Genomic DNA, 144179 nt, shown 5'->3' on the forward strand with positions numbered 1-144179 from the left:
TGCCATCAAGCGGTATCTCTGGTCGTAATCAGTCCTTCACTTACCAATCAGCGTTCATTAGCAGAATGCTAGCGCGTTATGGGCAACAACAACTCAACCTGTAAGAAATCGAAAGGACATAAGTACTCGTTCATTCAACTTTCGACCTATAACCCATGTTGAACTTGCAAAACCTACTATCGAATCTGAGATTTCTCAACGGCAATCGGGTGAAAGAGACAAATTTAGCCGTCTAGCCCCATAGACTCCCATTCATTCTGCACTCATGGTTGATCGCCCCCAGTGGAACTCTGGTGGAACTACAACCAAAATTCGGTACAATAGGACTTAATAGGGAGTGGGCAGGCTCTCCGTAGACGGGCTCTGACAGGACACATGCTCCGAAGATAGTGAGTATAGTGGTACTAGTCCAGGTACACAGAGCGACAGAGAGAGACGGATTTAAATGCTAATGTTAAGACTTTTGCCTTTATTTATTTGCTGTGGTTCTGCGTTCAATTGTTCAATTAAAGTTTTATTAAAATGTTAAATAGTAGGCTAACTGTTTTGTGTTGTGTTTTTTTGTAACTAAAAAATGCATTTAAAAAAGGCTTTTATGAAAACACTGAATAAAATATTGCTTACCAACGCACAAATCATTCACAATTGCTAAAGTGGACTAAAATAGAAGGCTCCGAGTGATACTAAATGAAGAGATTTGGGAGTCGTAAGAGCAGGTAGTGATGTTACATTTGACACTGAAGCTTAAAAGTGCGTATCGAGTAGCCTATGCAGCGCAATTTCTCTTGAAGCTCGGTGTCGGAGCGCGTATTGTTTTCAGAGAAACACGTGATCAACGAAAAACGAAGCCTCACTTTCTTTCCAGTCACTTGAATGCTTCATTTTGCGAGTCAGAATGTTTGAACCCAGACCACTACTCTACAGGTTTTTGGAAGTTTAAGTCCATTTACTAACATTCTTTTTATATATATAAATAAGCCTATAACCTATGTTACATGATCATGTATTATTCCTCCTTATTCTGACACATAAACAGCATAGAAACCATAAAATAATTAGACCAACATTTACTTGCATCAAGCAACTCTGTTGGTATTTTATAATTAGTATTAATATAATTGTTGCATTTAATTTATTGCCACACTTTAATATGTGAATTATATTATCAGAAAACTGAATATTTAGCGTTGTCAGGCTTTTATTTGTGCTTATTGGATAAAACAACGGCGCTGCGCACTCAGCTGCTCATAAACATGCCTGCTATAAATTTGACCTGCCACAAGATGCCGCTGTTTTCGACTCTGATGCTTCGAATCTTTTCCTGGAACAATCAGGGGAAAGCCTCAGTGCTTCATGAGGCTTCATTTGCCCATCCCTAAGAGCCGGCTCTTCTAATGCTGGGTACACACCAAAATATTTTTTACATCTTATAAGATTTTCAAAATGTGATAGACCACAAACATGAGGACAAAAAATCCTAGATTTAACCGTTTTGCTCCTATAGTGTGTGGTCTGCCATGATGTGACAAAGACAGCACACCACACACAAACCGATTTTCAACCAGCGTCTCGACTGTGAACACAGGAAATCTCGCGAGACCTCAGAATAAGCATGGCGGACGATATGCAGGAAGAAATTGCGATGATAGTGTTTGGAAAGGTTTTACACAACACCTTTGTATAAACATTTGTGCTGTTGCCACAAGTCAACAAGCTGAGCCTCCATCTCTGCTGTGCTGTCCACATCAATTTCACTTTGTGCTGCGCCATGACTGCGTTTGTTATGCTTCCGTCTTCCATAATATCGCTTTCTGATTGGATATTGTTTCGTTTCATGTGATAATATCCAGAGCGTGCACGCGTTTGTCCTCAGGGTTCCCCCCACACATCAGGATTTCTGATCGTAAATATTAAACATGTTGAATATTTACGATTCGCGATCGGGGCGGCTCCGACGTTCTTCCGATCAGGTTCGGACACTCTTAACACACCTCACACCAAGGGAAAATCTGATAAGATAATCTGTAGAACCATCAAGATAATCGGGACATAGCTAGGATTGTCGGAAGTGGGGAAATCGGCCCAAAATCAGCCCGATTATCTTTTGGTGTGAACCCAGCATAAGGGAGCCGAGCCAAAAGAGACACATTTTTTGAAAAGAGCCGGACTTCCCATCACTAGAATTTAACAAAAAGGAAATAATCAAACAAGGAAAACTAAATCTAGAACAATATTTGTGAGAACCGCATACACACAATGAACACACACACCAAACCAGCAAAGACATGAGGGAAAGAGGCACAATATAACGGGAACAGATGAAACCAATCAAGCAAACAAGGACTAGACAAGGACTAAACAAGGAGGCGGAACAAGAGCAGCACATGGCAAACACAAACAAAAAGACAAAGCCATGTGCTGACACACAACACAAACACAGAGATGAAACAGATAACACAGACAAGGCTGCCAGGGCAGAACCCTGAAAGGAATGGGGGGAAAACGTAAGGTCTCATTAAAATGGCCCCCACAGTCACCAGATCTCAACCCAATAGAGCATCTTTGGGATGTGGTGGAACGGGAGCTTTGTGCCCTGGATGTGCATCCCACAAATCTCCATCAACTGCAAGATGCTATCCTATCAATATGGGCCAACATTTCTAAAGAATGCTTTCAGCACCTTGTTGAATCAATGCCACGTAGAATTAAGGCAGTTCTGAAGGCGAAAGAGGGTCAAACACAGTATTAGTATGGTGTTCCTAATAATCCTTTAGGTGAGTGTATTAAAGAAGATGAGCACAAAGCAGCACTTTTTGCCGACAACATATTGGTGTATTTAAAGGATCCAACTGAGTTGTTGGTTGAGCTAATGGCAACATTAATCATTAAAGTATTGACTTTTAAATACAATCCACCGAAATAAAATAAAAAAGACTATTGCTTAAAATGGGATCTTAAATGTATTAAATATTTTGGAATACATATCTCCAAAGATATAAAGGACTTACTAGAAATTAGAAATACTTAATTATTTAATTCATTAATTAATTAATAATAATAATAATAAAGACATTGCAAGATGGAATTTATTACCTTTTTTTTTTTTTAAATATGAGATCTAGAATTGACTCACTCAAGCAAAACATACTTCCAAGTTACTATCTATTTCAGTCTTTACCTATTGCCTTGCCCAAAAAAACTATTTACAGAACGGGACAAATTGATTTCCAGATTCATATGGCAGGGTAAGAGACCAAGAGTGACATTTAAAACCCTGCACTTGAGTAAAGATAAGGGAGGGTCTAGATAAGGGAAAGATAACCTTCGTTGTCTACAAAAATATTTCCGTGCTGCACAATTGAGACCAATTATCTGTTGGTGCAACCCAGTATACCAAGCAAGATGGAAAGATATTGATATTCGTTGGTTTGGGGAGATCCTATATAATCGACAATTGCAGATCTAAAAAAAATCTAATAAAAAATAAAACCAATGTAACTCAAAAAATTTGGTATGAGGTTATTAATAAGGAGTATAAAATAAAAGAGTTTGAGAAAATACTGAAATGGAGTACATTTGACTTTAAACCAAATAAGTTAGATATGCGTTTCAAAATATGGTATAGGAAAGGAATTACTGCCTATTGTTCAATAATGGATAAAAAACAATTATTAGATGTTCGTTCTTTGAAAGAAAGATTCATTGTAGAATAAGGACTTCTTCAGATATCTACAATTGCGACAACATTTCTATCAGAAAATTAAAAAAATGTCTGATGAAGATCCAAACAAGATTGCTTTAGTTAAAATAATCACCTCAGCGTGTAATGCTCAACCAGTGGAGAAGACTATTAATAAATTATATAAAGCATTGACAGATTTTCAAGGAGATTCTTCTCTATATATTAAGGAGAGGTCGAAGAAGGAAAGCAGTTTGGTAATAACAACTGAGGATTGGGAAAAAATATGCAAACTACAATGGGCAACTTCCCGCTCCTTATACTGGAAAGAATTTTGCTGGATATATATTATTCGTTTTTGAATTACTCCTAAACAGAAAACAATATAGCAGAAATTTTTGGAGACAGTGTGGCTCTCAGGATGTCAACCACTTTCACATATTTTGGGAATACCCTAAGATGCTTTTGGAAAGATATACACAAGATTCTAGGCACTTCAATTGTTTGCAGTTTTGAGGGACTTTATTATGCCGTTGGTTTCCTGGGAAAGGAGGGACAAATATACATATAGAATAATTCTTGCTTCTAGCAAAAAAGCCATAATTAGATGCTGGTATAAACCTAATCCTCCACAAATAAAGGATCAGATTGATGCCTTAAAAAGTATTTTCAACATGGAGAAAATTCCATTTTATGTGAATTTTCAGAAGGATTTGTTTGTTGATTTCTGGTCCACATGGATTGAGTATATAACTCCTATTGAACCAAATACCTTTTTGATAGATTGAATGTTTTTTTTTTTTTTTTTTTGTCTTTTTTAATTATGAGTGACAAGACTACCTCCTCCTTCTTTTGTAAATAGTTTCTGTGTTTGAAACTGAGAATAACTTAAAGAGATGCATTGAGGTGTTTTGTATTATGAAGAACTTGTCACTGGAGAGTTTTGCTATTCCTGATTAAGGAATACTTTTTGTAAACTGGTAAAGCTGTAAAAGTGACAAATGTGAACAGATTTGAATTGTATCCCTTAGCAATAAAAAAAAGAAAAAGAAAAAAAAGGAAACCACACACTCTCCAACATGAAAATGTGTTTTTGTCACATTCACCGTCTGTCATCGTCCTGTCTACACTACACTTCCCAGAGTCCTCAGTCATCATCACCTGCACCTGGTCCTCATCATCATCATCATCATCATCATCATCATCATCATCATCATCATCATCATCATCATCACTGTCACCTATTGTTTCTGTCATTTCCCTGTGTATTTAAGTTCCTCTGTTTCAATCTTCAGTGTCGGTCAATGTTTGTGTTGTTAGCACTCTGTCTGTGCACGCACACTGTTTCGAATATTCTTCAGTTTAAATAAATATATTGAGTATTTTGAATCTTTGCCTGGAACTTCAACCTTGAGACGTTACAGTTTTAGACCTGCATAATAGTGCAATTTGTATAAATGTGATCCATAGTTGAACAAACAACACTGTAAAAAATGTCTAACCCTCCCAAATCAAAAATTTCAAGTGACCGATAACATCTAAATTTTTCAATTGGCCCAAGTGAAATTCTGTACATTCTAAAATTAAATTGACAGATTTTCACTTGGGCCAATTGAAAAATTTAGATGTTATCGGTCACTTGAAATTTTTGATTTGGGAGGGTTAGAAATTTTTAACAGTGAAGTGAAATCCATTGATAATATTGATTTATTGTAATTAATGAATTTATTTAAACTGATTATTGTGAATATAGTGTATAACATCATAAGTTGGGTTAATCGCGGGGTGACAACAAATTATTAATAAAATCTAAATGTAAACAAAATTTAAAAATCAATGATGAAGATAATCAACAATGAATTTCATTCATATTACTTGGATATGTGCTTCTGCACAGATAACTTTTCAGTAAAGTCACTTTACAGTAGTCAAGTATGACTATACAGAATGTACATATGAATATGCATTGTTATCGCTGAATAAACCCGGCAGGGTGATCAGGAGCGAACGTTGTAACAGTGAAAGAAGCTGGAAGTTTAGTCTCATGATGAGCAGTCAGTTATTGGAGCATTGCTACGACAGTCATTATCAGGCAACAGCAGATTCAAGCATTTGAGAGAGCCGTGTAATAAAGTTCTTTAAATAAATGCATTTAAAATATTATAGAGAGAAGCATCTGCACAGAGCTTGGCCAAGTACTTTGTATAAAACACTTGATATACATTCATAGTTTCATGTGTAGTGCTTTGAGAGATTACTTTAATGTGCCGAAGAGATATTTAACCAATCTTTTATTTAGTATATGCTTGTCTGTAAATTAAAAAAATGTAGTCATGTGAGTTGCCATTTTAATTTAGCAAAAAAAGAACAACAAAAACAACTTTTATAGCAAGTTCTGAGTGCTTAGAATAATTCTACAAATTATAATTATAATTATGTTGCTTGTAATAGGTCTGTTTTAGGCAGAGTATTCACATGTATGTTATTTTATTTTGATAAAGTGAACTGAAAATGCATTATATGTTGCACATTTTTTGCACATGATGCATAGAATACAGTCAAATAATTATTCAACATTAATGTAACCTGTTAATAAAATACCACTTTATGTGTTGTAATAAATCATGAACAAATGAATGGTGAATATGATGCTATTACGTCATTCCCTTGCAGACTCACGATTGGCTGATTCAGTGGTTAAGGGCGGCCCTTTTGTCTACATCACAGTAGTTCTTATTCCACAACAGTTAGTCAGCACTTAAGAATCTGCCTTTGACTTTGCTGAAACTTGCTTTTAGTTTCTTTATAAAAATCTTCTACTCTTAGAAAAGTCCTACTTTTTACTATGAATTTCCTGCTGTGGTTGTTTTAATTCACATCCTTTCTAAAAATATGAGTTTTGGGTTTAATATATTATTAAGACTGTCAATGATCTAATTTCATGTTGTTTTATATTTTATTTGTTCATTGTTGATTTTGTTGGATTTTAGTTGGACTTGGTCCGAACTGTTTCAAAAATAGTTATCTGCATGATGCCTGCTGCCTTTGGGCTCAGTGATGTTGAATTTAAATGTAAAATAAAGACGTTATGTTACATTGTGATGCAATGGTGTTTTCTGGAAGGGACTAAAGATTAAAGTATTTTTATAAGCTGAAAGGCAGAATACAAATGTCTTTATTAAGTTAGATAGACATTATATAACAGTTTCAGGTTATGTTTTAGTGCTGGTAACATGTCCTACATTGTTCCACACAAACTTATAATCAATCAGCCCACATTTGGCTTGTTTGATGGTGGTAACCCTAACTGAAATATCTTAAAATATATCAGTGCCATTGTTTTGTCTCAAGATGCACACCAGTAATGCACGTTTATAAAAGCTACTTAAATGTCCTAATTAAACTAAGGCCTAATCTTGGCTTAATCTAAGCCCTGTCTGTGAAACCAGGCCATATTGTACCAAAATGTCCATAAAATCAAAAATGAAGCCTACTAAACATAATTAATCACAGAAACAGCTTAAATGAGCCAAAAATTTAGACCCAATAAGCCGCTGGTTGTCCCCATCCTGATGACATTTCATTTTATTTCTGATAATCTATTTTACTGTAAACTTATTATCGGGGCAAAAACCTGTTTTTACTTAATACATGCTAAATGTAGAGCTCTTGAACCGTTCATACATCAATTTCTTAGTCACACTGTTATATTAATGGAAAATGTAGTTTACATTGAGTTACATATAAAACAATAAAAAGATTTCATTGCACAATTACTATTAGTAGAGTCCTGCTGATCATGTGACACGCTTGCTAAAGACAGGAAAGGAAAGTGTCCACATTCCTCTTTTACTCCTTTCAGTTCCCATTTTGAATGAGTTGATTCATATTCAAATGAGGTGCCCTATCAAAGAATGCAAAGAATTCACTAGAACAGTGATAAAAGACTCCTCAAAGTCTCCATTCACAAGGTTTTGTGGGCTTTTATGTCCAAATTATAATTTTATTTGTTATTTAAAGAGAAACTTGTCCATGCTGAAAAGCCATTCACATAAGCTTCTGAAACTACTGAAATCCATGTCGCAAATGTTTAAAAGTTTAATTAAATTTGATCCTATCAAAGTTCTCTCATCAGATTCTAATCTAAATCAAAACAAAAATGAATAGAGATTAAAATTACAATATTAATCTGAATCCTTGGTAAATAAACAACGCATGCTATAACAAATGCAAAAAAATAGATTAATATCATGATGTCACACTTCAATCTGATTTCCAGTTCATGCACATTCAAGTAAAAGCTTTAATTTCCAGTTATATCAACAATGCACATTATTGCAGGAAATGGCATCAGTAAATAACAAGCTCATTTTCACAAGCTGATCTAAACTATGATTAGTAAAAGCATTGCTGCAGTGAACACTTAAAGTTCTTCTATTTCATCACTGAGTCTGACAACCTTATGAAGAAGTGTTGTGCAACAGACATGAGACATTCTGTTTCACAAGAATGTCTCTTTGTCTAAGTCCGCGTGTGTCTGCCCAGTAGTAACACCTACAAGGTATTTAGCAGATGCCATTAATCTAGAGATCTTTGCAGTAGTGTGAGTGATAGCATAGATAGTCCATCTTGAGTAACCGTTGCTAAAGTGCCTGATTGACCTCATAATCTTCAGTCGAGCCCTGCACCCCAGGTAATCTCACTGATCCTTATCAGGTCTTATTCATTTGATCTCATAGGCAGATGGAATGAAAGCAGCATGCTGGATTTGTCTAGACAGGTTCAGCAACACACATCCGACTATACAGAAAACCGGCCTCGGGTGGGATTGAGCTAAAACACTGAGTTCTCGAAAAGAGGAATGTTTCAAATACAAGCACACTGGTTTTCTGTCATGTGTTTTTAGGCAACACATTTTTAGTTTAAGTTTTCTCATATTTATGTGATATATTAATATTGTATAAGTTTTGTATCTCTTTGTTGTTTATTTTACCCATGAACACTCAAAAAAACTCTGCAGTTATACTAAATACTGCAGTTTCTTCAACAATGATTCCAATAATAATCAGATCTCCTTATTAGGAAAATGTGGATTGGTTGTGGATCGTTTCCATGGTGTTGCTTTGCGGTTGCTGATATGCACTAGGTGGTTGCTAGGCTGTTGCTATGCGGTTGGTAGGATGTTGTGAGTGATTGCCAGGACACCACTATGCGGCTGATATAGTGTTCTAGGTGGTTGCTTGGGTGTCTTTATGCAGTTGCCAGGGTGTTGCCATAGTGTGGCTATGCAATTGCTAGGGTGTTGTGGGTGGTTGCCAGGGCATTGCTATGCTGCTCTCAGAGTATTCTAGGTGGTTGATAGGGTGTTGCTATATAGTTGCCACAGTGGTGAGGGTGTTGCCAGAGTGTTGCTATTCAGTTTCTGGAGTAGTTTGGGTAGTTGCCAGGGTGTTGCTATGCAGTTTCCAGAGTGTTCTAAATAGTTGCTAGGGTGTTGTTATGTGATATCCGGAGGTGTTGTGGGTTATTGCAGGGCACTGTCACAATGTTCTATGTGGTTTCCAGGGTGTTGTCAGGTTGTTTCTTACTGAGCTAAAGCTGGGGACACACTTAACAACTAGCTGAAACGTTCTAAGACTTAGGACTTAAAGGTTCTGTTGGACACCTGGGAAAATGCTAACTTTAGCCTGATAGCAGTAAAAGCGTATGTCCCACCCTCCCTGCAAATCACATGAATGCGCACAGCCAATAACACCGGACACAACGTTACTGCAATACATCATGTGTCATTCACCGGTGAGAAAACTTTATAGTACAGTGAGTAACACAACAATACCAAACATAAACAAATTCTTAAAAACAGAAGTTTTCGGTTTGTTTAGCAAGCAAAACTTGTCAGTGTGTAATAATATTTCTTGCATGATAGGGTTTCCACAATCAGAGTCTGCTTTGGCTCTGATGAAGATATAGATCGTAGATCCTTTGCCAGTGCCAGTCTTGTTGTCGGTTCAGAAGGAAAGTGAGGTTGTTGCTGCTTGCCTGCCATTCTTGCTCTGTCTGCACAGCTTACGTGAACGCACTGATGACTTTCAACCAGCATTACAAAAAAAACAATTCTGCAGAGAATCACCTCCTTTAAGACTTAACACACATAAAGATTGTTTCCATCAACTGGAGAGCAGATTCTAGTCTTTGACAGTCAGAGAGGAGCACAAACCTATAACGACTGAGTCAGTCCACTACACAACACACGTAACGACTGATAAGTCACGACGGGACATAAGTTTAAAAGCACCGATACCAAGTCTGAATGACTTCTTTTGTCTGCCAGGCAAAAATTGTAGATTAAAAGATCATAATTTAGCAAATCTCTACCCCAAAGATAATGTGGTTGCATTTTCATTAGCAAAAAAAAGAAGAAGAAGGTGTATATAAAACGTGTCCCAGGGTCATTTGAGTCCTTGCATGAAGCCTTCATGGTCAAAAATAGACAGCAACTCCAAGAACGCAGCTGGAGTTTGTCATAATTATGGTAGATTATGACATGAATCTAAACTGCATTAACGTAACAATGTTGACTGAGACGGTACAGATTCAAGGCGCAGAACGGAGAGGGAGTGGTAGTTATGGCTGTTGATTTTGGCAAACACAGTAAGCTGACAGCTGTCTGGTGGCTAGATCCATGTACTCTCTGTGAGAGACCCCAATCAGGACTCATTTGTGTTAAGAGCGCTGTATATGAGGTTCTGTTTAACTGTGAGTACATGTATTCTTGTGACACTTGTGCAAATATCTCCACGGGTGGTAACAGAACGTTTGAGAACCAGAGAGTAGCAAGCAACCTGAGACAACAAGTCTCAATTTAGCTGCTACTTCATATCACAAGCACATTTCAGACAGATTTCTGACTTATAGTATTAAAGAAAGAGCAGTGTGGTTTCATTTTCATGTTCAAGGCATTTATTATTTTCCGAACACCCTCGTCCACACCTTTTTTTTCTGTGAACCTTGTCACAAAGCTTTTGTTCCAAGTAGACTTGCTAAACAAACAAAACAACCGTTGCAATGAAAAATGGAAAAATATCCTGTCAAGTCTTGAAAATGTATTTAACCCATTAATTTTGCAATTCCATGCAGTGACTACAAATCATCTCAAACACTGTGATCCCTGGTTATACAACATAAAGAAGTGACATAGTGTCCATGTGTGGCCATTAAAATAGAAGCAGATATAGCCAACTGGTAAGAGGGTTGTTCACCTTGCAAGCATTTATCATACTCAGTCAGGTGCAAAAATAGCACACTAAAGCATGGGTTTGCTTGCAAGCAACATTAAGTGGTGACATTTCCCCACAGCAAAACTGCAACAAACAAATATCCGTGGAACACTTTTGACAAGGAAAGTCATGTTTCTGAGTGGGACATGGTTCTCTTTTATCTTTCCTAGATATTGGCTTGTATTTTCTCTCTGTTGAGGATACAAACTGCCCTTGGCACCACTGGCTGTTGTTGCTATGAATTTAATAAGGTCAAAGTATAGGCTATATAAAAATGAGGCTATTGAAGATTCTGATCTTGATCAACAATCTCTTGCGATGTTTTCTTTTCTAAACACACACACACACACACACACACACACACACACAATTCTACCCACACCATGATGTTATGTCCCCTAATGAGACATCAGTGTCTGTCCATGTGCATAAAAGAAACACAGAATCCATTCACTGAAGCATCACTAATCTACTGGAATCCACACTGCAAACAATGGCTTTCAGTGGAATCCTGCATCATACTTCCACAGAGCTATATACAGATGTTAATATTTATCAGAATGATAATTTTTACAAATAGTGATATGACACTGCATTACTGTACTAACTGGACAAAATAAATAAATGTGACAGATGGTGTGAAGCTGAAACTGTAAACCAATCAATAAATTATTTACTAAATCAATCGATCAATAAATGGATTTCACAGCCAATAGTTAAAATTTGAATATAAAAGGATTTAACCTAAAATCTTTGACAAAAAAAAAGCTAAACATTTTTTATCAAGAACATTTTTTACATGGAATTAGTTTTTCATTTTAACATTATATAAAATCTATGAATGTAAAATCTGAATAGGTAACAGGCGCTGGTAATTATAACTAGTTATGGGTAGACTTATTGTAATTGTTTGTTATAGTAATTAAAAGTTTCTTTTATGCGCAACTGTTTTATACTTATTTGTGTCCATAGGGCATTTCTATGTTAATTTTGTAACACTAAGACAGACACATGTTTTTCTAGCCTATAATAAAACCTGGATTAGGAACTAACATTAATTAGTATCTGCATGCATAAATAGCTAAAATATCACCATGCATGCCCAGAATAAGAAGCTGATGTATGTAAATAAAATGCTCATTTCATGCCAATGGATTACAAATATCGTTAAAAACAAAGTGTAAACGAATTTTAATTGCTTCCTAAACTTACCTTTGCATCCACTCTTTAGTTATTTCCGTCTTGATCATCGGTAAATAAAAACTCTGTATGCGAAGCAAAAGTGAATCTCCTCAGAGTTAGACAGACGAAGAAAAGTGAAAAGCTAAAAATTCTGCACTGCACTCTTCTGCTTTTTGGACTTGCGCGTCATCGTTAACGCCCCCGTCTTAATTAATATTAAGCACGTAACGTTACGTCCAGCCCATTTGGCTTATCTGATTGGCTGAAAGACGTTGAGCGCTACAGAATTCATTCATTCATTCATTCATTCATTCATGATAATGGACGTCACAAATGCTGTCTATATAGCTTAACTTTTTTATGTAATTGTGTGTAAAACACCAAATAAAATGTTTTGGAAACTGCAAACAGAATTTGAAAGAATTTCTGAAAATGTTTGTAGCTAAATGTGTGTGTGTGTGTGTGTGTGTGTATGTGTGTGTGTGTGTGTGTGTGTGTGTGTGTGTGTGTGTGTGTGTGTGTGTGGACATAATCAACCATTGATATCAACAAAAAAACTATCAGTCAACAAATTATTCTTTTGTAGCTACATGATTTGGCCCTTCAGGCAGGTGGCACACACACACACACACACACACACACATTAAATATTTATTTAAGTCCACTTAAAAGACATGATTTACAGGGACATAAATACTATAGATGCAGTCAGATGCATGCACATAATCATGGACCAGTGGCATACAGCAGATCTTCACAATATTAAGCATATCACTCAGTTGTTATGGATACAAGTAACACCGTCTCCGCCAGATATGACGGCTACCTATAATAGCAGACAGGGCACAATACTTTGCTAGCCGTTTAGCCCTCTTTTTGGGCATCCCTAATTGTTGAAGCCCTCTTACAACCAGCCTGTGTGTGTGTCCTAAGCTGCCAAATATGAACACAAGTAGTCGGCTCTGATAACCTAACTCTGAAATTATGTTTAGGAGTGGTTGATATTTAATAATCTTAGTCATAAATGCTTCTTCCATACTATAGTCAAAGGTACATGCAACCTCCACAATGAACACCTCGCTGATCTCCTCATTAACCACAACCACATCTGGTGTATTAGCAGACACATGAGAAAAGGTTTCAGAGCTATTACAATTCTGAAACATAGATGGTTTTACACAAGAATGTTTATACATTTTTACAGAAGATGAGACATTACTTGATATGTCTTTCACTATAAGATCCACTATTCTGTCATGACGTGCAATGTACATTCCTTTATAGGCATAGCAGCCATTCAAGATATGTGGCAGTGTCTCAGTGATCTGTTCTGTAGTGTGATGCAAACAATGAGGTACCTGAGCTGTTGGAAACCAGATAGAAAGGTTGAGTCTAGTTGGAAGAACTTGTAGTCTGGCTTTTACTGTAAAAATAACAATGTCCTCACTGAGTGCAGTATTCTTAAGAAATGAGTGAGAAACAGAGTGATCAGCAGAGGAGAGACACGCAAGCTTCCCCTGAAGTTTCAGTCCAGTCCAGTGTTGTTTCTCTTGATACTGGTGTAGGTCCAGGAGAGTTGTCCGGGCACCTGTAGATGTTAACGTGTGGGTGTGACCCCCGTATGTGGCTGTTGCCCTGACAGAGGTCAGGGGGTCAGTAATGATGTCCTCAGAGACCCTCACAGTCCCAGAGTCAGACCGCACCCACTCCAGTGATACTCCAGTTCGGACGCAAAGGTCGTTCAGGTCCGGCCAATCTGACCAGACACCAAAGCCGGCAGAATGGGTGTCAAGTTTCCGCTGCTGCTGACTAATATTAGACGGCATTGCAGGTTTACTGATTTTATGTGATCCATGCAAACTCGCTCAAGTTTGCTCATTTGTAAAGGCGAAGAACAAGTGAACAAGTTAAGGCATAACCACAGGCATGACAATTACTTGGGTAAAATCTAATACAATTACTCAGAGATGTCCTTAAATCAACACTAGAGTCACTAAATGCCATCAATTACACTGTATTTCTTACTGCATAAGTGTATAGGATAAATATACTCCTCTTACCACCTCTATATTTTATACTTCATTTTTGAATCAAAACAAACTGATAATTTCTTTTCACACAAATTATGTTGCTCCGAAAGTATGAAAAAAATTAAAATAATTTTGGCAAGTGTAGACAAAACTTGGCAAAAGAAGACTGCAAGAGTCTCTAGTGTTTATGAAAATGTCCTTATATAATTTCCAGTGAACTGGAGTAATGAAGCAGAAGCTGGGTCATAGTGTCACATTTGTTTTAAGGAAATGGATCCAGTAATGCTCGGTTTAGCTGGAAGAGGTTTTGGATACGTGCAGATTCGAATGAACCTATTAAACAAAATGTTTCATTAGGAATGATATTGTTTATTGATAATGTGTATTGTTTTATAAAACTATATGGTAAAAAAGATGTCTTAAAAATACATTTTAAAGTAAAAGAAAAATGGTGTGCTTGTATTTCTTTTATTTTTAGTATCAGACATGACATTCCAGAGAAACACTTTCCTGGTGGCACTTCAAAGTTAATAATGAATCAAAATCAAAATTGAAATGGTTTAATAACAGTATTTGGTTACACTTGAAATAGTTACAAAATGTATGAGTTGATAAAACATACATTTAATTGTACCCAAATTGCTACCCGAGAGATAGTTAAATGGATAAAGTAAGCAGAGAGAAAGAGAGATGGAAGGGAGAGCTCAGTTAGAGAGGAAGAACAAAGTCCCCAATAAGAAGAAAAAAAGACATGAGTAGGTAAGGAAGGGACCCAGAGGAAAATAAGAGTCAAAGAAAAGAGTGCCCAAGAAAAAGAGACCAGAGCAACAGTTAAAATATTCTTTTATTCCTTCCTTGACCATACCCAGTGGAAAAAAAATGAAATCTCTTTAACATCTCAAATGTTTCTCCTAGACAGAAATGAGGTTACTTTAACATTAAATATAAACGTTTGCTTCAGTCTCCTGCTTCTCACACTTGTCTCCTTAGACAAAACTCTAAAACTCTCACAGTGGTCTCCTTTAAAGTTTCATCACACACTGTGCTGAAATTGTTCTCTTACACTAAAGACTCTGGTGGTCTCACATTTGTCTCCTCTAAAGTTTCAGAAGAGACCTCAACAACATCACACACTGTGCTCATATTTGTCTCCTAAACTAAAGGGTTGAGTCATAAGGCATTCAACGTGTCTTTCAACAAGGAATGCCCCAGGGTTACAGTTCCTGTAGTAAGACTTCTGTAAGTCAGTTTTGTATATATTGTATATATGTATTTAATATAGTTTTTTTTTTTTTTTACTTCATTTAGTGCCTGTCAAGCACTTGACTTCATGCACATTTTGGAAAGTTGTTGAGATCTCTCTAAACTTTAGAGGAGACTAAAATATGAGAGCTCCAGAGTACCTAGCTAAGGAGAAAAATCTGAGCACAGTGTGTGATGTTGTTGAAGTCTCTTCTGAAACTTTAAAGGAGACCACTGTGAGACCGGAACAGTGAGAGCCGATGCATGAGTGTAAGCTTAGGTGAGAGTAGACACCTCTTGCGTCTATTCGGGATGATGGACTGGGCAACAAACTCAAGCTCCTTTTCTCTTATATCGACATCCTCTGAGATTTCTCTTTAAAAATTCTCGTTTCAGACTTCTAATTCACAACCGGTGTTTTGTTTTGCTCCATCCTCTGTGGTTTCAATACGCCATACATTCACGATAATTGGTAGTCTTCTTTTTAAAATGTGGCTCCAGTGTCGCTAGCAAATCGTCAAACTGTTCCACTGACATTCTGAAGTAAATTTTAAATCGCTCGGGATAATTTCGTAACTCCTTAATTAGGAGGTGAAACTCTCCTTCCTCTCGTCGCAAAGTCAGAATTGGATGGACTAATATTTCCTCTTTCTTTTCTTTTTAAGAAGAGACAGGGCAACAAAATCATCCTCACTGCTTGACGAATCCATTTTGTATTGTTTGCGTTTTTTCCGCAAATGTGTAAAAAATACGCATCGGACTCAGTGTGCAAGGTTTCTGTGCGTGACGAATTTTTAGGCTGACGAACACGAAAAAACGCATACGAAAAATTCGGACTCAGTGTGCAATGGCCTTTAGACTAAAATGCATGTTTGAGTTGTTTAAACTGAAATCAACTTGCACTGACACATCCTAAAATATGCCAGTGCCACTGTTTTGTCTCAAAATGCACACCAGTAATGTTTTTATTTAAATTTTTTATCTAAGGCCTAATCCAGGCTTAATCTAAGCCCTGTCTGTGAAACCGGGCCATGGACTATTGTGCATTTAGCTTAAGCTAGGTTCACACATACTCCATTTACATATGCGGTGTGTGTTGCAGTAGCCTACATATGCGATGCAGGAGCAGTTTATTGTGCTTTCACATATGCCGCACACTTCTGGGCAACTGAACCGTAGCTGTAGGCTAGGCTATAGCCTACCACAAACACAACATTTATTCTTTCTTTTTTTTTTTCAAATCCAAAAGTTGTTACTGGAAATTGTTGTAAAACCGGATTAAAATGGTTCAAACACCTGAGTCGAATTTAAACAAGGAAGTGACAGTGCCAGAGACTAAGCAGGAATTTATTAATACTTGAATGCTAAAACCAATTGTATCAAAATAACGTTTAATGATGTCAGCAGACATGTACTTTTCTTATGTTCACAAACATTTCAAATTAAAACTAACAATTGACAAAAACAACTGACTCTCATGCCTTTTCTTTTGCATTTGAATCTTTATAAAAGAAATCCTGCGGGTCATAAATAACTTGTTTTTCCACCTCCACCATGAAGAGATGAGTGCCATCCATTATGTTGCCTTGTTGAGGTAAGGTGTTGTTTTCTTTTCTTTACCCTGGGCAAAAAGCCATGTGTTGAGTGTGAAACACAGAAGAGTTTAATTATATGCATTTAATTAATCTTAGTCCTTCATGTTCTCAGATAGAAGCCCTTTCTGGGCCCAGACAGCTTGGCTCCAGCCTTACAAGTACAACATCAGTCTGCTGGTCTTCAGTGAGAGGCGTTGACTGACTATTTGATGCAAGCTGCAGATCTGTGCTAGCATTTGATATGCATAAAATATTAGTAGAACTGATATTAGTAATAGACTGATCTGCCTACATTACACTTAAAAGAAAAGGTTCTATATAGAGGGTTCTGCCAGGCGCTTCATTTAAGCTTTTAGGGGTTCCCATCATTTTATGGGTTTAGTTTTAATGAATTAATTAAATAAAAAAATATATTTCTTCTTATATATCGTAGAATCTTTTTGGCACTCTTAAACGTTCTTTAAAAACGAGTTAAGAACCCTAGGGTTCTACATAGAACCCCACTGAATCTTTTTGTTCTGTTTAGTAGACATTCATTTCCTTTATTTTGTATAGCTGAATCCACACCTGGGCTCATTTTCTTTTCTTTTTGCCACTTTTGTCATAGTAGCGAGAAAAGACAAGAAATGAATGGGAATGGAAACTAGGGAATGCATCATATGCTCACCATGGAACTTGTTGGAGCATGTGCAGTAACGGCTCATGTTGAGTGGGATGCAGAAGTTCAGGTTCTTCATGGCATCAGACCTAATTGAGATTCAGTTACAATCTAACAGACATTTCCATCCACAGAAGGGCTGGATTACAGACCAGGCCAGTGCCTCGGGGTCTTGAATTGCCAGGAGACTCTGAAACCTCAAGCTGTACGGCCCGAGACTCAATGGAAGATGGCACATAATTATGAAATAGGTTGAAACCATCCTCGTCCATCTCCCCATCATCTCTATCTAATATCCGGTGTCAGGTTTGACTTTGTAAACCCCCGCTGATGACAGAGACCCCAGCAGAACGCCTGTTCAATTCTGCACACATGTACTAATACTAATTAATGTAGTAAATTGGATTGTGGGGAACATGCAGCTGGCAACACTGGGGAAATTAGGGGAGGAAATGGACACACACAACACAAATGAACATTACCTCCTTTCTAAATGTAATGACCTCTAATGGTGTGTTTGGGACAGATTTAATAGTACCCAATACACCTTTCCAGGAAAAGAAATACAGATGAAAAGAAACAGATTAATTTTTTTAAAGAACTCACACTTCTCTCTGTGATTCTTCTCTCTTGATTTAGACGAGAGGTCAACTATACAGGGCAATTATAATCCACTACATTTGTTCAAACACAAACAAGTTATAGTGACGATTCAGTATACTTAATAAAGTTATCTTTCTGCTGGTGTGAAACTTCCTCACTCAAAATTTTCAAGGAAATCGTATTTTCCTTATGCTGTCTTTAAACTTATACATCTCATTTAATCTCTAGTTACAAGTTAACAAGAATGACAGATGTTAAGCCCATCGCTGGTAGCTAAACAAAACACTATATTATTTCATCATGGCTGTAAAGTCGAGATCAACTGTGACACTTGTTACATCAAAATGTGACTTTTGAGTCCTTAAATTATTACATTAAACTGTTAAAGTCAGTATCCATTCCTGACAGATACAAAAAATATTCTATTTGAAAATTATTTATAAAGGTGAAAAAAAGCTATGTTATTACTTTGAGGTGTGACCGTATTAGTTGGAATCAGTTGTTCCCAACCACCATTACATATTTTAGTAGTCTGTGAGCACGCCGCAGCTATTTTACCCTGTAGCCCAAGACTGGTTGCCCACTGAAGCTAAAGCAGGGTTGAGTCTGGTCAGTACCTGGATGGGAGACTCCTGGAAAAACTAGGAAGAAGTGTTAGTTAGGCCAGAAGGGAGTGCTCACTCTGTGGTCTGTGTGAGTCCTAATGTCCTAGTATAGTAATGTGGACACTATACTTTAACAAGCACCGTCCTTCGGATGAGAAGTTAAACCGAGGTCCTGACTCCATGGCATTTCTTATACCCCTTTTCCACCAAGGCAGAGCTGGTGCTGGTTTGGAGCCAGAGCCTAGTTTCAAATCGGTTCTTTGTTTTTCCACCACCAAAGCACCAGCTCCGAACCAGTAAAACTGGTTCTTAAGTAGCACCAAATCATTGCAGGGTCTAGAACGGAGCCAAGAAAGAACCGCTTGCGTCAGGGGCTGGGGGCGGGGTTACCGTGACCAACAAGACGAATAGAAACTTGTGACCGCCATTTTTAAATAGCAGCTAGTCGAGCTAATAGCAGCTCGATTATAATATCCGTCTATGTAAGTTACGGCGAGCTGCACGAACGCGTTGGATTCCGATGTATTTTTTGCAAACCCATGAGCATCCATAGTATTGCAACGTCCGTTATTGTTGATGGCTTGTTCGAGATGCATCGGAGCGTCGAGGACCGATCGGAGCTGCGGGAGTGTTTGGAGAGCATACGACTCCTTGTGCTTTTAGATCGCTATCGCAGTGCTTTGATGTCATGCGGCGATCGATCTGCGAGAAGCCGATGCATCTCGAACAAGCCTGGCGTGTTTGTGTTTGGCGCTACCGCACTAGCGGTTGCTGGGCAACATGAGACGTATACACTGACGTAAGATCTGGCTCTGTTGTGGCTCTCTAGCCAGTGGAAAGGCAAACCGGTTCTTAGTAAGCTCGTCAGTCGAACCAACTCTGAACCAGCTTTGGCTCTGGCTCTGAACCAGCACCCGGTTCTTGTTGGTGGAAAAGGGGTATTATAAAGAGTAGGGGTATAACCCTGGTGTCCTGGGCAAATTCCCTCTATTGGCCCTTATCAATCATGGCCTCCTAATAATCCCTCTCTGTTTAACTGGCTTTATAATTCTCTCTCTCTTCATGTCTGGTGTGTGGTGAGTTCATTGTGGCTGCTGTTGAATCATCCAGGTAGATGCCAAGTTTATCTATCCATCTCTCTATCCGTAACAGTGGACAAAGGTTTGCTACATTTTGATTGGATCTTGCTGGACTAACACAAACAACCTGTCCAACACCATCAGATAAAGATGGTAGGAAAACAGCCAGAAACCTCTTAAGAGGACAAGAAGACCACCTCTGGGACCAATCCCAGGAAGGACAGGACTTCTCATTGGTCCACATGCAGTTTCAACCCGTCTAGAGACTAATTCCTAAGGTTTTGGCCTGTGACCGCCATAAAAATTCCTCAGGACCTCCGGATGTAGCAGCAGTGGCCACTATGATCCATGTTTGGAAACCGAGGAATAAGTATTCTCTGTAACAACAACTTTGTTGTGCAACATCTTGAGCAAATTAAGCTGTTAATGTACAAATGAACGAATGCATGATAGTTCAATATTTTTCCATCTTGTGTGGACTTGTCTTGTTTGTTTAGAATATTGCCAAATATATTCTGGTGGTAGGTTGGAAAGTGAGAAATGCATTGGTAAAACTTTGAAGACACTTTAAAGACTTCTAACTATTTGCTAAATGCAAATAAGTTCCACAGGGGAAAGAAGGGAGGGCCACACTGTGTGTGTGTGTGTGTGAGTGTGTGTGTGGGTGTGTGTGTGTGTGTGTGTCCTCTGATGCCAGCAGGCACTGGAATGGAGAAGCGGCAAATTGCAATCTCCTCCTCATCGGAAAGGGATAAAAGTACACTTTCAACAGACACTCCTTGTTCATCCAGAGAGACATTAACATGTATCCTGTAAGGGAGAGATATACACAGATCAACAAAGTTCTGAGTCACCAGTGTTTGAAGGAAGAGACTGTAGTCAATAGCTCGTGAGTCAGCACCAGATACGACCACGTTCTGAGCCTCCAGTCTGTGAGGAAACAACTACAGCATGTCCCGAGTCTCATGCCAGAGAGACAAAAGCGGATTAACCAAGTTCTGAATGTCTGGCCCAGAAAGGCATAAGATATACAGAGACATTTGCAACATGGTTAAGCTCAGGAGAGCGAACCGTCACTCAAGGGTACCTTTGTATGTGTGTTCCAGATCCAGACTGTTAGGACCTTCTGCACCTACTTCAGGGCCTCATCTGCGTATTCCAGATTTTAGGACCCTTTTGGTGCACCAGGAGATCGACGACCCACGGAGCTTCATGTCAAGCCTGTTGATACAGATTCCAGCTCCTTTCCCCACTGTATTGTCACCCAGCACAACCAGTGGAAGACGTCACCACCATCGTACTGCTCACTCGACGACGTGGAACATAAATATCACTTAACCAAACCTCTTTCCAGAGACCTTGGCATGGTTATGCTTTTCTAATTCACTTTAGATGTAATATAACTGATCCTATTTAATAACAAATAATCTTTTGTTTGTTTGATGCATAAGGTTCTTTACTTTATTTGTTTCAGAGAAACAACAGTTTATCTTTCCATAAGATAACGTAACTCTTCCATAGCCACACTCAACTTAATCACTTGTATTTTATGCGTCTTATGCACTTTATTACTTTATCATTCATGGCATTCATTTAGTAGTTGTATTTAATAAATTCCTTGTGCTGATAATACAGAAGAGGCTCTACAAGTTAACGATATCAATCACCAATCTTAAAAAGATTGACCACCTTTAAATGACGTGTGATCCAAAAATCACAACGTCAGCGGTGACGCAAGTACACTGCACACTGGTCATGAGTGAGACGAGCCCCCTGATATGATTGTAAAGTGCTTTGGGTGTACAATAGTACATAATAAAGCACCACATAAACACTTCCTAAAAAAAGCTACATCTGCTCATGTTCTCTACTGCCACTGAAAGTCCTTGGGAATGTAGGAAACACAGATCCATACATGCTGCAACGCGTGCATCCTCTCTCTCCAAATGCAGAAGAAGAAAAAACAGCCTGTTGACACAAACAGTTTTAACAGATCCATCCACATTTCGTAAGAGGGTTCATTACAAAAGACACATTCTTGGTTTTAAGAATGATTAACATTATTTTGTTGGCAGCAGCGGTTTAGAGAAATGATTTCATGGAATTACGTAACCAGGTTAGTTCAGCCGACAAAAACTTGCAAAACGTTTTTTAAAACGGAAACGGTGGTGCGTTGAACAAGCTGCTCTGATGACGCAAGAGTTGCAACTATGGCAGCTGAGAAGGCCATTCTTTGTGTTCTTTTTGAGGGATTTTCAGAGCCTGATGAAATCGGTATAAATACGTGTTTAATACTGCAAAATACGTTAGATGTTACATATCGATGTTTGATATGCTATATTTTTACTATAAAACTCTTACGACAAATGTCTTCTAATATCTTTAATTGTTGCGTAAACCGAGCTGCAGTGGACACATTTGTAAACCACTTTACTTGGACCCATTGAGCGTGTGCTCAATACAAAAAAGCGTGTGGTCTTTTTAATACCGCGTGATTTATTTAGCCTACATGTTGCTGCTGATTGGGCTGACGATTTTGACATACCCACCAAACAAGTACCCTGGAAATCCAGATTTCTCGCGAGAGCACAAGTTGAATTTGCTCAGCGAGTTTACTCTGGCGTCGAGTAATGATGCTCATTAAATATGCCCTTGTATCCGAGCTGCACCAATCACATCGGGTTATCTGAATTAGGCGGATCTAAACAGATGACGACAGCGCTGTGACATTAGTCACAAGTCATTAGTAAACATTGCAAGATGGCTATGGATGAACACCAGTTGTTTGAAACGGCTTTGGCCGCTACAATGAACGAGTTAGTCTTGGCTTTTTATCTAAAAGAGGAACAGAAGATGGCGCTCAAATCGTTCCTTTGCAAGAAGGGCGTTTTTGCTGTTTCGCCGACCGGATACGGCAAGAGTCTAATCTATCAGTTAGCTCCGCTGGTAGCTAAGCGTATGGGGCTTGTTGTGATTGGTCATAGTGTTATCCAATTGCGTGCAGTGAGATTTTCAAATGCATGCTTGGTGCCGCCCCTCGAGCTGGACGATTTTCATTAGTCAATGCCAGACCATTCATCTTTTAGATTTAGGTCTGGATTTCCAGGCTACCAAACAAGAGAAAACGTATCTCAAACCCCGTTGAACACCGTTTTCAGGAAACATGTCGCTCAACCTGGAAACCGTAGCAAAATGTTGCGCTGGTTTGAGCTTGAATGTGAACGTGTCTCCACCTGACCAGCTGGAAAACCTCCTCTAAAAATCAGCCTACTGATCATCATATCAGACTGGTTTTGCCTGTGCAGTGATAAAATGTTAAGTTTTAGAAGAAAAGGTTCTATATAGAATCTTAAAGGGTTCTGTCAGATACAACCTTTTAAGGGTTCCCAGGCATTCTTTGACCCTAATAGTTCGTCCAAAAATTAAAATTCTGTTATTTACTCAACCTCAACGGGTTTGGAACAAAGTGAGGGTGAGTAAATGATGACAGATTTTTCATTTTTGGGTGAACTATCCCTTTAACTCAGTTTTAAAGAATCCTTTATGCAAAAATCCTTTAGGCTAACAATTACAGAAGAATAAAATAAGGCATATTTTGTTACCTTTTGGAGCTTGGAAGGGTTCAGTTTGAGCAGACGTTTTGTACCATCATCACTGTTCTCATCAGAGCTCATATCTCAGTACATTCAGCATGTACTGTCTGGCTCATCTGATGTATGTACAGATGTACATCTGGCTCATATTCGCGATCTCAAACATATTCTCAAAACTACCGTTTTCAACATCTTCAAAATCAGTATTTTGATCGCTGACAGCTTCTTCACCAGATCCACCATCAAGTGACAGTGACACAAATATTTGATAGCGTTCAGTACTTGCTCTGCAGTAAATCGCTGAGCTATTTCAAGTTTTGCAGATGATACTTCCTATTCTTTTGTTTCCTGCATGCGGTAATTATGAGTGAAATTTCACTTCATCATTGTGTAACAGACATTGCCACCTTGTGGAATAAACGTGAATTACACTTATTCAGTCATCAACCATTCAATTATTGTTGTGCCGAAAAAAAAAAATACTTACACTGTTACACACCTCGGGTCGTTAACGACCATATACAATTTTTTTTTTTAAATGAATGGGAAAACAGGCATTCTTTTATAATTTTTTTTTTTTTGGTATATTGTTTATAATGAATTGATTGAGGAATAATAGGTTGATGTCCAACTTTAAAAACTGAATGAGGAGGACGGTAGTGAATGACATCCCGGGTCACTAAAGACCCAGGTTATGCGTTTAATGTATTGTCCATGTATTGACTGGACCAAAAAAGAACCTATCAACCCATTATCATGATATTATGTGTAAATGTGTGTTGAAAAAACAATGGAAAGATTTTTGGAAAGATTTTAATAGTTATTGAATGTTCTACATCTTACAGTAAATATTATACAATTACAAACTTGGCTTAATTATGTCACAGAGATCACTAACTGATCTTCAAAAACAAAAACAAAACAATAAAAAAACCCCCAAAATAATAAAAACAGTTTTACACTTCATTTCACAAGCCTGATGCGGGTCTCCTTGCTCAAACGGTATACAGCACGGCCTGGACGGCACTGGCGAAAACGCGCTCGGACCTGCCAGAACCTCGATGGTGCCAGAACCGTGCTGTCATGCGTAATGCATACTATGGGGGCAAGGACTCTTTAACACTCACTGAAGGGAGATCAATTCTGGAAGACTTTCCCCTTTTTGCTTTACATTTAGAATGCAAACAACAAAGTCTTATTCTCCATATGGGTCAAACATTAATAGCCAATTTCCTAAACAGTAGCGTGAAATAGCAACCTCTTGTATGTTTGCGTCAAAGCCTATGGTACATATCACAGGTTTTCAGCAAGAGTGTGAAACCAGTGCCACAATTACTTTAGAAATACCTTTACATACTGGTGACGTGACACTGACTTCACTAGAGCTAATAACCCGTTGCATGCATCACGGGCGCTAGTTAACAATCCTTTGATCGATGCCCTGAAACCAAAGAACAGAAGAGTGCATGGGTTTGCAATATCGACATCACATGTTCTCAATACGCTCGAAACATGAAAAGAAAAAAAGAAAAAAAGAAAGAAAATCGAAGCCTAGTCCACATCACGCCGAGTGAAAATGACTCCATTTACAACTGATTCAGAAAAAAAAAAAAACCTGATTTCACACAGAAAACGGATTTTAAAATGGGAGAAATACATCAAAATGTATAATGTGTGGTGAGTTGGAAAATATCGGAGTACTGATATTGAAAAAAAAGAAAAAAAAAAACCTTTCTGTTCAGGATTAAAGGAATAAATCACCCAAAAATAAAAGTTCTGTTATTATTTGTTTGCAGAATGTTCACACTGCTTTCCTTTTTGGATGATCTAGCCCTTTAAATTCACCATGACCCAGTGTTCAAATGTTGTACATCCCAGTAACTAAGACAGCTTTGCTCTTATCCAATTTTCACAAATAGTTCAGTAAGAATTTGCCACCATTTTAATCATACACTCTCAAAAATAAAGGTGCCAAAATGAGGTTTGAATAATCTTTTCTTTCCACTGTAAAGAACCTTTTGTACAATGGAAAGGCTCCATGGATGTTAAAGGTTCTTCATGAAACTATATGCCAATAAAGAACCTTGATTTTTAAGAGTGTAGCAGCAGATTGCTGAACTCTGTCCCTCCCGTCATTACAAGAAGAAGAAGAAGAAGAAGAGAAAGATTAGGGAAAGGCATGTAGACGAAGAGGAAACCCTTTAAAGACTTGTGCTCTGAAATGCCTCTCAACCACATGGACTGCATCACTCCACTCCAGATCAACTATAAAGATCTTCTATTTAAGAAAAATGAACATCAATCATTAATTAAAACTTTAAATAACACTTACGTAAAAAGCGCCTAAATTACATGTCAGAGTGGATGGTAACGTCCTCTCATTCTGAATCGACCCTTTATTCATTTGCAGTGTAAAAGGTCACTCTAGTCCTAGAGTTCAGAGGTCTGACGGATCAGTCAATGTTTAATATGTCGACTACAGCGTTAGTTGCATCGATCAAGTCTTGTGATGCAAACTTATGAAAAGACAAAGGAAATATAGTTCACTGCTTGATATAATACTGTATAAGAAAAAAAGGAAAGAGTTGGGCAGAGAGGGCATGAAAATGACATCATATGTCATCAAAACAGCTACAGAGAAACACAGTATGTGAATGTGCTGTGAATTCATCCAATAATCAACCAATGAGCCTGGTTTGAATAATTTGCATTACTTATTGATGACATCATGCCAAAAAAAAAAGCATCATTACACAAATATTACATATACCAAAGGCCTCTTGACTTTAGCCAAATAAGATTTGCTCTCATTAAAGGCAAATGATTATACTGTAGTATATAATGCAATGAAGTTACAGTAATTTTCAGATGAATCTCACATAATTCGAAAAGAACTTATCTAGGTATTTTGCGTTAAGAAATATGAAGCCTATTTTTATTATTATTTTCATTACAATTTCCTCTTGAAATTCTGATATATTATTTATGAATCATGATAATATTTATTTAGCCGTCTTATTTGATTTAAAATTTTCATGAAGTAAAATGACAATATTGCAGAGATTCTAATGAGAATCACTATTGAGAATTAAACAATAATAATAAAAGTACAGGATAATTGTTTTGAAAATAAAGCAAAAAAAAAAAAAAAATTGGCTTCATTTTTATTTATGTGAAATATTTTTTCCCTGTCTTCAATGGGATTCAGACACTCTGCGCCCTCACTCTCTCCCTTTACTTAAAACACCGAAGGGAATGTGCTGTAAAGTAAATGTATTATTAAAAGCAATCCATAAGCTGTGATTCAACATGATGCAACCATGCTTTGCAAAGGCATAGTTTCCATCTGATTACACTATACTGCATTCACCCGCATGACACATGCATTACTAGACGTTATTACTTTCACATAAGATCAGAGAATCGGTTCTTCCCACTTTGAGTGTACTATATATCGAAATAGTGGTTGATCAGCCAAAACAAATAACAAAAAAAGAGAGTGATACTGTTCTGTACTGACAATAATATCACTTCCAGAGACATTACCAAGACTAACGATTTGCAGAGTAAATGCTTGATTTCCTTAACTACATCATTAAATATGAGAGTGTACCGTATAATTGGTTATTACGTTATGTCTATTTGTCAATGTGCAATGCTTCAGTATGATAACATTTCATAGAATACTTGATATGTCACTTCTGAGTACACTATTCATGGATACAGACGAGGCCTTGGGATAGGAAATCAAAATTCTCTCTCTCTGTCTAAAAATGCTGTAAATTACAATTAAAAGCCATTCAAGCAGGCCGTTCTTATTATTGCATTGAACAACTCCGTTTCTATGCCTAAAATCTGTGCAACTATAGGCCTAAAGGCCCAAGAATTCACAGAGGACCAGGGGTTAGACCCACTCTTAACCCGGAGCTGATTGGAGATTAATGCCGGAACGCCTTCCCTTCCTTTTTTCCTTTTTTTTTTTTTTGATTTCAGTGCTATTTTCGATGTGATAAAGTCCCTTTGAATCCTGGATGCGGTTCTAATTGTTCTGTCAGAGTAGAGTCCGTCCTGTCTGGCCTCAAAGTTGGCACACGCTTTGATCAAGTACAATGCCACCGGGATGACATCGCACCCAGAGGCTCCAGCTAAGTGCCACTGATAGTTTTTTTTCCCCTCAATATTCTCTGCGAATGGGTTCGCACGTGAGCGCATGCTCGCGTGCCGCTGCATTCCCTGCGAGAGCACCCATGCGCGCACGTTTATATAAATCGAATATACACGTTATAGTTTAGAAGCTTACGCTATCCTGACACATAAGCTAATAAAGTAACCAGCTCACTCAAACGTTCTCTATTTAGTGAATAACTAAGATTACTGTATGTACTCATTATCCTAATGAAGGTTAAACCACGTTTGCACTGCCCTACTAATGATATATTCCTTACAAATCTACATGAACGGCTACAAGCTGGAAGACACCCTTGTTATCGATGATAGAATGAAATGAGGGAGAATTGAATCAGATGAAATTAAATTTCCTTAAAAAAAAAAAAAAAAGAAAGATTCCAGAGCGTTCTGTGAGAGAACGGAGAAAGCTGAAATGAAACACCGCTGTGAATAAATAATAATAAAAAAAACAAAACAAAAAAAAAAAGAACCCTGTGCTAATATCTAAAGGTTATAAAATTTGGCAGCATAATTGAATGATTATGATCCGAAGAGTTGCTGATATTGCGTCGGTACATTCCTACACACCAGCGTTTATACTGAACACAAAGACAAATCGTTTGAAGAGGCGTGATTGGTCGAAATCATTCTGGAGTTCTGACAGAAGTAACTATGGAACAATGAAGAATTAAAATAACCTAATGCAAGAACGTCATCCCAAAAAATGAGAAGAAAGAAAAAAAAATTAAAATTAAATAAAAAAGATAAAAAAGCAGCTTTTACAAAAACACGTAAGAATGCATAAAGTGACCCTTGCACTTTTTTCTCTTTTGTTCTTGCAAACAGACGTGGCACCTCCTTGTTGAGCACAGAGTGCCGATGTAAGACTTGAGTAGTTGCATACAATGTTTGACTCCAGATCTGCAATGAAGAGAGAGAGAGAGAGAAAACGAGAAGTCGTCAGCGATTGCATTTCACTGGTTGGGTGGAGCCACGCTGAATGTGTTGTGTGGGCGGGAACTCACATGATTGGCAGGTGGGCTCTACCAGTGAGGTGGCACATAGCTGTACCCAGGAGTTCCTTGGGGTCGGTACGTTGGCACGGTGACGGGGTGTCCTCCGATCTGAGTGTGCTGAGGGGTGGTCAGCAAGGTTCCTGTAAAATAACAGCTATTATGTATACTGTGGAAAAGTTTTAGGCATGTTAGTGTTTTCACCCCCTAAAAATGGTTTTAAGCCAGTTATTTATATCTTTTCCCATAGTATGTCAGTAGGAAATATCAGTTAACATTTCCAAAAATTCCTTTCGTCATTAATTGTAATAATCCAGTGAGATTTTTGTCAACAGCCGGTGCTCCACACGGATATCTGATCTCACCATCATCGAGTCCGTCTGTGATTACATGAAGAAACAGAAAAAAACTGAGACAGACTAAATCCAAAAGAACTGCGGCAATGTCTCCAACGCTTGAAGAAATCTTTCTGCAAAGCTACAGTACTACGAAAAGTTTTAGGCACATTTTATTTATCAATTAACTCCTATTTACTAAATCAAATAAATATTTGGTTGCGCACCCTTGTGTTTAAAACAGCTTTTGTCATAGGTACACTTGCACACAGTTTTTCAGCTAGCTTTGCAGGAAGGTTTCTTCAAGGATCTTAGAGATCTTGCCGCAGTTCTTCTGGATTTAGTCGGTCTCAGTTTTTCTGTTTCTTCATGTAATCCTAGAAGGACTCGATGATGGTGAGATCAGATCTCTGTGTGGGGCATACTGGCTGTTGTAAAAGGGGACTGCATATATTGTATCTGTAATTAATAAATGACTTAAGTCCCCCTGTGGTGAAAATCAAGCTTTTAATGTTGTTTATATGTCTATGTGGTGTTTTTAATATGATTTAAGACAAACCATGTACAAATGCATAAGTCAACACCATTGTTGAGTATTTTCTCCTTAAAACTGCAGTGAACTGAAGATGGTCAACTGAAATCGCTGGTGTTTCTGACGTCACAAACTAACCAATCACGTCAATGTGTGAATGTCAATGAGTGGATCTCTGAGCTGGTGCGAGTGAGTGGAGGCGGGGCTAATTTGCATTTTCATAGAACCGCATTCTCTCGCTCTCTCTCTCTCATATACTGTATATATATTGATTTAACGCGTTTATTTAAATAATTTGTTATGGAAAAATAATGTGAATAAAATGATTTAACACACTCGCCCCAGACCTAGGTAGGTCATCTTCTTACATTTCATACAGTTGATTGGAGCATACAGAATAATTTCTTAGCATCAACAATATTATCAATTTTGAGCTTTTTACCGGCAGACATGGCCATCGTTGTTCCGGCCACCATGCCCATGGCCACACCGTTGGAGCGGGGCGCAGGTACAGGAGCGGGGTAGATGGCGGAGGGGATGCTGTTGGGCTGGACCACGGTGGTGTGGTGAATTACATGAGGCTGGGCGGCGTACACTGGCTGCGTGTAATAAGCACCCTGAGAAGATGATTATAATGCATTAGTTACAAGTAGCTAAAAGGTTGTATGTTCAAAACGAGTAAGGGGTGATCCATTGTATTGCATAGTGGGTGTTACGGGATCAAATTCTAATACTGTGGTGGTGCAGTGGTATAGTGATGGTATCATATCCTAATACCACGTTACTTTATTATAGGGATGCACCAATACCACTTTTTTCAGAACGAGTCTGATACCTACATTTTTGGTACTTGCCAAGACCGTGTACTGATACCTGTATATTCATTTCATTGGTAATTTTTAAAACTATTAGGTAGAGAAACCAAAATAATATGAATCATTTTAGTTGGCTTAATTCTTTTAGCCAATAGATATTCCTACAGGGCAGTATTTCACCTGAGGTGTGCATTATTTTTCCACTTCGCGTCGTGGCTGCATTACCTGCATCGGGTGTGTATTTTTCTATTAATTCAAAGGCCCGTCGTCAATTATTCCTTACTAGGGCTGGCAAACATGAAATTGTGCTTAAACCGATTTGGTTTATTGTGATTATGAAATCGCAAAGGCTGCGATTATTTTTTATGCGCAGCTTGTCAGTGACGGACGGCAGTAGTAAATGCAGCTCCATCCGAAAGCACTGCGAGTTTGAGTCGCTTATAACGTGAATTAGAAAAAGCAACACACGCCAAACATCTTTCCAAACATGAGAAGCATTTATGAACCTCTTGTCCAACAGAAAACAACATTTAAAAAAAATCCATCAAAGCGTTTTAATCTTCTATTTATTCAGATACAGTGATAGTATGATGCCCATAGGGATTTCCTGGAATGACGTGTGTTGTCTACTTCTGTGGAGAGGCATATTTGGAGTGTCTGCATGAGAGCGCCCTCTGGCTTTCTGGCATTTTCTACTGATCTCAGAGCCATGCTGCACTGACAAGCTGCGCATAAAATAATCGCAGCCTTTGCCAAATCAATTGCGGTTTCATTTTGATTTATCGTGCACCCCTAATTTAAATTCAAGACCTTTGTGATGTTGATTGTTGATGCTTTCATTTACTCCTTAACTTTCATTTGATAGCAAAGTGAATATTTACCAGTGAAACATCACAATTTTCAGGTACAGAAATCGAACGAACTAATGAAATAACACTGCATAGTCTTCACTAGGGATGCACCGATACTTTGCACACATGATTTGAATTAAAACTTAATCGTATGTGCACGTAAAAACATGAACAGTAAAGTGATGTGTGTATGCGAGTGGTACAGTAAATCACAGGACTTTTCAAAAGGTTTTCTGAGCGCAAACATCCAAAGCTCACGGCCAGAATGTTGCCTCTCAGACAGCGTAGGAATAGTCTATTAAATCGAGTTCTCTTTCATGTCTTCTTGTGCTTTAATGGAGAAATTCACACAAAATTATGTCAAAATGCCTGTATAGTCAAGTATCCTTGTGAAACATAGTCGGTTATGTCTTAAGTGAACGTAAACAGTTGAAAAGAAAACAGTATGTTGGATAAATTACGCTCTTAAAGTGACAGCAGCCTAAAAAACCTTCTGCTGTCTTTGTCCTTAATGTTAATCTAACAACAAAAGACAGAGAAAACCACTCACTGCTCTGACTGGTTGAGCTCTGCTGGAGCAGCTTTAAATATTCAGTGTGCTATTAAATTAAAGATAAAATAAGATAGCAATAGTGAAAGTAACAGTAGCTCCTACGATACATTTTAACAGGCATAATTAGGCATGAAAATAACTGAAGGAAATATCTATTGGCTAAGCCAAATCATTCGATTCATATTCTTTTGTTTTCTCTGCCCAATAATATAACATAAATTCAAAAACTTTGTAACTTGGTATCGGTACTCGGTATCGGCAAGTACTAAAAATAAAAAGTATCGTATCAGACTCGTTATGGAAAAAGTGGTATAGGTGCATCCCTAGTTTTCATTGTATAATTTAAATATAGAACAATCCTTATCAAAGTTACAAAAGTTATTCAGTCAAGAGCAGTGAGTGGTTTTCTCTTTGTCTTTTGGTGTTAGATGAACAAAGACAGCAGTATGTTTATTAGGCTGCTGTCACTTTAAGAGCTGCACTTATCCAACATTCTGTTACACACGCAAAACGCTATTTAGCTTTCTCAAATGAATTATACATTTAGCCTACTTTATAGACATCCTTCTCTGATATCTCCATTCTGCTCTGTTTGCTCTTAGTCTTGACACAAACACTGTACACTGTGTGTTATCGGTTTATGGTATCTGAGGATTTTAATGAGTACGAGCATCTTGAATACATGAGAGCGGTATCAGTGCATCCCTAATTTACTACAATACTGAATCCGTGTTATTATTGTTATCTACATAAAAATGATTAAAAACCTTTTCGTTAATTGAAATAAAGCTGAAATAAAATAAAATATAAATATTACAGAGAAAAGTTACCTTGGCAACTAACTGAAATAGATAACTTCAGTTCAAGTAATAAAATGACTAAAACTAAAACAAAAATAAATTTAAGCTAAATAGAAATATTAAAAAACAAGAACTACGACAGAAATATTCAAAATTACAAAAGCACTACTGACAGCATTACTGACAAAATTAACCTTTAACAATACTTGAAAAGCTATGGGCTAACATAGGTGATGTCACCTAAAAATTCATTTCAAGGTCAAGCAAGTTATTATATTAAATTAAAAAACCTTTTTTTTTTCCTGATAAACAATGCAGAATAAGATAAGAAGGGCCAAGTTTGATTTCTCTCTAGACAACTAATTATTCAAAACACCACAAAACATCATACTTATCATGGATTATGGTGTTATTCCAGCTTGGTTAGTCATCATCTTTATTTTTTTAGTGCTTTACTCAATTGTTTCAAAGCAGCTTCACAATATTCACAGTATAGAATAAGGTCTTACCTGAGCATAGAGGTTCTGCTGGGGATAGGCACTTCTAATAGGGTACATGGCCGTCTGGTAGGGGTTAGGGGACGGGGAATAGGGAGGAGGGGCTCCATTGGTCTGATTAGGGGGGACCTTGTAAGGCGTTCCTGCAGTGTATCCTGAAACAGAGACGGAAAGAGATTGTTAGGTCCAGTAGGCATTTGGCACACAACAATCGAATATAATAAAAAATATTCCTTCACACACGTCCATGTGCTCTGGTTGGATTTCCAAAATCTCGTGCGCCAAACTAAACTAAAGCACATATGAAGTGCAAACACTCACACACCCTTTTCAAATCAGAGATATCACACATTAAACAACCAAGCACACACACCGACACTTTCTCTTTTTCCCCACACACACACACACACCATCTGTTAGGCTTTTCAATTGCTAGCGATTTATTGGAGGATTGTAGACAACAAAGTAGTAACAAAAAGCACAAGAATGTGAATTCAGCTGCCCAAACGGAAGTCTTTTAAAGAAAGAATACATTGCTTTAGGCGTTATTAGTTGCACAACACACCAAAAGATTCCCTACATACCAAAGACATGCTATCAGTCATTACTTCACATCTGAAGTACACACATTGATGCAACACACCAGATTCAACGGTCTTTAGTCTAGCTTAGCCAATCCTGTCTAATTCAATCCCACAACACAATTTTATGCAATCTCAACTCCAAAAAGCTCAGCTGTCTACGGTGAGAATGAAACCTTAGATCTCAGACAGTGTGTCTCCAGTATGCAATGCGAGATTTCACCAAGACAGCATTTTAAGAAATCATAGGCACATTCTGACACAAAGGCTTAAACAAAGAAAAGATGTTGCATTTCAGGGTTATTACAGTTAACTAAAACTATAAACTTTAATTGACTTTATATACACACACATACATAAAATATATAGACAGTTTTTATATTTATAGAAACCATATAGACAAAAAACAAAACTAATACAAATGATAAAAAACAATATAACAAACTTTAAAATTATCAAAATATTCATAAAAACTATAATAGTATCACAACAACACTAAAAGAACACATTTTTGACCAAATTAATATATCCTCTGCATTGAGGACAATTCCAGAATGCATTGTGAAAAATAATCCAAGCGAAAAAATAAATTTTATATGCTACTGTCAAATTTGACTGAAATCGAGTCTCCAGAGTCCAGAGCACTTTATGTCAGTTGCTGCCTATGTAGAGCGTTATAAATCCAAATCCAAATAGATATAAAATTGCCATGTGATCAACAAAGGACAAAAAGGAAAACCTTGGAATATTTCATTATTTAAATTATAACAATTAATTCAGTCAATACAGAAGTATATTACTAGTACAATAATTCTATTGTACTGTAAAGTTGAATAAATAAAGAATTACAATAATTATTTTGAATAATAATAATCAAAATAATCAAAATACTGGATTTATGGAATTCATGTGGATCAGAAAACAAAATGTGGAAGAAATAAATGTCCTGATCAAATTTATTTTTTATTTTTATATATATATATATATATATATATATATATATATATATATATATATATATATATATATATATATATATATATATATATAAAAAAGTGATAAAAAAAAGGTTCCATTTCACTTAGGATGCTGCCTTAAGCCGGAGACACACTTAACGAGCTGAAACATTTCTAAGACTGAACTGAACACACTTATAGACTGTTTCCAACGACTGCAGCAGATTTTAAACACCAACTGTGAACACCGACTGAACGCAACTGTCTCTGACTGCGTTTGGGCATGATCAGTCGTGACTCGTAAGTATCAAATTACATTCATAATCGGCCTTACTTATAGTCGTTAAGTGTGTCCCCGGCTTTAGTAGGTAGTTGCCTATGTAGGCAGTATGCAGCAGTGCAGCTCACTAGGTTTTAGAACCGAGCTCATCGTAAAGTTTGTTTACGCATCATGCGATCAATATATGTGTGTGCTCTGGGGAAACAGAACAATGAGAGCAAGTGTTCTTTATAGGCAGTATGGGACTCTATAGCTATGTTCACACTGTCAGTCCAAATCCGATTATTTGTGAATCTGATTGGAATCTGATCTAAATTATTGACTGTCTACACTGTACTGTTCAGATCCAATTTGTGTGTCCAGTGGCACTCTTATGTTTTCCGGAATATCTGCATTGGTTTCTTTGGCAATGACGTTGCATTGGTGAGCGAGCGCCAGAAACAACAACAACAACAGCAGCAACAACATGTCTTATTTATATGAAACTGACAATGTGTCCAGTACGGCAGAGCCAGAAAAGTAGGAGGCTGGTATGAGCGGCTTCATTCCGTGCTGTCGTCTCCACCGATCTCAAAACATGTCACCATTGTATTGTAATTTTCTGCTTGACCGACACTTTGCAACAACACAACCTTGTTTCAGCAGCAACTTTCAGCATGTTTCCTATAACAAAGTTGTTTCTGTTTTCCGTGGCGTGATAAAGTGACAAACCACGCAAAATCCGATTAGGGTGGTCAGACTTAAGCCGATTTTCCAGAAATTTCAAACCACGTATGAATGTAGCTCAAAACGGATTTGTAAAAAAGCATTAATGTGATTTTTTTTGTTTTTTTTTGTTGTTCGCACTTGCTAAATATCAGATTCCAATCGGATGTGCACAAAAATCAGATTTAGACTGACTGTCTGAACGAGGCTTATGTGAAAGGGTGCGTGTTTGTGTGTTATAGAGTAACAGGGGAACACACAGCAGTTACAGTAGAGTATAGTAATCATATTTACTGAATGCTGTAGATGAGGCCTGGTACTGCCTGCTCTCTGAGCCAGCGTCCACGGCCAGGTCATAGGAGCCTTCTCCGGGCCCCGGAGCAGATGCCGTCTGGGGCCAGGCCTGCTTCACCAGCAGCACTGTCCCAAACAAACACAATACAAGAAGGGTTACACATGCGTCACGACTGTCGCCACATCGGTACCCTGACTGGCCTCTCCTCCTCTCACTGTCCCTATGGATCCTTGTGTTAACAGACCGCAAAGGTAGGCTTCCAGAAATAAAAAATAAAAAAAAATAAAAAAAGATATACAGATCTACCATAGAAACCATTGATTTCAAAATTATTTAATTGCTTTCACTGTCCAAAATTCTGAAGCAAGAAGATGCTGAATTTATCATGGAAATCTTTACAGTGGAAAGTTTTCAGGTTAGTGAAGCTAACATTACCAACCTAGGTATCTAGTTACCAAATAAGGGATATGGCGTTGAATAAAAGACATTAAAGCGCTCTATTAGGGATTTAAATGCTTCTCTAACAGCAATAAAGAAAGTTCAAGCAGTAACACATGCACGTCTAAGTAGAATTAAAAAAAGTCAAAATTCGAGCAAAAATTGGTTAAAAAAGATTTTCTATTCAAGAATGAAACTACAAAATTGAAAACCATTAACTACTAAAAATGTCTTTACACAGCCAGTTGCCTGTGAAATTGCTAGCACAGTTCCTAATTTGTGAGTCATTTAGGATAAAAGCGTTTGCTAAAATAAATGAAAAATGCAAATGTATTGTAAATAAACACAAATAAAATCAAAATCAAAATTAAAATACTAGGTTACTGCTTATAGAATAATATGGAGTATGTATATATACTGCCTAATATTTGTAAAAAAAATAAATAGTAGGCCTATATAAAACAATAGGCATTATTCAATGATAAATGTGTTGTTACACGTGAGTGGTATCATATTTTCAGCTTAGATATTAATTATTTTCCATAATTACTTCCATTTTATGTATTTGGCAGTAAAATCTTAAAGGAATAGTTCACTTTAAAAATTTAAAATCTGTCATCATTTACTCACCCTCAAGTTATTTCAAACCTGAATGAATTTCTTTCTTCTGCTGAACACAAAAGAAGATATTTTGAAGAATGTCGGTAACCAAGTTGATGGACTTCATTGACTTTCATAGTATTTGTTTGTCCTTCTATGGAAGTCAATGGGATCCACCAACTGTCTGATTCATATAGGTTCATACTGTGAAATTCATATAGGTTTGAAACAACTAAACGATGACAGAATTTTCATTGTTAAGTTAACTATTCCTTTAAGTGACAAATCGCATAATAGAAGAGATTGGAAAACTCACATACAGTGCAGATGTGTCAGAACGGTTATTTTGCACTTTTTGTGTAAAAAAAGTGCAATCCAGTTGTGTGCAAAATGTCTATTCAAAAAATGTTATCTAGAGGGACACATTAAAATAAAACTTAACTTTAATTAACGGTAACTTTCATTCATTACGCTAGAAATGGAAGATTAAGCGCATTGCATTGTCAGATATTCAATGCAGTGTGCTACAAATGTACTGTATGCTGTACATTTTGACAAATGTAGTAGGTCAAGTGTGGATTCTGTACATACAAAAAACTGCATACCGTTCATGCTATTTATAAAGCATTAGTAATATAGCAGGATGCTAATCCATAATGACTGTATGTGTTGGCATAGGGGTTAAATATCTAAGCATGTCTGATCTATTGCCTTTAAGAAAGCCACAAATTCCTGGATTACTCCAGAAGGATTGTCCCTGTAATAATATTACTGCAAGTTACGTCAGATAAACGCATCAACAAAATGATTAAAAAGTATTTAATTGCATGTCTTCCTTCCAAATGGAGCAATCCTTTCAAAGCCACAAGGGGGCAATGGTGCAAAGCCATGAAATGTTACTAAACACGAGAGCACAGAGGGACAAAGAGAAAGAGAGACTGCTGGAATCACACAATGGCATCAGTGCCGCATAGACGCCTCACACATGACATCACTGCAGCGGTTCAGTGCTGCGTTTTATGCATGCATGAGGGCTTTATGTGATTCAGATCATTCTCATGATAACTATGATACTTATGATAATGATGAAAGTATGATACTGTAGGAAGAATAGTGTGAAATATCCACACATTTTATATAAATGTAGAAGTTTACAAATAGTGAATTAGGGCGATATCGATTGGAAAATAATGGCTGAAAACGGATTAATCGCAGATAATCGCAATAATTTGAACGAAAACATTCCACTTAAATGTAAAATCGTTTTAAACCTTATTAGAAAATTAAGAATGACTTAACTATGAGAATATTTTACAACTATTAAAATACAAGCTTTATCACTACTGAGACTTTTCTTATTTTTTATTTTATTGTCATGTGAAATATATAAATGATGTACAGGAAATGGAGAAAGAAAAAACTTTCAAATGGCATTGTTAATAGGTTGACCGATTTTGTCGATACTATAAAAATACTAAACTGTCGATACTACTAAAATTGGAAAATATGGCCAGTAACTGATTAATCGATGATAGTTAAAATCAATAATATAAATGAATAATAAGAAAAAGCTAAAATCAATAATATGAACTTTCCAATCAATGTAAAATAGTGCTAACCTTTATTAGAAATTGAACGACTTGAAAAACAACTTGAAAATGAGAATATTTTGTAATTATCAGAATAAATTAAAATACATAAAATATTGCTAAGCTAGTCTTGACTACTGAAACACTGACACTTTTATTATTTTTACTTTTATGTCATATGAAATATATAAAAATAAAGTTCAAGAGAAAAATTGCATTGTATTGTAAAGTATAAGATATGAACTAAAGGTAAAGTACCACAGCCAACATTTATTCAATCAAGAGGTATTTTTTTCACTGTTTGGTGCATTTTGAACTGAAAGACATCAGCTGTAGTTGTTTAAATCAGTGGTTCTGAACTGGTTTTGCTTCAGGTCCCAGATTTTACATTAGACATCAAGGTGGCAATCTTAAAAAAAATTTGATGCCAAGTATTCATTGCATAAAATACTAGCATGATTGTTTTTTTGTTGTTGTTTCATATAGAAACGACAATTCTCCCTGATTCTGAACAGACAAGAGACATCTAAACAAAATAACATGTAGTCTTACAAGAGGTTCTGATGAAATGTTAATTGCTGCAGTCAATTAACTTGAATGAATCAGCGTTTTTGAACTTATCTCTTGAGTGAATGATTTACATTATTTACAATGACATACATTTATAAGCAGACTTGGGAGGGTTACTTTAAAAATGTATTCCGTTACAGTTACAAATTACTTCATAAAAAAAAGTATTCAGCAACGTAATCCAAGTACTATAATATAATGTAACTGATTACTTTTGGATTACTTCAAGGTCACGTATATAAATACTAAGCCACTATTTATTTAGTTTTAAATGAAACCATTGTAATCCTGAAAGTATATCCCCCTTTTTTCAAAATGTAACTATAATCTGATTACTACGTTTTTTGACGTAACTGTAACGGATTACAGGTACTGGATTTTTGTATCCTGATTACATAACGCCGTTACATGTATTCCGTTACTCCCCAACCCAGTCACTTGTCGCCACCTACTGGTGTAATGATTTTTGAATGATATTTGAAGGTACAAGTTGCTTTCAAAAGGATTTGCTCTATTTTGATCGCTTCCGTAGACATCAGTGTTTATATACGAACTATAAACTTTTATCCCAGAACTTCTGAATATTTGTAACAGAAATGAAAAACAGAAGCTGTTTATACCTATAGGCCTACATGACAACTGCTCTCTCTGGCTCAGCGGCAGTCGGCACAAACCATGTCCTCATTTTTGATCTGTCCATTTAGCATCTGTCTAATTTAAAGACAACAAGACATTATAGTATTTTATTGGAGATTTTACACTATTTGACAGTGTCCTTGTTACACGTTACATGTAGTTACTGTAGTAATAACTGTAAATTATGCATAATTACATACAACTAACCCCTATTCCTAACCCTAACCCTGTAGTAAGAACAGGTAGTTAATTATTATTACTCGATACTTAAAATGTATAATTACACTAACACGAACACCTTAAAATAAAGTGTAACCCAAAATTTACAGGAATTTTAAAAGCAGATAATTTTCTATCCCAACTTGCTCAGACACCATTTAGTTATATTTTTATTCTTTGCATTTAGCATTTGATAACCACTGGTCTAAATGCACGTCTTACCACACAGACTATTTTTGTAGCATATATTTTTAAAGACAAAAGGATATTGCAGAAATCTTTGAGGTCCACATGCTTTTCATGAAGATATTGGGTGAAAACCACAGAAACTAGTGTGACACATTGTGTGAAAGTAGTGCTGGTCAACCAAAACTACCATTTTCTGATATCATATACAAGCAAGCCAGTAAATAGATCAAACCTAAAAATATGAATATATAACAGCAAAATGTCAAGAAACAGCCTGTTTAAACATGTAAGAATGTATAAGAGTGGCAGGTGGCATGCCATATCCTGACATTACCGAGGAAATCTTACAAAAATGATATCAGTTCAGGGCGGCACTGATCATATTGATCCTATCACAGACCTCCCAAACCAACTCCACTAGTGCACCATTTACATCCTGATCTAAAATGTGATCCAAAAATGTCTGCTTACAGCACCATTTTTTTTTTACAAAAACATCATGCTACAAGTTGAGTCACACACAGCTGCCTCAAACAAGCCTGTTAACAAAAGACTAGTGGGAAATTATCTGCACTAAGCCAACCTTCTTCACATGACTCATCCTCACTGCGTCTGGTTTCTCTCGAGACTGAATTTCACACTCAAATCTAAACTCAAATGTACAACTAAAAACAGTTTCAGAATGTTTTCTAAATATCATTATTCGTAAACAACTTGCCAGATCAAGACGGAAACAGATTTATTGACCAAAATCATTTCAGGGAACAGCTCATTACTGAACAAAACACAATTAGTGACCTCATACATCAGAAGCTTTCGAGGTGCACTGGTATATTAACACAAATAAAGCCACTTTTCTAATCATGATGAAGATTTATTGTACAGTATATATTGAGTCAGAGCATTATGTCACTAGTTGGAACCAGCACTATATAACAGTAATATGTTGTTTAATTGTTAAGTTAAAGGCCAGCATCATCAAAATGAGGCTAGACAGTATTAGGCATCAGTATGTGTTTGTGAATACTGCATGTGTTTCATTGGTGTTAATGGATCACTAACGTCTCATGTATTTTGCTCATGTAAGTGTGTATTATGTCATATTCACTGGAAAGTTTGGAGAGTGTACATACCTGGTGGGTATCCTGGGCTACCTGTCTGATAAAGGTTGGCTGTGTAGGTCGGGGCAGTCGTAGGATAACCTCCGGGATAGCCTGTACACATGCAGAGAAACAACAGTTTAGAAATGACACTAAAACATAAAATCAACATTAGCAATTAATTGAATTGATCTGCACTGGTCAATTACACGCATTACAGAGCCGATGTGTCAGACTTGCCAACATATAAACAATTTCTAATAAACAAGATAAAAAAAATGTATTATTAAATTATATTTTGTAAACAAAGTATGGAGTCTGAAAAAAAAAAAAAAAAAAAAAAAAAAAAAAGTCTAGTGCAGACAAAAGCTGCATTTATTTGATCAAATAATACAGTAAAAAACAGTAATATTGTGGAATATTACTACAATTTAAAATAGCCGTTTTCAATTTGAATATATTTTAAAATGTAATTTATATCAAAGCTGAATTTTCAGCATCATAACTCCAGTCCAGTGTCACATGATCCTTTAGAAAGCATTCTAATATGATGATTTGATGCTCAAGGAACATTTCTTATTATTAATGTTAAAAGAAAGTTCTGCTGGTTAATATTTCTGTGGTAACTGTGATTTCTTTTTCAGGATTCTTTGCATTTATTTCAAATCTTAGCATTGATTCAACACTGATGATGTGAATTTGAAAAAAACATAATCTGGCAATATTCTCACATTGAATGGCCACTTTTTTTTTTTTTTTACATATCAATCCATTTCCAATTGGATAAAATCAAGTCCTGTGACAACCTTTTCAAGTTGAATATCCTGTTTCACTCAGCAATACAATAGATTAGAAAAGTAACATGTTTTCTTTTTTTTTTCTTTTTTTTTTGAGAGAGAATCACCAGAACATAAATGAACGAAAGCAAGTGCAGATCCAAAAGGCTGTTACTATTTCCAGATATACTGATCCAAATCAAATCTCTGTAACCTGTGCTATCATAGGAAAGGACAAAGAGAGGGAGAGAGAGCGAGGTGAGCTCTTTATTGAACAGGATGAGCACAGATGGCATCCATTACGACATGTCTGTCTCAATAAGACACAGTCGGATGAGTGCGAAACCCAGTGCATCGCTCCATACTGAACAGCACGAGCTGTCAGACGTACAGGGCATCATGGGAAGGGAGTATCCAGGTCTGGACAGCTCACTGCAAGGGATGGATTATATCAACACTGGAGGATGCAGGAGAAATACTGCCGAAAGAGCGAGCATGTGAGGACCTGCCTGATCATGTGTTTGGTAAAGGAACCGTTCACCCATAGATGATGACAGAATTGTCATCATCTACTCACACACATACAGTATGTCTATTTGTACATAAAAGGAGATATTTAGAAGAATGCTCAGGCTATATTTTTCTAAAGTTCTAATTGACTTGCCAAAGTATTTCTATCCCAATAATAAAAAGCAAAAAAAGAGACTGTTTGGATTTATATAAAATGGTAACACTTTACAATAAGAGTCCATCTGTAACATTAACTAAGGTTAATAAATGTCATAGTAGTATTGATCCTTAAAATGTACTAAAACATTTTAAAGTTCTATCTTTACTAACATGAATGATCAAGTTATAATTAATGTATTAATATTTATTTCATTAAATATGCACAGTACATTTTGTAAACTTAATCGGTTAATCAGTTATCGGCCAGCGTGGTCCAACCTAGTTATTATCTGTAAAATCCACTATCGGTCGACCTCTAATTTCGGCATCACTTGCAGCAGGAAAACGAAAAAAAAATAATAATAATTGTTTCCCAAACAATATTTTGAAAGCACCACACTTTTCAGGGAAACCAACTTAGAAAATGGCTTAAATATAGTGCTATCATTCAGCTAGCTGAAAGTCAAAGTATTTTAAATGACACAATTCACTTTTTAAAGCCTTCCAAGCTACAGTATCTTAAGATATGGTGATATTTGTCTGAAGACACCAGAAGTTTAACTCTTTATCTGCAAGTACAGAGCGTCCTATACATTTTCTCCCTCCATCTCTCCACTGAAATGACCTGAAAAGTCATCCATCCGTTAAGCAGTGCTCACAAAGACACAATCTGATTACAAGTGTTGCAGCCTCTGATACAAACAACGCTCTCTCCACTTACATCTGCACTGACAACTCTCTTTAAAATGGGACTTTAACATTTCATTTAATCTTTCAGTCACTTCAGTTCATTCCTGCATTTACAAGATACATGCAGAATCGCTTGTACTATAATAATGTCACAATCATGAGTCCAATGAACTGTGTGATGTGTGTCTTGTCTTATATGGAGAATCTCTCTCACTGGAAGTCACTTTATTTTATATATCAAGTAAATATAAGGTCTGTGAACTATGCTCATTCCCAGTGATCACAAATGAGACCTCTTTAATATATCGATGATTTCTCCTAGACAACGAGATACTACAACAACTATTTCTACTAATAATAAATATTCATTTATAAATGTAATATAAATGAAAATAATAATAATAACAACTTATTAAGAAATTAGATGTATGCAAATATAAAGATAACTGCAAAGATATACAATTAAAAAAAAATATTATATTAATTTATGCATTTTTTATAAAATGCAATATAACCAATAATCTGGATTATAATATTAATATTCAAAAGATAAATAAACCTGATATACAACTTATAAATTGAATCTATCCCATATATTAAGAGATTACAGGTTTAGTTATAGTAAGAAATTACATGTTTTGTAGTAAAAACTACTCTTACAGCAGTTATTTAAATTGTACTGAATTTCATTATATTTTGATTCTACTTCATTATTATAAAATTATACAACTGGTTTGATTCAAATTAAGAAATTCAATCCTGGATGGAAGACTACCCTGGCCAGCTACTGACCAGCTCAGACCAGGCTGCTACCATGATCCAAAATAAAACTACCAGCTTAAAGGGATAGTTCACCCAAAAATGAAAATTCTGTCAGTAATTACTCACCCTCATGTTGTTCCAACCCCGTAAGACCTTCGTTCATCTTCGGAACACAAATTAAGATATTTTTGATGAAATCTGAGAGCTGTCTCACTCCTCCATAGGCTGCTAGGTGGCCCAAACTTGCTGGCCCAGAAAAGTTATTAAAGAGATCGTTAATATAGTCCAAGTGGCTACAGTGGCTCAATCTTAAGTATATCAAGCGACGAGAATACTTTTTGTGCGCAAAAACAAACAAAAATAACGACTTTATTCTACTATTCATTTCCTTCTCTCTCGACCTCTAGTTGGTTCGCGTTGTGTTTTTGCGCAGCGCGTCTGTGTTGCACGTCACCACGTAGGCTCACTATTGGCCGACGCTGGTCATGTGTGTGATGCGTGATGACGTGCAACACAGACGCGCAGCGCAAAAACACTACGAGGCCCAGAGAGAAGTTAATGAATAGTAGAATAAAGTCGTTATTTTTGTTTGTTTTTGCGCACAAAAAGTATTCTCGTCGCTTGATATACTTAAGATTGAGCCACTGTAGCCACTTGGACTATATTAACGATCTCTTTAATAACTTTTCTGGGCCAGCAAGTTTGGGCCACCTAGCAGCCTATGGAGGAGTGAGACAAGGCTCAGATTTCATCAAAAATATCTTAATTTGTGTTCCGAAGATGAACGAAGGTCTTACGCGGTTGGAACAACATGAGGGTGAGTAATTACTGACAGAATTTTCATTTTTGGGTGAACTATCCCTTTAAGATGGATTTTCCAACAGTGAAAATTCTCCCCGCTAATCTCATATGCTATATCTCATATTTTTTTGTTGAGTTTTTGAACAATGTCTCAGACTGTGCTCAAATTTGCCTAGATACCAAAGTCAGACATCTCAATATGAACAAATTTCTCATCAAATTATATGCTATTAGTTGCTTTTCACATTCATATTACAGCTCAATACTCTTACTGTCCGTGAACAACTGTCTCTTTTAAATTTCTCCAAAGGAATGTTCTAAAATAAAATTGACACTTGAATCGTAAGTGAGAAAACCCTGTAAGTGAGGGGGGAGGGGTGGGGGGAGTAGATGTTGGTGTGTAAACAGTCTCTATTGACCCAGAGAATCCCTTCAATAAGAGCACATCAAATATGAGCCTACGGTTGCCATGGCAGCAGACAAACACCTGCCATGAGTGACACAGCGCTCATGGCTCTACATGCATAAACACACGCCAACACGGAACAGAAGTGAGAGGTGAAGTATGCATTAATGCACACCCATTCCTGCACATCACAGACAGACGCTGAAGTCAGGTCTGCAGCTTAACGATGACAACATTTTTATTTTTGGGTGATCAATCCCTCTACAGACAACAAGAAACAGAATTTGCACCTTAAAGGTGCAGTAAGGGATTTTCAAGAAACGCTGTTTATAATTGAAATTGCTCCACCTCCAAAATGCATGAACATGCAATAAAAGAGTGGATATCTCTTTATCATAGCTGAAGTGAAGCACACCAGCTCCAGACAAACAATGACACTCAAAACTGCCCTGTAACTACAGCTAATCTTACAACCATAGCATAATCTTGGTTCTGTGAAACATAGCAAAGCCAATGTATGGAGCAGAAAACAAGGCAACCTTGTCATTTTCAGACCTTCCCGCTTAGGCCTCGCCAGCGCTAGAAAGCTAGAGGTCCTAAAGTCCTTGGCTGATCATAACCCTTCTTTTTCCAGTGAAATTCTTCTAACCTCTTCTCTTTTGTAATGTCTCTCAGCCACTTCTCTTTCTACAGTCTTTCTTTAAATCTCCCACTTGCTCACTCTCTCTCCTCCCCCATCATGAGTGGACACGTCCCCTGCTGCTGATTTGCTACAAGCGTTTCATTGTGCTCTGTCCGATCCACTTTCAACAGCATTCACTTCCAGAAATCACTTACTGCACCTTTAACTATTGATATATTTTTTGAGTTGTATAGAGTAAGATCACAGACATTTATTAATAAAGCATGTGGTAATTTTAAATACGTGTGATTGTCTCATTACATACCTGTGTATGCCATATTCTTCGGGTTTCCGTACGGGGTTCCCGGTTGCACTGGGCTGTACACCGGGTTCATGGTGGAAGACAGCCTGTTCTTACTGAAAAACAGATAGACAGAGACAGCATATGAGTTACGCCAGTGTTGTTTTGACGGGTATGAACTTCTGCAACACTATTATCTGCCTAAACAAACCAAAATGATGATATAACATACACACACACACACACACACACACACACACAAGTCTCAGATTCTCTAGGCTCTACAGTCTCACCATACATAATTTTTCAGTGGTCTTTTTTACCTTTTTTTGAAGAATTACATAAAAGGGCTTTTCACACTTGAAATAGTTAACCCTGGGTCATTCTAAACCCCAGGTAAATGGAATCCTGGGTTATCTTGCGTCACGTTTCACACTGTTAATAATATACCCGAAGTTGACAATTAATCGTGGGTATTCATAAGATGAAGCTTCACACTTTACATTCCTAAACCTAAGGTTTACATACCTATTTGCATATTTGCTTTGCCAGTCTCACTGACTGGATGAACACAGCATGTGACCTGTTTACATAAAGGCTATAGCATTGCCGACTGTAAGAATGAAATGGTCTCTTCTTCACACCAATTTCCGTGTGTTCTATCGTCATTTGACATTTTTCATATTCAAACCAGCAGCCATATCACCCTGTAGCCCAAGACTGGTTACCCACTGAAGCTAAGCAGGGTTGAGCCTGGTTAGTACCTAGATGGGAGACTCCTGGAAAAACTAGGCTGCTGCTTGAAGAGGTGTTAGTGAGGCCAGAAGGGAGTGCTCACCCTGTGGTCTGTGTGGGTCCTAATGCCCCAGTAAAGTGATGGGGACACTATACTGTCAAAGAGCCCAATTCGTCGGATGACACGTTAAACCGAGGTCCTAACTCTCTGTGGTCCCATGGCACTTCTCGTAAAGAGTAGGGGTGTAACCCCGGTGTCCTGGCCATATTCCATCTAATGGCCCTTGCCAATCCCCATCCATTGAATTGGCTCTATTACTCTCTCTCCTCTCCACCTATAGCTGGTGTGTGGTGAGCGCACTGGCGCCAATGTACTGTGGCTGCCGTCACATCTTCCAAGTGGATGCTGCACACTGGTGGTGGTTGAGGAAACCCCAACATGATTGTAAAGTGCTTTGGGTGTACAGTAGTACATATGAAAGCACGTGGATATAAGGAGGAGGGTTTCTTAACCCTGGGTAAAAAGCGGTGCTAACCCTGCTTCTAAATTACAAGTGTGAAACGTTCCTTTACCTTCCTTTAAAAGTGGGATTAAGAATGACCGGGGGTAAGCGCAGTGTGAAAAGACTTGGCTATTTTAAGACCACGTTTCAGGAGATGCTGTAAAGTAAATCTTCACATATGTTTTGCTGTGGCTTTTTACATGTTTCGGTTACTTTTGTAATGGTATTAGAGTTAATAGATAATTCTTTATATTTGAATGCCAATAAACAATATATTGGCCAATAAATCTAAATTTGTTTAAAATTTTTGAGAGCCTGAAAAAAAAAGTCTTACCATTAAATGCCATGTCCCAAGCACTAATCAAAACTATACAGTATATAATTTGAACCAGTGTAATTTTTAAAATGAATTTTACACTCCTACGGCCAACTTTCTTTATTAAAGTTTTTTAATTTATTGTCTTACAAATAAATAAAAGAATGTCTAAATAATGCAAACAATTCATTGGACAACATTACTTGCGTATAAAGAATCAAAATGCATGGGCCATGGATAAATAAAATTAAATGGCCTCTGCACGGACAATAATGAAATTATTTTAATTAAACCATATCGTTGATGAAAATAATACGAAAATAAAAATTAATAATGGATCAATGTTTTTGAAAAAGAAACATCTTAAATTAATATCACTTTTTTTTATTTTTATAACAGCATTTCTTTTTGAGTTGCGTGTGCTGAAGATGAAGAGCTGAATGAACAATGGAAAAATGAATCGTTTTGTTAGCGGGTTAACAACCAAACGCATCCTATATGAGATTAATCAGATATTTATACAACAGAATCATATTTCAATTTATATCTGCATAAAATGATGGAAATACACAAATTAACTTGAACTAAGTTACGTGCTAGTCAGAATGTGTCACTCTTGTTGTGGATGCACATGCGCTCTTCCCGTAACAACGCTCTGAAACATGGCAACTAAACCCAAAGTATTCACAATGATTTATTACAATAGTGTTCTCTTTATGTTATGTATATGACAGTCCCAATTGTAGTTATTAATGTTGTGCATTACTGTTTGAGCTATGTGCACTGAATGATCATTGGTAAACTGAATCTCTTTACTACCGTGTTAACTTAAAGGTCCCATAGCATGGATTATTTTATTATTTTATAATGTTTCCTGGGGTGCCCTTATAATGTTAGTATGTTTTTTAGATACATTTTTTTCATAATTTAGAAATAAAAGGCATTTTTCCTAGCCTGATTTTAGCCTCTGATTTGAACGCTCTGTTTGAAGGTGCGTGTCTGCTGTGAGACTTCAGTGTAAACACTCACTGCTGAGATTGGCCGACATGCTTGCATATGAAATAACTAGCATTACATGTGGAACTCTCTCGAAAACTTTTATTATTACAGCTATTATACATTTTTACTATTACAGCTATCGAGATAAACAAATCGTGAGAAGTTTTTTAAGTATTTAGATCTATTCCCATCACATAAAAGGTTGCAGTGATGAGCATTGAGCAGATGACAGTCTGTTGATGGCGTGAATAAAGATCTTATCATTGCAACGCAGTTTCTGCTCTCTCACTAATGCTTTCACCAATGCAAACATGATGTAAATACAGTAAGAGCTTCGTTGTGCAGTGTAGCAGCGTCATTGATTTCATAACGAGTTTTGGCAAGTGTCCAGACAAACTGGACGCTGTGCGCTGTGTGATTGACAGCTTGGGCAATTGGAAAGGGATTGTTCTTTGATCTCTTTCTGTATATATTTTAATCACAGTTTAAATAAGATTATTTTCATCCTACTAAGAGAAACGATGTGAAGTTGATATTTTAGTCACTGGCTTGATTTACTGATGCATAAACAGTATTGAACGATTTTGAGAGAAAGATTATCTGTCTGAACTTCACAGAAATTCACATAACCCACTGGTTTTTCAGAGGCTCGGATGAAGGAACTAATAAAGTGAAATTTTCATGCCATGGGACCTTTAACCAAACACATCCTATATGAGATCTGATATATTGAGATATATATATATATATACACAGTGAGGAAAATAAGTATTTGAACACCCTGCTATTTTGCAAGTTCTCCCACTTAGAAATCATGGAGGGGTCTGAAATTGTCATCGTAGGTGCATGTCCACTGTGAGAGACATAATCTAAAAAAAAAAAATCCAGAAATCACAATGTATGATTTTTTAACTATTTATTTGTATGATACAGCTGCAAATAAGTATTTGAACACCTGAGAAAATCAATGTTAATATTTGGTACAGTAGCCTTTGTTTGCAATTACAGAGGTCAAACGTTTCCTGTAGTTTTTCACCAGGTTTGCACACACTGCAGGAGGGATTTTGGCCCACTCCTCCACACAGATCTTCTCTAGATCAGTCAGGTTTCTGGGCTGTCGCTGAGAAACACGTAGTTTGAGCTCCCTCCAAAGATTCTCTATTGGGTTTAGGTCTGGAGACTGGCTAGGCCACGCCAGAACCTTGATATGCTTCTTACAGAGCCACTCCTTGGTTATCCTGGCTGTGTGCTTCGGGTCATTGTCATGTTGGAAGACCCAGCCTCGACCCATCTTCAATGCTCTAACTGAGGGAAGGAGGTTGTTCCCCAAAATCTTGCAATACATGGCCCCGGTCATCCTCTCCTAAATACAGTGCAGTCGCCCTGTCCCATGTGCAGAAAAACACCCCCAAAGCATGATGCTACCACCCCCATGCTTCACAGTAGGGATGGTGTTCTTGGGATGGTACTCATCATTCTTCTTCCTCCAAACACGTTTAGTGGAATTATGACCAAAAAGTTCTATTTTGGTCTCATCTGACCACATGACTTTCTCCCATGACTCCTCTGGATCATCCAAATGGTCATTGGCAAACTTAAGACGGGCCTTGACATGTGCTGGTTTAAGCAGGGGAACCTTCCGTGCCATGCATGATTTCAAACCATGACGTCTTAGTGTATTACCAACAGTAACTTTGGAAACGGTGGTCCCAGCTCTTTTCAGGTCATTGACCAGCTCCTCCCGTGTAGTTCTGGGCTGATTTCTCACCTTTCTTAGGATCATTGAGACCCCACGAGGTGAGATCTTGCATGGAGCCCCAGTCCGAGGGAGATTGACAGTCATGTTTAGCTTCTTCCATTTTCTAATGATTGCTCCAACAGTGGACCTTTTTTCACCAAGCTGCTTGGCAATTTCCCCGTAGCCCTTTCCAGCCTTGTGGAGGTGTACAATTTTGTCTCTAGTGTCTTTGGACAGCTCTTTGGTCTTGGCCATGTTAGTAGTTGGATTCTTACTGATTGTATGGGGTGGACAGGTGTCTTTATGCAGCTAACGACCTCAAACAGGTGCATCTAATTTAGGATAATTAATGGAGTGGAGGTGGACATTTTAAAGGCAGACTAACAGGTCTTTGAGGGTCAGAATTCTAGCTGATAGACAGGTGTTCAAATACTTATTTGCAGCTGTATCATACAAATAAATAGTTAAAAAATCATATATTGTGATTTCTGGATTTATTTTTTTTAGATTATGTCTCTCACAGTGGACATGCACCTACGATGACAATTTCAGACCCCTCCATGATTTCCAAGTGGGAGAACTTGCAAAATAGCAGGGTGTTCAAATACTTATTTTCCTCACTGTATATATATATATATATATATATAAAGTGGAGAAATAATTATTTGATCCCCTGCTGATTTTGTAAGTTCACCCACTGACAAAGAAATGAAGGGTCTATCATTTTTATGGTAGGTTTATTTTAACGGATAGAGACAATATAAACCCAAAAATCCAGAAAAACATATTATACAAAGGTTGTAAATTGATTAGCATTTGAGTGAGTTAAATAAGTATTTGATCCCCTACCAACCAGCAAGAATTCTGCCTCCCACAGATTGGCTATGTGCCCATGTGGAACACAGATTAGTCCTGCCACTTTAAGAAAGAACTCCTAATGTCAGCTCATGTGTATAAAAGAAACCTGTCCACAGAATCTGTATCTTCCATTCCATCCTCTCCACCACTATGGGCAAGACCAAAGAGCTGTCAAACGTCAGGGACCAGATTGTAGACCTGCACAAGGCTGGAATGGGCTACAAGACCATCAGCAAGAAGCTTGGTGAGAAGGAAACAACTGTTCGTGCCATTATTCGGAAATGGAAGATATACAAAATAACCATTAAATTGCCCTTGACCAGGAGCTCCATGCAAGATCTCGCCTCATGGGGTACGGATGATCATGAGAAAGGTGAAGGATCAGCCCAGAACTACACGGGAGGAGCTTGTTGGGCAGTTGGGACCACAGTCACCAAGCAAACAATTGGTAACACATTATACCGCAATGGACTGAAATCATGCAGCACCCGCAAGGTCCCCCTGCTCAAGAAGGCTCATGTACAGGCCCGTCTGAAGTTTGCCAATGAACATGTAATGATTTAGAGAAGGCTTGGGAGGAAGTGCTGTGGTCAGATGAGACCCAAATTGAGTTCTTTGGTATCAACTCAACTCGTCGTGTTTGGAGGAAGAGAAATGCTGACTATGACCCCAAGAACACCATCCCTACAGTCAAGCACGGAGGTGGAAACATTATGCTCTGGGGCTGTTACTCTTCTAAGGGTACAGGACGACTTCACCGTATTGAGGGGCTGATGGACGGGCCATCTATTGTAAAATCTTAAACGAGAACCTCCTTCCTTCAGCCAGAACACTGAAGATGGGTCGTGGATGGGACTTCCAGCATGACAATGACCCAAAACATACCGCCTAGGCAACAAAGGAGTGGCTCAAGAAACATATTAAGGTTTTGGAGTGGCCTAGCCAGTCTCCAGACCTTAATCCTATAGAAAATCTGTGGAGGGAGCTGAAACTTAGAGTTGCAAAGGATTTAGAGAGGATCTGTAAAGAGGAATGGACCAAAATCCCTCCTGAGATGTGTGCAACAGAGAACCACTTTTCTAGGCGTGGTATGGGATTCGATCACTATGCAAGCACGTTTCTCTCCAGCACGCATCGCTCCCAGGGATTCAGGGACAAGATTCGTATCACCTTGATCGCCCTGCGGTGGCCGGGCAGAGTGTGGTTGTCGGATCTAGTGTCTCTCCTCGATGGATCTCCTTGGGAGATTCCGGTCAGGAGGGACCTTCTGTCCCAAGCAGGGGGCTCAATACTTCACCCCCGCCTAGAACGCCTCTGAGGGGGCCCAGCTTATAGATGCTGGTCTCTCAACTGAGGTTGTTGAGACCATTCTTCACTCCAGAGCTCTCTCCACAAGGAAACTGTATGCCCTGAAGTGGAGAGTGTTCACTTCTTGGTACAGTGGTCATCAGCTGGACCCAGTTAACTGCCCTGTTGATACAGTGCTGGAGTTCCAGATCTATTGTCCTGCAGGCCTTCTGTCCTGCTCCATTCCAAGATTCCGACCAGAAAAGAAATAATCTGCTTTGTCCAGTTAGGGCATTGGATGCCTATGTCCACAGAGCTGCCCTGTGGCGTAGATCAGAACAACTGTTTGTGTGTTTTGGACCTCCCAATAAAGGGTCCCCAGAGAAAGAGCAGAGAATGAGCAAATGGATAGTCGGGGCTATCTCTCGTGCTTATGAATTGGCCGGACTGCCTACCCCTTTGGCAGTGCGGGCCCGTTCAGCTAAGAGTATGGCTGCCTCTAAAGCTCTAGTGTCAGGAATTTCACTTCAAGATGTTTGTGATGCGACAGGCTGGTCCTCACCACACACATTCATGAGGTTTTACGTCCTAGACTTGGGCTCCACACCTGGGGCTCAGGTGCTCTCGTCTTAGTGCTTTCTTGATTCACACTAGAAAGACACTGGTCATTGTGGCGGCGTGGGTATAGACGTTCCCACAGCGTCAATCGACGCAGCGCGAGTTCCCTTGAAATGGAACGCCTCTGTTCCGACTGCAACCTCAGTTCCCTTAAGAGGGAACGAGACGCTGCGTTGCCCTGCCATACTTACTGAATGCCTGTTAGCGACTTGCTTCATCCTATTAGAAGCTAGCGTTACACAGTATGGGCAGGGTTTATAGTTTCCTGGTTGATGACGTCACCCACCTCTGACGTCTTGTCACCATTGGACTGATTTCACTCATGCTTCATGACGCAATCACACAGAGTGTTCCCACAGCGTCAATTGATGCAGCGTCTCGTTCCCTCTTCAGGGAACCGAGGCGATTTGCTGCTCAAGAAACATTTCTTATCATCAATGTTGAAATATTGTGCTGCTAAATATTTTTGTGGAAAAAGTTTTGAACAGTAGCGTGATTGATATAATTTTATCAATAATTAAATATGAATATTTTCTTGTTCAAGCTATTTCCATATTCTACGTCTTTTAAATATCTAACAACATTCAAAGATAAAGTGGTGGTCATACCACACTTTGTGTTGCGTTTACTTGTAGCCATCCAAATACAGCAGACAGTATTTTACAAAAGTGTATGTGAAAACCTTTGTCTTTCATTGTGCACTAAAGTTCACATTTGGTGAAACCATTAGTGCCACCAAATGTGCTACCATTAGCCCTCATTTTGCATCAAAACACGTTTAAAAGAAAACAAACTTTAAGAAGTGAAGCAGGATAGTAGATGGTAAATAAGAACATTTACATTTGTTATTTATTATGTATCATGCAATTTATTATACAGCGGGGGAAATAAGTATTGAACACGTCATCATTTTTCTCAGTAAATATATTTCCAAGGGTGCTATTGACATGAAATGTTCACCAGATGTTGGTAACAACCCAAGTAAGCCATACATACAAAGAAACAAACAAAAATAAGTTCAGAAATTAAGTTATGTGTAATAATGTGAAATGACACAGGGAAAAAGTATTGAACACATGAAGAAAGGGAGGCGCAAAAAGGCATGGAAAGCCAAGACAACTGCTGAAAACTTACAGTAATTAAAAAGCAATCCAGCCCCCTGTCAGTGGAAATTAATAACAGCTGGTTCAGTCCCAAATGATGGCCTACAAAAAGGTCTCATTGCCAAGGTGTCACACAAGACACATCTCATGATGGGTAAAAGCAAAGAGCTGTCTCAAGACCTTCGCAACCTAATTGTTGCAAAACATGATGATGGCATTGGTTATAGGCGCCATTCTAAGCTTCTGAATGGTCCAGTGAGCACTTTTGGGGCCATAATACGGAAGTGGAAAGACAATAATTTCACCATAAATTTGCCTCGACCAGTGCTCCTCGCAAGATTTCTGATAGAGGAGTGAAAAGAATAATCAGAAGAGTTGTCCAAGAGCCAAGGATCACTTGTGGAGAGCTTCAAAAAGACCTACAGATAGCAGGTACTGTTGTCTCAAAGAAAACAGTAAGTAATGCACTCCACCGCCATGGCCTGTATGCACGCTCACCACGCAAGACTCCATTACTGAAAAAAAAGCATGTTGAAGCTCATTTAAAGTTTGCTGCACAACATTTGGAAAAGTCAGTGAAATACTGGGAGAATATAGTGTGGTCACATGAGAGCAAAATTGAACTGTTTGGATGCCATAATACACACCATATTTGGAGGAGAAATGGCAGTGCACATTACCCTAAAAACACCATACAACTTGGTGTTGGCTCTTGGACAACTCTTCTGATTATTCTTTCACTCCTCTATCAGAAATCTTGCGAGGAGCACTGGTCGAGGCAAATTTATGGTGAAATTATTGTCTTTCCACTTCCGTATTATGGCCCCAAAAGTGCTCACTGGACCATTCAGAAGCTTAGAATGGCGCCTATAACCAATGCCATCATTATGTTTTGCAACAATTAGGTTGCGAAGGTCTTGAGACAGCTCTTTTCTTTTTTACCCATCATGAGATGTGTGTTGTGTGACACCTTGGCAATGAGACCTTTTTGTAAACCATCATTTGGGACTGAACCAGCTGTTATTAATTTCCACTGACAGGGGGCTGGATTGCTTTTTAATTACTGTAAGTTTTCAGCAGTTGTCTTGGCTTTCCATGCCTTTTTGCGCCTCCCTTTCTTCATGTGTTCAATACTTTTTCCCTGTGTCATTTCACATTATTACACATAACTTAATTTCTGAACTTATTTTTGTTTGTTTCTTTGTATGTATGGCTTACTTGGGTTGTTACCAACATCTGGTGAAAATTTCATGCCAATAGCACCTTTGGAAATATATTTACTGAGAAAAATGATGACGTGTTCAATACTTCTTTCCCCCGCTGTATATAGAAAACAGAAGACCTTGACTGTGACATCATATCCTTTAGCTCAAGTTCCTTGCAGGGTCTGAATTTTTTTGCATCCTTAAAGTCTAAAGTGGCTTCAACTAGAACAAGAAACAAGTTTAAAAATGAGAAAAACAGCAGTAGGGGGACGTTTCCATTGTAAAACTGAACTACTGATTGTCTGGGACGAGATTGAGGTTAATCTAATCCTTACGGCAAACTGGGTGTGAGTATGTGAATGTATGAGTGTGTTACCCTCCCTCATTGTGCATGTGTGTGCGTCTGATCTCGATGTGCGAACACTCGATGCCATTATCAGTCAGTCAGTCGGGGGGGAAAGACATGAATAGGGGAGGATTATGCGTCAGAACTTCCCCTCACACCACGGCCACACACGACGGAAATGGGAGAAGGCCGTGTGAGCATGGAGCTGTTAGCAGGTGTTCATATGTATCGTGGTGTTGTGTGTGTCACGAGCATGTGTGTGTGTGTGGGAGAGTGGATATGTCAGAGGGGAATGTGCCCATCAGAGCGAGAGGATGACACCCTCACAAACACAAGTATGAAAGATGACACCCTCATAAACACAAGTATGAAAGATCAAAGGAGATTGATGCAGCATTTAAATTATCCTAAAGATTTTATCAGCATGTAAAATGCATTAGAGACGTAAAAATAATTTGGCAAACTGCAGAAAAAAAAAATCGAATAGTCTTTTATAAAAGCAACAAGTCATGAGAGGTTACGCATTACAGTGTTCACCGCACATGCAGGTGCACTTGTTGTGCTTGACAATATCCCTTTACTACTGTAAAGTCATTGTAACAACATGGTCTCTCATGACTTGTGAGAAGGCTGAGAAGAATATTATATGTAACATTGCTAACATTGTTCTACATAGATAAATAGCCTATTAAACCATAATATGCTGCCTTTAAAATATAAATAGTGGTGGTCAAGCACACAAATGACACTTTCCGCAGCACACTGGGATTGTTTGACCGTTATTTGACTATGCCTTATAAAACAGCAAGGAGACTTACCAAACGTTTTAATAATTTATTGGTAAACTAGTGTTTTCTGAGTCAGTGTCGGCTGCAAAGGTGAAGCTGTGAATCTCCACAGCATAGTGGACGGTGAAGTGGAAAGGTGGAAAGGTGAAGCTGTGAATCTCCACAGCATAGTGAACATGCACATAGAAATGCATGAGAAATGCACGTATCGAATTTAAATCGGTTCATTTTAAAAGTAGACATTTCAATCTTCAGACATATAGAATATGTGAGGCAAGTATGCACTCGTATGAGCATGAGTTTTGTTTAAACTGTAAATTGCAGGTTACATTTTTCACGAAGATAATGCAATGTGCTTATTAAACATAAAGATAAGAACCGCCCACCATTGTTTTGTATGTTTTTTATACCAAAATGCTGAATATAATATGAAAAGTTGGTACTTTTTACAGTGGTTTTAAGCACTCCCCCTCCCTTCCACTAGGCTGGGCGTGACGTCATAAGAGGGACTCCAAGCCTAGAGTTACCGTTAGTCTAACGGCAAGTAGGCTAGCAGTTATATTGGAGACCTAGCTAGCAAAAATGGTTAACTATTGTGTTTGTGCGGTATGTACGAATACATCAAAATTCACCTCCACGGCGTTCAGAGTTCGGTTGCTCGCCACTCAGTGGTTTTTGTTCATCTTTCGCTAACTGGACCCCGCCGCAGAAACACACTTGCCCTCCCACGGGCTGCGCTCATCCACCTCCCTTGAGCTCGGTCCGTCCAAAACGGCTTTTCTCGGCTTAATCCAGTTAAAGGCGCGTATCTCGCAACAGCTCCGTGTCGTTGCGGAGTTGCGTTTTAGCACTGACAATATCGCATTCTGTCAGCAGATGCTGGCAAAGCGCCATTGTGCCTGTGCAGTGTGTGCATCTCTACAGCTCTGATTAGGACTACTGACACCATGTAACTAAATAATGTCTTCAGCCGTTGTCCCTCCTTGCTATTCTACATGACGGCAAGATTTTGAAAAGACTTTGGCTTGTTCCCTAATGTTATCAGTCTCCCAGTCGTTCTCCATAGTCAAGCCACAAACAGTAGCAATCTAGCAGAGTATGGGTTGCTACTCCCTCTTATGACGTCATCACCCAGTTACTGTAAAAAACATGCTACCTTTGAAGAAACCCCACTAAATGTTATTTTAACGCATTTTAAGACAGAAATTTTTAAAAATATAAATATTAAGCACTTTAATTTACACATTAATTGGTTGTGGTGGTTAACCTGCAATTTACACTTAAATTTTTGTGACGCGCTCCAGAAGTTCACACGAAGACCAAGATAGTAAAAACTGCATCCTGTTTGTTTTCTTTATTTTACAGAAGCACAAGTTTTGTTGTTGTTGTTGTTGTTGTTGTTGTTGTGAGTACGTGAATACACATATAAAAGTAGACTAGTTTAGAATGATGTATTATTCCCTATCTGTATGACCAAAAATGATGGAGCATTTTAAATTCTCTGAGTTCTTGGATTTGCGCCAAATAATAGCGCACATTTATCTAGGTCAACATTAGAGCGAGCGACCACGTTAAGTTGCAAACGTTAGGCTACTACTTGCGTGTTTCAAATTATAAGCCATATTTGAGGTCGGTGAATGATAGGTGAACATTTGGAATTCCTGGCCGAAATACTGTAATTACCAAATGGACCAGAAGTGTTAAAGATCTGTCTGTCGCGGACTGCGTGACTTCGCCACTTCCTGTGGAAGTTTTATTCTTCTGCAACTAACTGAATAATAAAAATTTGGTTGACTAGGTGATTGCACACTAGCGCAGAGCAAGCATTTTCAATCCATTCCTATGGAAGTTGAGCTTCATGCTTGCACGGTGCATTGTGGGATTGACAGTGGACCGGAGAGTGTCAAAAGGTTGGGCAGTTCTCAAATGTATGCAAATATCTATCGAAAAATGCGGTCGGCAGCAAATCGTTGTGAGGTTCATATATATATATATATATATATATATATATATATATATAGTGATTATACTGGCTGGGTTCTCAAAAGTTTAGAAAATTGACAGCATATCTTGGGGCATTCAGAATAATTTTTTTTTTTTTTAAAGAAATTAATACTTTTATTCAGCAAAGATGGATTAAGTTGACCAAAAGTGATAGTAAAGACATTTTTAATGTTACAAACGATTTTTTGGTAAAAATAAACGCTAATATTTTGAATTTTCTATTCATCAAAACTTCCTGAAAAAATGTATCACGGTTTCCACAGAAATATTAAACAGCACAACCGTTTTTTTCAAAATTGATAATAATAAGAAATGTTTCTTGAGCAGCAAATCAGCAAATTAGAATCATTTCTGAAGGACCATGTGACATCCTTGTGTCATCACTGGATAATAATACTGGAGTAATTATGCTGAAAATTCAGATTTGCATCATAGGAATATACATATAAAAAAGGAATGGCCATTTTTCAGAATCCAATCACTTAAATCAAACAAATAACAAAAAGATGTGCCTAAAATCCATCACATCATCAATATAAAAGTAAAAAGGGTTGTGAATGAAATGTCATGTTGTCTTTAAAGGGGTCATCGGATGCCCATTTACCAAGTTCCAAGTTTGTAACATGTTTTGGTTAAAATCCCTCAATGGTTGTGTAAAACAACACCCTTTTTACCTCCTCAAAAACAGCTCTGTTCACAGCGACCCGTTTCTGTGCATATCTCTTTAAATGATAATAAGCAACTGCTCACCCCACCCCTCTCTTCCATGGGGCGTGTTGACGCAAGACACGTAAAGTGCTGCCTTGGCTGACAGCATACAAATGGCTGAGGGCAGAAATATGCTAATACGGGACAGTCCGCTTGATTATAGAGCGTGTTTAGGCTTTTTGAGTGGATGGATGGATTTTTTTCATTATATGGTGGTTGTGTCCACACACTGCAAAGACACATTTATAAGCAAACACCATTTAAAAGTGAATTTTGCATTCGATGACCCCTTTAATAAGCTTGATCAGAGGTACAAAAATAGAAATGAGCAGGTGAAAACTGTGTGCTGCTCTGAGACTAAACAAATCAAGGTCAAACAAACCCTAGAGGAGGGAAACATGACATAGCCTGGCCAGTATGTAGGTCAGAACAGCTGGAAACGTACATACATCAGGGTGAACAGTACATCAACTTCGACCCAAACACACACACACACACACACACACACACACACACACGGTGGAAGGTGCTGAGCACTAGACTGACCTCTTAACGTTCTGACTGGTGTCTGTTGGGTACAGAAAACTGAATTTGTCAGTGGAATGCCCGCTTGCCATTCTCAGTGAAGGAAAGGCAAATGAAGGAGGTAGGAAGAATGGATATGCAAATCTGGAAATGACAAAAAAGAAGGAAACAAACAAAAACGAGAGCAGGATATGATTAAAAGGCAAACCATCAAGCACAAGCACAGCAGAGCAAAGCAAAACACAGCAAAGCAACACAAAGCAAGCAAAGCAGTGGACAGAGAGAGAGAGAGAGAGAGAGAGAGAGAGAGAGAGAGAGAGAGAGAGAGAGAGAGAGAGAGAGAGAGAGAGAGAGAGAGAGAGAGAGAGAGAGAGAGAGAGAGAGAGAGAGAGAGAGAGAGAGAGAGAGAGAGAGAGAGACACTGACAAGCAGCAGAAATCAATCACACACCTTCACACACTGATGGACAGATCAGTATGGGGGTGAATAACGGTGCGTCAGGGACAAACAGCGCTGGCTTGGAGCAGTGTTCTCGTGTGCATGTAGATGTGAGTTAAAATGCAGTCAAGCCCACTTAATATCACTTCCTTTAATTAGATGCTTATTTCATTCCCACACACTTTAAAAGGGTTAGTGTGCAGGAAAAACGAGGAATATCATCTCCATTTCACATTATTCTATATTAAGGACAAGCACATAGGTCATTTTCACTAATTAAATAAATGTGCTTAAAGGGATAGGTCATCATCGTTTACTCACCCTCCAAACTAATATGAATGTTTTTCTTTTGCGGAAAACGAAAGAAGATCTTTTGAGTCCATTGACTTTTTTTTATGAAATTGCTCAAAATATCTTTAAATTTTTGGGTACAATATCCCTTTAAATGTAATAACTAACACCAATAGCCTCGTGGGCAGCGCGACATATAGCGCCATTGCGCTTCAGACGACCTGAGTCTGAGTCCCAGCTCGCAGACCTTTTCTGATCCTGTCCCCCTCTCTCTCCCACCTTGCTTCTTGCCCACTCTATACTATCCTATCAAGGCGAAAATCGCCAACAATAAATCTTAAAAAAAAAAAAAAAAAAAAAATTATAACAAGTGATGAGCATTTATAGAGTAATATATCATTATAATGATGGTAAATGAAAGAATACCATGTCAACACATTAAACATGATTCATGTGCAATGGAGGCCAGAGGATGCTACATTTTTTTCACCAATGAATTTACATGACCTTTTCTCATGTGATTGCAGTATAAAGATTTTGTACAAATAAGTTTACTCCAACAAAAAAAAAAAAAAAAAAACAGTGATATTGTTTAGACAAAACGATAAACTAGGTTAATAACAATGAGTATTTTAATTCTACATCACCAATAATGGTTTTAACTAACTGAAAAGTTAACTGAACAATGTAGAGATTTCTTTGAAAAAATAAAGAATAAATATGCATAAAAATGTGCTTACAAACCATTTTGAAAAGCAAACCACTGCCATTAATGCCTAACATTTTATCATTTCACATGTTGTAGTAGCACTTTGCATCTTACCCAAATAAAATTGTATCTGGTCAGTAGCACGATGACAAAAAACAAATACATCAAAAAGAATCTTAATACTTCTATACTTTTCTTGGAAGCGCCTGAAAGCACACAGAATCAATGTCAATGCATGCATAGTAAATGCATTGTTTGCTTCCTAATTAACTGCCATATTGACAAATTTAACATATGAAGTCTACATCCTGGCAAGTAAACATATCTCACTAATTTATATCCTAGAGTGTTTACCGCTAAGAGATAAGAAAGTGTAAAGAGCGACAAAATATCAATAAACAGCTAAAATGGCACATTTGCTGCACAGTCACATATGGTGAATTGTAGATGCTTGTAATTTCTTTATTGAAATGTAATGCAATTATGAAGTGCATCCAGGTCACAATCACGCATGCAGGTATTTTAACCCTATACGTGACTTTATTAAATAATCCAATAGTGCCCTCTAGTGAAGGTATTATGCAACCATGCTTGCCCTCACCTCAGGTTAATGCAGTGGTTCTCAATTCCAGTCCTCAGGACCCGCTGCTCTGCACATTTTGTATGTCTCCCTTATTTAACACACCTGAACCAGATCATCAGCTCGTTAGGAGAGACTCCATGAACTGAACTGAGTGTGTCAGATAAGAGAGAGACATACAAAATGTGCAGAGCAGCGGATCCCGAGGACTGGAATTGAGAACCACTGGGTTAATGTCACTGCTCTTAAATGGACAATTGAAAGTGATGTAAAGCAGGTTTGGCTGTACTTTGCACATGTGCATGTTCTTTTTTATGTGCAGAGGCGGCTCTGAGCTGCTTGTGTTCTGCAGACCATGAGTCATTAATCAGGCCGTGACAAGATCACCTTGAGCTGTTGGTGGATGAAGGTGCCCCTCACACTAGTACACAACCACCTCTCTCTCTCTCTCTGCACTAATATCTTCCTCAGTAGGACGGTATGATTGATGGCATAATGAAGGATATCAAACTGCCACACAGATGTAACGGGGAAATCTACTAAAATTGTATGCGTGTATTCAGAACATGTTCAGACGTGATATGACTGACTGCCTCGGATTCACTGATTCTTTATCTTATCAAAAATCATCACACTGACCGATGGAAAATTAAAGACTAGACAACACATCTTCTATGATTCTCGTGCCATAGAGGCACGAATCAGGGATGCTACAATTTTTTACCAATGAATTTGCATGACCTTTTTGCATTTATAAGGATTTTTACAAATCATTTTATGGAGATTTCTGCGGCAGACTTCCATTTGTATTTCAAGTATGAATCAAACTAAATGTATTTTCTGGCTAATTTTTACTCAAAGAATAATATCAGATTAAGTCAGTTCAATATTTTCATAACATAGTAGATCATACCTAGGAAAATAGGAAAATGGATATTATTGTTAACTAAAACCCCAACATTTAAAAAATAACATGAATAAAAAAAATAAAATAAAAACTGAAATAAATAAAAAATATACTAAAACTGTGATAAAATGAACAAAAACTAAGTAGACATAAAACACAAAGACTAATAAAAACTATTATAAAAAAAAATACTAAAACTAAAAATCACAATGCAAATGGAAAATTTAAAATAAAAACTAATTCAAAATATTAATAAATACTATAATGATACTGAAATACACAAACTTTCAGATTCCTTGATTTTTCCAGCACTTCAATGATTGTAACGCTGACAAACATTTACATGTGATCATATAACAAAGATATGCTTTTTACCACATAAAAATGATTATATAAATATTCAAGGATGTTTTTTTTATTTGTATGATATTAATATTTCGCCCATCTCTTCTGGAATGTAAAAAACAGAATAAATACAACACACAACCCTCAACAGCAGAAACTCTTTTTGAAATAATTAACTGGAACGCACACACAGACACAAAAGAACCTTTTTTATGTCTCAATGACCAAAATGCAGAGCAAAATACAAGGCAGAACACATTGAAGAGCACTCATTATCCCGAACAGGTATTATTCACTGAGCATTATGTGCTCTGCTACAAGCCAAACACGCACAGTGGCTCATCAAGGGTGGAGAATGGGGTTCTTAGTGCACACTCGGGTAACTAACCAGCATTAAACGCACCAGACTGCCCGTCCCCGAAGAGTTGTTCACGAGGGAAGATATGTGCAGGAAAATGGCTGACTTCTAATACAGGGCTGGTTTAAAGGGATAGTTCACCCAAAAAACAAACAAAAATAAAATAAAAAAATACAAATGTTTCCATCATTTACTCACCTTTATGAGGTTCCAAACCTGTATGAGTTTCTTTCTTGTGTGGAACATAAAATAAGATCTTTTGAAGAATGTTGGTAACCAAACACTTGCTGGTGCCCATTGACTTCCATAGTAAGAAGTCAATGGGGACCAAAAACTGTTTGGTTACCAACATTCTTCAAAAGATCTTATTTTATGTTCCACACAAAAAAGGTTACAGGATACAGGTTTGGTCGCCTCTAGTCGGCATCATGTCAGCGTGTTGAATCGGCGTCAGCCAGTGCATGAGAATAAAAGCGAAAGTGATAAAAGCGAGCAAAGTAGTCATGATGGCTGTCAAAGTCAGAAGGCTGGTTCTAATTTGACGTCATCTTACCTGAGCATTCCAATATTTTCATAACAACATGAGCCGGCTGGAATGAAGAAAGTGATCAGCATGATTCAAAATGGTAAGCAAGCGCTATACGGGTTGTATATATGTAGTCCTAGTTTTGGTTTTCTTTTTTGAATGACGAAAATAGACTATTGATTCCTGCTGATTTATGCAGTCATTTCCTTACACGCAGACACAGAACACACATGCTAGTTGGCAGTCAGCTGTAGTCTTTGCGGTGTGTTCAAGTGCAGCTTTTTGAGCTGATGCGAGGCGACAACACAAGCTATGTTTCCATCCAAAGTTGAGCATTTAACTTTGGAATTGGAATATCGCATAGAACATTTGTGAATAAAGCACTGTTTCCATCCAGTGAGTCGAAAAGAACAAAATCCTTAAAATCCTTTAAAAGGAAAATGTTCCTTTAAAGTCCACTGTGGTAAAAATCAAGCTCTTGAATGTTGTTTATATGTCTATGTGGTGTTTTCAATATGCTTTAAGACAAACATGTGCAAATTCATAAATCAACACCATTGCTGAGTATTTTCTCTTTAAAACTTTAGTGAACCAGAGACAGTCTCAAAAATGCGGTTTGACCATAGACTGGTGTTTCTGACGTCACAAACTACCCAAGCACGTCAATGTGTGAATGTCAACGAGTGGATCTCTGAGCTGGTGCGAGTGAGTGGAGGCGGGGCTAATTTGCATATTCATAGAACCGCATGTACTAAATGAGACATGGGTGTAGAGTTACATTCAAGCTATTTTAAGGCATGAAGAATTTTTTAGAAAGGAGACATTTTTTAATTATGTAATTTTGGTGATGAGTTTTAATGGATACAATTATTGACTACAGGGGTGCTTTAAGAAAGCAGAATTGTTACGTGGACTCTAAATCCAAATCCTTATGATTGCCATCTCTCCTCGCTTGCCTTCTCCTTTCGACTGATTTTCATGATCTCCCCCGTCCTCTCTCCAACCAAATCAATACCTCCTCCATTCCAGCGTCTTTCCTCCTCCTTTCCGTCCCTCCCCCCCTTTTTCCTCAATCTCTATGAATAACTCTTTTTTTTTTCTCCCTCCTTTTTTTATCAGGGTGAATCTGAACACACTGCAGTGCCCTTGAGCTCTCACTCCTCTCCTTCTCTCTCATGCAGAACACAGAGTTTGGCAGTTATGTTGCAGTTATGTAACACGCTGCTCTTTATAACACGTTGTTGAAAGGTGCATTGCTTAGTGCTCATTATATTTGCCCTGCAGCATCAGGAGACAGGAAACAAAATGAGGGGAAATCCAGACGCAAAATTAAGCTGAGCGCCATTACATTCACCTCATTTGGCGCTTGATACAACATTCAGGATGATGTGAATCTGGATTTGATTTCCATGATTTCCCATTAACAACCCGTGCGAGCACAGACTGAATCGAAAGAAAGTAAATCATATCTTTAAAATAGATTCTACTGTGTATTTCAGGGTCCAAAAAGAGCTAAATATTACCTAAATAATTCATTATGAAATAATTTCATTATGGCAAAAATATAGTTTTTAATAACATAATGTAAAAACAGTTTAATGGTCGGTAAGAAATACTTATGGTTGGTAAATCTTCCCAATTGGCAGGTGCATTTTTTTATTTCACTTATTTCTTTTTATTTCAAATGTAACAAATCCTGTCAAGAATGCCTCAGTCATATTTAACCACAAATGGTGGTAATAATAATAATAATAATAATAATAATAATAATAATAATGTCTATTTTCTTTTCTATTTTAAATTAGATCTATTTTTAGGACCATGAACATCAACAAATTCTCATTAAACAAATAATAATTAAATTAATAATAAAATAAAATAAATAATTAGTTTTTCAATAAAAAAAAGTGCTTAATTTTCATGAAAAAAATGCCACAATTCATAAATCTTAATGCTCTTAAAAATAGGCTTAATTTTCTTAATGCAAAATATAATTGACTATTTTTCCTTTTGATTTTGGGGTAAAATATGCCCTGAACATTTGTGAGGATTCACTCTGGTGCTTGTGTCTTTCAAAACGCATTAGACAGCAGTTCAGTCCGGTGGAGGTTTTCCCTGCTGACTGGGCAGTTAGGGTAAATCTAAGGACACGCATACAACACACACTCAGCACTTTGACCCCGCAGTGACCCTACGATGACGATGATGTCAGTGACATTGGGACACACCACTAACCAGCTTCCTGCAGCAAGGAAGTGTTTTCCTGTGACTATCTTCATTTACAATCCAGACTGCAATTCTTTGTACCGAAAGGTACGACTGCAACAACAAAGCAGCAAAGATTTGCTTATCAAAGCTCAAACAAAAGCAATTTGACCGTCTTCTGCTGCTTAGTCATGACTTTCATTAATTAAAAAATGTTCAGTCCGAGTATATGCCATATTTAATTTCTCCATTCAATAGATTGTAATATGGTAAGGTCGTACATCATGTCTAATTACCAGAATTTCCACAACCCAAAGATTTTTATATACTAAAAAAAAGATGTTAAGTTTGGAGTCGGCATTTGGCAAGATTTTTTACATTGTTTTTGAAAGACGACCCTTATGTTCACCAAAGCAGCATTTATTTGATCATAAACAGTAAAAGTACAAACAGTAATATTGTGATATTACAATTTAAAATAACTATTTTCTAGTTTGATGTGTTAAAATGTAATTTATTCCTGTGATGTCAAAGCTGAATTTTCAGCATCAATACTCGCGTCTTCAGTGTTGGATGATCCTTCAGAAATCATTGTAAAAAATGCTTATTTGCTGCTCAAGGAACATTTATTATTATTATCAATGTTGAAGACAGCTTTTTTCAGTATTCGTTGATGAATAGATCAATTAAAATGCTCAATAAAAATATTAATTTCTTTCAAAAATGTCTTTCACGACGGCACAACATAATGAACGTATGCCTCTCAATGGCTCATTTTCATTCAGGTCAAATTAAATCTAGTTAAAGTTTAAGGGAATAGTTCACTTAAAAATGAAATCATCTTTTACTCACCCTCAAGTTGTTTCAAACCTGAATGAATGTCAATGGGGTCCATCAACTGTCTGGTTACCAAAATTCTTCAAAATATCTTCTTTTGTGTTCAGCAGAAGAAAGAAATTCATACAGGTTTGAAACAACTTGAGGGTGAGTAAATGATGACCGAATTTTCATTTTTAAGTGAACTATTCCTTTAACTCTATTATTAAACACAAACTCCCTGACAAAGTGGCTTTAAATGCAGAAGGTCGATTAACATTGTATATACTGAACACCATATCATGACTATAATTCACAATTGCACCAGTACAGTGTACATATGTCACAGTAAGCTAAACCGGACATATTTTTACAGTTCATGTATGAATAATATCAATGAATTTTCAAACTACATGCCATATTTAAGTCAGCGGAAAGATTACAGGAACACATGGTTCTCTGGCAGGTATTTTGGTGATAAAAACCACTCAAGCCACATACAAACAAATCCAATACCAGTTGTGAGCATTCTTATTTCCATGACAAATCCTCAAAAATACAATTTAACACACTGGCCATCACAAAAACATAAGCCAATTTTTTTTCTGCACTTGCCAAAATGCCAACATTGCTGCATTCCTACTGCATACACACATGAACCGATCTCTGCATGCAGGACTAGTCAATCTAACAGACTCGAGCATTTGAACCTGTGAGTTAATATCAAGGTAAAACGGTTCCTCCAGGTTATGTGGATTGGCCCTGAGGCGAACACATCTTTCTTCTCTTCTGCTCAACAGCAAAAACACACTGAATTAATGATGGCTGCTGCAAGCAGCACAGAACAGCCCAAGGGCCAGACCAGAGGGATGGAATATCCCTGATTGATTCCTGAACCTAACACAATGATTTGACCGGTTTTACTGTTATCAAGTGGTGTGCTGTGTGAGGACACAGGACTAAAAGACCCACACATACTCAGAATAACAGTCACATTTTAGTAAAGAGCCTGCAACACGAATGTATCTAATGTCTGTTTATCTAGGAATACCGTAGCAACCACCTAAAACATCCTAGTGACCACCTAACAACACACATACAATGGATGTATGTATGTGCAAACACCCCTCAGATTTTTTTTTTGAAAAATGAAATGTGAAAATCTATTTGATTCCTACAGACTAATTCTTTGTTCAGACATAATGTGAATGATCTGACGGCTGGCATGAGTGCATGTAGACCAACAAAACACAGACAAAGTGAATTAAAGAGTACATCACAGTGTCTTTTCCTCCCATTCATTCCTCATTGTATGGAAGCTTTGTTTCAATTCTAGAGAATTGTGAGAAAAAGTTGCAATTATCTTTTAAATAGTTTTATTCTGTTGCAGAAACACGCTTCCATAGTGGGATGAGAGAAGGGTGACAGAAAAGAGGGTTTTCTGTGCACAAAGACACACGGGGTGTGAGAGGAACCCGTAAAGCACAGGGGCATCTGAATTATTTAGATAATAAGAGCTCAAAGAGCTGCTGTGTTTCTGTGCGAGTGTGTATGCCAGTGGGCATGCTGTGGGGACAAAACAGTCTCTGCTGTGAGGTCCAGCTGTGTGAGCTGTGCAAACAGTTGGAGAAAGACAAGCTAACCTGTACCGCAGTGCGCACACACACACACATACCCTGGTGTCATGGGCTACTGTCAAAGACAGACACATTCACACAAACACAAAGACCATCATGCACCTTAGAACATATCAGCTGATAAATTTGACCTTTTTTATTAGTCTATAACTGTACTATGAGTCACAAGAGAGATTGAAACAATAGATTCCCGTGGAAGTTTTGAGAGCTTATAAAAATTAAAAACTCAAATCAATATTTTGTGTACAGTTATTTAATTATGTCATCCAGTAACGCGGACTCGCACTCTTGTTTCATTTAAACGCAGCTGCTGCCATTTTGCGACGATTGTTTTGTACACTGTAATGGATTGTGTGATAACAAACAGGTATGATTTTAAAACAGTTTCATCTCAAATATATTTATCTCAATATCCCCATAATTATTTATGTGGTGAAATGCTGTGTATCCCTTAAATATCCGTCTAACTTTCCGCTTGCAACTGCTTTCTCTGCGGAAGCTTTGCATTTAAAGAGCTAATAAAATATTTCGACTCAGATCAATATTTCTAATTATTTACTTATGTGGCAAATAGCCATGTAATCAAGCGGGATAACGTACATCCAACCGGTTGTTATCGCAGAGTAAACCCCTTTAGAGTGATGCAAGACCCTAACGCGAATGTCAGGGTTTATTTTGCGATAACAACCGGCTGGATGCACATTATCCCTTAGCAGGGTGTGTCAGATCATCTCAAAACGGCTTAAACCGATTAATCTGGTCAATTTATTAGTCTATCACTAATTGACTGCTTGGCCAAATAACAGAGCTCACAAATTAGGCTATGTTTTCAAATGCTTTTGAGTGCATAAAGTAATCCCCTCTAGACACTTAAACTGTTTTACAGCCGGACCACCTAAACGTTATTCAATGAAACCCATTCATGTGGTACATCTCGTCGACTGCAGCATTGAATTAAGGAATGAACTACCTGATATTCAACCACGACCTGAATGTATGAAAGTCCTCCCAGACAGTCTTGTGTTTAACAAAGCCCATCTCATTTCCCGAGCTGCCTGCTGCTGAACCACCGTAAATTCATAGCAGTAACCCAGAGCGTCTCTCCTTCCCATCCCCCTCACGTCATCTCGCTCACCCTCTCTTCCTTTTTTTTTTTTTTTTGCACTTGCCAAGGTCTATAATATCAGTGCGAGAGGAATTACTGTGATTTACAGTAACATTACGGTTTCAAACTGCAGGATGCTGAGAGATGGACAAAGAGGGACAGGAATCGTTAATAATTCCGATTCCAATTCCAAGTTTTGAACAAGAACAGGTTTTCTATTCCCAAGAGTAATAACGAGAGAAACAGTAGGACAGACAAAGAGAAAGCTACTCATTCGCCGGTGCCCAATCACATGCGAGTTTCTGTCATATAATTTGGTAGTAGAAGCAGCACGTCAACAGCTGAGAACGTAATTGGGCTTCACACACATAAAAACGTTCATAGAAAGCTAAGGACACATGCGTATCCACACACACACACAGTCTATAAATACTGCATTCCTACACATGCTTTCTGGTTTCAGAAGATTTACTACGATTCATCTACATGTCAGCTCTAATACAGACTATAAGTGGGATTTTTTTATATCCGTTTCTCATATTTATAGCAGGACACTAACACAACGAACATGTTGTGTATCACTTAACAGTATAAATTTCAGTGATTTTACACCCACATCATTTTGGTGTTGTTATTCCAAAAATACCTTGTTGTCACAAAATTAAAAGGTAGGAATGTACCGAAATGAACATTCTGTGCTGAAATCGAAGCTTCAGGTTGCACTTGGCTAAAAAACGAAAACACAAAATAAATTAATAATTAAAAATAATTTATAAATCAACACCCAAATAGCTAAAACTGAGTTGTACAAACATTTAAATTGCACACAAGGCAGATGAAGATTGGCTAGATGAAATTGCAGTGCATCCGCATTAAAAGGAATATTTAGGTTTAAAATACAACTTAAGATCCATATACACATTTTTGGTATTGAGACTACCTCAAAAGTTTGAGATTGGTAAAAAAAAAAATTCTCTTATGCTCACCAAGGCTGCATTTATTTGATCAAAAATACAGTAAAATCAGTAATATTGTAAAATATTATTACAACAGTTTTATATTTGAGTATATTTTGAAATACATTTTATTCCTGTGATGCAAAGCTGAATTTTCAGCATCATTATTTCAGTCATCAGTGTCCCATGATCCTTCAGAAATATTTCTAATATGCTGATTTGCTGCTCAAGAAACATTTCCTATTACTATCAATGATGAGAATGTTTTTTTGTTTTTTTTAAATTGGAAATAGAAATCTTTTGTAACATAAATATCTTTTCTGTCACTCTTGAACAAATTAATGCATCCTTGCTGAGTAAAAGTTTTAATTTATATATATATATATATAAAAAAAAAAAAACTAAACAAAACCTGACCCCAAACTTTAGCATACTTTTGTTTTCCACAACAGAAAATAAGCCATACAAGTTTGGAATGATATGAGGGGGAGTGCATTTTGTCAACTATCCCTTTAAGTGATACTGAATGTTTCTCTAACTGGGTCAAGCACTAACTTTTGATTTGCACAGGAGAAAACTTCTGACACAGCTGCAGTTAATGCTAGTAATTTGTTACAGGCTTACAGGTGCAGGAGCAGAGAAAAGATTTCACCTGAGCCATCTGGAAACCCAAGGGAAGCCCTTCGAGCCTTAATCTCACACTGACTTCATAAAAAACACTTATTAGAAGCTTAATTAGCTATTCAAAAACAACAGTAACACAATAGGCCCTTCCCCTCCCAGCGGCTCCCTAATGGGACCTGAATGAGAACAGGGCTTGAAGGGGAGTGCCCCTCTCCCAAAAAACGCCATTGTTTTAACTGCCCTGCAAGAGCTTGTCCTCTCTGATTCTAAAAAGGTCTATTCTGCCTCAAATCCTGCCTTTCACCGAGGCACAACCTCCATTTTGTATAGGACATTATCCAGCAAACAATTGCCTCAAAACCAACATGGTGTGCTGAGATGCCCCGTCAGTATTCAAACCCCGGGTTCTTCTGTTGCCGCTTTCTCCATCCATTTACCCCCCGACATACACACACAGCGCCACAAACGACGGCACCACAAGAGGTGCATTTTCCAGCCTCTTTCCTTTCTTCACCTTGACATTTTCTTCCTCCATAGAAAAAAAGGAGAGAATTGTTTTCTTATCAATGGGTTTGACTGGAACTACTACTCAAAGCATACTATTTTTGTAGTATGCATTGTGCATATTGCACACGTTACGTGAATTTTCTTTATGTATGAAAATGATGCAGACGTACAAGTATGGGAGTGGTACGATTTTTTAAAAATGTTTTTGAAAGAATTCTCATAGGCATAGTCATAGGCAGCCGTGCACGAGCGCAAAACCTCACAACACCCACCCCTGTCGGTGATTGGTTGACTATTTATTTATCACGTTTTTTTTGACGGCATGCTTATGGGGCGGGCAGCTAGCGGATCGTTAGGAAAGATTAGATGAATGTGATCATTTATGTTTGGGCCTGAAATCGCTGATACAACCTTTAAAAATACAGTAAAACTAATATTTAAGAGTGTTCGGATTGATCAGGGGCATCCTTACTGCATCCTTGCTAGATAAAAGTATTAATTTCTTTCTTAATCCAGACTTTTGAACGGCAGTTTACCTAAAGGACCCACTACATCTGCTGCATCCCATAATGCAATGTACTATAACCTACATTTCCGGTGTGACACAAACAGGAAGCAATATCAACTATGATTTTTAACATCAACTCATTGGCTTTGAAACAGAATTTTAACAAACTACTCATACCATGTAGAGATTTTCTTAAATTCAAAGACTGCTAATACATTTTTACATAATAGGATTCAGGAAATAAATTTAGTAACCATGCCACTGTTGACTATCATTGAATAGTTAGTACTGATTTACATACTATTTTTCAACAAAATAATAGGCAAAATTTAGTAGGAGTATTCCATTCCAGACAACCGCAATTAGTTCAGATCACAAAATAATGGATTCAAAATGCAAACATTTTCTAAATTATTATAATTATTTTTTAAATAAAATAAGCAGAACCCAGTATATAGGTTGCTAATTATTCCATTGCAAACATATGCATTCAATTTCATTCACGTTCTCTGTCCTTTGTCTGTCATACAGTCTTTCATCATGCCGCTGCATTCTTCAGAGGTTATGTGTGAGGGAGTTCGTGCTGAACATGCTCAGTACTTGTGTGACATTAAATTATGTTTGGCAGCCTATACAGCATCCAAACACACACGAACCGAGTCACTCTCTACTCAAAGTCCACATTTACCTAAATGTGTTGGTTCAGCAAGATTTCTGTGCAAATTGTGACAATGGACAGAAACCAGCAGCTGGCGGAGACCATACTCCCCCCCCAACCACACACACACATTGGGTTTCCATATTTTATAGGGACTGTCCATAGACAATGATTTGTATACTGTACAAACAATATTCTATCCCCTACCCCTAAACCTACCCATCACAGAACATTTTCAGCATTTTTACATTTTCAAAAACGTTATTCTGTATGATTTATAAGTGATTTTCCTCATGGGGACTAAACAAATGTCCCCACAAGGTCAAAAACTTGCTATCTTTGTGGAAGAATTCGGTCCCCACAACATAGGGTTTACCAGGACCACACACACACACACACAGAGGATAAACGCAGCTATAATTTCCTTGATCTTATCAATGGATATCAGAAACAATCACACATTCAGATGATCTGACGGGCAGCTGTTGGACATGAAAACTGTCTGCCATCTGGTCAGACCTGAAGGCGAGACTGTGTAAGTGCGCGCACTGCCCGAGGGTCTACAGTCCTGCTGAGAGGGCGACAGTGAGCAGATATGAGTGATGGAGGGGGAGGGGAGACATATTATCACTCCCCTGAATACAATCTAATCTATAAACAGCGACAATCTGCATGTTGGTTTGACTGTTTTTATCTGCCATCAGACTATTAGAAGTCATTGACATAACACATTGTTTCTTGTTTCAGTCTTGACTGACAGATTGGCATTCTTACACTGCAAGCTTCATGTTTTCTGATCTTAATTATTGCAATTATTCTGCTTATTGTACATATAAGAAGTTTATATCCCATATTCATAATTGTGATTACACAGTCTGTTTACAAAGAGAGAGAGAGAGTATCTTGCCAATTAATATAATTACAGTAGTAACAAAACAATACTCCATATAGGGTGCATCTCAATCAGCTCCCCTAATTGAGTAGTCAGGGCACTGATCAGGGAGTTGGCCAATTCAAGGGCTGTCTCAATCGAAAAATCCTTCCAGTACACTGAAACTTTCGCTCCCAAAAAGGTCCCTGTTCTATTTCAGCATAAACATACATAGCTAGACAGATAATGAACATAATCTAGCTAACATTTATAATTCATTTACCTCTAAAATGTTGCACAAATATGTAAGAAGCAAAGTAGTTATTAAAATGTACTTTAAATAGCATTAAAACAATGTCAGAAAGATATCAGTTCAGCTGTTGTTCATAAATACCATTAGTGATGATGTACAATGAGGACGTTATGTTGCTGGAAATAGGAGCTGGTCCTCACTGCAGAACATGAAATCCAGGGGGAGGAGTTGGATCCAGATCCAACTCCTCCCACCTTACATACCTAAACTTACCCATCTCCACCCCCTGATCCCTAAACCTACCCATCTCCACCCCTAAACCTACCAATCTCCACCCCTTAGATGTGGATCCAACCCCGTCCACTGGATCTTGTGGACTGCATTGAGGTGCTTCTGGGAAATAGAGTCATCAGTGTCCCAATGTGTAGTGAGCCAGGGTCCTTACTTTCCTTACTAGTGCCGTAATTAATATACTGATTCACGACCTAGGAAGCTATAGGAAGCTGAGTGAGATGTACCTTTAGCGATAGATGTCTCTTTTTTACATTTGAGCCCCTGCCCTTGAAAAACTCTCTGCACGGCCAGAGAGTTGACGGCACCCATTGACTTCCATAGTGTCAATGGATGCCGTCAACTGTCCGGTTACCAACATTCTTTAAAATATCGTCTTTTGTGTTCAACAGAAGAGAGAAACTCATACAGGTTTGGAACAACATGAGGGTTTGTAAAAGATGACAAAATGTACATTTTTGGGGCGAACTATCCCTGGTTCCTTACTCAACCTTCGGTGCTGTAAATAACTACTACATAACCTTCATTATACTTACTTTAAACGCTCCTAAACCACGTGTTACACATGTCACAGCTGTGAGATGTCTTGAAATAGACTTGAATGAGTATTTGGGTGGCTGTGAGCATATGTGTACGTATGTGTTTATGATCTGTAGTTTATAGTAGCTCAATTACAGTAGCTTTTCAAAAGAGCCGCACAGCGAGAGACTCCTTTGTTTACTCCCTTGAAAAGGAGACTAATCTTTTTTCATTTTAATGTGTTTGGTGTGACAAAACCAGTAGGAGTTTCATTTTTCCCACAGAGAAATTCAGCAAGGCAGTGATTTCAGTGTCTGCCCACAGAAAGTCCAAAAATACGCCCATCCAGAACCGTCTCAGCCTACACGCCACTCTGATGATGTTTAGAAGACGTTTGTTCACCACTTCTCACACAGCATGCATAAGTTCTCCACAATGCTAACAATTAGCATCAGCATCATGCCAAGCACACACTCACTAACATCAACATAATACATATTAATGCCACTTTGTGATCAAATTTTGGTCTAGTTTCTTACTAATTCCTAAAAAGGAACATTAATTAGGCTTTTAAACCTTTAAAAGTCAAAGATACATTCAGCCACCTCTTCTAAATCTTTAACTAAAGAGCGTGAAAATTAGCAACAAAGAAAGTAGAATTATATGGACTTTGTAAGGATAATCTCACTAACTCTAGTAAAGTCCTGCTTTCACTAGCTGGTTATTATCCTCTTAAACACCTTTTGCTCTGATTCTAATCTCTGAGTCGTGTTGTTCACAAGGTTGAGGTTGATGGCATTTGCGAAAACCTGAAAAGCATACGGTAACACTTTAGAATAAGGTGTCATAATAATGTTTTGGTTAACATTAAATGTTAAAAGCTGTTTTTGGACTAATGAGGAAGTTTTGAGTTTTATAGTACAATGACCTTAATATTGTACAAGATTTTACAGGATAAATTAGGTCAAAAGTAATCTAAAAGTAATCAAAAAGTAGTCCGATTATATTACCTGAAATGTGTAATGTAATAGGTTACATTACTCACTACAATGTTCGCAATGTAATTTGTAATCAATTCCGTATTCACAAACTCTGCACAAAAAACTTATTATAACCATTGAAAGTTTGTTTTCCAAAGCACAAGATACTCATGTTCAATTATACATCATTATATTATACATTATAATATTATATTTGATGTTACTGTTAGATGATCTCATGAGGAGACACTGATACCTTGAAACGGAATCGCATATCTAATGGGATTTCCTTGTAGCCACAAGGCACAATCTCTGAACATTTTCTGCTCTTGTTTATCAAGGGAAACCAACATCCCCTCAGGGTGTGTGTGTGTGTGTGTGTGTGTGTGTGTGTGTGTGTGTGTGGTTAATCTGAGGCCTATAAGCACTACTGCAGTGAATGTATAAGCTAACACACAGCTGAGAGGTGCCGTCGATCATAATCCTCTCATTTCACTGTGGATTTGGCTCACACACAGACAGTTCATCAAAAAACATCCAGCAATTTTTCCACTCAAAAATAAAACCACCTCAGATGAAAAAGGAGTCTCAAAAAAGACGCATTAATGCAGAAGTGCGCAGACAAGTACTGTGACAATTAACACGTTGCCACAGACTTGCACTGTAACGTTTGTGGCAAACACTCGTGGGAAATATCAGCAGCCCAATTACTGAGCACTGAGAGTGCGGATAAATAAGAGGTTCTCGAAAAGTCTAGAGGTTGTTCAAGGGAAACGTAGCAGTGAGTTTTGTCGAGATCTTGCTAGGGCTGCAAAATAAATTTTTTTTAAAAAAAAGTCGACATTGCGATATTTTGTTTTTCTGCAATAAATATTGCGATATGAAAACAATTTGAACAGCTCTATTTGGAAGAATTAATCATACTAGAATAACTGGTGAGTTTTTTTTTTAGGGGAGTGAATATGCATAGAAAATTATAAACAAATTACAAGCATAGATAAATACAATAGAAAAAAGATACCGTATACAAAGAAATTGAATAATCAAATGTAAAAATGCATGGTCTTCACTGTTTAAATTTAATTTAATTAATCTTTGTTAAAGCTTTAAAAAGTGATTTTCTCTTTGTATTTTGTTGTTTGATTAACATTAATGACACAAAATGACAGCAGCTTAAAATATCTGCTGCTGTCTAAGACCTCATGCACAGATCCAATATAATGATACGCATCTCATGTAAGCCATAAGCGACTGTTGTGTTTACGAGGATCAGTTCACCCTAAAATGAATGACTCACCCTCATGTCGTTCCAAACCCGAAAGAACCTTCGTTCATTTTTTGAACACAAATTAAGATATTTTTGATGAAATCGGAGAGAGCTCTCTGACCCCTCCACAGACAGCAATTAAATGACCACTTTCAAGGCCCAAAAAGGTAGTAAAGACATCATTAAAATAGTCCATGTGACTACAGTGGTTCAACCTTACTTTTATGAATCTCACCATTGGCCGACGCTGTTCACGAGAGAACCATGATGCATGCGTGTGATGCTGACGCAGGAGCTGGCCAATGGTGATCCGGCATTCTGACGTAGAACGTAAACAGTGTAGGAGACTGACACAGACGAGAAGAAATTGTTGAAGTTGTTATTTTTGTTTTGTTTTTTTGCACACAAAAAATATTCTCGTTGCTTCGTAAAATTAAGGTTGAACCACAGTAGTCACATGGACTATTTTAATTATGTCTTTACTACCATTCTGGGCCTTGAAATTGGTTATTATATTATACGGAGGGATCAGAGAGCTCTCTGATTTCATCAAAAATATATTAAATTGTGTTCTGAAGATGAACGAAGGCCTTATGGGCTTGGAACGACATGAGGGTGAGTAATTCGTTACATAATTTTCATTTTTGGGTGAACTAACCTTTCAACATAACTTTGCTTGTATGTGTCCGTTCAAGCACAAATACACACGGAAAAGAATGTGTGTGCACAGTAAACAGCGCGTGCGGTACGAATTGACTTCTCTTTCGCGTCTTCTTTTGCTTGAATAGTTTAAAATCGCTTGAATGTTTAAATTGACGACTTAAAATACGTGCAAATGATAAGCATTCACTTTATGATGATCTTTATTAAACAATTAATCAGAGAACCATGCACGTTTCGAACCGTGGGGCACGGTCTGTATGGATCACAGAACAACTCTGATCCCTATACTTGACATCGCACATTCCTATCATGGAGGTGCACATTGCAATTTCGATACAAAAACAACGTATCGTGCAGCCCTAAATCGTACACATTGAGTGCCATCTTACACTACAGTTCTCCAGGCCATAATTAAAGAAGACAAACACTGTGAGACTAATGAACACCAAAATGTGCTACACTCTATACACAGAAGCATCTCTACTTTTCAATGCGTATACTTTCCTTTTACAGCCATGATTCTTTATATAAAATAATCAGGATCGCTAAATCCAAACCATTAAACCTCAACTGGTAATTTTACGTTAACTATTCTGAAGAAAATGTGTAGCGCACAATGTGTTATCGGTAGTTGCCAGTTGCTAAGGTGTTCTGAATGTGTTTTAGCACGTTGCTAGGTGGTTATTTACTTTTTGTAAAAGTTAAAATTAACTTTTTTTTAAAGTACATAATCTTGCTGGGTTGCTAAGTGGTCATTTTTCATGCTAAATTGTAAAAAAAACATTAAAAAGTAGGGAGCTGGGAAAAGTAGCCCAATACTTTCATTTTTGATACTCGCCGATACGATTTCCGATACCTGTATTTTCATAACATTTAGAGAAACCAAAAGGATATGAATCATATTAATTGGCTTAATTAGTTTAGCAAATAGATATTTCCTTCAGTTATTTTCATGCTTAATTATGCCTGTTAAAATGTATTGTATAAGCTTGTTACTTTTACTGTTCATTCTATTGCTATCATATTTATCTTTAATTTAAATTTAAGTTTCCTGCAATAACGTAGGGAACTACTTCTTACGCATAAATCACGTAACATTTAATGTTTTCACTTACAGTGCTATGCATAAGTTTAGACACCCATGCTAAAGTTGACTAAAAAGAGGAATAAAAAATCATCTTTTGGAAACTGAACTTAATGCCTTAATTTAAAAAATTAGGAAAAATCCAACCTTTAAGGACACCAATTTTCTTTGTGAATGAATAATGCATCGTAAATAAATAAATGTTCTTCCTTAAAATACAAGGTGCATAAGTTTGGACACCCCTATGTTAAATTCCCATAGAGGCAGGCAGATTTTTATTTTTAAAGGCCAGTTACTTCATGGATCCAGGATACTATGCATCCTGATAAAGTTCCCTTGGCCTTTGGAATTATAATAGCCCCACATCATCACATAGCCTTCACCATACCTAGAGATTGGCATGGTTTTATTTAAGTTAGCCTAATAGCTAGTTTGACTTGCATTGAGAGATGATCTTATGGAAAGTACCCCATGCCAATCTCTAGGTATGGTGAAGGCTATGTGATGATGTGGGGCTATTTTAATTCCAAAGGCCAAGGGAACTTTATCAGGATGCATAGTATCCTAAAAAAAAAATTACAAAAAATACTTAAAAATAAAAATCTGCCTGCCTCTATGGGAATTTAACATAGGGGTGTCCAGACTTATGCACCCTGTATTTTAAAGAAGAACATTTATTTATTTACGATACATTATTCATTCACAAAGAAAATTGGTGTCCTTAAAGGTTGGATTTTTCCTAATTTTTTAAATTAAGGCATTAAGTTCAGTTTCCAAAAGATGATTTTTTATTCCTCTTTTTAGTCAACTTTAGCATGGGTGCCTAAACTTATGCATAGCACTGTATATATACCATTTAGATTTAATCCATAAAATGACGCATGTGCAGAGTGAGCGATCAGCAATCATGAGCATGCAACAAAAGTGCTCTCTCTTTACCGTCAGTTTAAGTTAGTAATATGTTCCATTTTAATTTCTTTGCTATTGACATATCCGACCGAGCTACAAACTTTCCAGCGATGTCTGAAAAAGGGATGTGCTCGACAAGCTCAAACATCTGTGCTACTGTGCGCTCAAACCAATCCGCGTGTTTCGCTTATCAGTTCGCACACAGCAGCTTATAGGCATAAATATTTGTGCAATATTATAATTTGATACAGTTACTTCATAAGTTCATAGACCTCTTTCTCTGATATATCCATTAAGCTCTCGGTTTGCTCTGTTGTCAGTGTTTCTTTGTCTGCACACAACACTGTACTCGCGCTGCATCGTGTTGGTTTTTGGTATCGGAGCATTTTAATGAGTACAAGTACATGATACCATTGCTCTATTCTATTCTTACTCAGAGTAAATGTCCTCTAAAACCATCAGGAAGCAGCAGTGAGAAGTAAGGTACGCACGTGATGATGTTTATTTTTATTACACTTCACCAAACCCATGCTACAAAGGAACCAAAGAATCGTGTAAAACTCAGTAAACTTTGAGATGATTACTTGTGAGAAGTTGTGACATTAGAACCAAATATATGGATATGAGAACATATGTATAGCCTAAAACTAAATTAAACAACAATCTCTTAAATATTTTCATTTCATTTCATAAACATTTTTATTAAACATTGCCCTTTATTTTTATTAAAAAAGGCATATTTCCTGCTCGGCCATAATCACCTTGACGTCTTACATCTTTAGAAGTGGAGCTGCGCGGACAAGTTACAAAAAAATGCTGTGCAGTGCACACACACGACTGTCCACACCGCGGTGGCATCATTTTGGCCATGCACACCTTCGCGCTCCTGCGGACGCAGCGGGTTTAAACCAGAGCTTTGTCTGAAATAACCCTCTATACCTTTAGGGCACTATTTAAGGGGTCAGCCATTTGTAGTTCTTTCCAAAACCATACTCATTCAATCCCACAATGCACCAGAATAACGAGTGTGCAACCAATTCACACTCAATGGCTAAAGAATACTCATTGTCATTTTATATACCCACTGTGAGGGTCACAACGAATTAATTCCCGCGTCTCGCCAGAAGATGGCGCCTGCAGCTGAATCATCCATTCATTCATTTTCCAAACCGCTGGTCCAATGTGATTACAGAGTAATATCATATACATTTCTTTTCAGTTGATTATTCAATTGTTAAATTTAGGTTTATACATGCTAGTTTCCATTAATCTTTTCATCCTACTACTGGAACTGCCAGTTTGCTGAGCGTAAAATTATTATTAAACAGCAAGCAAAACCGACGCAAAAGCGGCAGCCCTTCCGGCACATTCAGTTTCTAAATTCACTCACTTCTTTAAGTGGACTATTAGTGGAGTAATATAGGGAATAGTGAATGAGTATTAGGGGGCGATTTCAAACACAGCTCAGGCTTTACTTGCGGGCCGATCTCGATCACGCAACTGTGTGTTACTACACAGCGCCGGGAGATCCAGTGAGAAAGCACTTGAATTCGCAGTAGAATCAATAGCATCACTGCGAGATCAAGTGAGAAGTGTTCAAATTCTACGCAAAATTCTCTGTTATAAACCATAGATATCAGATCAAACAGCGACATGGAAACCAAGAAGCGTTGTGCTTAAGTTATAGAAAGCTTTTAAGTCCACAAATCAACAACAGTTACCAAGGATTTAATGTAGTGACGATATTACTGTAATCATGATATTGTGGCAGAAATAATGTTTTTCCATTATTAATTTCAGTGTTCGTACAACCTTTTGAGAGTCAAATTCAAGCACTTTTCAATGACTTTCCAGTGCTTTACACTTTTTTCCAGCACTTCAAAGTGCTCTAAATATTATCCAATTTTAATGTTATTTTTTAATGTGATGACCAAAAACATGATTTGTTCAACATTTGCAGGAAAACTAACACTTGGTGGCAAACAAACACTTTTATTTAAAAATAAAAAAAGACATGAAATTACTACTATAACCAGTAGATGGCGGCAGAGGAGCACATATATTTATATATATACACAATTATATATTTTTATATAACTGACTGTTGGTCAGTTCAGTATGAGTCTATAGAAGAACAATGGTATCCTACATTTAATAGGAGTAGAATTTTCTTTTTTTTTTATATAAAAATCTGGGTTTTTGCATGTTACTATTGTTAATAAAAGTTAATTTTATCTGCATCTGAACTCAAGCTCAGTGCTTTTTGTCAACTGTGCATTTCCTAGACATAAACATGTACTAATATATATATATATATTTTTTTTTAGTAACTGATCTTATTAATGCAAGTAATTTTTTCATTAAATTGCCTTTATGTTTACCCCCTCACCCCCTCCCAATTCTTGCATTCCAGCACCTGTCACTCCTACAAGAAATCCTTTAATAATGACAAAACCCCACATGCTTCAGCATACTTGCAGCACAATACATAAACCTTTTATAACTCTCAGTCGATGGCAAGCTTTTCTATACAAATTGAATTTCGAGCTGATAATAAAACTATCAATGAAAACAAACGAAGCGTTTTCTGTGTCTGTTCAGCCACTGTAACGTTAAGACCATCTATCAGAAAAGCAATTGACACTTTTATTGCTTGAATGGTGGATTGGAGAGCACATGACGAGGAAGCCGTCTGCAATGATCCAAGCATCACCGATTCAGAGCATCGTCACAGATTTGAATAAACATCAGCTTTCTGGCCTTTGGATTCTGAACACTTAACATTTTTGTTGGGTAACCTCACATTACATCGTCTGTGTTCATTTTGGTCAGAGCTAGAACAATACCATTATTATTATTGTGATCAATAATAATAAGAACAGTCAATAGTGATTATTTTTACATTTAAGGCTCCAATTATGTTTTATTTCTTGATTTAGGCACAATAATAAACATTTGAATGTTTATTAATTATCAATATGTAACATGGACTGCAATGTAAAACGTCATCCATTGTTATATCAACTGATGGAGTTAATATTGTTTTGCATTCCCTTACTAAAACATAAAGTACCCACATACTGGCTATGAATGGCTGTAAATATGAAATTAATTTCATAAACATGCACAGAAATGGTCATGAATTATGTCTAAAAACACACTGACTTGTATTCAATACGGACCAATGTGCTGTTTTCCTTTGTATCAATCAACCAGGAATGCAATGATAAAAATACGCCAAAAAATTTTTAAAAATAAAAACGATAATGGCATAAAACAGAAAGCATCGTGAATCAATGCAACAACAAAAAAGAGAGAAAGTAGCACAGGCGCTTGAATGCGCGTTACAATGTAACGCTGAACAACAAAAGATCTTTATTGCGTCATAATCGCTGTTACATTGATACGTCTGATTTTTTGATCGCGCTTCGTGTTTCCTCATAACAGCGTTTATGATTTGATCTCTTGTGTGTTTAAAGGCCCCAAACTCCTCCAGACACCATTTTGAGTGTCTCTGTGTCTCAGCTCTATGGAATGTCCAAATGCATGACAAGGGAATGAACAAAGTCAGCATGAAAAAATCCATCTCATTCATGGATCCGTCCGGAAAACGGCTTTAACCGATATTCTAAACTCGAATAGGTGAAGCGAGTGCATTTGTTTTCTCTTCAATCGCCATCAGACAGTTTTAGAAAGAGCCTCACCATCACTAACACACATTGGCAGGAGAAAAGCATTGCTGCTGTTTGATGGTGGTGAAGCTCTAATGGTGGTTGGATGGTGTTTCTGGACTTTGAAAATCACTACACTACTTTGGAAATCAAACTACATAAAATGTTACTTACCGGTATACGAGGGTTTAAATAGGTCTCCCTGATCCAGTCTGTGATCCCGGTTTAGAGCGATCTTCTGGGTTGCTGAGGGTCAGTCTATTCTCCGCGAGTGTGAAGGTTTCCTCCTCCGGTTGATTTTTCAGGCTGTATGGAAGCACATAAAGCGATGGGGGATGGGGGATGCCAGAAGAGAAGAGAAGAAGGGAGGGGGATAGAAAGAGAGCCAGAGAGAGAGGGGGGCAGCTACATGGAAACACAAGGGGAGGACCTCTGTGTCTGACGCACGACTGAACGCACCAGTCACTCAGTGCACCATCCATTCGCCACATGCACGAGCAAAAATCATCCAATATGGCCAAATACGAATGCATGCGTGCGTGCGTGTGCATGGAAATAAACCATACTAAATTATGCTCTAACAATCCATATGCATAAACATTCATGTATGTGTAGTCTGTGTGAAAACAGCCTAAGCGAAAGTCAGAAAAATGCGCCAATTTATGTACGCACTTTTTTTTTTCTTTTTTTTTTTTGGTGTATTTTAAGCAGGAAATGTAGGGCTTTTATTGCACAAACATCAATATTATTTAAATATTTCTATTATCATTAACAAAAACATCAACAATGATAATAATACAAATACATATTTTTAAAAAAGAAAAAAAAAAGAAAAACGCGAGTTGATAGTGACGAAAATGTATTTGTAACGTATTTTTCTCAGGCAGCCTATTAAATGAATAATTCATAAAACCCAATTCTATACTTTTACAATTGATCTTACAGTTGTTATTTTTCCCTTAAATCATGCATAATATAAAATTATACACATTTATATAAATTATTTATAAAGATAATTATAAAATAATAATAATAAAAACAACAAACAACATAATATAACATACGGTAATATAGCATTTTTTTTAGTTCGCGCGCCCTCTAGTGTCTGTAATTAACCTCTACATGAGGTACTAGAGAAAGGGAAGAAAGTGGTTTTACAGGCTACTCGTGCAATTGAAACGGGAAATATGTAAACTAGTCTCATATTTCAACAAGTGGGGTAATGAATAAATCAGGATCATTCTGAATGGCCATGATTTCCCGGTGATAATTCAGCTCGGTTAGCTGGGAAAGAACAACAATGCCACCTTGTGTTCCGAACATGATATAGCTAAGATCACGTTTCATCTGTATCGCTTTTTCTTTTGTGTTCTTGAGAGATTATTTGAAACGTTTATCCAATGTATATTACATAAATTCCCTTACAAAAAGGAACTTAAATACTGAATAATAGCCTATTATGTGACATGGTCTAGGTTTGTCCTATGGCATGCCTAATTATGTATAGCCTACATAACATATTACACAGTAGGCTACTGCAAAGAGCACAATGTTATTTCCATCATGGTTTAAACATGATATCACCGTAATACATGTTATTTCATGATATTTTTTATTATTTTTTATTTAATGAATCAATGTTTTTTTTTTTTTTTTTTGTTATAGAGACGAACGTCAGAGTGTCAGCAGAGCTCGAGTCAACAGCGCCCTCCTCTGACAATGAACAGACTGACAGACAGTCTTATGAATTTACAGTGAGAGAGCTCTTACAAATACAGGACATTTGGATTAGAGTCTCTTACTTACAACAATGTTTTCAAAGCAGATCGAGGCTACAAATAACTGTTTCACCACTTCCTAAAATATCATGGTAGTTCCCATGCTTCTTCAAAGTACCTTGGAGCCCCATTGTGTACATACCATGGCACATTAATCAGTCTCATTAATGATTTTTGCCGTACCATGGTATTTCCATGGTACTATAGAAATGTAAAATAAATAAAAAAATAAAAAAACAGCTATGGTACATGGTACATGTCCATAATACCATAATTTGTATATCATAATACAGGATAGGCAAAGTAGTTAAAGCTATCAGGACAGGAAACCAAACACATTGTAGGCCTATCAAACCAGCAAGGTTCAAACTAAAGAACACAAACTACAGTATCACCTTGTAAGGTTAAGGGTACTGCAATTCTGCGAATGATACTGACTAATATATTATATAAGTAAGAATTATATTTGTATGTTCTATTACAAAAAGTATTTTCTATTATATAAAGTGTCTCTTATCTTTTAGACAGCTGTTTGTTTATTATTTATCATCTTTAATCACAATCCCGGTGTTGTGCCTGTTTTGGAATGTTGAATGGATTTTATGTTCCTTTTGTTTCTGTGTTCATTCTTGTGTCTTGTTCCTGTGGCCATGTTTGTAGTTTTGTAGTTTTCCATGTTAATTAGTCTTCCCCAGGTGTGTCTTGTTACTTGTCATCTTGTTTGCCCCTGTGTATAAATAGCCCCTTGTGTTTCACTTGTTCTCTGTCAGTTGTCATTACCGTGCTTGTAAAACATTTCTGATACCAACAACTGATACCATGCAGCGTGTGCGTTTGTGTCCAGCAAGGATGGGCAAATGAAAGCCTCCTGAAGCACTGAGGCTTTCCCCTGATTGTTCCGGGAAAAGATTCGAAACATCAAGAGAGTCTAAAAACAGTGTCACCTTGTGGCAGGTAAAATTTAAGTGCGCAGCGCCGTTGTTTTATTCATTAAAGGGGTCATATAATGTCATTTTTGTACAAGTTAATATGATTCTTTAGGGTCTAAATGAAAAGTTTGTAATATACTTTAATTAAAAATTCTCATTAGTATTGTAAGAAAACACTAATTTTACCTGGTCAAAAACAGCTCTGTTTTCAGCATGCCGTTTGAGTGCATGTGTCTTTAAATGATAATGAGCTTTGCTCACCCCGCCCCTCTGTTCTGTGGGGTGTTTTGACACAACAACACACATGGAGTGTTGCCTTGACAACAGTTGAGGGTATATTTTGAAGAATGGCAGTGGGAGTCTCTGAGGACACTGTGCAACCGTATCAATTTGAACCGGAGTCGGACCCGGAACAAGATGACGGCCCCGAAGAAGTTCGACAATTAAGGCTCGAACAGGGCGTTTCTGAATGGTTGGTTAACGTAATGTCACTTTGATCTATCTTTGTGTGTACTGGCAGGGTAGAGTAGTGAGATACGAACGCTATGTGTTTACTGATGTATACGTTAGTTCATTGACAGATTGATGTTACAGCTAATGGTCATGAAATTTTGTTTTTTTCGGTAAATGTAGGCTTGTCAGTGATGCGTAACGTTATCTATGCAGTGTTAGGTACAACTGTCAGGGCTGAAGCACTGACATGAGGTCATGGCAGGAATGTTTCTAACAGCAGTTGAAGGACACCTACGATTTTTGTGTTACCATTCATCTTCATGCAGTTATAACTGTTTTTTTGACATTACTTCTTAATCAGTAACAGACACCGTTACAAAAGTAAGCTTAGTGTGGTATTACCACGTTAACTTTAACACCTGCGTACACAGTTTGTAATAACACAATAACCATAACACGTTGTTCATTATAAACGTGGGATTATGAATTATATTGAGAACGTCGTACATAGAAAACATGCCGTAATGTACCCTGAGTGTAAACCTTAGCCGCATTCATCGTGAAGCGTGCAAGCGATTTGCAAAGATTAATATAAAGGTTAATAAAAGTTACACTCACTTCTTCTGGAGGTGCAGCAGGAACACGAATAGTTAAAATAATTAAAACATTAAAGAACATTTACCATTAATTGTACTATAGATTATTCACATACCCTTATTCTGACGCAGGCACGCCTCTGTTTAAAACTCATTCATTGTTAACCTACAAATGCTTTGTAATTTTATGATTCATAGTAATTTCCATTTTCTCTTATTAGCCAACTGATGAGGAAGAGGTGGTGAAGGGGATGAATGTTGGACTCTTGGTGGTCACAGAGGAGAACACTGCAAACCTCCTTGATGTGGCTGTGGTGTTAGAGGAGGAGATTGTGCTTGATGGCTTAAAGGACGTGTCAAATGCCTTTGCTGTACTAATGGGGCGTCTTTATGCTCTGAATATCACTTACCCCAAGGAGGTCAGATATACATTTGAAGTACTCCAAAAAGTGCTCATGAAAATTGGTGGCGAGGCATGTTCGGCCAGAGTTCACGGAATAAGGAACAAACTGTTCAGTGTCTAGTGGAAGAGGATTTTACTCTCCCCTACTCACACTCACTGACATGATGTTTTTGTTCATCAACTTTGAAGACAAAATCTCAGAAACAAATATAACTCTTTGCTAGCTCTAATGAAAAGGAGAAAATAATTTTGTTCAAAGATATGCAACTTCAATGTAAGTGTTTATTTTTTCTTCTTTCATTGCACTCGCTCATCCATTCACATTAAGCCTTTACAAATGTGGAATAGATGAAGAAACCTGTTTCGCAGGGGTTTTAAAGGGTTAGTTCACCCAAAAATGAAATTTGTCATTTCTCACCCTCATGTCGTTCCAAACCTTGTAAGACAATAATTCGTCTTTGGAACACAAATTAAGATATTTTTTATGAAATCTGAGAGCTTTTTGTCCATCCATTGACAGCCTATGCAACTACCACTTTCAAGCCCCAGAAAGGTAATAAAGACATAATTGAAGTAATCCATGTGACTCCAGTGGATTAACCTCAAGTTTATGAAGTGCTTATGAAAGCTTGGTTTGAAAAAAAAAAAAAAAAAAAAAAAAAAAACGTTAATGTGCGTTGGAGATTGATAGATTAATATTTTGTAAATATTTTTATTTTTGCACTAAGCACTCACATCGCTTCAGAAACTTAAGGTTAAACCACTGGAGTCACATGGATTACTTCAATGATGTCTTTATTACCTTTCTGGGGCTCGAAAGTGGTAGTTGCATAGGCTGTCAATGGATGGACAAAAAGCTCTCAGATTTCATTAAAAATATCTTAATTTGTGTTCCAAAGACAAATGAATGTCTTACAGGTTTGGAACGACATGAGGGTGAGAAATGACAAATTTCATTTTTGGGTGAACTAACCCTTTTAATGCTGTTTGAGAAATACTTTTTAATATTCGTTGAGATTTGTTATGAATAGTGGCCTGATATTTTGTGGTTTGCTTGTCAACTATTCATTTTGTGGTTTGCTTGTTTTCTCATTTCATTCACTTTATGAGGTTGTACATACTCGCATACTCCATACTTGTTTTGTTTTATTGAACAGACAAAATATTGTTTTGAGCAAATGATTTTCATGTGTCATGTTCATTAAATGGGTTTGGGTTTTGTTTTTAATTCTATTGCACTTAATTCAAGCAAATGTTAATGTCATCACACTGACATTTGTTTATTCTCACACATGTTGACATTTATAGCAGCAGCTTGTATCCTGTTGCTTTAATGTGTTTTAATGTTTTTATTTTTTCAAGCAGCAGTTAATTCTGTCATACTCATTTATACTAAGATATACTTTTCAGACAATTCAATCAATTAATATTTTGTGAATGTTATAATAAATGTTAAAGTTATGGTTTATTTGTGCTCTTTTATTCCAGAATTTGTTTTAACAAAGCTTTTGTCATGTTAAGTTGTGTTGAAGTTGACTTAACTCATAATTTTAAGGCAACCGTGTAAACTTAGTTAATTGTTACAACAAACTATATGTAGTTAAGATTAAGTTGAGTGAACTTAAAATTGTTTGTTCATATAATATTAAGTTGAGTGAACTTAAATTTGTAAGTTAACTTAATCGCTTTGATTGCTTGAATAAGTTGATACAATATTTAATGTTAAGTTATGACAACAAAACAACGTTAAGTTAAAAAATAATCTTTGATTCAAATAACAAAATAATAGTTGAAACAACCAAATCACTTGTTGTAAAAACTCACATTTTTAGTTTCATTGAACTCAAAATTAAGGCAACCAGGTAACTTACTTTTTTTAGTCAAACTAACAAATAATTTTTTACAGTGTTGGCTCAGGGGTGACAACCCCACAGAGGTTAAATACCTGGCACTCCCCATCAGTCATTTAGAACTGAAGAAACCCCTTGGATGAGAGGCAAAACATCTTCAAATATGAAAGTACCAAGTCCAGCTGCCCTTGATTTAACCCTTCTTGGGTATACAACATGGGTGAGACACACAAAAGCATACTTTCGTTAATGATTCGTTGACAAATTTTTTTTATTGGCGGCCATTACTAGCCATGAGGTATAGGTAATGACACCACATTATGTGCCTTAATGAGAGGCTTAAATGTATTATATGTACATTTTTAAATATGTACAAATAACTTTTTAACGTATGCTTTTCTGGTAACAGGGCTGACACAATGAGCGTGTCCCTGTTTTTCAGACATTACATAAACTCAAAGAAAATTCATTAAAAGAAGAGAACACTTACTTGTCTTCTACCATCAACATCATGAAAGGCAGATGATGTCACTTCCTGGAACTGATGCAACTTTTGGAACAGCCCATTATCTTTAAAAAGGTGTTTTCATAAAAAGTAACAGGGTTGACGAGAACCTAGGGACCCGACTAAATTGTGTTTTTTTTCCAAAATTTGACACATGTTAAGAATAAAATCCATTCATGACTAATGAACTGACACTTAAGGCTTTATACAAGTATATGTTTTTTTTTATGATAGTTTGACTTTTTTGGCCTTGATAGCAAGTATAAGTAGAAAAATCATACTGAGGGACAGGCCATTTTCAACATTTCTGCAAGATGCTTTGCACAAAAATGTGATTAAAATCCTTTAAAAACAAAAGAAACAGAAATTAATTTATTCTTATATTATGAGACATATTATGGAAACAAAATTTTAAAATATTTTATTTGTTTTATGGTTTATTAAGATTTACAGAGCTTTTTTTTCTGAGGCACGTTTTCGTATAATGATAAATTCTCCTCCCCCATCACATCGGTCACAATCATTTTTATTTATACTTTACCTTTGCAGTTTATACAAACCACACATCTCACATATTTCAACAGGACATCTTGCTTTATTATTATTTATTATGAATTTCTTAAATAACCAAACTTAAAGGTCCCGTTCTTCGTGATCCCATGTTTCAAACTTTAGTTAGTGTGTAATGTTGTTGTTAGAGTATAAATAATATCTGTAAAATTATAAAGCTCAAAGTTCAATTCCAAGCGAGATCTTTTATTTAACAGAAGTCGCCTACATCGAACGGCCCGTTTGGACTACATCCCTCTACTTCCTTCTTTAATGACGTCACTAGAACAGTTTTTTGACTAACCTCCTCCCACAGGAATACACAAAAAAAGGGGGCGTGGTCTTGTTGCGCTCCCACGGAGAAGAGGAAGAGTTGCGTTTGTAGAGTGTGTTTGTCGCCATGTCGTCGAGACGCTGTTATATTTTCATCCCGGAGTCCAATCACCTTTGTTTGGCCTTCAAATTTATAGGGTAATATTAAAGACATGTTTATAATAACAGTGAGCGCATGCATCTCCACGTTATGGCAAGAGGCGTGACCCCTCCGGGCAACGTGCGCTCAGAGCCATAGAGAGTTTTTCAACGGCTCTGCTTGCGCTAAGCTGCTGTCGAATCACAACACAGGAACCGCTGGCACAATCAGAACTCGTTACGTATTTCTGAAGGAGGGACTTCATAGAACAAGGAAGTTATCAGCCCGTTCTTAGGACAGTGAAAACAGCGGTATACAGATAAGTAAATTGTGTGAAAAATACTGTGTTTTTTTTACACGCGAAACATGAACACATGTTATATTGCACACTCTAAACACAATCAAAGCTTCAAAAACACACGAAAAACGGGACCTTTAAACAACATAAGGGCAGATCCTTTGAGCGCTGCTGATGACGCTGTGGAGTGGCGCTCGAGTGATCAAGTATTCCAATGTATAAATAAGCTTTCCTTCGATTCCTCCGTCCTCGCTTCTTTTCCTTGCAGCCTTCCCTTGCATCCTACAGGGGGTGGAGCTGAGACGTGAGAAAAGGAAGCAAGGAAAGGAAACGAGGATGCACAAATAAGAATTGAGAAGCACCCCTCGACTCCTCGCAGTGCAATTAGAGAACTGAGATGTCCTTCAAGATGGCTGAGCTCGATCGGTTTCCGGGTCATAGGATGGAGGACGGAGGAGCGAGGAGACGAGGAGGGATATTGAGAAGCACCCAGAATAGACAGCTCACAACGGAGTTTGGAGGTGTTTCTGTTAAATTTCCACCAGGCCACAAACGTGTCAAAGGGAGGAATTCGATTCAGACTCATTGGTGCTAAGCTGTGATTTACATGCAATGAGTCAATAGGTTAAAAGCTTTCTGAATCTTAGAATGAGCAAGTCATCGTGATTTGATCCATACGCTACACAGTGTTTGCTGTCTCAGTCTGTATTATTTGGAAAAAGATGATAGAGTCTCAGATCAGCTTTAACACACGTGGGGCACATTTTATTTCTGTATCCTCTGGCATACACTGCCTCACATTAACTTGTTCATCCACTGCCCCCTAGAGCATATATGCAGGAACTACAAACTTATATTCAAACAACTTGAATATTACATCCTCTTTCTTTGAAAGCTTGACCTACTGTGTCAATGAACACAATCTGACAACTGTGCAAATTCTTAAAGGGTTAGTTCACCCAAAAATGAAAATTCTGTCAGTAATGACTCATCCTCATGTTGTTCCAACCCCGTAAAACTTTCGTTCACCTTTGGGAACACAAATTAAGATATTTTTGATTAAATCTGAAAGCTGTATCACTCCTCCATAGGCTTCTCTTTAATTGAAACTTGCCAGCCCAGAAAGTTAGTAAAGACAATGTTTAAAATAGTCCAAGTGACTACAGTGGCTCAACCATAAGTTTATGAAGCAACGAGAATACTTTTTGTGCGCAAAACCCCCCGAAAATAACGACTTTATTCAACTATTCATTTTCTTCAGTGTGGGCCTCTGAGTGAGTTCCCTCAGATGTGACCAATACGAGTGAGCCTACGTTCTGACTTACAACCCAGAAGCGTTGCGCTGTTACACTACGTGAACTCACTCATTACTATGAAGTAACGGGCTCCTGCCAACTTTGGTGTGGTGCCATCTAATGTAGGCAGAGGATAGTGTGGCCACTTTATAGCCTTATTAAGATCCTGTAGACCCATACAGACTCTCAGCTTGCCAGTTTTGGGCTTCTCAACAACGCACCAGGCATTTACCCAATCTGTCGGCTCTGTCTCTTTCACAAGGAGACATTGCTCCTCCATGGAGTCCAGCTCCTCTTTCAGCCAGTATTGCAGGGCGAAAGGAACTCTCCTCTGTGGGTGAATGACTGGCGTGGCTGTTGGGTCCAGCTGAATGTTGCATTCTCCAGGAAACAGATCAATGCCTTTAAACACATCAGCAAATTCATCTATAATCGACTCAGAATCTCTCTCCGAGGAGGATACAGACAGCATCAGCTTAATCATGTCTAAGTCTAAACATGCTTTTAATCTAAGCACAGGTGGTGACTGGGTGTCCACAATAAGTGGCATGGCATTCTCTTTTTATTTGAAGTGCAGTTGGCATGTGCCTTTAACTGACAATGACTGTCCACCATATCCTGTGAGCTTTTTGTGAGTAGGCTGCATCTTTGTCTTTGTTGCAATTAAAAAAAAATCTCTTTCAGGTATTACATTAACCTGAGCACCCGTGTCCAGTTTAAATTTCAACGGTGAGCCATATTCTTTTATTTCAACTTCAGCAAAAGCTTGCTCTGATGAAGTGAATGTGTTTGCACTTGTGACAGAGTCAATAAAGAATTCACTACTCGCATCTGGGAAACCATCTTCAGGTTAGTTTTCACTTAGTGCACAGATTTTGATTTAGACTTGCAAACATTTGCGAAATTATTGCACAAATTATTCCACATTTAGCACACTGCTTTCCTTTTGCTGACATGTCTCTCTCCTTTTGTGTTCTTTCCCGCAGTATCCACATGTATGGAGCCGTTCTGTATGTACACTGTTTGTTTTTGAGATTTTTGCATGCTTTCCTATCGCATGCACTTGTTGCTCCTGATCTGCATTTCTGCTGCCGGTGGCCATACTTCTCATTTGAGTCTGTGCAATCTCATGCAATCTGGAAATGTTGATTGCTTTTTCTAAAGTTAATTCAGCACTCTGGGTAATTTCTCTCGAACATTTGGGGAATAAATGCCGAAAATGACACCGTCTCTCACCATCTCCTCTGGATTAGTGTAGCCACAGTCTTTAACGAGCAGTCCGAGTTCAGTGATGAACTGATCAAATGTTTTATTTCCTGATCAAAGCGTTTTATTATTGAACTTGTATCTGTCAAAAATTGGGTTCGCCTTTGGTACTTCCTAAGCTTCAAATTTGTCATAGTAAGTTCTGATTAACTTAGCTTCATCCACGGTGAGAGTCCATGTGTTATAAATATCCCGTCCTTTCTCTCTGACCCATAGAAGCAGTCAAGCAGGTAGCTGCGTTTGCGTTTTTCTGTCTCCTCCTTGCGGCGATATGGTCCCGAAAACATCAGTTCAACTGTTCAAACTTTATCCATGCATTGGGAAATATAATTAGTTAATTCAAATATAATATACTTAATTTATTATTATTTTTTAAAGGAACACGTCGACTTTTTGGTACTTTAGCTTATTCACCGTATCCCCAAGAGTTAGATAAGTCCATACATACCCTTCTCATCTCCGTGCGTGCCGTAACTCTGTCTGACGCACCCACCGCTAGCCTAGCTTAGCACAAAGACTGGAGGTAAACGGCTCCAGCTAGCATACTGCTCCCAATAAGTGACAAAATAACACCAACATTTTCCTATTTACATGTTGTGATTTGTATAGTCACAGCGTGTACAAATAACAAAGTCACATGAGACACAGTCATCTTCTAACCGTATACATACTGGGAACTATATTCTTAGAAGACGAAGCAACTGAGCGAACTCTCTGCTCCTCACCACGGGGCTTCTCAGGTGCTGCGAGCAAATCACTCCGCCCAAGTAGCAGTGCTTCACCTTTTTGTACACGCTGTGACTATACAAATCACAACATGTAAATAGGAAAATGTTGGCGTTATTTTGTCACTTATTGGGAGCAGTATGCTAGCTGGAGCCATTTACCTCCAGTCTTTGTGCTAAGCTAGGCTAGCGGTGGGTGCGTCAGACAGAGTTACGGCACGCACGGAGATGAAAAGGGTATGTATGGACTTACCTAACTCTGGGGGATACGGTGAATAAGCTAAAGTCCCAAAAAGTCGGCGTGTTCCTTTAACTTAATTATCATTTCATAATTCATAGTCATTTAGGCTACCCTGCAGCTGATGCAAGTGAATGTGAATTTATTTCAATCAATGAAACTACAAAGCTGGCACGGAGGTATATATAATTACAAAAAAAAGTCATTATGATTGTTATTGTTGTTAATATTATTTTATAAAGTAAGTAACATGTAAGATAAAACTCCTTTTATCACTACGTGTGACAAAGCCGTTTCTGCGACAGCTCCAGCTCTCCGACGCACAGTGTATACATCAGAGTCCGAATTCACTCACTCTATTTCGTTCACTCCTTGCAGATTTAGTGCACTCAAATGCCATAGTCTACACTATATAGGGATTAGTGAACGGAACGAGTTTCGGTCACAGCTTATAAGTCTTATTGTACAAGAGTTTTGACCCCTTCATTGAAAGTCTGAGACTTTGCGTATAGTTTTGATTGTATGTTTAACGAAAATCGTAAATCGGATCAGTTAGAAAAGCTATAGCACACCGCAGAGTCAGAACAGGTCTGAGGTCTGACTTGAGTTTGGTGATTGTAGATAGAAAGCCTTAGGAGGAGATACTGTTTACATTTTTTTCTTAGAATAATAATAATCAAGCAAACGGAAGAGTGAGGTGAACATCAGCATTTCAGTTTGAGCTGACATTGTTGTGACATTTCAGCTGGGCTGTGAATCACAAAATCATCTACTAAGCTTCATGAATTTATTGAATCAGTTCCATGTTTGACAGTACGAGATGCTAAAACTGACATTAAAAATGTACCCCTTAAATTTGACCTTGAAGGAATATTCTGGTTTTGACATTCTGACTTGATCATGCAATTGAATTTTCCACAGAATATTTCAACATGTCCTTCGACTTGAAGTTTGTGGAACTCAACTCCATGTAAATAGTGCTTTAAGGATAGTTACATCATGCCTCTTACTTGTATTCTTGCACGGATACCAGTCAATGATACCCTGGCTAAGCATTTTGCTTCCATGTGGGATCAAGTGAACCACTTCTTTCTCTGAAGATGATGTTATTCACTAGCTGGCAAATAATAGAATACCTCCCTTGAGTATTGGGCAAGTTAATGCTAGACTTCAAACAGCCAAAACGCATAAAAAGTGTTCTGTTTTTAGTTAAAAACGGTGACGTGTATACAGCCCCTCAGAAGCGTTGTTGTTATGTATTCCCTGGTTTTGTGTTTCTTGTGTTTTTGTTATGTGGTCTCTTAGTTTGCATTTTGCCCTGGTTCCTAATAAATTCCTCTGCACGTGGATCCTGCCTTCACTCGTCTCTGAGAGCTCATTGTAACAATCGTGCTGGAATTGCTTCTGCTAACAGCAAATCCCACCGCCTTTGATTTTATTGACCATTTCATTCACTTTAACATTGAGCACTGAAGCAGATAATCCAAAAAAAAAAAAAAAACTGTGTAGTGGAGCAGCATCATCAATAATATCAAATATTGGGGTGACAATTTGGCCATCTTTTTCAACCTTTTTCAATTTATTTCAATTTGGCCACCAACTTCCTAAAGCTGGGTCAGTCTCACTAACCATCGATGGTTTAAATGTGGACTTTCAAACAAAATGTAAGAATTTGGGGGTGATTTTTATTCTTAGAACTCATTTTATGGTAGCTTTTATTTTAAAATGTGTGCAATATTTTATATGGTTATTTATGCAAATTAATGCAAATACCATGATAAACGGATTTCACATGTGCCTGCCTACCATGGAGCTCCAAGCATTTCCAAAAACACTGTGGTATTTTGCTAAATATCCAAAACCATGGTACTGAAAATGGTGAGCTGACCTGTTCAACCTGTAATTAAAGGGATAGTTCAGCCAAAAATGAAAATTATGTGACAAAACAATATATTTTGAAGAATGTCGGTAATCAAACAGTTGATGGGCCCCATTGACTTCCATAGTAATTTTTTCCATACAAATCAATGCGGCCCATCAGCAGTTTGGTTACCCATTTTCTTTAAAATATCTTCTTTTGTGTTCAGCAGAAGAAAGAAATTCCTACAGGTTTGGAACAACTTAAGGGTGAATAAATGATGATAATTTCCATTTTTGGGTGAACCATCCCTTTAAGAAAAGCACTAATAAAGATATAAGTTATTATGTTCGAGTGGTTAGTTCCACCTCTTCTCTCCCTGAAAACAGAAAGAACACGATTCTCTTGCAGAAGTGTGCACCCCTGAAGTTTTCTGATGTATTCATAACAAGGTCTGGTGAAGTCAGACATGACAAGGTGCCAAAACCCTTCTCACTCATCATCCTAACACAAACAACACTGAGCAGAACCGTGTTTAACAGGTGAATGAATGCAAAACAGGTGTGGAGAGCAGAGGACACTGCAGTATGCTAATCAAAAGTGTTAATGCGTCAACCCTCATCTGAGGAGGCAAAGCGCAACATATCTGAGGAGGCATCACCGCTGCTGCGTGTGACAAAAGTAATTAATGAAACAGCAAGATCAAAAGAACTAGTTGAAGCAGCCGGTGAACAATATCATTTTCATTCCTACTAAGATGACATGCTCCTCACCTAAGTGTCCAGAAATTTGTTCGATACAATCTTTACAACTGACTGTCTGCACTTTCATTTTGCAAGTGACAATCAGATCGGTTTGTTTCAGGTCGGCTCATGGATCCACAAGACTAATTTCTTACGTGGTATTTTTGCCCTGTTTTCGATTGCAAATATTTACAAATTCTTAAATCAGCATGCATTTACTTGCAGAAGGAAAATAAATTAAGATATTTCTGTCATGACAAACCTGTGTTTGGCATGGTAATGGATATGACAACAATGTTGATATGTTTGGTCTTGGTGGAATAGATCTGCTACGCTACACTGCTGCTGCTGCTTTTATTGCTGCTGCTGCAGCAGAGCAAATACAGGACTTGCTACTGCCAATACATACACAACACACTGCTGTGAGCAAGTAAGACATGCTGCTTCTGTACAATATAGCATACATGAATTACCCGTAGCAGATCTATACAGGTGGAGCTGGGGAACGTGGAGGATTTCTGAAAGCACACTGGAACTGCTACAGCAAATGCTGACCTGGGCTGCGTTCAGCCCAGACAAAACGTTGCACAACGCTTTTTAAACAGAAACGGTGATGCGTTGAACGCACTGTTCTGATGACGCAAGAGTTGCAACTATGGCAGCTGAGAAGGCCATTCTTTGTGTTCTTTGTGAAGAATTTTCGGAGCCTGATGAAGTCGGTATAAATATGTGTTTAATACTACAAAATATGCCCGATGTTACAGTTACTGCACTTGCCGCCCAGAACAAAAGAGAACATCCCAATCGAGTGAAGGGATTTGTGGAAACTGAAATGGAAGCACACATCTTACCTAATTCAGACTAAAACACATCTATTTAGCCTCACATACTGACTTTATTTGTAGGTCATACTGTTTTAATACCCTGTATTTTCTTTCTCATTTTTAGGAAAAGCACTTAATTACCATTGTTTATTTCTATACCAATACACTTGCAATGAAGCTAAAAATATAAACAACTACATCATTATGTTGATATCCTATATTTTTTACAATAAAACTTTCGACAAACATGTCTTCTAATATCCTCAGTTGTTGCGTATACCGAGCTGCATCGAACACATTTGTAAATTACACTTTTCTTGAACCCATTGTGCGAGTTCACTTTAATACCGCATGCTTTATATACATGTTGCTGCTGATTGGACTGCAGTTCTGACACACCCATCAAACAAGAGAAAACATATCTCAAACCCCGTTGCACACCGGTGCACGCCGTTTCCAGGAAACATGACGTTCAACCCGGAAACCGTAGCAAAACGTTGCGCACCGTTTTGAACTTGAACATGCCCCAGGTATTTGAAAGTTGAGCAGCGAGCTCATTGGTTACTGATACAGCAGGAACCAATCAGCTGTGTCCTATAGAGAATAGTGTGATTGTTAAGCATATTGAGTTAAGAACCTAGAAGCCTGCACCATCTAGAGTTTCATGACAGAACTTATAAAATAAAAGAAAAAAAGAAAAAAGAAAGAAAAAAAGTGAGTTTGTGCTTAAAACAAGAACAATCTGCTATTATGGATATTTTGATAATTGGAAACCAAGACAAAGATGCTAAGGGAGAAATGAGTTTTTTGCAGTATATTTCTTTCAACTTGCCACCATTACACAGATTTTCCACCAGAGAATCAGTGCATATTCCATCTAGTCATTCCGAAGGTGACCTTGTGGACTTTGAGATCTTGGACCTTCCACCTTGTGGAAACTATACGAGAGATATAATAGAGAGCTGCAGGGATAATGTATTTTTGTAAGCCAGCATCAGCCTTGACAAAAAGCCATTAGGATCCTTGTTTAACCAAAAGCCAATTGACTTCAGGACAATGGACCCGGAAGTGCAATTTCCAAGTTTTAGGACTCAATCCAGCAGCACTCTATTCTAGAGCAGTTACATCTTTCTATCTTAGACATCACATACTCATTCATACACACTAGTGTTTTGAGGTAACCTGAAGTCAACAAAGTGAGTAAAACTTCATGAATAGATCAACTTCTATTCTCATAAACATCATGAAGGCATCCTGATATGTGTAGTCCAGCTCATTGTTGCGTCTCTACACGTCTGGTTTCAAACCCTCAGATATTGCAAAGTGTTTGATCTTATTTTGTTTGTAATTCTGTATAGAGTTAGAAAAAAAATCAGGGACTGACTTGTGCTTTTTCCTTTGTATTTCTTCTTTTTTTCCCCCTTCCAGGTCCCACAGAGATACTGATGTGACTTTGAATGAAGAACCTGAGGGCTTAGCGTTGATGTTGGTAGGCCTCAAGAGACGCTACAATCTCGTATGACTTCTAAAAAGTCCTACAACAAGCCCGGAGAGCCTTGATTCTGTAGCAGTCGAACACCGCCGAGTTAAAACGGGACAGAGAGCGAGACAGACAGAGAGAGAGAGCAACAGTCTTGAGATGTACGTTTGGCAGGAACAAGGACAACACATGACAGCCATCAAGAAGACAAGAACATATTTCAGAGAGACTCTTGTCAGAAAATAGTTTGTTGTCAGAGCCGTGTTCGTGGTTCCAAATTGCACCATGGAGAGGTAACTCCGGTCAACGACTGTTTTGCCAAGGACAAGCAAACATTTACCATCTGAGTGTTTTACATCAAATAAAGTATCCGAATGCCTTGAGGCAAAAATTTCAAACAGCTGAAAAAGTGAATGTCGTATTATTACTACATCATTACTGATAGTGTTTTAACTCGATGAGACCTGCTGTTACCCTCCAAAAAGAAGGTGACCAGCGAATGTTGAGCAAGACATAAACCAGCAAGATGTATTTGTTCAACCATCCTTACCAACTAAGGGCCAGATTTACTTACAGCTTTCACCGGCACAAACCCTCTTTTGGCATTAAATTTACTAAAGGCAGTGAAATATTAGCACTGAAAAGGCGCGGGCACTGTTATTTTTGCTGACCTTATTGCAGATGCATGTGTAGGAGAACAATTCACTGAAAAAAAAAAACAATTAACTTACAAATTCGGCATCATTATGGCTTGTGAGCAAGTTTTACTCTAAACAAGAGCAATATCTATAACTGATATAGGTATTAGAACCAGCATTGTTAGTAAACTAAAACTAAATGTATTAAAAAATAGTTTTGAAATAAAGCTGAAATAAATACTAGATAAAAAAAAAACTTAAAATTGTACTAGAATTTGAATCTGAAATAGTTTAAGTAATAAAATTAAAATAGAAAAAAATAAGTTAATTAAAATAACACAACAAAAGTCTATTATTTTAATATTTTATTAATTTTCATGATTATTTCAAAATTTCCTAAACAATTTGTTAAAATGTATTACTTCGTTTGTCTTGTCTACAATGAAAAAAAGAAGAAAAAAAAGATGTATTTTCACTCAGAAATTGCTAGTACATTTTCACAAACACAAATAAATGGCAAGTAACACATTAAATAACATACGTTTAAGTAGAAAAACTGAAATAGTATCTTCTTGTAAAAAGTACTCCACTAATCTTTGTTTTATTTACTTAATTGGTTTGTTGGGGCGTTTTTGCCTGACAAATGGTTGACTATAGGGATTTTTTCTGATGTTATACCCTTCCAAACATTAATAATGTGTATAGATTCATATACCTGGGCATTACATTTAAATTTTACTTAATGCATTTTAATGTGAGAGTGACAATAAAACTTAGCTGAACTTTAGCTTCTTACCTTAACTAATTTTTTCAAAAAAAAATAAATAAAAAAAATCAGCAGATCCCCTGCAGTACCGCCGCTGAACCTCCAGACGTCAGTCAAAGTGTATTGTCTGATGAAGACAGATCAGTTAAATTAAAATGAATAAGGTAATTTTACTCTGGCTTCTAAATGCAGACGCTCTCTCATTACACCGCCACGGTGACCTCTGGGGTCTCACAAAAGCACCAGCGCTAAAGAGGCGGCAGCGATGAGGGCTTCCAGTTTGGCTTCATTAAAGATGAAACAGAAAACACAAACACCCGCTGATTGATACAAGGGGTTTTGCATGAAGCTGCCGTGCCTTGAACTTGCGTCTGTCTATCCATTAACAGCCTATTATGTTCAGCACCAGAGCTCTTAAGCACATCTCTACGAACACCTCGCCACTGACCTCTCATCAAAGGGCCACAGAGAAGAGAAGAATGGAGGAAATCAAAGAGGAAAAAAAAAAATCATTTCACAGCAAAAGTTCTTGACAAAGTCAAAGAAATAACACTGAAACCTGCTGTTTATCTCACAGGGATATTTACGGTTGGGGTGTCTAAAATACGCATGGGTTGTGCACAGTTCAGAATTGAATTGAAAATACCGTAGCTGAGTTTCATTTTAGGCAGCAAACAGAATGTACAATTGCAAATTGGATTTGAAATAGTTGAAAATGAATTTAATGCATTCATATATAACTCATTTTTAACTAAAGGCACATTAGAATGACGGCTTGACAAACATGTTTGACAGATTTGAAAAAAGCTAAAAAAGCCTTTGAAGTTTGAAGGTTAATAGACAGACAGATAGATAGATAGATAGATAGATAGATAGATAGATAGATAGATAGATAGATAGATAGATATAATTTTATGATTATAAGCTGTTTTTCTCATGGGAACCAAAAATGTCCCCACAAGGACAAGGATTTCGGATATTGCCATCATTGTGGGAACATCTTGTCCCCATAATGTAAGGTTTACCAGGCCACACTCACACTCACACACACACACTTAGTTTGATGTGACTTTGAAGCAAAGCTCGGTGGATATGTCTTCCCCTGAGCTTTCCAACTGTTTCCATTTGTATTCATAGCAGACAGCAACCACAGTCACAGCTATAATACAGAGAACTTCCTGTAGATTCATTTTACTTTCCTCAACTTTCAATGTATCTTATAATGTTTTGCATTTTTAATATGCAGACTTCACCCTCTGCTTTCAGCGTGCATTTACATTCTTTCAATAACAATGTTTACACTTCGAATTAAATTTCCATGTTTGATTTGAGAGCTACAGCAGAGGGATTTTCAGTGAATAAACACTACCAACATTTTTGGGGAATGAACTGTGTTGTACAATACACGTCACTCCCGTAAATGACTGAACGCTGTGTGTATAGAATGAGATTAAGCTCTCATAAGAGAAGCCAAATTTAGCTGCAGTATCTTCATTGTCCTGAGAGAAGTCATTACACAGAGAGAAAACATGGAGGTGGTGGTCTCATGAGTACCTGGAAGAAAACACTGCAACTTTAGTTGCTCTTTTTTGGGAGATTGATGAGAAGGACCTTTCAGTTGATGTTCTAGTCATGATATCAAAGAGTATTGTTCCTCTCAGTGTGCACTGCCATTTCTGTTACAAATGGGGAATTGGGTAAACCGAGTCTCAGCTTTCTGTTTATTAAGGAGAGAACTTTCAGATGGAGTGTCCTGCTAAGTCTGCACTTCTCTGCTGGAGTGAGGATGAATGGAGCCGGTGGGGGAGAGAGCGAGAGACCAACAGAGTTCAGAAAACAGCAGTTTCGTGCACTCACCACCTGGGAAAATGATGCTACACAAGCACATTTCTTCATTGCACTAGTATGTAGTCTTTATCATATCCAAAGAGTAAATCTATCTGTCTGATTTTGACACTCAGCAGTCAGCTGTTTTCTGCATTTAGAACACAACACTAGCTGAGGCTAGCTACTGTTTACTGCACAGAGCCCAATAATAAGATAATAACCTTTTTTTTTTTCTATTTTTTTTTTCTATAGCACCTCTCAAAGCACTTTACAGAAACAAATAAAACAACAAGAATACACCACATAAAAAAAAAAATCCACAATATAAAATTAAAGCAGCAAAATAACCATATAAAATAATGCACAATAAAAGATTTATTCAAATTTTCAACTAAAAGCTACCCTAAAAATTTGTTAGACTCTAAAATGGGAGTAATGTGATCTCTTATCCTAGTTCTAGTAAGGATTCTAGCAGCCGAGTTTTGCACTATACCTGCAATTTGTTTAAGGTAGCTTTTGACACTCCAGCTAACAAGGCATTACAATAATAAATACGGGACAATACAAAAAAGTTAATCAACCTCTCAGCAACAAGGAAAGGCAGCATTGGATGTAATCTGGCAATATTTATAAGATGGAAAACAGTATTTTGGACATGAGGCTCAAATGTTAGATTTGCATCAAAAATCACCCCCTAATTATTTAATTTTGTTTGAAAGTCCACATTTAAACCATTGACGGTTAGTGAGACTGACCCAGCTTTACGAAGTTGGTGGCCAAATTGATAAAAATTGAAAAAGGTTGAAAAATATGAAAAAGATGGCCAAATTGTCACCCCAATATTTGATATTATTGATGCTGCTGCTCCGCTACACTCCATTATGCACCTGTTTATTGTTAGGATGACAAAAAGTTTTTTTTTTTGTGGATTATCTGCTTCAGTGCTCAATGTCAAAGTGAATGAATTGGTCAAAAAAATCAAAGGCGGTGGGATTTGCTGTTAGCAGAAGCAATTCCAGCACGATTGTTACAATGAACTCTCAGAGATGAGTGAAGGCAGGATCCACGTGCAGAGGAATTTATTAGGATATTAACAAACAAACAAAATAAACCAAACACAAGAAAATCAGGAAAACCAGGGAGCAGGACTGAGACCAACGACATAACGTCTTAACGTTGGTCGTCATTATCTATACGCATATGTAAACGTTGGATCAATTTTGGATCTATTGCCTCCATATCTTTGCTCTCTTTCCCAACACAAACCTGTTGGAGTTTATTCTTTGCGCTCACAGGATTTGTATAACCTCTCAGTTCCACTCGTCCGAACTGAATTTGGAAAACAAGCTTTTTGGTATGCGGGCCCAGTGATTGGAACTTTTTACAAAATGACCTGAAATTGCAGACCCTGCATCAATGAATATTTTAAAATGTTTGCTTAGTGAGCTGTTAAAGGCAGGAAAAATGTGTAAATGGTTTTAATTGTTTTGATGATATGTTTTAATGTCATGGTGATTTTCTTTTATTTATTTTTTCTTTTCTTTTTTTGATAATGTTGTGCTGCTAAGACGCCCATGTCACTTCTGTAAAAGATTTTTTAATCTCAGAAAGTTTTATCTGGTTAAATAAAGGGCAAAAAAATAAAATAATAATAATAATAACAACATCCACCAAAGGAAAAGACCAGACAATAAACACAGGAACACAAGGGCTTATATACACACACGGTAATAGACTAACAAGACCAGGGAACTAATCAAATAATAAAACTACAAAGTACTACAAAATTGGCACACATGGCCAGAAACAGGAACAGAACCAGGGCAAAATGCAAACTAAGAGACCACATAACAAAAACACAAGAAACACAAAACCAGGGAATACATAACCACATGAGGGGCTGTATACACGTCACCGTTTTCAACTAAAAACAGAACACTTTTTAATGCGTTTTGGCTGTTTGAAGTCTAGCATTAACTTGCCCAATACTCAGGGGAGGTATTCTATTATTTGCCAGCTAGTGAATAACATCATCTTCAGAGAAAGAAGTGGTTCACTTGATCCCACACGGAAGCAAAATGCTTAGCCAGGGTATCATTAGCCGCGTTTCTATTACCCTTCAAGTTGCGCAAATTGAAATTGCGAAATGAAAATACGTCCAATGGAAACACGTCAATTTCGCAAAAACTCCCATTTATCGCAAAAAAGTTTTTGCGCTCGCATGAGGACGTTTTTCAGGCAATTCGAAAAAGGAATATTTCGCAAAATTGCAATGGAAATACTGGATTCTAAACCTCAAAGAAATGCCACAATCAAGACCTCGGAGCAGAAATGAGGGAGAAACAGCCAGAAACACCTCATATGTGCCGCTCATAAGGGTCTTTCCTTGCCATTAATGCTTGGATAACACGCCTACGTTTCCTTCCATTAATAATAATAATGTCTGGTGCGGTACGTGGCTGTGATATATATAAACCTACCAATGTCCATTGTCATGATTTTTGGAATGACTTATCGCGAGAGGAAAAAATGACGTTTTAGTCGCGTAACATCGTTTAATGGTTAATAGTTTTTTATCGATATTTAGAAAAAAAGGCATGATGTAACTATCCTTAAAGCACTATTTACATGGAGTTGAGTTCCACAAACTTCAAGTCGAAGGACATGTTGAAATATTCTGTGGAAAAATCAATTGCATGATCAAGTCAGAATGTCAAAACCAGAATATTCCTTCAAGGTCAAATTTAAGGGGTACATTTTTAATGTCAGTTTTAGCATCTCGTACTGTCAAACATGGAACTGATTCAATAAATTCATGAAGCTTAGTGGATGATTTTGTGATTCACAGCCCAGCTGAAATGTCACAACAATGTCAGCTCAAACTGAAATGCTGATGTTCACCTCACTCTTCCGTTTGCTTACACTGTAAAAAATTTCTAACCCTCCCAAATCAAAAATTTCAAGTGACCGATAACATCTACATTTTTCAGTTGGCCCAAGTGAAATTCTGTAAATTTCAATTGGCCCAAGTGAAAATCTGTAAATTTAATTTTATAATTGACAGAATTTCACTTGGGCCAATTGAAAAATTTAGATGTTATCGGTCACTTGAAATTTTTGATTTGGGAGGGTTAGAATTTTTTTACAGTGTATGTTGGCTTGATTATTATTATTATTAGAAAACAAACAAACAAACAAACAAACAGTTTAAACAGTATCTCCTCCTAAGGCCTTCCATCTACAACCACCAAACTCAAGTCAGACCTCAGACCTGTTCTGACTCTGCGGTGTGCTATAGCTTTTCTAACTGATCCGATTTACGATTTTCGTTAAACATACAATCAAATCTAATCAAAGTCTCAGACTTTCAATGAAGGAGTCAAAACTCTTGTACAATAAGACTTATAAGCTGTGTCCGAAACTCGTTCCGTTCACTTGTTCACTAATCCCTATAAAGTGTATCCTCCTTTTATCTTACATGTTACTTACTTTATCAAATAATATTAACAGCAATAACAATCAGAATGACCTTTTTTTTGTAATTATTTATACCTCCATGCCAGCTTTGTATTTTCATCGACTGAAATAAATTCACATTCATTTTGGGGAGGTAGCAGGGTAGGGTCTGCACACTGTAAAAAAAAAGTGTAATTTTACAGGTAATTGTCTGTATTTTTTTTACAGAATTTTACCGTTTTATCATTATACAGCAAATATCTGTAAAATAAAAGGCATTTGCTGTAATTTAAAGGTCCATTGTTAAATTTACAGGTAATTGCTTGTATTTTGGTTTTACAGCAATTTTACGTTTTTTAAAAGGAACTTGTCTGTATTTTTACAGAGTTATGTGTAATTTTACAGAAATTATTAAGTAATATTTTACAGATTTTTTCTGTGAAATTAGAAAACAAAGAAAAGAAGGTATAACTGCGGAAATCAGCATCTATTCAATATGTTTTCCTTACAGATTATTAAGCATGTGGGGGTTAAAGTGAGTTTTTTTTAAGGTTAAATAAAAGTATTTGTACCATAGACTGTGATTTGTACATACACCTACCCTACATAGGCTACAGTAGGCCTGAATTATTTTTTATTTCACATTTTATTTTATACTCATTTTGATCATTATTATTCTCAGTATAATAATCTAGTATAGTACAGTATAATAATAAACAGTCTTATTCTCCCATAATTTCATGTATATTTTATAAATATTTTTCCAAATCTCCGTTGCTTCACATTCAGGGCTTTGTGTGTGTGTGTGTGTGTGTTTGAGTGCGCGCGCGCGATGACGCAGATTCAAATTCATTTCCGCTGTTTACTCCCGCCCACAACGGTTAACGTTAGCTGATCAGTCGAGTTTGGGCAAGCGGGAGATTTGAATTCAGTCTACTCTCGTGAAGTGGATTGTGAGATCAACAGTGGTTCAAAGCAATCGTATTCATCAAGAACAGCCGTGAGCAGGAGCTGTTGTCAGTCAGTCCGTTTGGATTCTTCGGAAATAACGCCCTTTTCAGTGAGCCTTGTTCGTCACAGCGGACATCATGCCAACCGATCACCGGCTGAGGTAAGAGTCTCATTATACTAAGTTACATGTGAACGATATTTTATATTACATTTGTGTTAAGTTTACAGTTTTCAAGCTAACGTTAGCATTCTTAAATGATGTTCTGTCATAACTGGCGAGAGCTGGAGGCCAAAACACTGAAAATGTAGCATGCGTCATTACATTTTCCATCTGATTTAAGAAAGATCAGTTGAACCCACACCTCAAAAGACCTAAAACGAGCTTTCGTAGACATGTTATACATCACAGTCCGTTTAATTGTATATAAAATCTTCGTTAATACGCGATAGTAGGCCTATCTGTCAGTAAATCAATCTCTTAAATGGCGGGACATTTTGAAACACTGTCTGGAAGCTGAAAACTCTTCTCTTAAAAATATCCTTGGTTTTAATTATAGTAAAATTATAGTAACCACGTTTTTGGCGGATTTTTATTACCATTTTTAATAACCACAGTTATACTACAAATAGGCCTACCATGTTTGTTTGTTTTTTTGTTTTTTCTTTGTGGTTAAACCATAGTTAATTTTCGTAAGGGTTAACGTGGCTATCAAGACTGTTAAGAAAACGAATTCAGTAGCCTAAATACTGTACTTGATACAGGAAAGCACATGAGACTAGAATATGAACACAACATGATAAATAGCTATAGAATGCATGCATATGCATATTAAGCTTATAAAATAAAAGTTGATAGAATGTTTGTGTTCTGATGAAGAAATGAACTTATCTACATTTTGGATGACCTGGGGTCATCATAGTAGCCTTTTTCATAGGATACTTTTGATCATTGGTTATGAAAATTGCATTGATCCAGATGAACAGAAAGTTACACCCCTAGGTGTCTCAGCTCAAAACATCACTGTTAGCCTTTCCTGCTCAGCTTCCAGATCATAGTCAGTTGAGGTTTTGCATTGTCCCAGTGGAACATATTCTGACATGTGTAAATGTAATACTGAGTTGTTAATTTTTTTTTTTTTTTTTTTTTTTTTTTTTTTTGTGATTTCAGGTCAAGTGGAAAGCAGAATGATCATGGAAAACAAGGTATGGGAAGAAGTAATTTAAAATATTGTAATGGCCGAGTCTTCTGATTCCATATGATTGCACTAAAAGTGGCAGAACATTTAATTTGTTTTATACTGTATTTTCCCATGTGAATATTCATTTGATCCTTGTGAGGCCACTGGAGCTGCACAAGGTTTGGTTTTACTACAGTAAGACCACGATTGTGTTAGATTCCACCCATCTATTTATTTATTTATTTTTTATTTTTTTTGTAGTGTAACTAGGCTCTGTCATTTAGAAACATGACTTTTCCTATCACTTAATGACACATATCTCTACCTTTCATTCCAGCCAGAGGATCTGACGGTTGCTGCTCGCATCTCAGCCTACCTGATGGAAAATTCTTCCTTCACCTTCAACTCAACCTTGCCAAGACAGAACTGCTTATGGTTTCAGCCAAACCATGCGATCCTGCTGATTTGCCTTATACAACATCAGAAAGATCTGGCCCTTCCTATCGGAGCCACACAACTCCTTGTCTAAGCTCTTGTTCTATCCAGACTGGACTATTGTAATGCTCTCCTGGCAGGCCTTCCAGCATCAGTCAAACCTCTGCAACTGATCCAGATGCTGCAGCAAGACCTAAACTCACTGCTTCAGATCTGTGTGTCTCCAGAAGCTTGTGTTCTGCAAGTGAACGGCGCCTTGTGGTGCCATCATCCCAAAGAGACACAAAATCACTTTCACTGACCTTTCCCTGGACTGTTCCCTGCTGGTGGGATGACCTGCCTAACTCAACACATTTTCAAGAAACTGCTAAAGATCCATCTTTTCATAAACACTTGACCCAATAATACTAAATCTTTGTTTTAATAATAAATAAATGAACTTGTGTACTGTGCTACACTAACTGGGACTTGTCGCTGCACTTGTTGCTTCTATTGTTCTCTTAATTTTAACTCACTTTGGATAAAATGTAATTGTAAATATTTGAAATAAGTTATATTAGAGTATAAAGGCATACAGCAATTGTCTTTTAATGTGGATATTTTTACATGTTCTAAATGATATACTAAGCCTGTATTTCCTATCATTCACGTATCTTGATGTTCAGTGTTTGTTTAATGAGTAATACTGTAAATGTGCAGGTATTCCGTACTTGTACGTTTAGTTAATTTAACAGAAATTGACTGTACATTTGCTATTAAGTACTTAATTAGAGATTGGTCAAAGTTGTGAAACTGGATCTGCAAAAAATTAAAACTGTAAATATACAAACTTTGTATTTGAATTTATGTACTTATTACATTTTTATACATAACTTCATAGTTATTTTACACAGAAAAACTATATATTAAAAGATAATTACTGTAGATAGACAGAGCATTATTATAAAATAAATTTATAAACCCCTAAATTTACAGTTTAACCTTAAAGTTAAATGTTCTTTTTATGTAATTTGACATAATTTATCTGTTTTTCCACGGTTTAATAAGCCATTATTAACAGTAATGTACTGTAATTTAATAAATTTTGACCGTAAAGTCAATTCTGTATTTTTACGGTTTTTGCCTGTAATTTTGTGAAATGGTTATTTGCTGTAATTTAACGGAACCCGTCTGGAAACTTTGCTGCCAGAGATTTACCGTTTTTTTACGGGATTTTTTTTTACAGTGCAGGGTAGCCTAAATGACTATGAATTATGAAATGATAATTAAGTAAAAAAAATAAAAAATAAAAAGATATAAATCAATATAATTAGTAGTAAATGAAATATTTTAAACAATAGGCTACAAAAAGGAAAGAATAATGCATTGACTCGGTTGGATATAGGCTATATAATAGGCCTAACGTTCACGCATGAACTGTCATCAGACTGACTATCAGGGATATTAAAATACTGCGCTTGTGCATTCTCTGACATTACATTTCTTTCTTTCATTAATATTAAGTATAATATTGCATGCACCTGAGTGTAAGTCACACCGGGTCATGATGAGGCAGAGGTGGACAAAGTACACAACTTCCTTACTTGAGTGAAAGTACAGATACTACTGGTCAAATATTTTTTGTCAAATATGAATATATAAGTTGTAAGAACCGATTTTTACTTAAGTAAAAGTACAGAAGTATTCATTTTTAAAAGTACTTTAGTATCTAAAGTCAAAAGTAAATGTCAATGCATTGTTTTATTATTGTTGTTGTATGTAATACTTAGTAATGTAATACTACAGTACCTTATGCCTCTGAATCTATGCCTGCCTGCCTGCCTACCCTCATATTAATATCACATTTATTTCTAGAACACAGTTCCAGTAGTGGGATTGAATGTGAGATTGAATAAGTGCGCTCAATAATGTCCACAATGGTTCCCTCAAATAGTGCCCCATTTAAAGTTTTTTGGCTTTTAGTATGAATATGTTAGCCTTACTGTTATCTATAAGCTAGTGTGCTCAAAAACAATGACAAAATTCTCATTTAGAAGACCAAACCCAACATTGAAAATAAAAATTAGGTTGATGTCATAATCCAACGTCAGATTGAGGTTAATCTCCAATGTTGGACAGACGTATTGTTGTTGAAAATGAAAATCGGTTTGACCTCGGCTTGACGTCAATCCGACTTTCATTTCCAACCAAAGTGCAACCCCTGCAGGCTGCTACCAAAATCATCCCCTGACTGACGTTACTACTTTCTACTCAAGGACCTTGACAGAAATGTAGTGGAGTAAAAAAGTATGATATTTGTCTTTCAAATGTAGTGAATTTAAAGTAAAAAGTTTCCAGAAAAAATAATACTCAAGTAAAGTACAGATACTCAAAAAGTGTACTCAAGCACGGTACTCAAGTAAATGTACTTTGTTACTGTCCACCTCCCTGAGAGAGAAACACACGCACGGGTCACATCGTTGTAAAAAACACATTTTATTATTAGCCTATTCAGTAATAGTGTAAAAGACCGGTAAATAAAATACCTCCAGACATGTCTGGTGGACATGTGTCCACCAGATCCACACAGGGTGCACATGTGTCCTCCAGATCCACACAGGGTGCACATGTGTCCTCCAGATCCACACAGGGTGCACATGTGTCCTCCAGATCCACACAGGGTGCACATGTGTCCTCCAGATCCACACAGGGTGCACATGTGTCCTCCAGATCCACACAGGATGCACATGTGTCCTCCAGATCCACACAGGATGCACATGTGTCCTCCAGATCCACACAGGATGCACATGTGTCCTCCAGATCCACACAGGGTGCACATGTGTCCTCCAGATCCACACAGGGTGCACATGTGTCCTCCAGATCCACACAGGGTGCACATGTGTCCTCCAGATCCACACAGGATGCACATGTGTCCTCCAGATCCACACAGGGTGCACATGTGTCCTCCAGATTCACACAGGATACACATGTGTCCACCAGATCCACACAGGGTGCACATGTGTCCTCCAGAACACTTGTTCCACCAAGTTCCCCACAGCAACCTCCCAGGTCTCCCCAGGGAGCATCCATGCCCAGTTGGAGTGAGAGGGTGTGCCTAAGGAGCACTGAAGCTTCTGTAAGTCCCTTCTATCTCTTGTTTTGACTAATTTTAAGATTTATTCAAAAAAGAAAACATTGCCTTTAACTATGCTACTATGTTTTCAAGGCCCTTTATTTAAAATCGTTTTATATTTCAAAATGATAAAAAAAATACACCTTTAGATTTAGTCTAAGAAGCACTCATTAAACCTGCCCTGCATTGTACGATTATACATGTATCTGTTCCCTCAACAGGATAATGCAGGTTTATGCCTCCACAAAAACTATGTGTGGAAATTGACAACAAGATGCAGCAGAATCTTAAACTGAGGAGCTACAGCCATCAAGCCCCTCGGATAACCACTTCACAACTGAACCAGAGAACTCAGAGCAGCCTTCAGCCCAGGTTTGACCCGGAAAAGAGCATTGGTTAGACCCTCCTATCTCTCAGTTTTATTTAGATTTAGAAATGATTAATTATTATTAATCTGGGACAATAATCATATCATTTTCAATTTGGACCCCCTCATATTGAAATGGTAAAAGAAGTTTGGCTTTAGATTTTCCTTAAGAATCACTCTGGTCAGCATTACATGATTATGTCTGTTCCTTCCACAGGACAATGCAGGTGTGGACAAGTCACCCCCACAAAATAAGCAGCATATGTCAATCAAAGTCAAGGACCAACAGTCAGATCCAGGTCGCTTAGAGCAAATTTACTATTTATGTAGCATATTAAACAAAATGTTGTGTCATTTCAAATATTTAATATTTAATTTGTGTTTGTACGAATACATGTATTATATATATATTTAAGTGTGTATTTATTTATTTGTCAATGACAACACACATTAATGAGCACTGGTGTTATATAAACAGATAATTTTCATCTGCTGTCACTGGGCTGATTAAATTCACACACTAAGCCAAAGGATAGCATTGTAACATAATTCTTATTTCCCACAATATATGGGTATATAATACAACTGATTCACTATTTCAGTATATAAAAAAAATAGTGCATAATATTTTATATAAAAATAATATATCACTATAGCAGGGGACACACCCCCTGGGCCTTTTGGCGTTGAAAAAACGACTGTCTTCACTAAAGATTAGGGCGTGGACAGGGTTATTTTTGTAACTGACCTTATTGGATGCATTTGTAGGAGTTTCCCTTTCAGACGCAAAATTAGTTCGTTAGTTTTTTTTCCACAGAAACACAAAATGACAAATATAGTCTCAAGCCCCACCAGCAGCCCATACTAATTCATAAAATCTTAACCTGCACCCCCTGTTTATTTCTTAATCAGCACTGATTTTCGTTGGAAAGCTGAATTTTAATATTCAACATCTAAAGTCCGTTTTTCAATCAATACATTATAATACAGTTTTTCTCGATTGTTTACACACATTTTCTGAAAACATGCCTCATATTCTCAGAACTCTACACACAAATCAAAACACACACACACAATGGGCAAATCCCCTCAATTATCCTGCAAAATGAAACTTTACATTCAAAACAATGTTATTTCTTCTCAAAATGGTATTTTGTTTTCAAATGACACACACAAACCATCATATGAATAGACATTTATAAGAACCAGTTGGACACTGATGTGCTCAATGTAAAACACTATGATGAATGGAAAACACTTCTTCTCCATTCATCATAATGACTTGGGCCTTTTTTGGTTCAGTGTTACACTTACTACAGACAGTACATACATAAGTGTGTTGTAAAATATTTGAGAATATTGTTTTTATACTCAGAACACACAAATACATGGTAAAAAATATATTTTATTTTTCCCACAAAAACAATGTAGACAGTGTACATCCCAACCAACACAAAGTTGTACATACAGTGGTCTACAAACAAAACAACAGAAGAATTGACTTTATACAGTTACAGTAAAAAAATAAATAAATCCAATGTTGGCATCCATTGCTCCATTGAAGAGCTCACCTGTGGCCCTTTCATGCTAAAGCTCTGATTGCTAATTGTAAAACTGTGTGACGGGTGTTTGCCCATGTGATGAGTCAGTGTGCATATTTGAATGGCAGTGTGTTCCTTGTGAAAACAAGAGATTTTCTGCATGAAAATTGTGCCAAAAGCAGAGAATTGTGTGTAGTGTTTTGAAAAAGGTGTGTTTTAGAACTGCAGTTTGAGTGTAAAGCAGGAATTGTGCTTGTAGTTCAGCAGAATTGGCTCAGGGGGTTGGTGAATGAGTTACATGTTGTGGTCATTGTGTCTCAAGTACCAGAAAATGTGTGTAAACAATCGAGAAAAACTGTAAAATAAATAATAGTTTAAAAAGTTCAAGCAGGTTTTTGGACAAGATACATCGTTATGTTTCGGCTCCTGTCTGCGCTTCAGAGGGCATCTCAGGCTGCTAAACTGCTGGAAAGTTTTCAGGCCATGGACACTGAAGATGTGCAATGATAGGCTATTTGGAACTAAGTAGGCTATTTTTTTGTAATTATATAAAATGAATATCGTGCCTCTGTTCAGGAAAGCACTCTTCCTCCTCTGATATTTTGCTTATAACTGTGTATAGCAAATTATTTCCCCTGGCACTTGAGAACTGCTGGTCTACACAGAAGAAAGTCCTGTCCAGGCTCTTCGGTACGGGTTGTGTCGAGCCATTCGTTAGTCTGGTTGTTTGATGAGAAAAAAAGATGAAGTGTAGTTGCAATAAGCCTAAATGCGTTAAGAATCCGTACAACTGCAGCAGCGAAGGACTATTATTAAAATATTAGAAATCTAATATTCAAGCTGTTTTCTCATTTTTCTACTCCTAATATTAAACCAAAAAACGACTGAACGAATGATACACGGATTCTCTTGAACCACCACCATGTTTGCGCCAGAAAACTGCAGTGCAGTTCTGTAATCAGCCAAAATGCACCTGTTCGACTTTTCTGAGACCCGCACCTCTTCCCTGTGGATGACCTGTGACCTACTTTCTGTACGATCTGAATTTTTTTGTATTTTTTAAAACTATATTATTTGCAGTCTAAGAATTCAGAACAAAGAAACAGCTGTTTGAAAATACATGTCTATAAAATTCAGCCATAAAAACAATCAGTTCATTAAAGGTGCCCTAGAATTTGAAATTGAATTTATCTTCGCAAAGTTAAATAACAAGAGTTCAGTACATGGACATGACATACAGTGAGTCTCAAACACCATTGTTTTCTCCTTCTTATTTAAATCTCGTTTTTGAAAAACACCCCTGAAAAATAGGCGAATCTCCACATAATATATGTGGACGCAATATAATATTGCTGTGACGCAACAGTCGGGATCATTAATATGTACGCCTCCAAAAATTTGCATATGCCAGCCCATGTTCAAGGCCAGGCGGAACTGCGCAGCCGAATCATCGTCCGAATCATTTTCTTCGAGAGACATCATGGCTTGCAAACGAGCGAAGCATGGCAGTTGCTCAGTGTTTGGATGTACAAATGAACACAAAGGTATTTTTTTAGTTCCTTCATCCGAGCCTCTGAAGAACCAGTGGGTTATGTGGATTTCTGATGTGTAATTGTTCAAGTTCAGACAGATAATCTTTCTCTCAAAGTCGTTCAATACTGTTTATGCATCAGTAAATCAAGCCAGTGACTAAACGATCAACTTCACGTCGTTTCTCTTAGTAGGATGAAAATAATCTTACTTAAAGGGTTAGTTCACCCAAAAATGAAAATTCTGTCAGTAATTACTCACCCTCATGTTGTTACAACCCCGTAAGACCTTCGTTCATCTTCGGAACACAAATTAAGATATTTTTGATGAAATCTGAGAGCTGTCTCACTCCTCCATAGACTTCTAGGTGACCGAAACTTGCTGGCCCAGAAAATGTATTAAAGAGATCGTTAATATAGTCCAAGTGACTACAGTGGCTCAATCTTAAGTATATCAAGCGATGAGAATACTTTTTGTGCGCAAAAAACAACAAAAATAACGACTTTATTCCACTATTCATTTCCTTCTATCTGGGCCTAGAGTCTTTTCACGTAGTGTTTTTGCGCAGCGCATCTGTGTTGCACGTCACACGCATCACACACATGACCAGCGTCGGCCAATAGTGAGCCTACGTGGTGATGTGTAACACAGACGCGCTGCGCAAAAACACTACGTAAACTAACTCGAGGCCCAGAGAGAAGGAAATGAAAAGTGGAATAAAGTCGTTATTTTTGTTGTTTTTTGCACACAAAAAGTATTCTCGTCGCTTGATATACTTAAGATTGAGCCACTGTAGTCACTTGGACTATATTAACGATCTCTTTAATACATTTTCTGGGCCAGCAAGTTTCGGTCACCTAGAAGTCTATGGAGGAGTTAGACAGCTCTCAGATTTCATCAAAAATATCTTAATGTGTGTTCCGAAGATGAACGAAGGTCTTACGAGGTTGTAACAACATGAGGGTGAGTAATTACTGACAGAATTTGCATTTTTGGGTGAACTAACCCTTTAAACTGTGATTAATATACAGATAGCGATCAAAGAACAATCCCTTTCCAGTCGCCCAAGCTGTCAGTCACACAGCGCGAGTTTATCTGGACACTTTTCACTCGTTATGAAATCAATGACGCTGTTACACTGCACAACGAAGCTCTTACTGTACTTACCTCATGTTTGCATTGGTGAAATCATTAGTGAGAGTGCAGAAACTGCGTTGCAATGATAAGATCTTCATTCACTTGATCAACGGGCTTACACTAAATTCTCACAGCAGCCAATCACAGCAGTGTGCGTTTACACTGAAGTCTCACAGCAGACACGCCCCTTCAAACAGAGTGTTCAAAAATATGGCTAAAATCAGGCTAGGAAAAATGCCTTTTATTTCTAAATTATAACACATTTTAATCTAAAAAACATACTAACATTATAAGGGCACCCCAGGAAACATTCTAAAATAATAAAATAATCCATGCAAGGGCACCTTTAAATTTCAAATGTTCAATATTCATTTAAAGAAATCAAATTCAGAACTATTTAAAATTCCACATAATATACAATTTTGTTAGATTACACTTCAAAATAATTCAAATGTACACAATTCAAATTCAAATCATTTTGTCATATTACAAGCTCCATAGTGAGATAGATAAAGATATAGCCTAGATATAGATTGGAGAGATGGATAGAAATACAGATAGATGGACAGAGAGTTTGCGAGAGATAGAAAGAGGTTGGCTCTTAAAAGTGCCTTTGTGTGTTGAAAGTTTGACAGAATCTGCAGGGAGAACAGAAAATGTTAATTATGTAGGGTTGGGTTTCACGCCAAAACGTGTAATACGCACGCTGGTCCACTAGAGGATGCCTACAAACTCCTGTGTGAGTCTTGAAGCTGACTTCTGCTGATGAAACTGCAAACTATCTTTAGTAAAACTTTTCTTAAATTTTTTATAATTCTGACTCCGGGTCTTCTTTCAAACATCTGGTCCTTGGGTCCTAAACTGTTAACCCCTAACAGTAATGGTAACAGTTAACAGTAAACAGTTATAACTACATGTCAAAAATTCTATACATCCGTTTTGCCTTTTTATTTCTTGCATCTTTTAAGGCCTCAATATAATGCTTAAGTTCAATATAAATATAAATGCTTAATGCTGTTTGTGTATGTGGTATTTTATGGATTCTTCTTCTAAATTACAAAAGCCGCACTTAGTCTCCATGTCTCTAAAAAATCTTGAGAGTACTTGTCTCACTTTGTTAAATCACATGAATAACTTTATATGTAACTTCTTTAACTTTATTGGTTAGACAGTATTTACTGGGCGACCTCTTTCCAATCAATCTTGTTATATATCGAGTTCCAAATGGTTTGCATTTTGGCAATAATGTAGTTCTACATATTTTTTTTATATAAAAGTTATCAAAATTTCTATCTATAATTTTCACACCATTAATACTTAAATGATTATATAATGGGATAGACTCAGAAGATATATGGCCTGATAAAAGTTGAATAAGGCCACGAGGAATGACATCAAATACTACTGCAAACTCTAGTAGTTACAGGGATCTTATAATGACTAAGAAATTCACAGTAATTAAAGAGATGTCCATTATGTAAGCAATAAGGTACGAGAGGCTGTGCTGTATCGTGAATAAGTAACGGCTGAAGGGCGTTCGCGTCGTGCCTGCAACCCCTTCAGCCGTTACTTATTCACGATACAGCACTTGCCTCGAGTACCTTATTGCTTTTATAAAACGGTTACCACACAATATTAAAGTAAAAAAAAAGAAAAGTATTAGTGCAACTTTCATGAAGTTAAATCAATAAAAGCATTCCTTCCGCTAGAAAAAAATAGTCCCTGACCGTGAACAACAACGTTCCAATGTGTAATATGCATGAAAGCTCAAATAAAAACAACAAACCGTTCTCAAACTTTGTCTCATTCTTTTTATTTTTTACAACACAATATTTGTGAAATTTCCTCACACAAATAGGCATAGCTTATCTCTCAGCATGAGAAAACGTTTATTTTTTTGATTATTCCGTTATTTTCTCTCTGCACTAAACTAAATATTTACATAGCCTAAATAAAAACACAAGGGCACATATTTTGATAGATAAGTTAGGTCTTTAATCTATTTGATTAATGTTATTAATTTAGTTGCTAAAATGCTGCCTAACAAAAGATACTTTTTTTATTGTTGTTTATTTAAATTTATTTGAACATCTCCGTTTATTGTGCACGCATTAAATATTTGTCTCATTTCAATCGGCTCCACTGTGGTGATATTTAATGCGGTTCTCTTTAGTTGGGGCTCAGCACTGTCAGCAGTGTTTTCTGTTGCAGCAAGAATGTCGCTCCAGTGCTTTCTTTGTTTTAAGTTTGGCCTCCAGTAGCTCTGTAGTGAACTCTCACACTTATGTCCACTCACAGACATAATTTCCCTCGATTCGAGACCAGCATCGGACAATCTCTGCACCATGGTGCTGCGAAGGCAGTGATTTGTGTAAACCTTGGAGGTGCCTGCTGCTTTACAAATTCTCGGTAACATTGTTGCGAGGTAGTTCACACCCATTTATGTTGATACGTGTGGTTGCTAAGGGTGTTGCTAAGGGAGCAGTGATAAATAGAACCGTTGGGTGAAGCGGTCATAGCCGTGTTTTATCGTGAATAAAGCACAGCTATTGACCAATCAGAATCAAGGATTGGAACTAACCGTTTTATAATCTTAATAGGCTCTATGCACGATCGCTTCCGCGTTTTGTCTCAGCCCGCCCAGTTACATCCGGTGCTGCGTCAGAAGCAGTTTTTGCATTAGGTGGAGATAATGGCAAATTACACTCGCTGTTTACAAAAACTTCCAGCGGTTAACGTGAATGAAGTTAACAATATTGTAAGGCAGTTAAACTGTCACACATGAGTAAAAAAGAGAAGTTCTTTAAATTATAAATTACGAGCTACATCAACAACTTTGAGGGTGAGTATTCTCTCATATCGCGCGAAATCCGACTAGCGAATCAGTTTCTAAAATCGTTGTCTCCGTTTCTGAGAAAATTAATTTTATTGAAGTGAATTGTCCTATAGAACGCGCTATGCGGAAGTAAAGACGCTGGCTGAGATCCTACCGGAAATACGTCAGCAGCGTTCGTGCATAGAGCCTATTATTACATGCTTGGTTGAATTCCAATGTAGAATGCGGTCTGTTATTTCTTGATAACAGACCGCTGCGAAGTATAACACAACGTTGCCATGAAAAACAGAGCGTTGCTATGGACGCAGGATTCTAACCGTAGAGACGGAATGGACTATTTTCTTTAGCGGAAGCAATAAACTCCTTTTTAAATCAATATTTTGTGTCAAATTATTGATTTATTTGGTGGGTAGCCATGTAATAAGCGGGATAATGTAGAGCGAGGCGGTTGTTATAGCGAATACAACCCCTTCAGGCTGATTCAAGACCCGATCAGCCTGTCGGGGTTGCATTCGCTATAACAACCGCCTTGCTCTACATTATCCCATACATAACTGTCTGACCAAAATTATACCGTTATTGTAGCAGTTTCTGTAAAATAAAGATTTCTTTTTAAACGTAAAATATTTGTTGTTCCAAATCACAGATTTGTGTGGAGAAAAGTTATGCTTGAAAATAAGAATCCATAATGAAAAGAAGAAAGTTTTATCGGAACCTTGTTCACATCAAAATTACACCTAAAAAAAAATAAAAAAATAATAATTCTAAACCCCCCAATCTAATGCAAGAGCTGTACAACCCTTCAATTTTAGATAATAATATCCTTCCTTTCAATGATAGATCTCTCATTAACCATGAATTCCATTTTTGTTTAATTTTCCTAATAATTGGTGTAAAATTCAAATTATTTTTATTATTATTAATTATTTATAGTGGATAGGGAGCGGTTTCGGACACAGCTAGAGTATGTAAGCTGTTTATCACTAGCAAAGCTTAATCACTAGTACAAACATGCCAAAGCATGTTAACAACATGCTAATCATGCTAACAAAATGCCAATTCATGCTATCAATGTGTTAATCATGCTAGCAACATGTTAAGCATGCAAGAAACATGCTAGCAATCTGGTAAATCATGCTAGCAGTGTGTTAAAACATGCTAGCAATGTGTTAAATCATGATAGCAACATGTTAAACAATGTTGGCAAATGATAAATAATATAAGAAACATGCTTATCACGCTAACAAATTCTAGCAACATGTTAAAACATGCTAACAAAATGTTAAATAATGTGAGAAACATGCTAATCATGCTAACAACATGCGTATGTGTTAAATCATGCTAGCAATGTGCTAATTCATGGTAGCAAAATGATAAAAACATGTTAAAAATGTATTGACACCATCCACCACATTATCTGCAAGGCACTTTCCATGAACATGGCCTCAAAAAATAATGTTATCATTATTAATGAAAAATTAACTTAACTCAAAAGGAAAATGGATTTTCTTACCCCTTTGGTAGATTTTCTTGTTTTAAGCAAATTATTATAATTTTTTTCAGAAAACAACCATTTTGCTTCTGTATCTTGATTTAGGAATGTTATATTTGTACTGGAAAACAAGACAGAAATACTAAGGAAGAAAATCTTTTTTTGCAGTATAATTTGTGTTAAGGATTTATTTCTTAAATTAACTTGAATAAAAGTTATGTTGAATGGTTTGAGCTTGATAAATCTGTGTAAAAACTGGGGAAATTGAGTGAGGTTTCAATGCAATTCATTTTAATTGTTTTAAACTCATCTGATGAAATTGAAACCATCTACTTTCCATGGTAGGTTAACTTAAAATTATAATCATATCTAATAGTTATCACAAAAAAAAAAAAACAAAAAAAAAAAACATGGGATTTGTCTCTCTAATGCTTAAGTCATAGGACACAAACAGCAAGCAAATCAACACCACTTGGCCACACACTCACAAACACACACGCTCATGCACAACTGTGTAGTTTAGAGCTGTAATGTCTTTCCACTGTCAGAACATCTGCTTTGGAACCGTCTTCAGGCTTTCCTTCAGATATCTGACTGTTCTGTGTGCTGGTTGCCCAAAGGCATTGTACAAGGCACACAAAGGCAGGCAGGCTGCTGAAACCATAGCACATATCAAGGTCTGGGAAGTTAAATTTGCCCAGTGATGCTGGGTTTCGTATCAGCCTCTTATTCTAACATTCAGTTCAAGTTAGTGTCACACCACTTTAGCATATTTATTAATAATGTAATTAGCTTTCACTTTTCAGATGGTTCTATAGTCTGGCATCTTTAGTATGGCTTGAAATTCAAGTTGACAGAAATTCGCTTTACTAATGCCAATGGCACTTACAGTTATAATGACTTCAGAGTTTCAATATAAAATCTTTGTAGTCACTTTTACTTTTAAGTGCTGGTACATGTTACTGAATCTGTCCTGATTTTTATTCCCTGATGTTTAGAGCTATGTAAGATGAAAATGGGGAGGGGAAAAAAAACCTATCAAGGTCAACTACAGAGAATTGTTTTTGTAATTTTCTCTAAAAAGAGCATTATGCAAATTAAATTCAGCATTCTTCAAATTCAGCTTTGCCATCTGCCTCGTAATTTTCTCCAACATTTTATCTGATGCGAGACAGCTGGAGTAGCTTATTATGGGGACTATCCAACTACATTTTTACCATTTTCTGTCTACCAGCAATGCTGTTGATCCTCGCAGGTCTTTTAAAAACATAAATGCACAATAATTGCAGATTTTGGAATGCGTCTGGTAAACAAGCATATGCTTTCTCAATGCATTATCTCCTTATTACAGTTTCAATATCACGTTATGTCTGCTCTGATTGCTTGTTCTACATTTGAGGAATATTGTAGATACTTTATTGCATTGAAGTTGCATTTATGTTTTAGTGGATTTCAGCATAAATATTGCAAGACATAGCATTTCCCTGTCATACGAAAAGTTGGTAAAGTCAGTATTTTGACTTTTCAAAATACTGAAAATGAATAATTCAGTTTGTGAATTATTTTCACAAATATAAAACAATATTTGTGTAAATATTTCTAGAATATGAATGCTATAACAAATTACCTAAGTGAAATGACCTTTTTGTTATTTGGTCATGTTGTTGTCTTTGGTGTTACTGTTAGTGGGTTTACTAGTCACATCACATTAATCATTTATTGGTTATTCAAAATAAAGATGCATTTTTAATGATTTAAAGCTCTGAAATGTAATGAATAAATATATATGTTTGTAAACTTGTAGGTTAAAAGGGAAAAAAGGACATGGAGCATCTCAAATGTGCATTCTGAATGCATATTCAAAATTTTCAGAAATTACAAATTCAGCCAATCAGAGTCAAGCTTGTGATTTTGAGTTGAAGTAGTGTTTGCAATATTGCATTACTCTCAATGTGTTGTGAATTAAACCTAACATAAAAAATAATTTAGTCCAATTTTGTGTATAAACATTTGTGTGAAACTGTCAGTCACTGCTGATATTACAATGCTTCTGGTTTGTTTGTTATGAAGTTATGAAGTTATGAAGGCATGCATTCGAATCTCCCACACGATTAACGTGGTTCAAAGTGTCTGGATAGGATTTTAGCATGCGGTTTGGGCGTCCACGCTCAAAATGATTGCTAATAGAGGATAGTCAGAAAATGGAACAAACAGAACATTTGTGATGCTGAAAAGTGTTCCATTTGAAGCTGCATGAGCTCTCCTGTCATGCTGATTTTAAAACATCAAAGTGATGTGGGGGGTCAAAAATAACATAATATAGTATCTTTTCATTCCTCATTACTTCTGCTTCAGAGGTGAGTTTGCTCCGCTGTAATGAGTGAGATTTTAATTACCCACTGATCCTGTGCATCATTAGAGATTAGAGATGTGATCATTAGAGATGTGATTTCTGAATTATTACAGATGGATGGGAAATGTTTGTTTGGTTACTTCAAACAGTAAGCTAAGCTCAATAATATTAGTGCATGGATATTAAATGGAACTTTGAAAAGAAATGACAAATAACACAAGTTAACCATTTTATACAAACCAAAGCTGGTTCCTTAATAAACGTGGCTCTCATGTGGTGCAAATTCATGTCAACACCATTGCTGAGTATATTTTCTCTTTAAAACATGCAGTGATCTATGCGGTTTGAAATCGCTGGTGTTTCTTACGTCACAAACTACCTTGTAACCAATCAGGTCAACTTGCAGGCGGGCTTTAGCATATCATTACTATACCGTGAAGCAAGGGAGTCTCAAGAGAAGACAGATTATCCAGCTATTTTTTCTGTTGATATGAAAAATCGGTAAAGCATTTCTAAGGATAGGCTAATGATTTTTAGAAGGCAGCTGTCTGACAGAAACATGTTTTGTGTAACATTAGCAACACATTATTAGCTGTTTAATAAGCTTGTTTAGCTTGTCTTTTAAGTCATTTAAAAACCTTTTTGCAAACAATGGTACAACTTGAGTCATTTTCATTTTCCATTTAATTTTCAAGGTTGAGAAAATTGCATCACCTTTGGCCTCGGAAGTCAAGTCCATACTACAGCTCAATAGAAATTTACGACTCAGATCCTGCCCTAGGGGTAAGAAAGCTGGGAAGAACTTTATTCGTCCAATATGAGCAATTGTTGGTAATCACCCCACTTGTGACTTTATGTGGAACTATCTCAGAAAATGAAACAACTGTCTGAGCAAAGACTGCTTTTATCCGCATGTTGCTACCTTCCTGAAAACTTAATTCACATAAGTATAATCCAATGCAAATCAAAGCCATCTATGTGTGGCGAGTGGCACTAAGGAAACTGACTACGCCACCCAGGGAGTTTCACCCCGGGAAGTAGAGTTAAATTAGTTGGATAATTAAACCTCCAAATTTACAAAAAGAAGCACACAGGTTTGATTCATGCACGAAGCCAGAGACGTAATTCCAGTAAATCAATAATTTTATTTATACCATTAAAATGAACAACAAGAATAAAATACCATTCGCACTAAATAAAGAAAATAAAGAAAAAGGGGAGTGCTGAGGCCTTACCAGTGGAGGAAACCGGGTCAAAAGGTTTGGGATCTCAGGGGTTAAGGATTCCCTGATCACACATAAGCACACACAAAAAAATAACCAAACTCAAAATACACCAAAAGGGGGAAAACACAGCACACAGGAGGAGACACCACCACCGAGGACACCGACACCACCACTTCCGGCGCTCAGCACTAAAAGAAAAACATTCAGTTAATAAAGAATCAAAAGAACATCAATCAAATGAGAACAACCACAAAGAAAATCTTCTTTATAAACACAAAAGAAAATATAACTAATCAAACGTCACTCAATCAGTAATAAAGTAAATTTAAAGAGTCAAACAAGAAACCATAAATCAAATGGAAACAACCACAAAGAAAATCTTCTTTATAAACACTTAAATCAAAAAGAAATATAAACTAATCAAACATCACTCCATCAGTAATAAAGAAAATTTAAAGAATCAAACAAGAAACCATAAGTCAATGGAAACAAACACAAAGAAAAGCTGTATAAACCCTTAAATCAAAAGGAAATATAAACTAATCATAATCACTTAATCATAATCAAACAACAAAAACCTCAAACACACACATACACATTAATAAACACAGACGGGCCCCAGAAAGGCAAAGTTATCTTCTGTGTAACAGTCACTAAAATACAAACAGGTCGAACGCCCAATTGCGCGTCGAGTCCCGCGCTGTAAAGTGCGTCGAGGCGTTCAGAACCCCGAGGGGGCTCATATAGCTTCCCCCGTTAACAGTCCGTTGTTGAACACAAATTAATTAAGACAAAACACTCCGTAGAGACAAAACAGCAGCGGGGCGGGAAGGACAAGACTCGTGCAGATACCGACGCCAACACGTGCTTCACCGTCCTATCAGGAAGCTGCACATCTATAGGCGTATAGTATCGTACCCAATCGTATCGTTAGTACAGCTACACGAAGCCAGCAGCACAACACAACCCGGTTCCGTTGCAGGAAAGGTCGGGTTTATGAAGGAGAAACACTGTCCAATAACCACGACTGCCCCACGAACACGAGAGGACCCACAGCGGAAGTGCGCCTCTGACAACAACACCGTAGTGCCACGAGCACTCACCCTCTGCCCATATAGCACGCAGCTACGTCCTGATTGGTCCAAAGGGTGTGATGACACCACCACAACCAATCAACCTGCTACATATGCTTGGTTTTCTCCTTTCAAATATGCATTCCCTATGCCACAAATGTGATGAGTTGCACAGTATAGCAGTGAACAATAATTTAGCTGTTATTGCAGTGTCAGAGATCTGGCATTTATAGATATTCCAGATTCAACTGTAATTTTTCCAGGATATACACTGTATCGGCGTGGGGCAGCGGGGGAGGAGGAGTTGCACTTTATGTCTGTAACAACATCACACAAAAGCGACTGACTCACTTAAGGGCTTTTCACACTTAATAGCTTCAATAGTTAACCCTGGGTCATTCTAAACCCCCGGGTTAAACGGAATCCTCGGTTATCTTTATTCACGTTTCACACTTCTCATACCATACCCGGGGTTAACAGTTAATCCTGGGTATTCGTAAATTGCAGTTTCACACTGCACATTTCTAAACCCCAGGTTAAATTTCTTATTTGCATATTTGCATATCAGTGTTACTGACTGCATGGACAAACGCATCACGTAACCTGTTTACATGAAGGCTCTAGCATTGAGCGTCCTCATTACACATTGAGTTTTTTCTGAGTTAACTTTTGGAACTATAAAGGTAAGAATTGTCGTGTTTTTCCATTGCCGTTTGATATTTTTCCTATCACACGCAGAAACGACTGTTAATATGCATTGCGCGATGTTTCCGTGACTGCCCAAAGCACATCAATATAAGGCACACGTTTGGTTGTTACTACATGCTTAGCAATCGACATTCTAATACTGCATCGTTTCACACTGTACAAGCAAAATCGGTGCTAACCGTGCTCCAGAGTATTCCTTTACCCAGGGTTAAAAGCTGTGTTTAGAATGAAAATAACCCAGGTATAAGTACAGTGTGAAAAGCCCTTTAGAAGAAGATAAACATGAAGATCTATGAGTCTTGTTATGACCCAATCGTATTCCTTGAGGGTTAAAATATATTAGTGTTGCTTTGCTGTACATTCCACCATGTTCTTCAGCAGCGACTCAACCTGATGTGCTAACTACACAATACTTGGATCGCGGCCTTGATGCATTTACCAGCAAGTCATTATTGTCATACTTAGAGACACAAATAGTCTGAATATAAGTCTGAAACCTCTGTAGCAGACATGGATTGAAACAAGTAGTGTCTGGAGCAACAAGAAAGGCCACCTGATTCAATCTTTACCAACATTGCTTCTATTAATGAGTCACCTGAGCATTTGCCCCCTGTTGGCTCCTCTGACCATCAGACATGTTGAATGCTGGAAAATTGCCCTCCAAGCATATTCACCTTAAACTTAAGCCCCTGAGACAAATAGGCAATTGAGCCTCCTCATGAATACTACTTTTTTTTTCTCACATTCATGAGGTTACTGACCCTGAGGCTAAAAGTTTAGGGCTTTTACTTCCACTACCAGGTCTATCTTGTACAAAATTGTTCCAATCTAGAAAGTTTCTATTACAAACAATGACAAGCCTTGAAAGGCCATACAAATTATAGATCCGATAAAAGAGAGGCAGCATGTATTTTGCTCTGGCAATAAAACCTGCAATAGGAATCTAAAATAAATTAGTGTCGGAATAAAATTAAGAATGCAAATAAACAATACAACAAGAAAGAAGTGGAAGAAATGTGCTGTACTAAAACAGTACTTTAAGACTATGAAGGCATTAATTGGGATGGAAGGAGATTGGAGAGATGTGGTGTCTCAGGATTATAACATCTTGCTACATGAGTATGCAGCTCAATATTGTGATATTATTTGCCTGATATAGGTTAGCTTATCTGGCTAATTGGATTGCATGCTGACTGTAAGCCAAAGAAATAAGCCAAAATGTGTAATATACCTAGAGAGAGAGGCATCCATTAACATCACCATTCATCTCTATGGCAATTAGTTGGCTGGCACAGGATTACTTGGAAGAACATCACCGGTTTGCAGCCATCTTTGCTCAGGGCACTCAGTTCTAGGAACACATTTTTTTTTTTTTTCAGCCAATCACTTAAGCTGTAAATGTCATATGACGGATCACTCTGGAAACATGGAAAAAAGGCCCCTTGACAACGATTAGCTCATGGCAGCACAAAAACACGAACAGTCCCATAACTTTCACTACTAGTGACTATCCAGGTTGGTATTCCAGAATGCAGGTTGTGAGACATACCCAGGTAAGTTTACTCAGAGTAAACAGATAACCTCAATTTTAAGTTACAAAAACTGTACAAAAACTGGCACTGCATAGTAATCAACACTAGTGTTTGATCTTACATACATTTTTTACATTTTACTGTTTGCGTGTCATAGAAATTACTAGAACTTACCATTGACTTCAGGACGTGCTCTTTAAAAGCGAACTCCCCTATGGTCACCTTCTTCACATAATTGAAAATTCTGCAGATGTTTTTCTCTAAAAAGCTCAAAAAAGCCAAAAACTTAGGCAGCTGACTTGTTGCCTCGCTGCCCTATCAGGCAATGGCTTTGCAGGCAGCGTTTGCGCACAAAGGTACCTCACAAAACTGATTTCGGACATGCTTCTGAGGCTGCATAACGGTTTAATGATCTACAGCAAAATAGAGCGAGCTTTGGTGAAAACTAAGTGAATATTTTAATGACTACAATAGTAATTTCTCGCTAGAAATGACAACATTATGTGGAAAACGTTGATCAAAAATGTACATTTACACAAAATGACGACCGGTCGCAACTTTCAGACGCTATCTTTATTTTTCTAGCTCAACTATCACAGAATGTTGAGCACAGGATTGTGAGATATTAAAGGAGACATCTATGCTGCCTTCAAAAAAATCGATCAGATGAAGTCATCTCAGGAGACAGAAAGCGAAACTAACATTGCATTCGGACGTGCCTTGATGCCTCACGACCTTGGAATGAGTCATCCAAAGGCAGCATTTATCAGTTTTCGTATGGAGCCATAGTGTCATGAAACTGCTCTGACACAGGGTTGAGGATCCAAACAGTCTTCATTAAGGGGTTATCCAGAATCATGCAGAGGGTCAAGCAGTACAAATTAACTGAGCAGGAAACACAGGCAAAAAAGGGTAGTCCAATAAACCAGGCAAATATCCAGGCCATGAGATGGGGAGAGCGAGTGGGCTCAGAGATGCAATGTAGACACATACAAGTCTTCGCAAAGAGTGATTGAATGAACCAGGCTTATAAAAGGCAGTGAGTGACAATGTAATGAGAAACAGCTGAGAACAGAGATTGTGAGACTGGGCAGTGAGTTCTTGGAAATGTAGTCCATGTTAGAATGGCAACAATACAGGGAGGCACTCTGGCTGGTGATTGTGACGTAGCATAGCATCAAGGCAGACATGAAACTCGGGGATGACTCCGTGGTCATGTTAGGACAGACAGGACACTCTGTGATGACCTCTGTGGTCACATCAGGGGAGACAGGAAGCTGGAACACATGGCTGAGCTCTGGAGCAGGAGTGGGCTCTGAAGTGGACTCATGGGCTGGAGACTCTGGTGTGGCGTCCATGACGTCTGGAGACTCTGGCGTGGTGGCCATGACAGCTGGGGCAAATGTGCTCAGAGCTGCAGTGTAGACACATACAAGACGTCGCAAAGAGTGACTGAATTATGCAGGGCCTGACACTCTAATGAGAAACAGCTGTGAACAATCAGGGATAATGAGACCGGGTAGTGAGTTCTGGGAAATGTAGTCCATGTTAGAATGACAATGATCCGGGGAGGAGTGCCCTCAAGTGGAGATCACATTGTATTTAGCTGTGTGCCCAAGACCACATGTCATGATAAAATTGAGTAGTTTAGCGAGGTGTGTATTCTGTTGTAGGCAACTTTGCTTCATGCTTTTAAATAAATATTTTCATAAAGTATTCAATATATAAAGTTTCTGAAGAAGAATAACACGGTTGGCAAACAATATTGTTTTTATTCATTATTTTAATATTTGATGTGTTATTTTTTATTAATTGTATTTATTATTATTATCATTATTATTATATAGTTATACAAAATGAAAATGAAAAACATTTTTTAAAGGCAATTTTCACCCTCTCTCCAGGGCTTTGAATAAAACAGACTGCCTCTCTGTGATTGGACAGGCCAACTTTCTGTTAGGCATAATTGACGAAGTTTAGTTTGAATAAATGGTCTTTTTGGACTGGGAAGGACGTTTTAAGTTTTGAAAGTTACAGTATGTTGCCAGAGTCAATCAAGCTCTTTTATCTGAAACATCAAGGAAAATTTGATTCCTCCAGATATGACCTGTGTGCAAGAATTATATAATACCTGACTCCATTAACTGGCTCTTCTGTAGTTTTGTGGGAACATAATTTGCACACAGCTCCTGTTTTCCTATACTTGAAAGTAACTTCATTAAACCCCTCACTGGAATACATAATCGCCCCCTCTCTCTCTCCCTCTCATGATGAAAATGTGGTTGTTTGTAAGTTGGCCCCAACACACAGATCAAATGATTAAAAAATGAAACTTTTTTTCCGGCTTCACTGTAAAGTATACTTATCTAATTAATAAATAATGAAATAAGCTATGCTGCTGGTTGGTCATGTCACTGCAAAGACCATAAAATGTGCAACAGTGATTCATCTGTTTCAAAAAGTCATGTTTGTACCCTTGCAGGTTGTTTGTCATTATGGTTGAGTGGTTGTCTCAATTCTCATTGCCATTTCTGATATCACATTTATACTGTGTGCATAATCATTGTGCAAGTAATGTTTATAATGATTCATTTTACTGTTGAATAGATACAACGTTAAGTTAAGTCCCAAACTTTATTTTATTTTTTAAAAATGTCATGTTTAAAACAAAAAGTTAGATTTCTCTCTCTCAGGGGAACAACAACTTTCTCAAATATTTGTGCACACAATTATTAGGCAATTAGATTATAAAAGTATTTCCTCATTTATCTCTTTGTGAAACAATTAGTAAACAACATTTAAACAAATAAACAAATAGAAAACAAAATACAAAAATAAAATAATATATTTGTCCTTTCAAAATAATCAGTGGCCAATAGCCACCCTACTTTTCAATAACTTTCACGAGCCACCCATCCATAGAATTAGTCAATTAGTCTTGATTTGTTCAATAGTACAAATAATAATCAGTCTTCATGTATTTCTTGACCAAATCTTGATGCTTCAGCTTGTGATTTTTGTTAAGTGGGGGTTGTGTTTCAGCTTTCTATACCGTGGCAAATTCTCTGAGAACCTGGCATCTGGTACTTGCAGTTGAGGTTGCAGTTCTGAAGAATGGTGGCACTGAAGGCTAAAGGGTTTCCGGTGGTTTCATGCTTCATTCTTCGCACATCTTTTGCTGTTAATTTGCGCCTTTTCTTTTCAATGTGTTTTTTTGCGACCCTGCTGACTATTATTGACAAACGGCCTAATTGTCCGAAGGTCATGCTTTAATAGTTTAGTTTCCAATTATTTTACAATTTTGACTTTAGTTGTAAAAATCTGCCTAATAATTATGCACATCTGAATTTAAAGTGTTTGCCACTTTAAGCCACACCTAATCATAATAATTTTCAGGTGATGTGTAAGTAGTAATGAGGGATCATTACTAATTACACATCACCTGAAAATGATTATACTAATTAGTAAGTTTAATGTGGCTTGGAACTGGAAACATGTGCTTGGAAAAGATATATGATCAGAATATCCACTTGCCTAATAATTATGCACGCACTGTAAAAGTAACATTCTACTAAATACAGTCCTTTTAAAATATCTTATTAACAGAAAAAAATTATGTAGCCTTCAAGCACTCTTCAGTAAATGGACCTTTAATTGCTTCAAGTTCTCAAGTAATTATTCAGGTCTGTAATAAATTACATTACATATCTCAAATCACCTTCTGAAGATTGAATGCATCTTGGAAGGCTTTTTTCCCCCCATCATTATGGAGATGCTTTCATTTTGATACCAAATTACCAGAAATTTTGACATCCCTAGTAGAGTGTAGTAATACAATATTATCTCATTATGGCCAATTTGTTATGTTATTAAACATACATTTTCACTGTTATACATCAGTCTGGGCAGTGTACCAAACCAAGATCACAATCTAAAAGTCCAGGACATCCGATTTTGGTAATAAATGTGTTTAGATTAAATATCTCTATTTACTTTTTTTTCTTTTTTGCCATCTTGACTCTGTCTTGAGATTGAAACTCTTTACTGTCATATGTTCTTAAACTGTTCTCACAGAGAACTACAAAAAATAAATAAAAATAAAAACATCCATTTCACACATTCTGTTAATCAAAAGCTGCTTGTGAAACAACAGTGATTCTTATGACAGTGCATGTAAAGCCATAAAAGATAAAGACACACACACACACACACACACACACACACACACACACGGAGAATTGAGATTTCATGAGTTCACACTTACAAATAAGTCAGATAAAATAAATGCATATTTGGGTGTGCTGTCCGAGGAAAGACAAAGTACTCCCCCCGTATTCCTGGCTGTGGAAGAACAAGCCAAGAGTGAGTGGAGGGATGCTGAAAACTGTCAAGGAATGTTAGGCGAGCTGACAGAGTGAATAAATATATGCTTCCTCTCATGCTGATAGGGTAGACCTGGTAATTGTTTGATGACAAGTAGATTGGACTGATTATTTGAACGTGCTCCTCCCGAACTTTATGAAACATCATGTGTAAATTCCGCCATCATGTCTGTTATAGAAGATATCCACAGCGCATTCATTTTAAAAGAGGAACAGAGAACCGCGATCAAGGCATTTGTCGATCGGAAACATGAATGAAAAACATACGTCACTTACCCCGTTGCTCTGATTGGTTGTAGGTCTATCCAATGGCATGCAGAGGCATTTTCTTTCCTGGTTCGGTTGAAACATGCCCCATAATCACAGCCCAATGGAGCAGTATCTACTCGGTTACTATTGTAACCTCGGTTCCCTGAGAGTAGGGAACGAGTATTGCATAGCTATACGCAGTGGGGAAACTCCTTTTCCTTGATTTACTGAAGCCTAAAATGTAAAACACATTTTGCAGCTGCACAGCTAGCACAGTGAGTGTCTGGCTCACTCATTGGCTGTGCTGCGGCAACTGCACATCCAATGGCGTGGGCGCCTCTGACGTGTGCGCCAATGAGCTAGCATCACACCATTACACGTCAGAACCCGCCAAGGGGGCACGGCCTTAGCCTATATTAGTCCCCAAAAAATGCCATTTTAGCAGGTTTAAACGACTGAAGTGACATCTTGCCAGGTTACTATAGTGCGGCCGGCTACGCAATACTCGTTCCCTACTCTCAGGGAACCGAGGTTACGATAGTAACCGAGTAGTTCCCTTTCGAGAACGGTCACTTCGTATTGCGTAGCTATACGCCGTGGGGACGCCATGCAAAATGCCGCACTATAAGTAACTGGTTGTCTACTGCAGCTCAGGACCCCTGAGCTCACAGAAACAAGCCAGAACCCAAATATATATAATGAACAGACTGGACACCGTCGGGTCTAGTAATAATATATATATATATATATATATATATATATATGTATGTATGTATGTATGTATGTATGTATATGTCAGTAACCTAACCAACATAATGTACAAATAAGACCAGACACTGTCGGGTCTATCAGTATAGGGAAATATAACCGACCAAAGGTGGGTTTTATAATGAAATGTATATGTGATTGTGCACAGTGACAAAATTTGTAGACAAGACCAGACACCGTCAGGCCTTAATCATTCCGAAAGTACCTTCGCCTGCAGGGAAGGTACCTCCATATTATAAAACTTCTTAAATGTGGAAGGCGAGGACCAGCCGGCCGTATCACAAATATCCTGAATGGGAAAACCAGAGGACCAAGCCTAAGATGAGGCCATGCCTCTAGTCGAATGAGCTTTGATACCTATAGGGCAAACCTGACCCACTGAGGTATATGCCATAGGTATGGCATCCACTATCCATCTAGACAGTCTTTGCTTAGTGACTGGATAACCCTTAGATCGGCCACCAAAGCAGACAAAGAGCTGTTCTGATTGTCTAAAAGACGCAGAACGCTCCAGATAGATTCTCAGTGCTCTGACAGGGCAGAGTAGATTAGCCTCCCCCATCCTCAGCAGAAGGGGGAAGGGCTAATAATTTGATAACCTGTGCTCTAAACAGCGTTGAGAGCACTTTGGGTACATAGCTATGTCTGGGTTTGAGGATGACCCTGGAATGATCAAATCCAAACTCCAAACAGGAAGGGCTCACGGAGAGGGCCTGTAAGATCCCCCACTCGCTTGATAGATGCCAGTGCCAGCAGGAGAGCAGTCTTTAGCGAGAGAGGTTTAAGATCAACCGACTGGAGCGGTTCAAAAGGTGGACTCTTCAGGGCCCCAAAGACCACGGAGAGGTCCCAAGATGGCACAGACGGAGGTCTGGAGGGTTCATCCTCCTAGCTCCTTTTAGAAACCGTACCACCAGGTCGTTTCTTCCTAGTGATTGGCCAGCCACCGAAGCATGATGAGCTGCAATGGCTGCCACATACACTTTGAGCGTCGACGGGTAACGGCCCGCGTCCAACAGCTCCTGTAGGAAGGAGAATATCACAGATACCTCACATGACCCTGGATCAAAGAGTTTTTCCAAGCACCAGCTGGAAAACACTGACCACTTCAGAGCATAAAGGCACCTGGTAGACGGGGCCCTAGCCTCAGTGATAGTGTTCAAGACCTTCTCAGGAAGGTACCTGGGTACCCGTTGAGGGGCCAGACATGGAGGGTCCATAAGTCGGGTCGCGGATGCCATATCGTCCCGTTGGCCTGTTCGAGGAGGTCTTTCCTCAGCGGAACAGGCCAGTGGACTCTGTCCGATAACTGAACCAGCTCTGAAAACCACGGCCTGGATTCCCAGAGGGGGGCCACTAGGAGGATTGGGCATCCACTCTCCCTGACCCATTTGATGACCTGGGGGATCATTGAAACGGGGGAAACGCATAAAGGGGGTGGCTGGGCCAGAGATGGGCCAGCGCGTCCCTGTTCTTCGAGAAGAACACTGCGTAGTGGGTTTATGGTTCTAGAGGCGAAAAGGTAGACTTCGGCCTTGCCGAACACACTCCATATCAGACTGACCGTCTGTGAGTTCAGGGACCACTCGCCTAGGGGAGTGTTGCCCCGTGAGAGCATATCCGCACCCAGATTCTGAATGCCAGGGATATGCGCTGCCCTCAGAGAGCTCAGATTGGTCTGTTCCCACAAGAGGAGGTCTCTCGCTATGGCGTACAGGTTGCCCGACCTGATGCCGCCCTGGCGATTTATGTAGGCCACCACTGACGTGTTGTCCATGTGGACTAAGACGTGGTGACCTTTGAGGTTTGACAGAAATGCTTTGAGGGCCAAACAAACTGCTTTCATTTCCAGACAGTTGATATGTAAGCTCTGCTCCGTGCTCGACCAGAGGCCGGAGGCAGGCTTGCCATCGTGCAGCGCTCCCCAACCTAGGTTGGATATGTCTGTAAAAAACACTTTCCTCCTGGAAACTACTCCCATGGTCACACCCTCGTGTTACCACTCCTGAGCCCGCCAGGGAATCAGGGTCCGTAAACAACCGTGATTCACCTTGATGCGCAGGTTGCCTGATTGCCATGCATGGGTTGGCACGCGGCGTTTGAGCCAGTGCTGCAGCGGGCGCATGCGCAGTAATCCCATATGGAGTACTGACGATGCTGCTGCCATGAGACAGAGAAGTTTCTGAAATTTCTTTAGAGGTGTGCGCTCGCCTGCCTTGAATGAGGCTGCTAGCGTTCGTACAGAGAGTGCGCGCTCTTGTGTAAGCCGCGCTGTCATCGTTATAGAGTCGATAACTGTGCCCAGAAAGACCACACTCTGGCTGGGGTTCAGTTTGCTCTTGGTTACATTGATTTTGAGACCCAGACATTTCAAATGGCCAAGAATCAAATCCCTGTGTGACAGCAGCTCGTGTGTGTGAAAGCGCTGCATCCATGCACTTCGTGAATGTACGGGGTGCTAGGGATAGACCGAACGGCAGAACGCTGTATTGATAAGCCTGACCCTCGAAGGCGAATCTCAAGAATGGCCTGTGATGAGGGTTTATCTGAATGTGAAAGTATGCATCTTTCAGATCCACCATAAAAAAACAATCCCCCGGGCGAACTTGCGCGAGGATATGTTTGGTAGTTAACATTTTGAAAGACCGTTTCATGAGAGCCTTGTTCAAATGTCTCAAATCTAGTATGGGTCTGAGACCGCCGTCTTTTTTCGGGACTAGAAAATAGTGGCTGTAGAAACCCAAGTGTTTTAGCGCAGTGGGGATTAGCTCTATCGCCCCTTTTGCTAACAGATTCTGTATTTCGGCGGACCTGATACCCTTACATTGTGATTTGTGCACATACTGAGTGTTGGACTGACTGTACAGGCTTTTGCCTGGGGGAAAGTCAGTGTAACAACTGGGAGGGGGCCGCCTAGTGAAGGGGGACTGTGAACCTGTGTGTTGTGTTTGTGAAACATACTCTTTTTGTGCTTTATGTGGGTCGCCGTGGAAACGGCGTCTGTTTGTAGAGGCGCGCGCAATGCAGCGGGCCTGTTTACAATAATAAAATCTCCAGCCGCCTGAGCTGAACAGGGAGCTGTGAGAAGTGAGAAGGGTTTCTTTGAGGGTGGTCCGGCTAGCGCGAGACACGAGCCCTCTCTTTTTACCCTCGATGCTAGGAGGTCTTTGGTGGCCCAGCATCAAGCACGACGCTGGGTCGTGGGCCCTGGCGCCAGGGCAATGGGTAGCGCTTCGCTGGTCGCGACTGGCGGCGTGTATCGCCGGCTTGGCTGGACAAAGCGAAAGCGGGGCGGACTTGGGCCTGCTTGAAGCGGAGCTGGAGCGTTTCGGCAGGAAGTGTCGCATAGCTTGGGACGACTTCTGCACTTCGTTGTACCTCTCTGAAAAAACCTTCACCGCCGGGCCGAAGAGGCCAGATCTGGAGACGGGGGCGTTGAGAAACATCGTTCTGTCTGCGTCCTTAATTTCGGTGAGGTTTAGCCAAAGGTGGCGCTTGAGCACGACCAAACTAGCCATATTCCTCCCAATAGCCTGCGCTGTAGCCTTGGTAGCACGCAAGGCTAGGTCCGTGGCACTTCTGAGGTCTAGGAAGGCCTCAGGGTCCAGGCCAGCCTCGTCCATCGATTGGAGGAGTTTGACCTGGTAAACCTGCAGCACGGCCATCGTGTGCAGGGCCGAAGCAGTCTGACCGGAGGCAGAATAAGCGTGTCCGGCGAGGGCTGAAGTGTTTCGGCATGGTTTTGTTGGATGAACCGCTCTAGTTTGCCAGCTAGCAGTGGTGTTCGGGCAAAGATGAGCGGCGGCAACGACTCATAGCCCTTTTCCACTGCGCCGTCCACGGAGGAGAGCGCTGCGGAAACCGAAGAACCCACACGTGCAGAGTAAGGAGCTCGCCGCACTTTAGTCAGTTCTTCATGTACCTCCGGAAAAAACGGCACAGGTCTGTGACGAGGGGCCTACTGGCGACCCGTCAAGAACCAGCTGTCCAGCCGACTTCGAGGAGGCTCCTCGGGCGAGGCCCACTCGAGCTCGAGGTCCGAGACGGCCTTTGTGAGGATCTGAAGCATCTCCGAGTCCGAGTTAGTCCTAGCGGCTGAGACGCTGGCGGCAGACTGGGAAGCGATGGTGGGGTCGATAGAGTCCGGCCATTCTTCCTCAGATGCGGCGATGGAGAGGCTGTTGTCGTGTTCCTCGACGGATCCGCCGAAGGAGACAAGGCCCGCCACGTGGGTGTGTGGGGGCTTGGCGCTGGTCTCCCGCGAACATGACCAGAGAGGGTGTTTGAGCAGGAGAAAGCGAAGCACGTGGGGACGTGGCCGGCGTGCGCTCGCTAACTTCCATGCTCTCTGGCTGCCGTTGGCTGTGCCGTTTCTTCTTCCTCGGCCGAAGTAGACCCGGGAAAGGAAGAGTGGGGGAGCGGCGTCGTCGTCTCGTGAGAGAACTAGCCGTGTCCGCAGCACAGAGATGGGCATGCTCTCACAGACAGAGCAGCCGCCGGCAGAGAGTGCAGTCTCGGCATGGTCGACTCCCAGGCATGAGATGCAGCTCGTGTGTCCGTCGGCCTCGTGCAGATTGCATCCGCACGTGGCACAAGAGGAGTGAGGCATTTGTAACAACGCTTCGCACTCTTATAAATCACAATAGAATAATAGAAAGGATATGCGTCGCTACCGGATTACCACAGGCGAACGGCGGCAGGAGAAAAACGACTTCTGAGGTGAAGGCGTAGTCTGCTGAATGCTGCTCGCTCAGGCTGATAGGGCTTGTTCAACGGCGAAGGCTTTCAAGGTTTCAGAGACGTGATGTTGTTGCTGAAGGAGTGAAATCTGCTAAAATGGCATTTTTCGGGGACTAATATAGGCTAAGGCCGCTCCATTGGATGTGCAGTTGCCGCAGCACAGCCAATGAGTGAGCCAGACACTCACTGTGCTAGCTGTGCAGCTGCAAAATGCGTTTTACATTTTAGGCTTCAGTAAATCGAGGAAAAGGAGTTTTCCCCACTGCGTATAGCTACGCAATACGAAGTGACCGTTCTCGAAAGGGAACAGACTCACATTCTGACTAGAATCGGAGTATGACGACGTCAGGCTAACAGGGAACAGTCTGAACACTCAAGTACACTATCTGTTCTGAATCTGAATCTGTACACTCCTGGGCAAAAAAAAGGGCCAAGCCAAAATTGGCTAAAACTAAGCTTTTAATTGTCTTAACCACAAATTATTGGTCTAGAAATTAGTAAGATTTAAGCAAATAGACTACTTAAAAAGCCATTGCTGTCTGAGAAGAACATCAAAGACAAAATGATTTTTTTTGGCAGAATATGGGAAGTTGTGTGTGGAGTGATGAATCACAATGAAATATGAGTTGCATGGTGATGCTCCAGACTGGTGTCTACAAAAATCTGGCAAGAAATATAATAAAATGCATCTCTACCACAGTAAAGCATGGAGGAAGAGAAAGACTGTAATTGTGTGGGGAGCCTTTTTAACTGCTGGGATTAGTGATACTTTGATTGCGAAAAGTCATGCTTTGGAGTAAAAGAGAATATTGCAGAATGGCTTGCTTCCCACAATTAAAAAGTTATCTAAAGAGGAATGATCAGGAATTAGTTCTGATAAATAATATTGTATAATTGTATTTAATGAGCTGCTGTTTACTCACTGCATATACAGACTTAACATGTGGTCACAGGTACAGTATTCTTTCTAAGAACAGCACCTTTGAAGATAATTGTTGAGGGAAAACTCACGCTCCAGTGGACAATTGGACTGTGAAAAGCAAAATTGGCTGCTCTGTGACAGATGAAATTCAGCAGTGACCACTGTGATTCTGCAACAGACAACAAAAGGACATATGATATTTTCTCTCTTGAGGTGTTATGGTAAGGGGAATGAAAATCAATCACTGGTTGCAGACCAAACACGACTTGTAATCCCCAGTTCCTCAAAGGTTGTGGTGTTGGATCAATAGATATCTGCTGTGAACAATGTCTTATATACTTACTATATGTTACTGTGATGGTAACAGAGATGGCAGGTCATCATGTCTTATCTTTCAGGCGGCACTTTGATAATCATGAAGAATGGAGAAAGCTCTTGCCCTAAAGGTATAGCGGCCCAATACATTTTTTTTTTTTTTTTTTTTTTTTGGATAACACTTTGGAATACGGTTCTGTCATTAATGAATAACTACTCAAGAAAAAAATAATGTAATATTGAGTCAGGGCCTCGGTTTAACGTCTCATCTGAAGGACAGTCAAGTGCTGTGACAAGTCCCACTTAGTCTAGTACAGTACACTTATCAAGGCTTTTTTTTTTTGTTTTTACAAATAAAAAAATTGATTAGAAATGTAATGCAAAAAACTAGTATAAATGATTCATGTTGACAAAAAAGAAAAGAAAAAGAAACAAAGATGCATCTTTAGCAGTTTCTTGAAAATGGCAAAAGACTAAGCAGGTCATTCCAGCAGCAGGGAACAGCCCAGGTAAAGTCCATGAAAGAGATTTTGTGTCTTTGGGATGGCACCTCAAGGCGTCATGGAACAGAAGATTGCAAACACATAGTGATGGCAATTTCAAAACACTGCTTCATGAAGCTTCAAAACCTTTACAAATTTTTTGTCTGTCAACCCTGAATCAGTCACTGAGAAACAATGAACAAGTGTCTGTGGGTTTTACCTGATCTCTGATCAGTTTTATAGTTTTAATTAGACATCATAATTAAAATGAATAATGGTAGTTGGCCTCTTATTGGCCTGTTTAGCTGAGCCAGTCATAGAACAAACAAAACAAACCCTAACAATTAATAAAATAACATATAGACACTCTTGATAATCTTAATAGTTGATTAGATAATTACATTTGAAAGGTTTCACTTTCAATAAAAATTTGCAGTAGATTTGTAAAAGGTGTTATATTTGGCCCGGGTTTTGTTGTATTTACACTGTCTCACGAAGCCTCAATCTGCCCACCACTACAAACACAGGTAAAATATGAATGGAGTTTATTGAATGACACAGGTGATTAGCAGGTGAGTCTTTTGATTGCAGATAGTTCAGGTGATAACAGCATGTGAATGAAAGTCTTATCTTGTTGCAGGTAGTGAACAAAAAACTTTTTTTGTGTGTGAAAACCCCCCCAAAAAACACTGCAAAATCTCAAAATTGACAGGTGCATGATTTTTTTTTTTTTTTTGCCTGTAATGTTTTTGACTGTGTTTTTCTTGCTCTTTTGTAATAGTTTGATTATACTCGTTCACAGTCCAAAACCGTTTAGCTATAGCCTAGCTAAGCTGCACAAAAAATAGCTTATTCAGAAATCGTCAAGATTATGACATTTGAACCAGAAGCATTAGCATATAACTGACTACATTTACCAATCAGCTCCTATTCAGTTAATACTGGCCCTGTTCATGAATGAAATGCACTGTGCACTACAAAAGTCTTAAAGGTACAGTATAGGCTGTTTAACTTAAGTACATTATGACACCATTATGATTTTGAAACTTTGACTGACGTTATAAGTGGACTTCAGGTGTCTTATCTGTCATCCAATAACTTTTTACCAATGAAAGCATGATGTATTCTGTCAGTCTGTGGATTTTCTCATTTATATGCATCCCGTCCCGAGGGTTTTGTATGTGAGTTTTGACCTTGTGTTGGCAGTATATATCTTCGAGGAGATTATGGAGTTTGGAGACCTTGCTAAAGGAATTACTCTGACCCTGAGTAGATAAAACCAGAGAAAATAAACAGAAACGAAGCACACAAACATCCTTAAATCCCTCAGCCATTCAGTTCCACTGCTTTTTGACAGGCATAGATCAACCTGCTTGATAAACCCAGAGAATTATTCCTGTTAATGCATCTGTGAATAGGTATGTTTGTGCAAAAGTAGAGTGATCATGGCAATATCAATATCTCAGGTGGGTAGAAAACAACCTTCTGTTGTGGCACACAGGAGCCTTGACTTGCAATTGATTTCAGAAGAGTTTGACTTTATTATGTTGCTAAGATAACCACGTAGTCTTATATAAGCAATAAAGCATATAGAATGTGCAAATACTGGGTTAAATAGAATATTTTTAATTAGACTGAATAAAAAAAAATTAAATAAAAAAAAAGGAACTAATTGGCTGAGGGTTTTAAGTATGTTTGTTCGCTTTGTTTCCGTTAATTTTCTCTGGTTTTATCTACTCGGGTCAGACATGTTAAGTGAGAAATCAAATTTACCTTCATCTTCAGACATTTAAGAGGTCTTTGTAGCATTAAAGCATCCTGCAAGTTTCATTGCTTAAAAGTAAAACATCCTCCTCATAAATTTTTTAAGCTCCAAAAATGTCTTGCTTGGATCCTGAGGGATTTGTGATGTCACACAGGCAAATATCGACAAACAGTTTTAGGCCAACATCATAACAACTTAGGCACTGCCCACTGACATTGAGACGCTTATATCGGCTGACACTTGCCTACACTGGATGCAAGCATCGTGTCGTCCGTCAAAAGTTAATAGAACCCTTATAATCACTGATGCTGTCTACACCGGTCACGCGCTTAAATCTGTAGCTGTTGCGTAATGGATCTGACAGCAGCTACATCTCAAACCGCAAGTAAACGATTTCATAATGCTTTTTCTGTAAATTATTTCATATGGAAAAGGTTTTAAAAAGGAAAAGGAACTAATCATAACAGTGGCCATTTACTAACAAGCCTTAAAGGACACACACACAGTCAGAAACGGATGAGACTTTAAGATTATATCCATGTTTGGCTGAAGCATGTTCACTTATATTTGACTTGGTAAATATTGAATCAAAATGAGTTGTATTATTGTCTCTAAGACAACAAGTAATTTCCAGAGAGAGATGTGAGTTGTAGTCCTTGGTGACTGTGGAAATTGCAGTGCTTTTCTTTGGTTGGCATGTCTGAGAGATGAATGAATGATTGATCACGATTCTTCTCCTTTGTGACAGTGTGAAGTTTCCACCAGAGAGCTCTCCGATGGTTCTCCTGAAACATTCATGGGAACTCAACTTCTGTGAATTTCCATTATGCATGTATAGTTCATTATTTGGTTATGTATGAAAGGGAACGTTTTTTTTATCTCAAATAATCTCAAAACCGTTCGGTAAATATTACACTTTTCATGAGACTTATCATCAGAAGCCCCGCCAATGACCTGTCTGGTGCATGCAAGAGTTTCACAGTCACACAAAAGGCAAACAAGCTCGCAAAATACATAAAAAGAATATCCCTTTGTCGTGAGAATGGAGAGGGAGACCAAAGCAATTGATAATATACTTTCAGGCAGAGCACATATGATATAAAGAGCTGGGGGGAGGCAGGCAGACAGACATGAAAAGTTCCAAAGCAGACAATAATAATCATTATTCTTCTAAAAAGCTAAAAAGGGAAATGGAGGAGAGACTGACAGCGAAATAGACTGAGACAGAAAGGCATGAAGTGATGGATTTATGAGGAGGATAATGGAGGGCTGCCCCTTCTTCTCCTCTGTAGAGTTTGCTGAGATGGTAAGATCTCTATACATTATTCATCCAGAAGAGGGTAATTGGAATCGGCTCATCCCCGATTTAGATGGAGGTTTGGTATGTGATGCAAGAAAATCATTTTAGGGTTGCATTGTTTTTCTTTTAATTATTATTATAAAAAATAAATAAAAAAACTTATATGATTTAATTATCTTGCACTAATATTATTACTTGCTTCTTTACTAATATCTCATAACAACAAAAAGATTTTAACCACAATTAATAGGTGGTGTTAGAAATGCAAAGTGTGTAAAACTGTGTAGTTGATGTTGACCGTGGTTCTCTTTGCCCAATTTGAAACTCGTTGCACTAGAAATCTGGGCGTTCTGTTTGATCACAACCTAAAATTTGATAAATAGTAGCCTAGAAATATAGACGCACCCTAGTGGCAGCAAATGTAATTTGCAGCCAGGGTCATCTAGCAATTCTCCGTTGGCTTGCAAGCTGGAAAAAACAAACTCTAGTCAGGCCAATCACATCGTGTATAGAGTCGGTGGGCGGGCTTAACATAATGACGGCAGCGACGGTTCCGCGTCAATTCCCTGCTACTTAAAAACAAAGATGGCTGCTGCTGCTGGCGAACAGCGGTCTTTCGAATCGGCTTTGGCCGCGACTCTGGAAGACTTGGAGTTAAGCTTTTCTTTGAGAAAAGAACAAAGAACATACACCATACGTGGAACACTCCCCCTTGGACTCATTTCCGTCGCTCTGACTACGTCACCTTCTTCGTTGCTCTGGTTGGTTAGCATGCAGAGGGAATTTGAAAGACAACCATATTCGCCAACTCTCTAAAGTGAAACCCTTTTTATACCGAAATACTTGTCTCATCTTGTCTAGAATAATTGTAATTCACTTTATTATGGTGTCTCTCAGTCTTCCCTCTTTGTTTGAGCCGGTAGCTCCTTTTTTTATCTGCACTGCACTGGCTACCTGTCAAATATAGAAGCGATTTAAAAATTCTACTATGTCTATAAAGCCCTCTATAATTTGGTCCCTCAGTACCTGACTAATCATCTGTCTCCGTACACTCCTTCTGAGATCCAGTGATCTCTGTTTACTCCTCGTGCCTATCCAGACTTAAAAAACGAGGCGATCACGGTTTTGTGATTGCAGGTCTGAAACTTTGGAACAGTCTACCTCTCCATATCATATTAGCTCCCTCTGTTTCCA

The 144179-nt window shown here is 37.9% G+C and overlaps 2 protein-coding genes and 1 long non-coding RNA gene across 5 annotated transcripts in view; 1 reads left to right on the forward strand and 2 right to left on the reverse strand.

Moving 5' to 3' along the window:
- The window catches only part of p2ry6 (pyrimidinergic receptor P2Y6), a 23590-nt gene extending 11317 nt beyond the window's left edge, over positions 1-12273 (reverse strand). Inside the window, exon 1 of the mRNA XM_084408975.1 lies at positions 12169-12273. The gene's annotated coding sequence lies outside the window, so the exon portion shown is untranslated. The remainder of the gene's footprint in view (positions 1-12168) is intronic.
- Positions 12274-27528: 15255 nt separating this feature from the next.
- Positions 27529-84402, reverse strand: fam168a (family with sequence similarity 168 member A). 3 transcript variants are annotated; one of them, XM_084409589.1, is made up of 9 exons: positions 83877-84402; positions 60046-60168; positions 46316-46407; positions 41298-41378; positions 35923-36048; positions 33119-33261; positions 30033-30207; positions 28736-28866; positions 27529-28631 (listed from the first exon to the last, which is right to left on the reverse strand). In XM_084409589.1, the coding sequence occupies exons 2-8, from the start codon at positions 60114-60116 to the stop codon at positions 28754-28756; spliced, it is 801 nt and encodes a 266-aa protein (XP_084265715.1). In that variant the 5' UTR covers positions 60117-60168; positions 83877-84402; the 3' UTR covers positions 27529-28631; positions 28736-28753. The 3 variants fall into 3 exon arrangements, with proteins under 3 accessions (XP_084265715.1, XP_084265716.1, XP_084265717.1); XM_084409590.1 differs by lacking the exon at positions 60046-60168 and having other exon boundaries at positions 83877-84201; XM_084409591.1 differs by lacking the exon at positions 35923-36048 and having other exon boundaries at positions 83877-84189.
- Positions 84403-107391: 22989 nt separating this feature from the next.
- Positions 107392-109474, forward strand: LOC311290982. Its single transcript, XR_014627494.1, has 3 exons — positions 107392-107702; positions 108711-108745; positions 109058-109474. It is a non-coding gene; the product is annotated as an uncharacterized lncRNA (long non-coding RNA).
- Positions 109475-144179: the final 34705 nt, after the last annotated feature.

Source organism: Rutilus rutilus (genome assembly GCF_951802725.1).
Source record: "Rutilus rutilus genome assembly, chromosome: 5".
In the NCBI taxonomy this organism is placed as follows: Eukaryota; Metazoa; Chordata; class Actinopteri; order Cypriniformes; family Leuciscidae; genus Rutilus; species Rutilus rutilus.

Coding starts and splice junctions, on each gene's coding strand:
- fam168a (XM_084409589.1), bottom strand. CDS start 60,116: ATGGCAAGCGGGCATTCCACTGACAAATTCAGTTTTCTGTACCCAACA. Junction 41,379..46,315: donor GAAGAATATGGCATACACAG/GTATGTAATGAG, acceptor GCATGTGTACAG/GCTATCCCGGAGGTTATCCT. Junction 36,049..41,297: donor TAGCCCAGGATACCCACCAG/GTATGTACACTC, acceptor TGTTTGGGACAG/TGCTGCTGGTGAAGCAGGCC.